We start from the raw sequence: 130,093 nt of genomic DNA, 5'->3' as shown, positions 1-130,093 counted from the left end.
TGTTTACTGACTACATTAGTTGCAAATCCAATAGCAAATGCGTTTAATTAAGACACGAAAATTGTGTAAGAGGGAATTAAATAATAGAATCATTCTTTCCCTCCTTACATAAATGCCCCCCAGCACTTCTTAGAAAACAGGTAGAAGAAAAGGGAAAGAAAACCACATGGAAATTGTAATTCGGGGATATTCCTCAGTGGTAGTGGGTGGAGAGCCACACTGGAGCATACATAACTCAGCCTGTCTGGGTTCCAGTGACTATGGAGGAGGAACTCTGAAAGATTGCCTCTCAATTTGCTCCTGGTAACTGGTATGGAGAGCCACTATTAGTCTCTTGGGTCTGGCTCTGGGCTGCTAATTCCTTCTGGATGGAGGCAATCTTCTGGGTTCCTTCCTCCATAGTCATTGAAACCTGGACATGCTGAGCATAGTTGTAGGGCTAGAATCTCTTGTTTAGTGGAGTAAATTGCCATGGTATCAGTATGTGCCCCAGAGGGATCCTTATAAATGATTTAGTGCTCCCCATTGGTATTTGAGTTTGACATAATTGATGGTAGAATAAAACATAGACACTGTCAACCAGATGAAGCCCACCCCTCATAGTGCAGAGGAGTCCGAGCTGAGTTGAAAACAGAAAAGTTTTATTAGGGGGAAAATTAGACACTGGTGCTGAGGCCCCCAGTATAAGGAACAAAGAAACCCACAGCCCAGGAGAGACAGGGGAGATTTATGCTTGAAAACCACAAAGGGGAGGTTCAGGGAGGGGTTGGGAAAAAGAATGGACAGCCTTTCCCAGGAACAGGTGGACATAGAAGCAGGATGTTTTGCAGGAAGAGTTGACTGCAAGGCTGGTTTGGGCCAGTCTGGGGGGCACAGCTTAGCAAGGTCAGCTAGTGAGCACCAGCAAAGGCATCTGGGAGTGAACAAGACTTTTGGCTCATGGCAGGCTCCTGATTGGCTCCTTTCAGCAAACAGGCTTACTCTGTGTCCAGTGCACCTGCCTGGTAAGGTAACTCCTAGAAAACAGACATATTAATCTCAGAGGTACTTCCACAACACAATAACTGCAATTCAAAAAAGAATGTGTTAAATTCTGCAAGAGAGGTATGAACAAAGTGCTTCAGAGTTCCAAAGAAGGAATGATTGCTTTTGCCTGGAGGGGAACTGGGCAGGCTGAGCTGCACCATGAGGTGGAGGATGGCCTTCAGCTCAGCCTTGAAGGATAGGTTAGGACTTGTAGACACGACTAAAGGGAATCCCAAGGTGAGTGAAAGGGGTAGCACAGGAAAGGAGACAGGAAATTCAGGAGGCATTGAGGGAAGGGTAAGTAGTTTATTTTTAATATTAATGATAACAATACATCAAGGACTTGTGATTTTGTCAGGATAGGAACTCCTTTCATTGACACAGCTCGTAGTCTGTAACTTACCGTCTTGGAGAGTGACCTGAGGTTTGAAGAGGTTCATTAACTTGCCTATGGTGACACAGCTAGGAAGTTTCAATTAAAGTGTATTTACACATATGCCAGTGAACATATATTTAGAACCGGATGGTTTATAAAGCACTTTCCTTACAATCATCATATGAGGTAGTTGAGGAAAGGGATTCCTTTTAATTCCATCAGTTCATTTTTCAAAAAAGTTACATGTTGAATTTATTACATATTTTTACAAGCTTTATTGATGTATTTTGTTTTTATATTACAAACATTGAACATTATTGCCACTTGTGAGAGTTGTTTTGTGCCAGAGTAATATAGTTAAGTAAAACTAATATTACATTGATCTCATCTGAAAGTGCATGCAACATTTTACATCTGTAGCACTTTTTACCTCTGTTTAAAAAAAATAATAGAAATCTGTTTTATTTCCCACCTCATTTCTTAAAAAAAAGAAAAGAAAAAAATTTCTTGTAACAAGCATGCACAGTCAAGTAAAACAAGTTCCCCTGTGACTATATTTAAAAAAAAATACCTCATTCTGATCTATAAACCTATCACCTCTCTGTCATGGATAGAATGTTTAATCATTGGTCCTTTGGAATCATAGATGGTCACTGTATTGATCATAATTCTTATAGCTTACAGTGTTATTTTATTGTATAAATTGTTTATTATATGATGAAGGCATTTAATCCTTCATCATATAATAAAGAGACTTCAATTTATCCCTGACAGCCTTAGATAATTCTAACCAAGAAATATACAGGAAAGAAGTTAATAGAATTTTAGAAAAATTAGATATGATAGACCTCTGGCAATTACTGAATGGATAGAATGCCTACTTTGGAGTAAGGAGGACCTGAGTTCAAATCCAGTCTCAGACACTTACTAGCTGTATGACTCTGGACAAGTTAACTTAACCCTGTTTGCCTCAGTTCCTCATCTGTTGCTGTTGTTTGTCTTTCATTCTCTAAGAGGACCAATGATATCAGGAGGGTGGTGTCTTGATTTGCAAGCAAAGAGGATTTAAGTGAGGCAGAACTATGTAAAGTCATTAGCCTCACTCTCTCCTCCAGAATCATCTGAGTCTAGTGGCAAGACATAGGTCAGGACTACTAGAGATGACCCCAGATGTAGTGGGAGACCTCATTTTTTTTAAGCTGAGGTCTTTCCCAGGTCTTAGTTTGTCTGAGACAAACAACAATCTGTAAGTAGTAGCTACCCCACTGGTGAACCAATTGGCCAGTTCCAGTGGGCAATGCTCTCTTTTTCCTTCCTCCCTTCCTCCCTTCTTCCCTTCCTTCCTTCCTTCCTTCCTTCCTTCCTTCCTTCCTTCCTTCCTTCCTTCCTTCCTTCCTTCCTTCCTTCCCTCCCTCCCTTCCTTCCTCCCTTCCTCCCTTCCTCCTTCCCTCCCTCCCTCCCTTCCTTCCTTCCTTCCCTCTTTTCTTCCTTCCTCTCTCTCTCCCTCTCTCCCTCCTTTCCCTCTGCCCACATGGACAATCATACCCTTACATGGGGATGCTCTGCCCAAAAGAATATAAGTTTTGATTACTGAAACCTTGCAAGATACTTTGGAGGCTAGATTGTATTTCTTTCTCTTCCACACTTATTTATTCTATCATTTAAAAAAAAATCTGGGACAATTAACTCTTTTGTCCCATGTAGTTTCATTTATGATTTCTTTAAATAGAACTCTGGAAAACCAGACTTTGCATTGGGATTCAAGTGGAGCTACTTGACAATGCTATACACCCAAATCACTCTGGCTCTCACTGATTGGTCAAGCCTCACTTGGTCATTGTTTGGATTTTGATGGCATAGAATGAGTATAAATAGCAATTGTTTCTGTTCTGGCCAGAAATCCTAAGGGTCTCCCCCTTCCAGATTGAATTTTTTTAGTAGCCAAACTAAGCTATCTTTTGCCTCATTTCTTACCTATCCTCATCTGTAAAATAAGCTGGAGAAAGAAATGGCAAACCACTCCATTACCTTTGCCAAGAAAATCCCAAATGGGGTCATGGAGAGTTAGACACGATTGAAACAACTCAAAAACAACAGCAAACAGACTAATTTCCCTAATGAACACAGATGGAAACATTTTAAACGAACTATTAGCAAAGAGGCAAAAACTACATTTCACAAAGATACATACTACTATGGCTAGGATGGATTTATACCAGAAATATGGGGTTGGTTTAATATTGGGAAAAACTACAAACTTAATGATGAAATCAACAAAAATCATAATTTTTTATCAGTAGATACAGAAAAACCTTTTGACAAAATGCAGCACCCATTTTTGTTTAAAGTGCTAGAAAATATAGTAATAAGTGGACCTTGCTTTAAAATTATTAATATATTATATCTAAAACCAAGAGCTATTATTATCTGTAATGGAGATAAACTAGAAATCTTTCCAACAATTTCAGGATTGAAACAAGAATGTCCATTGTCACCGCTTCTGTTTGACATAGCCTTAGAAATGCTGACTATAGCAATATGACAAGAAAAAGAAGTCAAAGGAATAATTATAGCTAAAGAAGAAACGACACATTTTGCAGATGTACTTAAGGAACACTAACGAACCAACCAAAATTAGCTGAAATAATGAATAACTTCAGAAAACTTATTGGATATAAAATAAATCTGCATAAATCTTCAGCCTGTCTATATAAAATTAGTAAAACCCAACAGGAGGAGTTAGAAAAGGAAATTCAGTTCATTCCCAACTGCCAGCTTGCCTTCTCTTCATTTCAGGAGCTGCCTTTAAAGAATTTCAGAATGCTGTTTAGGTTTGATGTAAAGCAGTTTTTTTTATCTGGGTCTTATTATACAGATAAATGTGCATAGTGAAACCAAGAAAACAGGGTTATTGTCTTCCTTCTGACCCTTATTATTATTTTATTATTTATATTATATTATACATTGTAATATATTATGCATATTTTATGTAACATGTATGAATACATGAGATATATGCATATATACATGAGATATCTATCTATCTATCTATCTATCTATCTATCTATCTATCTATCTATCTATCTATCTATCTATCTATCTATCTCAGACTAGCATGTATAACTGTGGTTAATTCTTCTATATCCTTATACCTCACATCTATTCTCCCCATGCTAGTTGTAGCTTTCTTATGTTAATTAGAGCATAGATTCAGGGCTGGAAAGGAGATTAGAGGCCACCTAGCTCAACTTGTTCACTAAACTGAGGCTTAGAGAGATGGATTTGCCTATGGTCACATGGGTAGTGTCAGAGAAAGGATTTGAACCTAGTCAGAAGACTTGGAGCCCCAGAAAGAGGCAGACATTGCCAACTTTAGAAATCTCATCCCACTTCTCCAGCACTGAGCCCACCTTGAATTGCTACATCCTGCCACCTGATTATAACATGTCACTTGCTCCAGCAAGCTAAGAGCCTGGCCTCAGAGTGGCCTGGCACAAAAGTACAACAATGACCTTCTGCCATGATATCAGGCTTCAAGAAAGGATCTAGAACAGTCCAACCACTTACCTGTGTCAACAGATCTCTCTCCATCCACTGTTACTCTGCCTGGACTCATTCCAATAAGTGCTAATACTAGAAACTACTTCATAGCCCTTCTGGGTTATCCCTAGAACCCAATGGGAAAAGTAGTAGCCTCCTCTGGGGACCCGACCAGCTCGTTCAATGACAGTTGGGAAATGGTCCCAGAAACTGCACCACACTTCCATTTCTTCTTTCGAGAACTGCCCATTCATATCCTTTAACTATTTATCTCTGGAGGAATACATTTGTATGCAGATATATTTATTTAAATTCCTTAAATATCTTGATTATCATATCTTTATCAGAGAAATCTGCTGTAAAGATTCCCTGGACCATCCTCAGTTAATTTCCCTAATTCTGCTGTTAGAATTAGTGAAATTAGTAACTAGGGGAAAAAAATATTTGCAGCAGATTTCTCTGATAAAGGTATGATAACGTGCAAAAGCTTTTTTCAATTTTATGTAATTGAAATCCCCCTTTTTCTTTTATGATTATCTCTACATCCTGTTCGATTATCTCTATATATTACAGTTGTGAAAGGCATCTCTTTCCCATCTCCTCTAATTCATTTATGATATAACCTTTATAATTGCATCATGCATCCATTTGGAGTTTATTGTGGATCCCAAAGTTCGATCACATCCATGATCTCACTTGAATCTCTACAACCATCTGAGGTCCCCTGGAAAAAATAGCCGCTCAGAGAGGTCAAGTTTACTAACTCTAAGGAGGGTATGATATTCCAGGCTAAGCTCTGGGTTAGTCTCTTCCACAATTCTGGGCGCTCTGGGTACAACTCTGCCATCTAGTGATCATCTAAGGCCCTATGAAGTGTCATCTTATTGAAAGTGAATTCTTTGGGGGAGTGAGTTGGGATGAGTGGTAAGTCAAGGGCTGAGAGACTTTAGCCAGACTAGAGGGATCATAGCCCACCACTGCGGTGATTTTTTTTCTAGGGATGGGAGGTAGCTCCTTGCTGGAGACAGGGATGAAATATAGTAATGTAAAAGACATTGGGTGTACCAAGGGTACATTGAGGTTGGTGTGTGTCCAAAACTGAACTCTTTATCTTTCCCCCAAAATCTCCCCTGCTTCCCTCTTACTGTTGATCGTCTCCACACTTGCAACCTAGGTGTCATCCTCTACTCTTATTTATTTATTTTTTAGGCAATTGGGATTAAGTGATTTGCCCAGAGTCACACAGCTGGTGAGTGTCAAGTGTTTGGTCTGAGGCTGGATTTGAACTCAGGCACTCCTGACTTTAGGACCACTGCTCTATCCACCCTAGCTGCCCCCATCCTCTACTCTTAACTCTATCCCATTCCCCATATCTGATCTATCTGTTGCCAAAGTCTGTCAATTTTACTTTTATAGCATCTCTCATATATGCTCCCTTCTCTTCTCTAACATTGCCACCACCCCATGCAGGCCCTCATCATCTCATGCCTGGACTACTGCAATAGCCTGCTGGTGGGTCTGCCTGCCTCAAGTCTCCCCCCACTCCAATCCATCCTCCACTCATCTGTCAAAGTGATCTTCCTAAAGGTCAGGTCTGACCATGTCACCTACCCCCTTGCCCTATTTAACAAATTCGAGTGGCAATCAGTATCAATTATAAAAACATATCAATTTTGATACATAAAACATAAAATAAGTAAACTTCATTTCTATATTATACATAAGCATATTATATTTATATATTCTGTGATGCTAGATTATATAATACATTCATACATTGTATAATATATTTAACATTAAATAATATAACTATATATCTATTATATTTTATGTATTACATATAAAATATGCATTATATCAAATCCTCTGGCTTTCAAAGACCATAACCTGTCCTTACCCGCACTCCCAAGCCCCCTGGTCTTCTTGCCTTTTATACTCTGTGATCCAGTGACGCTGACCTCCTTGTTGTTCCTGGAACAAGAAATTCCATCTCCAGACTCCATGCATTTTCACAGCATGTCTTCCACGTCTGGAATTTTCTTCTTCCTCCTCTCTACCTCCTGGTTTCCCTGGCCTCCTTCAAGTCCCAGCTAAAATCCCACCTTCTCATTCCACCTTGTCAACCCTTGGGAATCTCTGGGCCCCTACTCTGTTCTGAGGAGGAGTTTCTAACTCTCCTGCCACTCCACCTCCCAGGTCAATCTAACTGCCCCCAAGAAGACTCCCATACACCTCAGCAGTTTCTAACTACTGCTGCTCCTGCACAGGGATAATCTCTAGGACACTTCTGCAACGCTACTTCCTCTCCTATGTATCCCAGCTATACTCCCTCCTGTTTCCCGAGAGTAAACCCTATGAGAATCCCTTTCTTCCCTCTCTCCCTGGACACCCCTGTCTGAATAAGGCAGAGGTTGTCCTGAACAGTAATTCCTCAACCCTGAATAAATGCCTCAGTTTATTTACTGATTAGCCAGTTGGTCTGAGTTTTTGTACAGAATTTGACACTCTTAAGCTAGTACATTCTCTATTGATTTCAAACTTCTTCTGCATATAGTTTTTTTTTTATACATAGCTGTTTGCACATTCTCTCCTTCATTAGACTGTGAGCTCCTTGAGAGCAGGGACTGTCATTTGCCTTTCTTTGTATCCCCAGAGCTTAGCACAGTGCATGCAAATGTATTGTAGGTGCTTAATAAGTGTTTTTTGAATGACTGACTAAAAGGGGAAGTGGTTGGGAAGAAGTGGAGGCAGAGAAGAGTGGACAAGTGTGAGAGAATGGGATATGTGTGTGTGTGTGTGCGTGCATGTGTGCAGAGATACATATGTATGTGTGTAGATACATATATGTAGAGATACACGTATGTGTGTATATACACACATACATATATATGGATAAGAGGGGGAAAGGACATAGATTGGACCCGAAGGACCCACATACAGATTGTTGTCCAGTCCTTTCAGACTCTATTTTGGGATTTTCTTCTCCAGCTTATTTTACAGATGAGGAAATGAGGCACAGGGTCACACAACTAGTTATTGTCTGAGGCCACCATTTGGACTCAAGAAGATGAGTCTCCCTGATTCCAAGCTCAGCGCTCTATCTCTGTCCATTGGGCCACCCAGCTCCCCCTCCTTACAGGTTAGGGCTGGGTAACCAGGTTGAGGTGGATATCTGAAGGGGACGAGGAGGCACGGAGGATGGTTACTTGAGCAGGAAGCAGGTACAGAAAAGAAAGGATTGTGATCGGGTAGGAATGGAGAGATGTAGCCAGAATGCAGTAGAAACGGAGGCTGTTTTTAAAGAAGAGACAGGGAAGGATGGAGGGTTAGGGACTGGACGGGAAAGAGGACGGGATGGAAATGAGGCTAAGATGTATATCTGGAGAACGATGAAGGGCAGAGATTGAGCTGTGATTGGTGGGGAGTGAGCAGAGATGTAGGTGATGGGAAAGAAGAATGGAGGGGATGGGGCAAAAACTGAACGGGGAACTAGAAGGAGCTGCTGCCAGGCAGGATGGGAATAAAAGGGGTGCGGGGGAGGGTGGAAAAGAAGACGAGACAGAGAGCAAGAGCACGGAGATTGAAGGGCAGCTCTCGTCTGGAAGGGGAGGGAAAGGCTAGAGACCGGAGGTGGGCACTGGGGCGGGGACTGGGAGGTACAAGCGCTGATGGAAAGGGTTACAGCAGCACCTCCCGCTTGGCTCAGTCACTTTTGAAAGGGCATAGTCGAGTAATGGAGCTGGTGGCTAACAGTTTGTGGGAGTACTGGCTCTTCCTCTTATTCTCCGCGCCCCTGCTCGCTTTTGGTTTCTACTGCGCTTACGTGCACTACGTCCATCTGCGCTATGACCACATTCCTGGGCCACCCAGGACCAGGTGAGGGCTGGGGTTGGGGGGTTGGGGAGGCTCAGTGGCTAGTTTGGGACAAAGAACAGGTGTGTTGTGAGGATCAAACGACATTAAATAGAGGTAAAGTATTTTATATATGTTATATAAGCATCATCTATCATTATCACCATTGGTATCCTCCTCCTCCTCGTTATTATTAATTAATCTCCAGTGTGGTGAAGACTTCATTCTCTGACTCTTCTACTGCACTACTGAGCTCAAGCAAAGTTTATAGAGCAATGTAGAGGTATGATGTAAATGTTGAACCACCAGGCTCTTGGAGGGGGGAAAATACACACATACACACACACTCTTAAATCTAATATGCATTATTAACATTCTCACGATCTAGACAATCAAAAGAACGATCAGTCAAATTCTGATTTTCACACTCAAAATTGAACAATCAGTGAGAGAGCCTGTTCCAGAAACACCCTTGGCCAAGAGGAAGCTGGGATGCCCTTCTGAAATACTTCCCACCCACAGAATTTCACAAAGGGGTAAATTGAAACAGAGAGTGGGGAAGTGTTTACAGAGGTGTGTAAATTATTTAAAGCAATAATTTTGATATAGTTTAATTTTGTTTGATCTTTAAATCTAACTTGGTTATTTTTTTTCAGTTAACAAACTTTTCTTTTCCCTTTCCCACTATTTCCCTTCCCCAATTAAACAAATAAAAAAAAAAGAAAAGAAACCCTTCTTAACAAATATGCATAGTCACTCAAAGAAATTTCCCTCATTAGCTATGTCCACAAATACGTGGGATATTCTGCATTTTGAGTCCATCATCATTGCCCTGTCAGGAAGTCCCTGATCATATGAAGCTTCATCTTGGGTCATCTGAATTTTTTTTTTTGTCACTGCATTGATCAGAGTCCTAAAGCATTTCAAAGTTGTTTTTCTTTATAGTGTTACTATACAAATTGTTCTGGTTTTGATCACTTTGCTCTCTACCAGTTTACAAAGGTCTTTCCAATCTTCTCTGAAACTGTCCATTTCATCGTTTCTTGGCACAATAATATTGACTTACTATAATTGTTTAATCATTCCATAATAGATGAGAACTCCCTTAATTTCCATCTTTTTCTACCATGAAAAGAGCTGCTATAGGTATTTTTGTATATATAGGTGCTTTTTTCTTTCTTTGATCTCTTTGGGGCATGAGCCTAGTAATGGTAGGCCAAAGGGTATGCAGTCTAGTGACTTTGGGGGCATAGGTCCCAACTGTTTTCCAGAATGGCTGAATCAATTCACAGTTCCACCAAGCAGTGTGTTGTGCTCATTTTCTTTCACTCCTCTAAATGTGTAATTTTCCTCTTTTGTCATCTTTGTCATCGTCTGTCTTTTAAGAGGTAAGACCTCAAAGTTGCTTTAATTTGCATTTTTCTAATTATTAGTGTTTTGTAGCATTTTCATGTGACTATTGATAGCTTGGATTTCTTCCTTTGAAAACTGCCTGTTCATATATTTGACCACTTCTCTCTTGGGGAATGGCTCTTGTTCTCATACATTTGAATCAGTTCTGTAGGTATCTTGGGTATGTTTTGATTTTGTGAGGCAGATTATAGAAATATGAGTTGTCATGATTATATTTAATTCTTTGACACAATTTTATAGATACATCACCGTATTGTGTCAAATGGAGTCCACGGTTTATACTTAGCTGCACTTGTTCTTATATTGTTCACTGAATAAATTAAATAAATATTTTCCTGAATATATTAAAACATTAGACTTGCTTTATTTGAGCATGCTACTACATATGACTTTTGAATTATCAGTGGAATTAAGCTATCAAATACCACCTACCCATGAAGGTTGTGGATAAAAAATTACTATGAAGGGCAAACAAATGGTTATTTTCTCTGTATCTCTGACTCCAATTTCTAATCTCTTCTGGTTTGTTTGTTTTTTCAGTTTTTTATTTGGACACCTATCTTACTTCAAGAGACAGACAAAGGATAGTGGTAAAATTCGACAGGATGTATTTTTGGAATGGTGAGTTCTAATTTGGGGGGTGGTGGTGGTTGTGTGTGTGTGTGTGTGTGTGCGTGTGTGTAAATAATTCTATTTCGTTTAAATATTTCCACATAAGCCCTCTCGGGACAGCTCTTGTTGGTGCAGAGATGACCCTGGGTTCTCTAAGGCCATGACAATGGAGAGAAAAGGTTCTGGCTGGTTCAGGGAAGGCCTTTACGTGAGGGCCTGACAATAGTCTCTGCCTTCTGTCCAAGTCAACTTATGGAGATCATGACCATCAGGTTGGCCACAAGATGTTGTATATGGGGGTCAAAGAAGACCCGCAAAATGTGAAAATGCAAAACAGCTTCTGTATTTATTGATGCCATTATTGATGGTTTTATCAAGGGTAGTGGGAGAGAATACTAAGACCCTAATGGTTCTTAGACTGTGTATAAACATTAATTTAACTGTTAATATTCTTAATGCAAGTTCTTTACCTAATGACCTATTAGAAGTAATTGAATTCATCTATCTTAACATTCCCATTGTAAATGAAATCAGAAAACAAACATTTCCAGGCTCACCTGCCTGTGCTGTCTGTCTTCACCCCAGGGCTTTCTTCAGTGCTCTGGAGGCCTTTGTCTGATCAGACCCACCTCAAATATCTAGCTCCTGCCTCCTGTCTATATTCTGCAGGCTGTACTTTTGCTTACACCTGCCTGATGTGATGCCTTTTGGCCATCACAGGACTCAACGTTGCCACCTGGTTTGATGTTGGACTTTGAGGGCGTCTTTAAATAACCTTAATCATTTGCCTCCCTCAGCAAACCTCTTTCTAGGCATTAATGGCTAAACTCGTTTCCTTCAATGGTTAGAGTACTGCCATTCCCATCAGACTTCCCCTTTCCCAATGATTCTGAACCCCTGGCTGTCGTTGTATGAACAGTAATCCTCATCTTGTACTGCTTGTTTCTGTATTCTTATTTCCCTTAATCCCCCTTCTAACCTCCAAATGACTTGACTCCAAATCTACCTGACCCTTTTACTGTGCTCTTGGGAGTACCTGCTTCATAGGGAACAAACTTTTCATCTTTTTTAAAAAAAAATTTATTTTAGACTCAAACACCAGAACTCAAATACAGAATAGAGAAAAGAGAAAGAAACATAGCATGTGGGGCAACAGCCACACTAGAATTAAAAGTTCGGAGGCTGTCAGAGATCAGAAAAGGTTTCATTCTTCCTTGTGAGAATGGGCACAGCCCTCGTCTCTCAAGCAGTGACAGCCTGGGACAGCACTGTGAATTTTTTTGGGTAGTAATAGATTAATTTTTGTAATCTCCTCTAGTCCTGGGGTGTGGGAGATGGTGCCTCTGGCCTCAGATCTTCAGTTCTCCCCTTTAGCCTGGAACCAAAGTCAAACTTCCAGGCTCCTGTAAGTTCCGTACCAGAAGTGTCTGGCTTCACTGCTTCTTCACTCACTAGGCATGTGCTGGCTCCTTCTTGCCCCTACTACTCTCCCCTGCACAGCTGGGTCTGGCGTTCCGTGTCAGCAGAGGTTCCCTTGATCTTCCCCAGCTCAGATGCCCAACTCCCCTCAGTGTCTCAGGGGCAAAAGTTTCTCTGGCTGGGGCTGAGGCAGCCTCCCACCCCAGCTAACCCCAAGGCTTATTTATCACTTGTTGTTTAAGCTGTCCCTACCCTGGAGGGGTTTACTCTTCACAGGGACCAAATATCATCCTGGGCTTTTCCTTCAGGTCTTCTCGGATTGTTCTAAGAGGACCCCTATTGTGCACTTATTCTTATTTATTTTTACCCACACTTTGTTCACGTTGAGGCACTATTTAATCTCTTTTATGTGGTAAAATCTTAAGAGCTTGGAATTTTCTGACCTGCTCCACCATCTTCTCAGAATCCTCTCCAAACTTGCTTTCATCTTAAGCCTTTTTCTTTTTGACTCCTAATCTTTTTTTTTTTTGGGTTTTCGTTGAGATCAGGCTCTCTTCTGATGACACAATTCCTGACCCCCTTTTCCAGCACTGCTTGTACTTTCATTCATAGCCTGCAATTCTCCCCCCCATCAATTCACTCATTATGGTGGCTGAATCAGAATACTCCTTGCTCCCAATGCCGCTTCCAGACTCTCCCTCTACCATTACTGAAGAGTTACTTCTCCTCATTTTGAGGTGCATTCAATCCAAATTTATCACCACCCAAAAGACCAAATTTATGGATTCTAGTAACTATTATCTACCAACCCCCAAGGACACTTTCCTTTCTCATTGAATTCAGTCCCGGGATTGAGGTCTTTCCTCCCCATCTCCTGCCTTCCTACAAGGGTATTCCAACACATACGGGGTGCCCAAAATATTAGTTTTAAGTTATTGGAGGTTAGAGTGTCCCAAAAGTCTTAGTGAAGTTTTAAGCTTTAATAGTATTTTAAGCAATTAAAGCTTAAAACAGTACTAAGACTTTTGGGACACCTTGTATATTGATGTTGTTCTTGTTGTTTAGTTGCATTCAACTCGTCATGACCCCCTTTGGGGTTTTCTTGGCAAAGATACTGGAGTGGTTTGCCATTTCCTTCTCCAGTTCACTTTACAAATAAGGAAACTGAGGCAAATTTGATTAAGTGACTTGCTCAGGGTCACACATCTAGTAAGTATCTGAGGATTTGAATTTAGGTCTTCCTGACTTGAGGTTTGGCACTCTTAACTATTGCATTACCTAGTTGTGTATTGATACCCCTTCAAATACCTTAGCTTCTCAATTTTTCATTTTACTCAATTCCCATGACTTATTCTTCAAAGCTACCTCAGCTCATATGTAATACTGGCCATATCCCTGATCTTGAAATATTGAGGTCAGATTTGGGAGATTGGTTTGAGTGTGAAAGAATTCACTCAGGTGACTTTCTCTTGAGTGGTGGGAGCTTTTTCTTTTAAGTGAAATAGCATCATGGACCCCATTAGTAAGAAGCTAATGAAAGGCCCTGATATTTGGGGCAGTTATGCTTATATAGAGGTTTCTATATGAATGATGACATAGTTTTAAGGTTTTTTATGAGGGTTAAAGATTAAAGACAGGACAGGAAAGGCTTTTATGACATAGGATGAGGGAGACAAAAGGAATTCTTTATCATCCCCAAGGGCTCCACTTCCATGTTCATGAATTCTGAAATTCCTTTATCTGATTGTAGTCTTAACATTCTATTGTGTTCCCTTTGCCTTAAGACTCTTAACACTGTTCTCTATCCTCACTATAGCCTCAAATGCCATCAAACCTTGGTTCTTTCCCAGATTAGCCTTCATCCCTATGTGACAACCCTTTATTATCATCCCTTATACTTGAGTCCTTTGCCCCTTATCCTATTTCTCATTATGTCTTGCCAGTTTTAATCTTGGATTGCTCCCACCATCTTTACCTTCATCCCTATTCACATGCTGATGAATGGAGCTGGCGAAAAATCATGAAACTGTATTGATTGGATCCATTATCAGTTTATGCTATATAATCTCAAAATGATGGGGCAGCTAGGTGGCACAGTGAATAGAGTGCCAGGCCTGAAGTCAGGAAGAGTCATCTTCATGAGGGCAAATCCAGTTTCAGACACTTACTAGCTAAACTCTCTAAACTAGCTAAGCTATCCCTGCCAAGAAAACCCTAAATGCAGTATGGAAAATTGGACACAACAAAAATCTCAAGCTGAGATTTCTACTACAAAATCCATTTGAAGCACACATATTAAATATTGATCTTGTATCATTGACTATGGTACTTTCAGCCTAATATAGTACTTCAGCTATTTTAACATCCATTGTTGCTTTGTCTGAGATAATAATTTTCCCTGCTTTATTTAATTTGCCTGAGGTATAATAATTCTAGTCTAGCCTTTCATTTTAAATCCTCAAATCTTTGTATGTTCAAGTTTTTGACTGCATGAATCTTTGTTTCCTTTAAACAGTATATAGTTTGTGCTTTCTAATCAATTTTCCTATCCTCTTGTTTTATTGATGAGTTCAGTCTATTAATATTCATGGTTAAAATTGTTCATAATGTTTTTCCTTCCGTCATCTCTCATACTTTTTTCTCTCTTCCTTCTCACATTGCCATCTTTACTTTAGAAGAAAGAAGTGATGAAAAAGTGGAATCAATTATATTATAGATCACTAATAGTCATCTGTAATTGAAATTGTTTGCTCCTACTTTTATTCAACTCCTGTCACCTCATCTAGATGCTAATCACTGATTCTTAAGCTTTTTTTTAAACTTTTACTTTTTCTCTACAATCCACTCCAATATCTTTACCAAGAAAACCTCAAATGGGATGAGGCAGCTAGGTGGCTCAATGGATAGAGCACTGGACCTGTTGTCAGGAAGACCTGACTTCAAATCTGGCCTCAAACACTCACTAGCTGTGTGACCCTCAGCAAGTCACTTAACCTCTGCTTGCCTTAATCCTCTGGAGAAGGAAATGGCAAACCACTCCAGTATCTTTGTCAAGAAGACCCCAGATGGGGTCATGAAGAGTCAGACATGACTGAAAAATGATTGAACAGCAATATTTTACGCTTGCATTTTCTGTCCTTATAGTACTTGCTTTCAAGCCTTACATGATCCTGACTGTGATTCCTTGGTATTTGAACTTTTTTATTTTTTTAAATTTCTGGCTGCTTGCAATATTTTTTTCTTTAACCTAGAAGCTCTGGATTTTAGCCACGTAATTCCTGAGAGTTTTCATTTCATGAAGAAGCTAGGTGGTGCTGGACCTGGAGTCAGCATAGACCTGAGTTCCTATCTGGTCGCAGATACTTACTAGCTGTGTAACCCTGGACAAGTCATTTAAGCTCTGTTTTCTCAATTGTAAAATGGGAACAATAATAGCACCTGCCTTCCAAGGTTGTTGTGAGGATCAAATGATAATATTTGTAAAGCATTTAGCATAATGCCAGCTCATGATAGGCACTTAACAAATACTTGTTTCCTTCTTTCCTTCCTTCCTTCCTTCCTTCCTTCCTTTCTTCCTTCCTTTTCCTTCCTTCCTTCCTTCCTTCCTTCCTTCCTTCCTTCCTCCCTTCCTTCCTTCCTTCCTTCCTTCCTTCCTTCCTTCCTTCCTTCCTCCTTTTTTGTAGGTGATTAGTGGGTTCTTTCTATTTTTGCTTTGTTCTTTGATTCTAATAGATCTGGGAAGTTTTCATTTATAATTTCTTATAATATTCAGGATTTTTGCTTAGGAATCTGTAACATAACATATTTGACAACACATTTTCTTCTACTTTTAGTCAGTTCATCAATAAACATTTATTAAGAGCCTACTCTGTGTCAGACACCATGCTGAACCCTGAGAATACAAAAAGAGACAAAAGACAATCTTTGCCCTCAAGGAGCTTGCAATCAATTTTTATAATCTTTTGATCTTGTCCTAATATTTCTTGAGTGTTCTGGGTCCTTTGAGTTTTGTTTTCTCCTTTTTAACTTTCAGGGAGTCCGTTTATGTAAAGTTTTCCCACTTTTGTTCCGTATTTTTTTCTTGCTCCAATTTTCCCCTTTAGAGCCCTTTTTTCTCTCTTTTCGTTTCTTCCAAGTGTTCTCATAGTCCTTGTGCTCTTTTTTCTCGCAAGGCTCTGTTTCTACTTTTTGTAATTCTCTTCTCATTCTGCCCTTTGAGTGCTTCTTTACCCACAATATTTCTTCATAGCGTTCAGGGCCTTCTGTTTACTCGTATCTCTAGTCTCAGTTCCTAATTTGGGACTTGGGACCAGGGCCAGGATCTACCAGTCTTAGAGGAGGCAGTCAGGCCCTCTTTGTTCCTGACCTCAATTTTTTTGGCTCCTATTACTGGCTTTTACCGCCCCCAGTGTTTCTGTACTCAGAGCCCTGGCAGGTTGATACCACTCTGGGGCATCCCCAGAAGAGGGTTGTGAGGATTTTTGGCCTCTCTGGGGCTTCCTAATCAGAACACTACTGATTCTTAGCCCCATATGCAATGGTAGAGAGCTGTGGGTTTTAGATCTCTGTTCCCCTGAACTTCCATGACAACTGTATCTGAGCTTTCTTTTTCTTCCCCACCCCCAGTTCCCCTGGAACAAAGCTACAGGATTCAGGTTCTCTTGGAGTGAGCCTTGTCCAAGCGTTGGCAGGCTTTCTGCCTGTGTGCCTGAGTGAATGCTAGCTTCCCTGGCGGCCCCTCTTTCTTAATGCTTGACAGCTTCTCATTAGCTTATTGTGCAGTCTGGTGTGGATGATAGAGCTTAATCTGGTTTCTACTTGGATTTCTAAGTCATTGTTTGATCTGGTGCACTTTTTAGATCTTTGCTGGAATATAATTCCTTTATGACTTTATGTGTCACCATCCTTCCTGGACCAAATTGCTTCTATGGATTTTTTTTTCAGCTTTTCTAATACATACCTTTAAATAGAATTACAACATCTCAATCTTAGAAGGAACCTCAAAGGCCAATTAGTTCAACCTTATTTGACTAAGAATACTTGTTCTTTAGCTATAAAATGAGCTGGAGAAGGAAAGGGCAAACCACTCTAGTACTGTTGCTTAGAAAACTCCAGATGGGGTCACAGAGAGTCGGACTTGACTGGAATGACTCAGCAACAAGAGCAATCTATCAATTCCCTTCCTTTCTCTTTTAGTCTTTGTCAACCTCCAGTGTGAGGGAGCTCATTTTTTTCCCTAAGTGTCTTATTTTAATTTTAGAAATAAATACACTTAAGAAAAAAATAATTGAAAATTGAAAAAAAAATTGAAAATTCAGGTCTTCCTGGCTCCAGTGCACTCTGCCACAAAAAGTAGTCTCATTCTAGCAACAGGCAGTGTTAGGGTTATCTTTAACTGTCAAGTTGCCTGTCTTTTGATAATCAGAAATACAGCTAGCAAAGGAAATAACTGATCCTGGGAGAGTGGAATTACCTTCTAACCAGATGGTTTCAAGCAAAAGCTGGATAACCACTTATGTGTCAGAGGGAATTGTCGTTCAGCTATCCATTAAAAGGACCTCTGAAGACCTTCCAGGTCTGACAGGGAGAAAAATCAAAGATATAAATAACTTGAAACAGAACTAGAGGTAGACATTCATTTTCTATGCTTCATTTGTTTCTACTGCATTAAACACTTAGGGATAGATGTGATTCACTGCCTTTTTTCGTATTTTCACATAACTTGTTGATGGTTTGATAGGTTAACTCTAAATTTTAATATCTAAGGATGACCTTTTTAAATTATATATGCAAATCGGCATGGCACGTGGAACACGATCAATCTTCAGGTTGTCCAGGGTCCAGTAAAATGGTAATCACTGATGGTCAGTATAATCACAGAAGCGAGATCCACAAATGTAAGTTAGTCCAACTTGATGAAGCCAATGTCCTTCGCATACTGCCAGAAGCACTGGCAGCACATGTTCAGGTGGTACTTGCGGATCAGGCTATGCAGTTCAAACAGAAGCGGCAGGACCGAGACCCCTGGCCGAATTTTTGAGGGTGGCTCCAAGTAGAGCTGCTGGTGACCCATGGCGCCACTAGCAAAGACACGAGACAAAAGCCCATTTTTTCTTAAAGGCAAAAATTCTACCATGGTGTAGTTCTAACTATGAGGAAGTTTTTCATAACCTTATACCTAAATTTTCCTCTGTAATTTTCTTTATTTTTTCTTTTTCTTAATTTTTTTTTAGTGAGGAAGTTGGGGTTAAGTGACTTGCCCAGGGTCACACAGCTAGGAGGTGTCAAAGCATTTGAGGTCAAATTTGAACTCAGGTCCTCCTGACTCCAGGACCAGTGCTCTATCCCCTGCACCACCTAGCCACCTCCATGTAATTTTCACCAAGGGTAACGATTAGTGGGGAAGCAAGCAAGGGTGTTAACTGTCACCTTAATTTGCAGATCCATATTTAGAGATTTTTGAGCATTATAATTTGTTGAGGAGGGGTAAAGAAGGGACAGAATATTAGAGTCTGGTTCGAGCCAAAGCTGACTGGGTTTTTTCACATAAAGAAAAGCACATGCTATGGCTAATATGGAAATGTGTTTTGCATGACTTCACATGTATGATCTACAACAAATTGCTTGCCTTCTTAAGTGTCAGGGGAAAGGGGAAGGATGGAGAGATAGAGAGAATTTGGAATTAAAAATTTTTTAAGATGACTATTTAAAATGTTGTTTACCTATAATTGAGAAAATAAAATAAGCTAAAAACATGACACATGTTCTTCATGTTTTTGACTGACCTCTGAGAAAATCTCTTCCGCAGAGATTGTGAGAGATTGCAAAAACAGAGGTCACAAACTTTGCTTGAACTTCTGCTTGAACTCTTAAGATTTCTGACCCTAAAATGTGCTATATGTGTAGTGAAGAGGTTAACATTCACTTAGGACCTTTTACTTGGGGGTATCTTGGATCAGTACAATAAAATATTGAATATAGTAATTGATAGACTAGTGCTGTTCTGTTCAGTACTACCCTCACAGAAGTCCTTCCTGGAGGGAGGCAGTAGAAAAAACATTGTGAAATACTATGGTATAGAGGAAGGCTGTATTTGAAGTCAGAGGACCTGGATTCAGGTTCTGACTCTGCCACTTTATTACCTGTATGACTTAGCATCTTCAAGGCTTCAGTTTCCTTAACAGCAAAACAAAGAGGTTGGATTAGATGACTGTGAAGATCTCTTCTGCCTCTAAATATACTATTCTGATCTCATCACCTTGGACTTAGAAATTGTTTTACTTCCTGAGGTGTTTTAAATGGGCTTTTTATGGCAAGATTTGTGGCAAACTTAAAAAAAATTTCTGCAAATACATTAGATATCAATTAAGTTGACATTGCAAAGGAGCTATGCTTTTCTTAATGGACACGTCCTATCCACTGAAGCAGATCGCAGCCTCTGTTTCTTAGTTGATGGTCATTGTGAGTTGCCATAGCTAAAAAATTCATCACCTGGCAGCCAGAGTTCTGCTATTGAACTTAGCTCCACTTAGTCTGGTTCTTAGGTTATAGACATACTCTCTTCTGCCCCTGGCTCTGTACTTTGAAGCCTGTCAAGTTGCTAGGACTCCTGGTACTGACTGTTCCCATAAACCTGAATTAGACTTTTTTTCCTATTCTCTGCCTCCCAGCTTCTGCAACCTTGTCCTTGAAAGCCTTTCCTCATTCTGCTCCACCTCTACCGCAGCCTTGTCTTTTCCCCATTTACCTTATGTGTATTTTGTACATATTTATATGTACCTGTTGTTTCCCTCAATAGAATATAAAACTCCTTGAAGACTTAGTAATTGCTTGATTTTGTCTTTGTCTCCCTGGTGCCAGGCGTATAGGAAGACTTCAAAATGATTGCTTCTTGTGGGATTTTATGTTGTTGTTCAGCAGTTTTCAGTCACGCTTGACTCTTTTTGACCCCATTTGAAGTTTTCTTAGCAAAGATACCGGACTGGTTTGCCACTTCTCTAGCTCATTTTACACATGAGGAAACAAAGACAAATAGAGTTAAGTGACTTGCCCAGCATCACAGATTTGAAATCAGGAAGATGAGTCTTCCTGACTTCAGACCCTGTGTTGTATCCAAGTATTCTGTGCTTTAGTATGATAAAGCATTGGACCCCCAGGCCACGATAAAGCATTGAACAAAAACCTTTTGTACAAGGTCCTGGAGTTAGTAGATACTTAATAAGGATTTGTCAAAACATTAAATTATGACTAAGAGACTGGAGCACTGCTTATGAGCTTTGATAGTGTTATAATATCAAAGGAAATGTAATATTTAGAAACTAAGGCAGAGGAATCTCTTTTTTTCTGTTTCTGAAAAACATTTTGATGTGGTGTCTGCTGAATTATGAATTCTTTTTAACCATAACCTTGTTCTCTCTCACTTTGCTCTGCAGGGCCAAAGAATATGGACCAATTGTACGTATAAATATCCTTCACCGAGCTTCAGTGCTTATTACGAGTCCTGAGTTAGTCAAGGTATTTAAACTGAATACATCCTCCACCAATTAGTAATAATGGACAGGGCACTGAATTTAGAGTTAGAAGACCCGAGTTCGAACATCAGTTTTGTCACTTATTTGTATCTATATGATGCAGTTTTCTGACTCCCTTGGGCCTCTGTTTCCTTATCTGTAAAAGAGGGAGAAAGATGGGTTGGAGTAGATTATATCCAAGATTCCTTTTTGTTCTAATGCCTTTGAGTGTGTGTGTGTGTGTGTGTGTGTGTGTGTGTGTGTGTGTACTTCAGTTCTTCAAAAAAGCTGTGATTTCATTGTGGTAGCCACTCACAGAATAACAGAATCCGAGTTGGAAGAAACCTCAGAAGCAATGTGTTTCAACCCCTACTTAAACAACTTCACTTTTCTACCTGACAAGTGGCCATTCAGCTTTCGCTTGATGACCATAGATGAGAGGGCATTCCCTAATTCTTTTTTTTTTTTTGGCTAGGCAATGGGGTTAAGTAACTTGCCCAGGGTCTCACAGCAGGTGAATGTTATGTGTCTGAGGCTGGATTTGAACTCAGATCCTCCTGAATCCAGGGCTGGTGCTCTATCCACTGTACCACCTAGCTGCCCCTACATCCCTAATTCTCTAAGCAGCCCATTCCACATGTTGTTGGTCACTTGTTTCAGTCGTGTTCAGTCCTTTGTGACCCGCTTTGGGGTTTTCTTGGCAATGATATTGGAGCGGTTTGCCATTTCCTTCTCTATTTTACAGATAAGGAAACTGAGGCAAATGGGGTTAAGTGATTGGCCCAGGGTCACGTAGCTAGTTAAGTGCCTAAGGCTGGATTTGAATTCAGGAAGAAGAGTCTTCCTGACTTCGAGCCCACCACTCTACCTACTGCACTACCTAGCTGCCCCCCATTCCATATAGAGATAGCTTTAATTTTTAGGAAATTTCCTGATAACAAGCCTAACTTTGCCTCCCTGTAGCTTATATAACCTGTCCTTCATTTAACAAAACAAATTTAAACCCTTTCCCACATAGTAGCCCTTCAAATATTAAAGCTATTGTGCCTTTCCTCCGAATCTCTTCTTTAAGTCAAACATATGGTCATGGAAATAGAATTCAAAGGGACCTCCAAAGCCATCCAGATTAGCTCCCTTGTTTACAGATAAGAAAACTGAGATCAAGGGAGATTAAGTGACTTGCCTGGAGTCACACAGGTAATAAGTTTCAGGGGCAGAATTGGAACCCAGCTCCTTGGACTTAAAGAGCCAGGACCCATTCCACTCTACCTCCCTAGTTCCTTGTCCTGTGGCTTGATCTATCCAGCTTGCTCTTTTAAAATAGAGTGACCCTAGCACTCCAAATGTTGTCTGACCAAGAGAGATCATAAGACCATTATCACTTCCATAATCTTAGATGCTGTGGCTTTCTAAATGCTGTCTAAGTTTGCTTTAGTTCTTTTAGCTTGGGAGGTTAATAACCAAGTGTAAACCCTGACATTTATCCCCATTCACTTTTATCTTATTGGATTTGGTCCAACCTTCTAGTCTGTCAAAATATTTTGAGATCTCAACTCTTGACATCCATTGTATTAACTATCCTTTCAAACTTCGTGTCATTGGCAACTTTCATTATCATACTATCAATATTTTTACCCAAGTTATTGATAAAAATGTCAAACAGAACAAGGCCAAGGAGAGGTCTCTAGGGCACACCACTGGAGACCATATTCCAAGGTTTTGTTGAATCATTAATGGCTGCTCTTTGGATCTGGCCGTTCAGCCTGTTCTGAATCCATTTAACTGTGCTATTGTCTAGCCCGGGGCTTTGCAAACTTTTTTCACTTTTCACTTTTTAGTAGCATTCGTTGGTGTTGCGTGGCCTGAAGCCACGCACAGTGCAATGTGCACATGCAGTAAAGTTGCATGATATAACATGGGCAAGTGCTGCCAGAAACACCTCGGATTCATTACCTGTTTGATTTTTAGTTAATTTTTGGTCGTTGTGTGTTCAGAAACCTTTTACTTTTGTTGCCAAATTTTTTGCAACACCATATCATGTGGGGTTTCAACCCACAGTTTAAGAAGCGCTAGTCTGGGGGCAGCTAGGTGGCACAGTGGATAGAGCACCGGCCCTGAAGTCAGGAGGACCTGAGTTCAAATCTGGCCTCAGACCAAATGCTTGACACTTACTAGCTGTGTGACACTGGACAAGTCACTTAATCCCAATTGCCTAAAAAAAAAAAAGCACTGGTCTAGCTTACACATTTCCATCTTTTCTACAGGAAAAGGACAAGAGCATCAAATGCTTTGCTAACATCTAAGCAAACAATATCTCTAGGCTCTTTCTATCAATGCAGACCTCAGTTGTTCCACACCTAAAATAAGATTCTACAACTAAAAAAAATCTAGGACTTAATAGCCAGGCTTCTGGTGACGAGCTTTTCTTCACCTCACTAGTCTGGTCCTTAGATGAGACACATATTTTTCATTTCCAGAACTGTACTCAAAGCCTTTCTGACTTGGTGTAGGACCTGCCAAAGACTGTGCTCTGTTGGCTTAAACTCTGAAAATCCAGAGTTTTCTTCATCTCCTGATAACGCATGGGAAGAGATTGTCATTTACATTTACATGCACACATGCACATACACATTTGTATAATTATTATACTAGTTACTCAAGGGCAGCTAGGTGGCGCAGTGGATACAGTGATGGCCCTGGAGTCACAAAGACTCATTGTTCCAAGTTCAAATCTGGCCTCAGACACTTACTAGATATATGACCCAGGGCAAATCACTTAACCCTGTTTGCCTCATTTTCCTCATCTGCAAAATGAGCTGGAGAAGGAAATGGCAAAATACTCCAGTGTCATTGCCAAGAAAACCCCAAATGGGGTCATGAACAGTTGTACACAACTGAAAAATGACTTTTAGGGTCATCTAGGTGACTCAGTGGCACTCCTGGAGTCAGGAAGACCTGAGTTTAAATCCAGCCTCAGACGCTAGCTGTGACACCCTGGACAAGTTGTTTAACCCTATTTGCCCTAGTTTCCTCACCTATAAAATGAGCTGGAGATGGAAATGGCAAACCACTCCAATATCTTTGATGAGAAAATCCCATTTGGGATCATAAAGAATTAGACGCGACTAAAACAAATGAACAACAAATTATATTTTCTTCTAAAAACTTATTCTGACTTTAAGATTATTGAAGAATAAATCATGCTCAGGAGCCAAAAACTTCCCAACAAAACCCAAACTTTGGAAGATAAAATACATTGTTTGCATTCCTTTAAATGAAAAGGTGTTTAAATAAGAACACTATAGAATTATGATGTTCCAGAGTTACAAACTACCCCAGATATCATTTAGTCTAACCTCTGAATGAAACTAGTGCATCCTTTACAATACCCCCAATAAGCGGTCTCCTAGCCTTGTAGGGAGATCTACACTGATGAGGAGAGGCAGTGTGGTGTTATAAACAGAGTGCTGGAAAAATAAGAGTTAGGAAGACTTAGAATCAGAGATCACAGAAGGCACCTCAGAGGCCAGCTAATGTAACCCACTCATTTTACAAATGAGAAAACTGAGACTCAATGAAGTCATGCTCTCTGATTCTAAATTCAGCACTTCTCCCATTATTGCAAGTTTCTTCTCATCAATATACTAAATTGGCCTTCTCATTACCAAGGCCAATCCCTCTCTATCTATCCTGGATCCCATCCCTCTCATTTTCTCTGGCAGATTGTCCTATCATCCCTACATTACTTTTCAATCTTCAGTACCCCTGTTGCTTACAAACATGTCCATGTCTCCTCCATCCTTAAAAAACACTTCCTTGGTCCTTCCGTCCTTGTAAGTTGGGATTTTTTAATCCATGACTTACATAAAGGAATAGAGGACACACATCAAATTTGCAGATGCCACAAAGCAGGAAGGGATAGCTAACATGTTGGAAGACAGTCAAGATGCAAGATGATTAATAATAATAATAATAATAATAATAATAATACCTGTAGTAATAGCTAACATTTATATAATGCTACATAAATAGGCTTGCAAAGTATTTTAGAAGTATTGTCTTATTTGATCTTTGCAAGAACCTTGGGAGGTAGGTGCTATTATTATCTCCATTTTGCAGATGAGAAAACTGAGGCAGACAGTGGTTAAGTGACTTACATCTAACTAGTAAGTATGTGAGGCAAGATTTGAATGCAGGGCTACCTGACGCCAGGCCCAGCACTCTACCTAGCTGCCTCTAAGATCTTCTCACTTAATTAGGTCAGTCCTTAGAAAATGGAACTCTGTTTTGGAGACTGGAGATGAACCCTTTTCATTATGACAGAACCTACCATATTTAATGAGCTGAAGTTATAGTTAATATAGCCAAAGGGAAGGAGGCCTTTAAAAATGCAAAAATTGTCCTTCAATAAACTACAGACTATCCTTATCCTTAGCATTTTTTCACTGTTCTGTACAAAGCTGCTTTTTAAGAACCTAGGGTCACTTCCAAGTTGTACCACAGCATCGCAGCAAGACTTTATGGAAATTATAATCATTGTTTCATGTAACTGTTGTTTTGTCCGTTTAGTTGTGTCCAACTCTTTGGGACCCCATTTGGTATTTTCTTGGCAATGATATTGGAGGGTTTGTCATTTCATTCTCTAGCTCATTTTACAGCTGAGGAAACTGAGGCAAACAAGGTTAAAGGAATTGCCCAAGGTCACACAGCTAGTAAGTATCTGAGGCCATATTTGAACTCGGGTCCTTCTGACTCCAGGTTCAGGGCTCTATCCACTGCACCACCTAGCTGCCCATGTAATGCTGTTTTGTAAAATAAAAATTGCTATAAAATATGAGCTATGAGTGTTCCAGCATGGATCTATGGTCTCATCTATGTGGATAATCTTTTCAAGGATACAGATCATAGCTTCTCCTTGTCTGGTTATCCTATGTGATTCTTGTCCACGCTCCCCTTAAATTTGCCAAGAGGCAGTTACCCAAGGTGACTGATATTGTTAGTGCGTGCCTTCCCCCTGTTCTCTTGATATTGTGTGGATGGATACCAGTGGAATAAGTGGGTTGTCCCTTAGTTATCTTTCACGCTCTTTTGCTGTCTTTAAAGGAAGAACAAGAGATATCTCCAGTCATCCTGATGGCTATCTGGCCACTGGACCCAGATGGCTCTGGAGGAGAAAGTGAGGCTGATGACTTTGCACAGTCCTCCCTCACTCAAATCAAAGTCTTTGCAAGTCATGTCATCATCTCCCTGATGTCATGGTCCTCTTCGAGAACAAAGGACAGACAGAAAGGAAGAATAAGAGATATGAAAATGTGTAACACTAATAAAAGAAAAATAATCTTAATTTGCTCTTTAGGTATTCCTGATGTCCTCCCAGTACAAAAAGGATCCTTTTATGTACTCGAGGTTACACAATTTGTTTGGCGAAAGGTAAAGATATTATAACAAAATATATTTGGGATCAGTAGAAAAGACTGATGGGTTCAGTCATTCCCTGGATACTTCATCCCTAAGGTCCAATAAATTCAATTCAGTACACCAGACATTTTTAAATGTCTACTATATTCGGGGATACATCACTGAACAACAAAACAGGCCCTGCTTTTGAAGAATTTCAACCTATATAGATTATGCTACAAGTTAAAGTGGGATTAAAGTGTCAGAGAGAGACTGAGTAGTTTAACAGATTGAAAAAGGAAATAATTCCTTTCAGTTGCGGGGACTTGGGAAGATTTATGGAAGAGGTCAAAGCTGGGCCTTTGAGGAAAGACTCATAATACTAACAGTGATAATAGCCGGCGTTTTTATAGTGCTTTAAAATTTGCAAAGCATTTTATACACATTATCTCATTTGATGCTTTTCAAAAAAAACGCGGTAAAATAGGTACTACGGGTATTTTCATACCCATTTTGCAGCTGAGGAAACTGAGGTTCAGAACAGTTAAATGGCTTCTTCATGACCATGCACCTGTTAATTTGCAGAGGCAGATTTGAACCCAGGTCACCCCTGACTCTTTAAATCTGGGGCTCTAAGTTCACTATAGCAAGCTGGGCTTCAATAGGTGAGGAATAAAAGTTGGCTAGAAGCAGCCATTTTAGGTATAAGGATTGGCATGAGCTTTGAGAAATCAGAAATAATAATCATCAGCATTTATATAATGCTTCAATGTTTGAAAGCACTGCAAATATCATCTAATTTGATCTTCACAATAATCCTGGGAGCCAGGCACTTTTATTATCCCCATTTTACAGATGGTGAAACTAAGGCAGACAGAGATTAGGTGACTTGTCTAAGCTCACATAGCTAATAAGTATGTCTGAGGTAGGACTTGAACCCAAGATTTCCTGCTCTACGTCCGGTTTTCTAACCACTGCACTACCCAGGTGATGTCAGTGAAAATGAGGATCGCTTAGTAATCCAGTTTGGAAAGTAGAGTACAGCAAGGCTGGAAAAGTAGCTTGGAGCTTTGGTAGAATATCTTAAAGTCTAACGAAAGAGGTTCTGTGTTTTTTTTTTTTCTGAGTAGCAGCTGGGAGCCACTTATGAGTCTGGTCAAATCTGTGCATTAGGAAAATTAATTAGTATCATACGCAAGATAGATTAGACAGTGGGCAAGAGAGGCAGGGTGATTAGTGAAGAGAGTATTGTGATAGCCCAATTGTATGAGTATCATTTAATTTCCTTCAGTAATTCTAGATTTTGGAGTTCTCCCATGTAATCATTGGGAAGATCATTCCTCCTTTGGAGGAGCTAGAGTGTCAGAGATCAGCATGGATGTGCGCTGTCCTCTGCATGTCCTTTGCATGGGCAGGAATTGCTGTTGCTGTTGTTCTGCTGCGTGTTTAGACACTGGTTTTTACACTGGAAAATAATGAAATGAGAGAGAGGTATGGAGAGGCAGTATAGTATAGTAGGAAGAGGCCTGGACTTGAGCATTTCCTAACTCTGAAGTCTTGGGCATAAACTTTTCTGCCCAAGTTTCTGCTAAGTGTATCTCAGTTTCCTCATCTGTAAAACATGGACAATAGTTGCATAACCTATTTCATGATATGACTGCCAAAATTTTTGTAAGCTGCAAAGCTTTATAGAAATATGAACATCTAGCGGCAGCCAGATGGCGCAGTGGATAGAGCACTGGCTCTGAAGTCAGGAGGACCTGAGTTCAAATCTGGCACTCAGACCAAACACTTGATACCCTGGGCAAGTCACGTAACCCCAATTGCCTAAAAATTAAAAAAAAAAGAAATTAAAAAAAAAGAAACATGAATATTGGTTGTTGTCACTATTATTAGAATGCAAATGGTGGCACCGTGGATACCTAAAGTCAAGAAGACTCATCTTCCTGAGTTCGAATCTGGCCTCAGACACTTACTAACTATGATACTGGGCAAATCACTTAAGCCTCTTTGCCTTATTTTCATCATCTGTAAAATGAGTCTGGGAAGGAAATGGCAAACCACTCCAGTGTCTTCGCCAAGGAAACCCCAAATGGGTTGGACACAACCAAATAACGAGAACAGAGCTCTCTTGACATCTTCCTCCAATGCTTCTTTTGGGATGGAATTAAGCCTGGCCTCTCCAAGGCTTTGTTAATGAAGTCCACGTTCTGTCAATTCCTGCAGATCTGCAAAGGTTTTGAATGTGGGCCTAGCTGTGGGCCATGTGGCTGTCGTCTGAGGGCCAGCCTATCCACATATAGATTTGCCACCATATTTTGTTTTGTTTTGTTTTTTTGTTTTTTGGGGGTTGTTGGACCATACCAAGTCATCAGGATTATGTGTTAAGGGACACAGAGATTATGATCTGTAACATTTCTTTTTCCTGGTGTCTTGTATTTTTAAGATTTTTAGGGAGAGGTTTGGTGTCAGAAGTGGATCATGAACTTTGGCAAAGGCAGCGGAGAATTTTCGAGCCAGCTTTTCACCGAAGGTGAGCGGGCAGTAGAAGGTGGTACAGTAAATCATATACAAATGGATGTTGAGACCACAGAAGCACAAGACTGGGGCAGCTGGAATTACCATGACTATATCTCAAGTGTTTCTAGTTTGTCTTAAAATGATCTTTTTATTGTTTTTGGCAATAGTGGAGATAGAACAATTTCCTGATGGAGAGAAGAGCTGACACGCTAACTTCGAAGGAGGCAGAGAGGATGAGTGGGGTTGGGAGCAAGGCATCAGGTCACGTAAAGAAAAAAAACCAAATTTTCCTTTTAATTAATAACGCTTATTTGGGAACCACCATGGCATGGTAGAAAGAGTGCAAGACCTAATTCTGATGACCATGTCTGACACTTACCAGTCATGTGATTCTGGGAACATGATTTCCCTGCTTTAGGTTTGTTTCCTTCCCTGACGAGTTGGGGTTGGATTGTGTTTTTCGAAGGTCCCTGTTGGCTCTGAGATTCTACGATTCTGAGTGTCTATTATGTAATGGATGGCATGGGGAATTTAAAGGGGTAGAAGGCATGGTCACTGAAATTACAGTTTCTTTGAGGGACTGGAACAAAGATAACTAGTGATAGATTGACTACCTATTTGTGTCTTCCACCCCCTAAAGATGGCTGTTGCCCATGTCTCTCCTGGACTGCATTCTATCTTCACATCCTCTCTTTGGTGTTTGTTGAATTTAATAGAGTTGGTGATTTCATCTGGTGCCACAGGTTCAGTTATCATTTCAATGCAGATGACCTCGAAATCTATATATCCAGACCAAATCTCTCTGTCCTGGAACTCTAGGCCCTCCTTGGCCAGCTATCGCTTAAATACTCCATCCACATCCCAAACTCAGTATTTCCAAAATGGAATTTATCTCTTCCCTTTGCCCCCAAATGTGCCCTCCCTCCAAAGTTTGCAGTTTCTGTTGGGGCACCACTATCCTTCCAGTCACCTTGTGCTGCCCTTCTCTCTTCCTTCTCTCCCTGACCCCAATATTTAATTCTGTCTCCACAATATCCCTCATAGCCACTCACACTGTCACTATTCTAATTCAAGCCCTCATTACCTTGAGTTTGGACCATTACGTGAGACTCCTAATTGTTCTCCAAGCCTTCAGCATCTCCTCTCCACTCCATTCTCTACACAGCTGCCAAAAATAATCATCGCAAAGCAAAAGTTTAATTATGTCACTCTCCCACTCAAAGCTTTTTCAGGGGCTCCTAATTGTCTTTAGGACCCAATACAAACTCCTCAGACTCATCTAAATCTTTCTATGATGAAGCTCCAACCTGCCTTTCCAGTTTTATTTAATACTATGGCCTTTCTAAATGAAGAGCCCCTTATTACAGCCATTTGCAGGAGGGTCTATTTCTGTGAGTTCCAGGAACTTTCAAATGAGGAAACTTGCCCAGTTTTTCCTACTCATTTCATTTCTTACCATTAGCAAAAAAGGCCTTTTTAAATGAATTGTTGGGTGGTAAGTCAGTGTCTATATTGTTGTTGTTCAGTTGTTCGGGTTGTGTCTGACTCTTCACGACCCTCTTTGGGATTTTCTTGGCAGAGATACTGGAGTGGTTTGCCATTTCCTTCTCCAGCTCATTTTACAGAGGAGGAAACTGAGGCAAATAAGGTTAAGTGACTTGCCTAGGTTGACACAGTTAGTGAGTGTCTGAGGTCGGAAGTAAATTCAGGGCTTTGTGTCTCCAGGCCTGGTGGGATAGGGCTGTGGCTCTTTTTTGCTCCTGCCCTTTGACCTGGTGCTCTGCGGCCTTGTACCACCAACACCTCCCCCCCAAAAAAGGACTGGTAACAGCACCATCCCAATTAGGACACTGGCTTGGAAAAGAGCAGCGTCAGTTCTATCCCCAGGAGGCTGTAAAGAGTATCTTTTAACAAATCTCATTTGTAAACAGAAGTCTTACTCTTAGACTTTTTAGTTCCCTTTTCTCCTTCCTTAAAGTAGATGCTGGTACAACTAAATGGTAAAGTGAATAGAGCACCGGACCTGGAGACAGAAAGCCATGAATTCCCCCAAACTAGCTTCCTAGCTTTCCCCCTTTGGTAGAAAAGTCCCATCTATGTATGAGGGATGCTTCTTCACTTTTGACTTACTCCAGGGTTGTGGTTGGCAGGGAAGCAAGGTGTTATCTGTTACCTCCATTTTCAGATCCATTCTTCAGCACTATAAGCTGTTGTGAAGCAGGGAGAAAGGGAGGGAGGGTCAGAGTGTGATTCAGCCCAAGGCTGATCTCACACTCATTCCCGTAAATATAAGCATCTGCTCTTCATATTGCTGGTTGAATTCTGAGAAACTACCCCTCCCCCCCCATGGTGACCTTGAGCTGATGCGCAGGTCACAGATTTTGTTGATGGCCCAGATTTCTGAGTTAACTCTTAAGACTTCTGACCCTGAAGTGTGCTATGTGTATAGTCATTAGGTAACCACTCACTCCAGGCCTTTTGTTTAGTGTCTTAAAACAATGAGATGGGCCAGTGGGCAGTTGCCCAGGGCATGCTGGCAATTCAGTGTTGCAGCCAAACTGGACTGACCAGCTGAACTAGCTGTTGCAGGACTTTCCATTCCACCTTCCACCTTTGGATCTTTGCTCAGATTACCACTTTTGCAAAGTCTTACCTGTTCCCTGCCCCATCCCCACTACTGCTAATTGTTAGTGTTCTTTTTCTCCAGAAATTACCCTGTTACTCACTTATACGAACAGACTGTTCTTGCTTTACTTGAATCTGCATTATGCAAATTCAACTTTATATAAAGAATTCTGAAATAAATCCACATTCTAAAACAAATTTACATTAACTTTACTGTATGGTACTGTGCTCTTTCTGCTCCTGTCCTTTGACTTGGTGCTCTATGGCCTTCTACCATCAACACCTCCCCCCAAAAAAAGGACTAGTAACAAAACAAAACAAAAAAACAACCTGCAAGTGAAAGCAGAACAGACCCAAGGACAGACCACTCCATCCCCATCTACCCCTGGATCCCATGTTTGCCTTGGAACCCTCCTCCCCAGTTTTGCCCTGCTCCACTCATCTTCCCCATTCCAGTCCCCTTTTTTTCTCTCAATTTCGGCCAGGCCCCCAAGTGACTGGCTGCTCGCCCATGGGTTCCTCTCCTGTTCTCACTTCTCTGTCTGGAAGTCTATGTTTTATTTGAATTAGAAACTGCTTTTTGAATTATGAACTGCTATTTGTCCTTTCTCCTCTCCCTCCCCTTCTCCCCTTTGTCCCCTTTTCTCCTCCTCCTCTTTCTTGCTCTTCTTCCTGTTCTCCTCCTCTTCCTCCTCATTCTCTTCCTCTTCCTTCCTCTCCTATTCCTTTCTTTCCCCCTTCCTCCTTCTCCTTCTCTTCTTCACACTAGCTCTCTATCTACCATTCATTCCATAATGTCTCCTATTTGTCTAGCTAGTAAATGTTATTAGGCATATTGTTATAATAAAGTATAATTATGCTTATTTTCTTAGTTACTTGATGAGCTTGATGGGAACAATCAATGAAAAAGTGGAGCAAATGATGGAAATACTGGAAGCCAAGGCTGATGGGAAGACTGAAGTATGCATGGAAGATATGATAAGCTCGACCATTTATGCCATATCTGTTAAGGTAACCAAGGGACTTTTTTACCATCATGTCAATGAGCACAGAATGAAAAAGGAATTTACCTATTTTTTTCTTTCGGCCTTTATATTTTGGCCAAGGCAACCTGATTTCTCCTTTCTATTATAGTCAGAATACTGTAAATTTCTTTATGAAGTGCATTTTTTGGTCACTCTATTTTAACAGCAAAATAACGTGGAAGAAAAAATTCAGGGCTTTATGTTCTGGACTCAAGCCTTCCAGAGGTAAATATCTATTAATTAAATTATTTTAATTCTAAGCAACTCTACTTAAAGAGAAAATCCAAGGGAACACAAATTCATTCTGCCTTTGATAATTTCTCTCTCTTTAACCTGAAGCATTTTCAAGCTACACTTTGTTGTATCCTCACACAAAGACTAAATTCCACAATATAAGAAAACATAATTACAGAGCTCAGGTGAGAGTTCAGTATACAGTTTTGATTCATCAAACAGAATATGTCCACATATGATGGAGAATCATTTTCCTAAACCATTTAACCCATCTTTGACCCCTCTCTCTAAGAGAGGAGTTCTTAATCCAAGGTCCATTAACTTGTTTTCTACATATATTGCTAGTTGTATTTCAGTATAATTGATTTCCTTTGTAATTCTACATATTTTATTTTCTATATTTAAAAACATCACTCTGAGAAGTGGTCGATAGGCTTCTCTAGACTGTTAAAGGAGTCCTTGGTAGAAAAAAAGGGATAACCCTTGTTCTAAGGATTTTCTTTTCTACCTGATTAAACTGAAGAGATAGTTCCATTAGCTGAATTAGTGAATGACTTCTTCTTTCTCTTAATATAATTATTACCCTAATCAGTTCAGTAAGGAGTCCTTTCTGGGCTGACTAGGCGTCTCTGTTCACAGACTGGTTAGGCCTTTGATATGAGTGATAGAAAAAAAAAAAGATTTCAGTGTATTGTTTTGTAATTGATAGTTAAAGAAAGACTAATAAGTGTTTCTCATTCAGATTAGAATAAGAACCTCAGACTAAAGTTTGTCCTAATGTTATTTTGTAATATGTAGCAAAAAGAGGAACTTGGTTGTTCATTTTTTTCAGTCATGTCCAACTCTCCGTGACCCCATTCTGGGGTTTTCTTAGCAAAGATACTGGAGTAGTTTGCCATTTCCTTCTCCAGCTCGTTTGATGGATGAGGAACCGAGGCAGGGTTAAGTGACTTGCCCAGGGTCACACAGCTAGTAAGTGTCTGAGGCTGGATTTGAACTCATGAAAATGAGTCTTCCAGTGCTCTATCCAGTGGGCCATCTAGATGGGGCTTGATATATCTCCACATTCCCTCTTTTTTATGCCCAGCATAAGTCACTTTGAAATGATCTGTTGATTAATTATAGGATCTCATTATATACCTGCTAATTGGAAGCAAAATATAGTGTTCTAGCTGGCTCATCATAATTCTGATGTTTTATTTTAATACAGAAAAAGTAGTGAAACAGTAAGAACTATTCTACTATGTGCTGAGTATTATAATAGGGTTGAGGTCATATGGCATCATAAGTCTGATGGCATCAGAAAGTTATGCAGTAGAGGGCAGAGACAAAAATCCAATGTTAAACACATGTGAGGAAATAGTCCAGTCTCCTGAACAGTAGTCAGGGGGCTATTAAGATTAGTAAAACTTTCTGGAATCAAAGTGGTCCAATTTAAAGACAATTGGAACTTTAGAAGTAATAGTATTCTGCTGGGCCACAGGCAAATAGATAGTCTGGTGCTCTAAGCTATAGCTTTGTCACAAAATAGGTATTCTAAATCTATATACTAATTCTTCTAATGCAGCTCTAGCTCACATCTGGAGAAGGCATTTCTTATTCTTTGTTCAGCCCAACCAATCTTGTAATTTACTATAACTGCATCTTCCTCTCAAATATTGTGAGCATGAGAACTGTGTGGTTGTGATGGTCAGAACATCCACTGGTGCCCTATTCCATACCACAAATCTGACATTATTCTATGATTACTTATGAATAGATTTAGCTTTCTTAGGGCTTAACCCCTGACATGGCATGAAGGACTGCACAATCCCATATGCATCCTCCCCAGGGTCCACATGTCAGGACCCAGACTTCCATGATGGAGCCATAAGTGTTGAAAGGTACAAAAAGGGTAGTTGTACTCCCAACTTAATAACTTCCAGGCATAACTTCATGGCCATAGGTCAGAAGGAATTCCTGATTCTTTGTAGACTTTCAGGCCAACATTCATTCCATGAAGTCCTAGACCTTAGATCATGCTCTATTCCATTCTAGACTGAGATAGATTTCAAGGGGTCTGTGAAGTTGGATAAGAACAAAAAATTACATCTTTATTTTTACTAGTTTCATTATGAAATTTGGCATTTTCTTCAGTAATGATTTTTTTAAAAAAAGATACCTTATTCCGAGAAGGGGAAGGAAGAAAGGAAGGGAGAGAGAGATTGAAAGAAGATATTTGCCTGCAATGATATTGTGATTGAGCTTACAGCATATAGGAAATAATTCACCACAGGGCGGTCAATACCACAACTTGTTTCATGTCCTTGATGGGAGTGAACAGGGTAAGAACAAGCAGTTGAAGGTTCATGGATTTCAAGAGATTACAGATCATTGAAGAAAAGTGAAGATTTCCTTTCAGTAAGTAGAAAAATTCCCTTCTGTTGCCTTGTCAACTTCATGGACGCCTTGAAATCTATCCATGGACCTTTGAGAGTTTGTGCCAACTATCTGTTGACATAACTCAGAGCACTGACTAGCACCTGAATGTCCTGACTGCCTCAGAGAGGAAAATAGGATTTAGTTGGAAACCTCCAGGATAGAGCCAACACTTCAATCTCAATCTAGAACAGAGGTTTCCGAACTTATTTAGCCTACCATCCTCTTTTTAAAAAATTGCTCTGCACCCCCCCCCCCGGGAAATCTACTTTCATTAACCCTTTAATGGTTTTTTTAAAAAAATTTGCATAATTTTTAAAAATATGAAATTTTTTTTAAAAGACATATCTTAAATTTAATAATTTATTATAAATTTGTGGGTTTTTTCCTGCATTGAAATTTTGATGATGCAATATTGTGTCGTGTAACCTTATAGTATCATATTGTAAACAGGTTATTACATGCACATATTCTTGCCAATGCATGTTGGATTTCCCAATAATGCACCACACGCTCACTTGCCAACAATTGTTTGAGACCTGTCAGCGGACTTAACCGCTGATTGGTTATAACTTGAATTTTGTGTGTTTATTTGGAAAATAATGTAATTATTGCAACTTTAACTCTGTTACACAACAGATGAAATATATATGAATGGTTTTTTGAAATTTTCTTATTTTGTCTTCTTTCTTTATGCTTCCACTGCCCCCTTATTTTTATTCAATGCTTCCTCGTTGTGCCTGGGGCTACTACCACCCCACCGGATCATTCCAGCACCCCCGAGGGGTTGATATCTCCCACTTTGGGGGCTGATGGCTCTAGAATGTATTTAAAGGCCTAGAAAGAGACCCCTAGTTCGTACAGTCAGAAAAGATGCTGTCTTTATGACAAGAGCCCAACTGAATCAGCTTCAGGTGAGTTTGGAAAATCTCCACATCATTTCTTCACTAGGCAACCATATGAAAGCACTCCTCCTTTCATTAGTGAATGAGAGTCCAATAAGCTAACACATGGGATAAAGCATGCTCTAAGATCTAAGATTTCTTGAAATGCATGTTGGCCTGGGAGTCTACAAAGAATCAAGAATTCCTTGTGGCCTATGGCCATGGAGTTAGGTCTAGAGGTTCTTAAGTTGGGAGTGCAACTGCCCTCTTTGCACCTTCTAACATTATGGCCCCATTATGGAAGTCTGGGTCCTGGCATATGGACTCTGGGGAGGATGCATATGGGATTGAGACATGTCTGTAAGATGGAATGGCATCTCTCTGTTCCCTAGAGGCAGGAAGGGTCCTTTATGGGATTCTGTCTTACATAGGTCTCTTGCAGGATTCTATCTTATCCAGGACAATATTAAACTTTATTTTCTTCCCCTTAATGAAGATCCCAGTCTAAGATGTAAACGTTTCCTGTAGAACTTCTAAAAAGTCCTGAATCTGTAGGATCACCAACATTAATCCATTAAGTGTTATATATTCTTACAATGAAAGAAGTGAAAACAAATGTTTTAGATCATCTGGCCCAACTCCGCTATTGTACAGGTACAGAAACTGAGAACCACAGAGGGTCAGTGGCTCAAACAAGTTTAAAAAATAGTTCTCTTGATTCTCAGTTCAAGGAACTTTCCCTTTCAAGTTGATCTCATAGGTTTCCATCCAAAAATGATTTGATTAAGAACATTTTGCCTCTTTTTCTCTGCAGATGCTTTTTGGAATGGAGTTTAAGTCTTTGGTTGATGAACAGAAGCCATTTCTTCTTGCAATACGAAACATTATGGAGGGCTTAACTATGACCAACAACCCCTTTTCAAAGGTACTAATCTACCATTCTTGAATGAGAATCATAACTGATTTTAGGGCAAAGAATATTGAGATGGGAGGTACCTTAAAGCCATAGAGTATAGACTAGATAGCTGGAAAGGACCTTAGATATCATTTAGTCCCCTTCTCTCATTTTAAAAAAGAAGAAATTGACCTCCAGAGAAGGGAAATAATTTACCCAGTAAGTAAATGGATGCACTAGTGCTAAGGTCCATTCTCCCAGTTCTCAGGCCATTTCTCCATTTAGCATATCACAATGTCTTCTAGGCAAGAGAAATTGACTGGAGTAGTTGGTCAACCAGTCTTTTATTGAGTGAATGCAATAAGCATTCCATTAACAAGTCTTCTTAAGCAGGGTCTCTGCCCTTGAAGATCTTATTATCTGGCTGGAGGGACCATCTTTATAGATAGGAATTGATTAAATAACAGTACAACACTCAAGCTCTAGGGCCATGTGGTGGCATGGAGTCAGTAAACAAGGGGTGGGGTAGAAGAGACTTTGTAGCAGATTAGGGGAGGCAAAACCCAGAGAAGAAATATTCTGGAGTCGATAAAATTTGGGATTTCTTCTACCTGATCTGTGATTTAAAATGAAAACCATTTTCTTGATGTGGTGTTATATTGTCTCCTCCACATTGCTGCCTGAAGCACTCCACTTGGATCCAAATTCTTTATTTGCTTAGCACCTCCTCCCCTTATACCTCCTGATCCTGGCATTCAGGGTCTTTTATAATGAGGCTTCATCTTATTTTTCCATCCTCCTTGAATATTGCTCCCATTTTCCTGACCACTGGCTCAGAATTCTACCAAAGGTGTTACTGCCAAAATATGAGTTGGACTAGTTGACCTCTGAGATTTCTTCCAGTTCAAAGATTTTGTCAGTATGCTGTGTTCCAAGCAAACTGGACTAGTTTCTGTACTCTGTTCTCATGCTGCCCGCACCTTCCCCTGTGCCTTTCCTTATCCCTTTTTCCATGCTGGAACCCCTGCTTCCCAACTCTAGTTATTGAAATCCCCTCATTCTTTCCAAACTTCAGTTACCATCTCCTTGCTCTCCCTTCTTATCACACTTATTTGTGTTTGTTCCCCACCTCCACCTTCCTCCTCCTTGCCGCACACATTAGAGTACAAGCTGCTTGAGAGCAAGATCTGTTTGATATTTATCTTTGTATCCCCAGGACCTAGGATAGGACTTTGTACACAGCAAATCCTTAACATGTATTTTCTGAATTAAGTTGAATTGTCCCCTGAAATAATGAGACAAAAGAAATACTCTGAGACAAAAGAAATACTCTGTTAAGTTTTCACTAGGGAAACGGAAGTTTATAAATAAGGTCCAAGAAAGCATAAGGCTTCTGCGTCACATGGGAAAAGAGTGGATCAAGTACAGGCGTGAAGCCATCCAGAGCAATCAGGAATTCCCACCAGACGTCATCATGCAGATGCTTAAAAGAGAAGGTAGGTGTATTTGCCTCCATTTTCCTTACAAGCTTCCCTAAGAAAGAGAAAGAAAACTTGACCTTCAACTTAATTTTATTTTATGGGCTTTGTAAAGAGGCAGAAATGATGCTGACAACCAGCATTCTTGTTATTACTTTAGTATTTCAATTCATTCATGCACCTGTCCATAAGGCTATGTCTTCCACTGGTATATATTACAACCTATCCAAAACTTTCTTACATAACTCTTGTCTGTATCCTGTCAAAAATCTCCCAGAGAAGATCTGCCCTTTGGGATAGAATTCTCCTCCTAAGTCTTTTACCATTTCACGGGGACCAAGGTAACACCTTGAACACCAAGCCATCATCTCTATAGACCAGCTCACCTCCTTTTCTGATCCCATGTTTCCTGGCAGTGTTTTTTTATGCCACCTCCTACAAGCAATTCATTTCTGATAATGTAGTACAGCTTACTTGCATTGACTGTATGTCTCTTCATGGCTCTTTAGGTCACTTTCAATTTTTGTTTCTTGCTTGGAGTGGCTTTTTAAAAAAAATTTTATTTCATGAAAGAATTGCACTAATTTCTGTTTAACCAATACGCCCCAAACACATGTAATAATACAATAAGCTGTGAGATTGTTTTAAAATTTGTGACAAGGAAGCAGAAGAGGATTTTTCTATTCATTGCAAGGAAATCTTCACTTTTCTTCAATGATCTACAAACAATTGAAATTCATGAACCTTTAGCTGCTTGTTCTTACCTGTCCATTCTCAATGAAGACATGAAACAAGTTTTTGTGCTGGTCTCCCTGTAGGTGAATCATTTCCCTGTATTCTGCAAACTCACTTACAATGCCATTGCAGGCAAATGCCTGCTTTTACCATCTCCCTCACTTCTTTCTTTCCTCTCCTTCAGAGAGGAAGAGGAGGAAGAGGAGGAAGAGGTTGAGAAAGGTTCGTCACTAGTTTGGTGATGAATCTTCCAGCCATAGCAGTTCTCAGACCACTTACTAAGGTATAGGAGATTGCAATCTTCATTGGTGAAGAGGTTATCCATATCAAAGAAATCACAGATCCTTAAAATTTTCAGGTAGATAAATGAATAAAAAAAAAGGGGTGAGCAAATTGCTATAGAATTTCCAAGAAGGGAGAGAATACTTCTAATTGGGAGGTGAGATTTAAGGAAGCTTCATGATTGAAGTGGCATTGAACCTTGCCTTTGAAGGATAAGTAGAATATCAATAAGCAGAGAGATGGGAAAGGGCGTTTTAGACAGAGGCAGTGTCATGAACCATGAATATGTAATTATTTGAATGTGTCAAACAACAATGATTTTTGCTAAAATTTAATTTTATTTTCTTAATTAACAATCATTTCTTTTCTCTCCCTCCCATTGAACATCCCCCCCCCAAAATTAGACTCTCATGAGGAATATGAATAGTCAAACAAAGCAAATTCTTATATTAACCATAAACTAAAACGCATGTCTAATTCTCCATCTTAAATCCATGTCATGAGGTGGGTGGCATGCATCAGTCCTTTGGAATCATGGCTGGTCATTGCATTGATCAGAGTTCTCAAGTCTTTTAAAGTTGTTTTTCTGTATAATGTTATTATTATATAAATTGTTCTCCTGGTTTAAGCAATGATGATATTAATGTCATATTGTCTTTCCCTTGTCTTTTGCAGCTGAAGAAGGGATAAATGATGAGTTTCTGATGGATAATTTTGTCACTTTTCTCATTGCTGGTTTGTAATCCCTTAATGGCTTGAGGCAATTTAAAAAAATAAAGAAAACCTTGTCATTTTAGTCTCTGACCCTCTAGGGGAATTTTTCTCTTTACCTCTATAAGAATTGGGTTACTAAAGGCCAACTTCAGGCAGGGCTAGTGTGAGCCCCTGTTTTCTAGTTTGCATATCATTTTCACATAAATGTGAATGCTAAAAAAGGCCTTAGAATGAAGAGCCCTAAAATGTAAAGAGCTAGAATGGACCTTTGAATCCTAGACCAATCAATCAACGTTGGATCAGGAAAGCATCTTGGGCCAAGAATTACAAATGGCAGAAACCAAATAGGATCTAATCTTCTAGCCCAGTGTAACATAACTGGATTTACACTTGGTCACATGACACTTGTAGCTGGGAAATTGAACACTAACAACATCTGGCCAAATGATGAGTTTACTGTGCCTCTAGATAATCCTCCTCATTTTCAAGATGAGGAAACTGTGGACCGGAGAAGGGGAAATGATTCATCCTAGGCTTCATAGCAAGTTATTGTCAGAGCAGAGATTCAAATGTAGGTGTCCTGACTCAGCCCAATACTTCCTACTATATATTAGGCTATAATAGCAATGAATGACTTTCCACGTTACTTTTCTAATAAAGTGAGCCCTCCTAAGTTAGGTTCCATCTATCAGGAATTTTTGGTGATTAAGACAGAGGCTGAACTAACGATGAGACTTACGCTGTCTAAGAATCAAATTAATAATATAAACAAGCTTTCAGGGTCATGACACTCTAATCATCATAGTAGTTATGCAATCTCATGATTATCTAGTGCTTTGTGATTTATGTAATATTTTATATACATGATCTCATTTAAATTGCATGATGAACTTAGGCGATTAAATAGTGGGCGCTTCATCATTCCTATTTTACTGATGTGGATACTGAGGCTCAGGTTAAATGACTTGCTCATGGCTGCACCACCAGTAACTAACAAGGTAGCAAACTGAACTCAGGTCCTCCAATTGTGAATCCAGTGCTGATCCACAACACCAAGCTGTCTCTACCATATTGTAGTTCATAGATTTCATAGATTCATGAGATTTAGGGCTGGAAAGGACCTTGGTGATTAGTTTAAATCCCTTGTTTCAAATATGAGGAAAAGTAAGGTGAAGTGATGAGCCCAGCATCACAGAGCCTGACTCAATAATTATTTGTTGAATGGATGAGCAGTGCACCACCTGTCAGGAGATCTAGGCTCTAGTCTTGGGGCTCAGCTATGATTACTTATGTGTTCTTATGTGACTCATTTCTTTTCTCTGGGCCTCAGTTTCCTCTGTGAAATCAATCAATCAATAAACATTGATAACTTAACTTCTAAAATTTTTTTTGAGGGGGCTAGGCAATGGGATTAAGTGACTTGTCCAGGGTCACACAGCTAGTGTTATGTGTCTGAGGTCGATTTGAACTCAGGTCCTCCTGAATTCCTGCGCCACCTAACTGCCCCTCAGTAAACATTTATTAAACACCTACTATGTGTCAGGCACTGTGCTGAGTGCAAAGGAATACAAATAGAGGCAAAAGACAGTCCCTACCCTCAAAGAGCTTACAATTTGATGGGGAAGACAACATGCAAACAAATACATTACAAAGCAAGCTATATGAAGATTAAAGAAGAAATAGTTGCTAGGGGAAGGGCACAGAAATTAAGAGGGTTGGGGAAGGCTTCCTGCAGAAGGTGCATTTTAGTTGGGACTTCGAGGAGCCAAGGGAGGTCGGTCGTCAGGCAAGTGAGGATTTTGGATGAGTTGACCTCTCAGCTCTCTCCCAAATTGAACATTCTGTGGCTCTATGATGCTAGGACAATTCCAGCTCTAGCATTACATGATTTGGTGATTCTAGGGGTCTTTCTTGTCCTGACAGTCTATGGTTTTGCGATCTAAATGCACTTCAAGCTGTAGTATTCCACATTCAGTGATAAGATTTGTTTAGCTCTAAAATTCATTTCATTCATTCAACAAGAATTTATTAGATGCCTGCTTTGTGGTGGGGGGATGAGGGAGCTACTTTGGTAGGTAATTTGGACCTAGTGCTTGCACTCACAGTGCTTACTGGTATGTGTCAGTGACTTTGATACCTCAACAAATGTGGGAGATATTGGGCAGCTGGGTGGTACAGCGGATGGAGTACTGCATTTCAAGTCAGGAAGTCCTGAATCAAGTCCCACCATGAACACTTACTCCCTGTGTTACCCTGGGCAAGTCACTTAACTGCTCTCAGCCTCAGTTTCCTGATCTGTAACACAGCAATGATAATAATAGCGTCTACCTCCCAGGGTTGTTGTGAGGATCAAAGGAGACAATATTTGTAAGGTGCTTTGCAAACCATGAGGCACTATATAAATGCTACCTATTTCTTATTAATTTCACCGTTTTTGTTGTTGTTGTCACAGGATTCGAAAGTACTTCTAATCAGGTGTTACTTGCATTAATGGAACTGCAACGACATCCCAGAATAGTAGAACGGTGAGTCATTGGCATTTAAGTTTAGTATCTCTTGAGCATTATCTACCTAGGATATTAATTTATTGCTCAGGAATTCCTAGGCAAAGATTCTGTGTTATATGATATATATGAAGTATGGACTCTATGATTCCTCTAATTTGTTGAGCTGTTGATATTAGCAGCTTTTTTTTTTTTGGTGAGGCAATTGGGGTTAAGTGACTTGCCCAGGGTCACACAGCTAGAATCCTGTGTCTGAGGTCAGATTTGAACTCAGGTCCTTCTGACTCCAGGGCCAGTGCTCTATCCACTGTACCACCTAGCTATTCCCTGAGCAGCTCTTGATGGGGGCATCTAAGTGGCATAGTATATAGAGTGGCAGGCCTGGAATCAGGAGTACCTGAGTTCAAATCCAGCCTCAGACACTTACTACCTGTGTGACCCTGGGCAAATCACTTCACTCTGTGTGCTTCAATTTCCTCACCTGTAAAATAAGCTAGAGAATGAAATGGCAAACTATTCTAGTATCTTTGCCAAGAAAACCCCAAATAAGGTCATGAAGAGTCTGGCATGACTGAAACAACTGAACAACAACAGTGCTTGACAAGAGAGTGAAAATGGCACATAAGAAAATGAATATGGAAGAACGACTGAACTAGACCAAGTGCCCACAGAAGTGGTCTGTGCACAAGGTCACATGATTTTGAACTCACTGAGGCAGCATCAGTTTTGAACAAGGGAGAGACCACCAAATAACTGGGAAAAGTTATGGATAGCTTGAACTGTTTGTGGGGGTTGGAATGGGGTAGGGGATTGGGAGAGAGGGTCGTGGCAGGTAATCACTGGTAACAAGGAAGCCACCCTTTTTTGCCACCTGGGTTCAAAACCTATTTTCTGAGGCTTACTCTTTATGATCTTGGGCATTTAACCTCTCTCAGCCTCAGTTTCTAATGAGAACATTAGGCTAGATAGCCTCTTAGGACTCTTGCAGCTCTAAATCTATGATCTTACAATTTCTACTTCCCAACACAGCCCTTTCCATTTTTAGATAGCTTTGATTACTAGGAAGTTTTCTCATATGTGGAGCTGAAATCTGCTTCCTTGTAAATCTCCCCATTCTCTCCCCTCACCTCCACTCCACTGGTCCTGCTTCTTCCCCCTGTGACATGTCCACTTCCTCTTCCATATAACTTACACGTTAGTTCCTTAATATATTCAAGACTTCATCAATGTGGGGTCCTCCCTTTAATGGTGCAGATTACAAAGATGTGCATACCTTCTTATTCTATGCAGTTCCAGTTCATGTTCTCCCAAAAGTCTTCCCTAAAGGATCTAGTCAGCATGCTAGGGATCTTCCTCTAGATAATTTAACATTCTTTGAGTATTAATGCAGTACTCAGACTTTCATCTATTATTTCTTGCTCTCCCTAAATGACTGGTGCATTTCCTTATACTATGATACCTGTCCTATGTGACGTATTTTCTCCCACCTCTTGTGCCCAAGCATCATTGGTAACATGCTATATAGCCCACTTGCCCCCACCATACATTTCACAATCACCTTTAGGTTACCCACAATTTTGGCTCTTCAGAGAGCGTTTCCCTGACTCAGCTAATAAGCATCACTGGCAGAACATTCAAAATAAAAGATAGATTTGGGGGTTAAAGAGCAGCTAGAAATTATTCAAGTGTATATGCTTTCCCAAATCCAATTCAGTCTACTCTTCTCCTCCTTTTCAGTTCTAGACCCAGTAGACTGTCTTTCAGTAGTATCTGTTAAAGTTAGATGCATTGGAGATCTCATAGGCATTTCAAACATGGCCTAAACTCACTTCTCTTCAAAACTTCCCTATTTCTTTCCAACAGTCATCCAATGACTCAGGTTTAAAAGCTTAGTATTATCTTTGACTTCTCATGCCCTACCAGATTCTTTCATTTTTACCCCCACGTCATCACTCAGATTCACCCCCACCTTTTTTTTGTGTGTGTGAGGCAATCAGAGTTAAGTGACTTGCCCAGGGTCACACAGCTACTAAGTGTCAAGTGTCTGAGGTCGGATTTGAACTCATGTCCTCCTGACTCCAAGACTGGAGCTCTATCCAGTATGCCACCTAGCTGCCCCACCCCCTTCTTGTCTCTTGCACCACCACACTGGTCCAGGCACTCATCACCTGGGCAGTTGTTAATAGCTTCTTCTTTGGTATTTCTGCCTTGTCTCTCGTCTTTCCATTGAGCGCTCCACTCAGCTGCCAAGGTGATTTTTCTTTTTTAAATTACATGTTATCTTCTTTTCAGATCTACATTCTCTCTTTCCCACCTCCAATCCCCTAACTTAAGGAAACAAACAATCTAAAAAAAAATCCCTGTGACACACATATGACTTAATCTGTAGTGAGGCCACCACGAAATGATTTTTTTTAGAGCAAAGTTCTGACTGTGTCACTCCTTAACTCAGGGAGCTTGGATGACTCATGAGTATGTCTAAGATCAAATGAAAACTTCTCTGGCATTTAAAACTTTCACAGCGTGGCCCGGCCCTACCTTTCCAGTCTTCTTACTTGTTACTCCCCTCCACGGTCTCTGTAGTCTCACTACGGGTCCTCCTTTTTCCCCTCTTCACACATGGTGCTCCATTCCTCTCTTTATGTCTTTGCACTGACTGACCCCCTCACCTTACCCTTCTGAAATACCTGATTTCCTTCAAGACTCAGCTCAGCCCCTGCCGGAGGCCCTTCCTGGTCTCTCTGGGCAGCGAGGTGGCACAGTGGATACCGTGCTGGGCCTAGAGTCAGGTAGATGTAAGTCCATCCAGGTTCTGACCCTTCTTCCTAGCTGTGTCCTAGCCTGGACAAGTGAGACAACTTCTCAATTTCCTCACCTGTAAAATGAGGATAATCATAGCACCTCTCTTCCAGGGTTGTTGGGATCATACCATAAGGTAATATTTGTAAATCACTTAGCACAGTTCCTGGCACATTGTTGTTGTTATTTTTCAGTTGTGTCTAACTTTCCGTGACCCCATTTGTGTGTGTGTGTGTGTGTGTGTGTGTGTGTTTTGTTTTGTTTGTTTGTTTTTTGGCACAGATACTGAAGTGGCTTGCCATTTCCTTTTCCAGATCATTTTATAAATGAGGAACTGAGGCAAATAGGGTCAAATGACTTGCCCAGGGTCACATGGCTAGTAAGTGTCTGAGGCCAGATTTGAACTCCTGAAGATAAGTCCTTCTGGTTCCAAGCCCAGTGCTCTATTCACTGCGCCGCCTAGCTGCCCTCCTGTCAAATAGTAGGCACTAAATAAATGCTTGTTTCCTTCTTTCCTTTCTTCCCAACTGCTATTGCCTTCCCATCCAAAGTTTATCTTTTATTTAATTTGTATATGCCTTGTATGTATACCTACCTATGTATAGGTTATGTCCCTCGTTAGAGTGTAAGCTTCTTGAGGGCAATGACTACTTTGCTTTTTTTCTTTGCACTTTAGCTCATAATACAGTTGTTGTTGTTCAGTCCTGTCCAACTCTTCATCACCCTGTGGACCATAGCACACCAATACTGTACATGGGGTTTTCTCAGCAAAGATACTGCAATGGTTTGCCATTTCCTTCTCCAGTGGATTAAGGCAAATAGAGGTTGATTAACTTGGCTAGGGTCACTCAGCTTGTACGTGTCTGAGGCTGGATTTGAACTCAGATCTTCCTGACTCTAGGCCCAGTGCCTTATCCACTGAGCCACCTAGCTGCCTCCAAGGCAAACAGAGGTTAAGTGACTTGGCCAGGGCTGCTCTATCCACCGAGCCATCTGGCTGCCACTTAGCATAGCATGTGGCACATAAATGCATTGATTGACTGATCGGGATGGATTCTGCACAGAATATCCTCCATGACAGAAGTAAATATCTTGAGCAAGCCTCTATCTCCCCATTTCACATCTTGATTGATTGATAATTTAACAAAATTATCCATAGTTATTTCTATCAAGAAATTTTAAAAATAATATATTATTTTTCCCAATTGCATATAAAAATAATTTTTAGTATCCGTTTTTTAAATTTTTTAAGTTTGAAGTTCTCTCCCTCCCTCTCTATCTCGGAGATGGTAAACAATTTGATATAGGTTATACATATGCAATCATGCAAAACATATTTCCATATTAGTCACATTGTAGAAGAAAACACAGACCAAAAAAACCTCCACAAAAAATAAAGAACATGAAAAATATTATGCTTTGATCTGAATTCAGACTCCATCAGCTTTTTCTCTGGAGGTGGATAGCATTTTTTGTGGATTGAAATTGTCTTGGATCATTGTATTGATGAGAATAAGTCATTCACAGCTGTTCATCGTACAATATTGCTGTCATTGTGGATGACGTTCTCCTGTTTCTGCTCACTTTACTTTGCATCAGTTCATGTAAATCCTTTCAAGTTTTCTGGAAGCATCCTGCTCATCATTTCTTATAGCACTATAGTATTCCATTACAATCATATACCACACCTTGTTCAGCCATTCCCCACTTGAAGGGTATCCCCTTAATTTCCACTTCTTTGCCATCCCCAAAAAGAGCCGTTAGAAATATCTTTGTACATATAGATCCTTTTCCCTTTTTTTTTAATCAAGGCATCTTTAAAGATCATTTAAAATTTTTTCTTGGTGTTTTTTGTATTTTTCATCACCCACTTTTCCTGATATATCTCTTTCTCCTCTTTTTTCCTACTCTGACACTATCATGGCAGATCATTCTTTTCAGGCTAAACATCTCCAGCTCCTCTAATCACCCTTTAAGATGAGGATTTGAGTCTCCTCACCAGAGGAGGAGTGAACAGGATAGTCAGAGGACTGAATGCCACATCTTATGACAAGCAGATTTAGAGAATCTCCAAGAAGGGCAGGACCCCAGAGGCCACCAGGCCCTGCACATCTCGAACAGGAAACCCCATCTCTAGCCTCCTTGGTAGTATCAGAATCTAACTGAATGTGGAAAAACTTCTTCTAGGAGAACAGTTTCTTATCCTTCCTTTTTGATTTTTCCAATAGGCTTCGTGCTGAGGTGAATGAAGTTATTGGTTCCAAAAAAATCATTGAATACCAAGACCTTGGAAAGTTGCAGTACCTCTCACAGGTACAGAAACCTACACGGAGATGCAAAAAACAGGTGTTGTACTTCTGGCTCAGCAGTAGAGCTGGAATGTAAGGGGCTTCTGCCTTGATTTGAGACCTTAGCTGATGAGAGCATTCTTGCCTTTTCCAAGTGTGCTAGAAGGAAGAAGAATGGAAAGGTAGAAGAGTCCGGAATCTGAAGGGCTATAAAAGCCAAACAGAGGATTTTATTTTTGATTCCAGAGGGAATTGGAAGTCATGGAATTTTTTTTTTAATAGGAAGGTGACATGATCAATCCTGCACTTTTGGAAGATTAATTTGACAGCTGAAGGGAGGATAGACTAGAGTAGGGAGAAAGTTGAGGCGGAGACCTACTAAAAAGACTTTTAAAATAGTCCAGGTGTGAAGTGAGAAGGGCCTGTACCAGGGTGGTGGCAGCATCAGGAGAAAAAGGACATTGTGACTTGCGAGAGAAGTTCTGAAGGTAGAATCAATAGCATTTGGCAGGTGATTGGATCTGTGGGTTGAGAGAGAATGGGGAGTTGAACATGACATCTTGGTTTCAAGCCTGGATGGCTGGGGAATGGTGGTACCCTTGACAGTAATAGGGGAGTTAGGAAGAGGGGAGGGTGGCAGGGGGAGAGACTCATTATCTGTATGACCCTGGGCAAGTCAATTAATCTTTTCAAGCTTCAGCTTCCTTCTCTGTAAAATTAGGAATTTGACCTAAGTGGACTAAATGAACTAAAAGATCCCATCTCTAAATCTGCAGTCCTATGGAATTAGTCATAAAACTAGTCATTTGTTTGCCAAGATTTGAGACAAGTGTCCTTACTTGAGCCAGATCTCTTAACTATATGATAACATGGAGTGAGTCCTGTCCTTATGGATCATATAGTCTAGTAGGAGGGGATGACACAAAAACTGATAGCTTGTAACATTATGACACATGACGTGGCAGGTAGGTGTCATCATAGTGCATAGAATGTTGGGCCTGGAGTCAGGAAGACTCATCTCCCTGAGTTCAAATATAGCCTCAGACACTTGCTGGCTGTATGACCCCGCAAGTCAGTTTAACCCTGTTTGCCTTAGTTTCCTTATCTGTAAAAGGAGCTGGAGAAGGAAATGGCAAACCACTTCAATATCTTTGCCAAGAAAACCCCAAATGGGGTCATGAAGAGTTGGATGTGACTAAAACTACTGAACAAAAATGACAATAAAATACCATGAAAATATATCTCTTACATTTGCTAACAATGGGCAAGTCTGAAACTATTTTCATAAATAAGGAAGATGAGACTGGCAGTGTGTGATGAATGATTTGGAAGAGGCAGAGGATGGAAGCAGGATGGGCTGATTAGGAGGCTGTTAAAATTGTTTAGATGGGAATAATTAGACTGCTAGACTGATGTCCAATGGCATTAGAGAAGAGGATCATAGGACAATAAATTTAGACCTAAAAGGGAACTGTAAGATCAGTAAGTTCAATTTCTTTATTTTACAAGTGAAGAAATGGAGACCCAGAGAGATTCAATGTCCTATCCAATATCATACAGTAAGTAAGTGTATGGGTCAGGATTCAAACACAGGACTTCCTGACTCCAAGTGCAGCATGCTATATAAGAAAGAGGTTATAGAAGTACAAAAGACAGGACTTGGCAACTGCTTTGATATGAACGTTGAGAGAAAAGAGGCTCAAAATTACATGATTTGTTTCCTTTTTGTATTTTTCTGGATACAGGACTAATTGCCCTCCTGATGTATTTCTCTAGGTTCTCAAAGAAATTCTCAGGTTATATCCTCCTGCCTTAGGAACCACACGGAAGCTGGAGAAGGACACTGTGGTTGATGGCATTCTCATTCCAGGATGCACCTCATTACTTGTACGTCTTTTTTTTTCATAACTGGCTGTCAGGGTAAGCTTGACAATGGCGAAAATTTGGGTCAGTGGTAGTGATGAAAGGGAAAGAAGGTATCAAATTTCCAAAGTGCTGGCCCCTCCCTCTTAAGTCCTGGGTCCTGATGCTTCCTTGGGAAATGGGAGTCTCATTGGGGCTCTGCACTTCTCCAAGGCTCACCTTTGAAAAATAATATACAGATCAGATACCACTGTGACCAGGGTGAACTTGGAGTGGTGAGGAGAAAGTCAAATTGATTTTCTATGCCTTCTCACCTCACTGTCTCACATTTATATGGCACTTACCAAAGAACAGTCAGAGGGGGAAGAGACCCTACAATTCTAGAACATAGAATATCTGAGCTTAAAGGAAACTTGGAGAATATCTGGTTCAGTTTTTTCATTTTACAGATAAGGAAACTGAGGCCAAGAGAAGAGAAATAACCCATTCAAGGTTAAGTAATGGAAAAAGCAGGGCTAGGATATTGACTTCTAGATTAATACTGTTTCCATGGCATTACCTCTCATATACCACATTGGCTGTCAGTACTCCTTTAGTGACCTTGCCTCACCCTCAAGGGACCAGTGCACTCAATCCTGCCTGCCCCTATCTGCCTAGGACCCAAAATCATAGATTTAGAGCTGGAAGGGACCTTAGAACTGAGGAAAAGGAAGATTAAGCACCTTGTCCAAAATCATATGGGTAGTATGTGTCAGGGGAGGGATTTGAACCCAGACCCAGAACTCTTTCCACTAAACCACAATGACCTCCAAGATTCCTTCTACTTCTGACATTCATTCAGTGATTCTAAAGCCCCTTTCAGCTTTGACATTCTATGGTTCTATGATTGTTCTATTATTGATCAATCTATTGAGCCTTAACCTGAAGTAATGAATGTCAGCTGGAATAACTTTCAGTCAGTGTGACTAGAAGCTAGGAAATGGGGTGCTCTGTAAACCCTTTGGAGCCACACACTTGCTAAAATTATTCCAAAGTAGGTCTTCGCTGGGCAGCTAGGTGGCACAGTGGATACAGTGCCAGGCTTGGAGTCAGGAAGACCTGAGTTCAAATCCAGACTCAGACACTTACTGTGTGACCCTGGACAAGTCACTTAACCCTGCTTGCCTCCATTTCTTCATTTGAAAAAATGATCTGGAGAAGGAAATGGCCTACCACTCCAGTGGCTTTGCCAAGAAAACCCCAGACATGACTAAACAACAAGAAGTCCTTGCTAGAGAGGGAAGCTTTGGATAATGAATGGATTTCCAAGTTCTAGCTAATGGCTTTCTAACTCCTCTTAAAGACATTAACCCATGTTTCCCAATGCCTAAAGAGATTTTTGTTCAGAGAGAGACATCAGACCCCGTTTAAGATTTGGCTTATCTTTTGACAATGCCGGGGTCCACCTGGGGGAAGTTTTTGTTCAAATGGTGATTTCATTGTAACTGGGCTGTGGGTTTCTGTGACAAGAAATGACAGAGACTGCTTGCTTTGTCAACAGTTCAGTACCTATATAATGGGCAGGATGGAGAAATACTTTGAAGATCCCTTGACTTTTAATCCAGACCGGTTCAGTCCTGAAGCTTTCCAGTAAGTACATTTTAAAATCATTCAAAAAAGAAATCCTTTTGAAAGAATGAATAATTTCATATGGCTCTTACCTAATAGTGATTGGACATGATACAAAGCAAATTTTTGTGCGACTTGGAAAGCCATTGTAATTGGGTTTCAGAGGGGTATATTTCCCTTTCTAGTCTTATCTCCCTCAATGCACTCCATGTTCAGACAAAATGTATTACTCTCCATCCTTCCATCTTGTCCTGACCCCTCCACATTCTCTTCACTTCTATAATGAGGTCCTCTCCTGTCTTCGTCTGCTCAGCTGAAGTGTCCCTTCTTCTATGAAGCTTTCTTTTTCTTTTTCTTATTTTTTTGGTGGGAGGTAGGGGGTAGAATGAGAAAATAAATAGAAAGGAAAAGAAAAGAGGGAATGAAAAGAAAGACCTCAACCTATTCCTCCCTTCCTTTGCTCCAGTCTCAAAGAATGATATGGCTTTTTTCCATGCCAAGACACAAACCCCTGCCCATGCCCTCTATCTTATGCCTTCCCATATCCTCCTAGAATTTGTCCCTGTGATAATTCATTCTCTCAATCTCTCTCTCTCTCTCTCTCTCTCTCTCTCTCTCTCTCTCTCTCTCTCTCTCTTCCTCTCTCCAAAATATTTAGTTTTTCTTTTTCTCCTGACTTCACCAATGCCTACAAAAATTCTTAGGTTTACCACATTTGTGTGAGGGGCTTTAAATACTGAACAGAAAAGTACGTGTGTAGTCCTAGAAGTAATAGGGAATCACTGGAGTTTACTGAGCATAAGAGTGACATGGTTAGACTTATCTAGGAATATTGATTTGACGGGTATGTTAGGATGTATTAGGGGAGAGACTTGAGGCAAGGACACCAATTAGGAGGCTATTTTAATAGTCCATATAAGAGATGATGAGGGTCTGAATGTATTAGAAAAGAGGACAGATGTAAGAGATGTTGTGAAGGTACAATTGGGAAGACTTGGCAATTGGTTGATTGTGGGAAGTGAAAGAGTGTGAGAAGTCACAAATGACACCGAGGTTTTGAACTGAAGTTTCCAGGTGACTAGAACAATAGGGGTTGGTTTGGGGAAAAAATAATGAGCTTTGTTTTGGATAAGTTGAATTTAAGATGTCTACATCCAGACATATAGTTGGAAATGTTTAATAAGTAGTTCATAATGTGGGCTAGAACTCAGGAGTGAGGCTAGAGGTGAAATATAGAGATGTGGGAATCATAAGAAAAAGAGATGATAATATAACCCTTGGAGGCTGATTAGGTCACAAGAGAGAGCATATACACATACCCACATATGTACATACATACATTTCCATAAATACATAGGGGAAAAGTGGGTCTAGGTTAGAGCCCTGGGTTGTACCCACACTTAGGGTACCTATGGATGATGATCCAGAGAGGGAAACTGAAAAGGAACAGCAAACAGAGGGAGAACTAAGAAAGATCAATATTATGAAAACCCAAAGAAAAGAGTATCTAGGAAGAAAGTTTGGTTAGTAGTGACAAATACTGCAGAAAAATCAAGAAGGATAAAGATTGAGGAAAATTTATTGTATTTATTAATTATAACATTAAATTGTAGGCTTCTTGAGGGCAGGCACTGTCTTTTGCCCTTTTTGCATCCTTTGTATTTAACAGTGTCCTGCACATAGTAGACACTTAATAAATATTTATTGATTGATTGATATTTAACAATAATTAGGTCACTTGTAACTTTTACAAATTTATTTTTATTTATTTTGTTAAATATTTCCCAATTACATGTAAAAAAATTAACAATCATTTAAGATTTTTTTTAAGTTTCTAATTCTCTCTCTCTTGTCAGTCCCTCCCCCCTCTTTGAGAAGGTAAGTACTTTGATTTTGATTATACATGTGAGGTCATGCCAAACATATTTTCATGTTAGCCATGTTGCAAAAGAAAACACAGACAAAATAAAACAATAAAAATAAAGAAAGTTTAAAAAAAAGTGAGCTTCAATCTGCATTCAGAGTTCATCCATTCTCCCTTTGGAGGTGGATAGCATTTTTCATCGTGGATCCTATGTAATTGTCTTAGATCATTGTCTTGATCAGAGTAGCTAAGTCTTTCCTAATTGATCATCTTTACAGTATTTCTATTTCTGTGTACGATGTTCTACTGGTTCTTCTGAGTTCATATAAATCTTCCCAGGTTTTTCAAAACCATCCTGCTCATCATTTCTTATAACAGTGTACCATCACAATCATATACCACTACTTGTTCAGCCATTCCCCAATTGATGGACATCCCCTTTCTAATTCTTTGCCACCACAAAAAGAGCTGCTATAAATATTTTTCTACTAATAAGTTCTTTCTCCTTTTCTTTGATCTCTTTGGGATACAGGCCTAGTAGTAGTAGTAGTGCTGGGTCTAAGGGTATGCAGTTTTATAGCCCTTCAGGTGTAATTTCAAATCATTCTCCAGAATGATTGAACTAATTCACAACTCCATTAACAGTATGTTAGCATCCCAATTTTTCCACATCCTCTCCAATATTTGTCATTTGTGTATCATATTCACCAATCTGATAGGTGTGAGGTGGCTTCTCCCAGTTGTTTTAATTCGCATTTCTCTGATAAGTAGTGATTTAGAGCCTTTTTTATGTGACTATCGATAGCTTTGATTTCTTCGTCTGAAAACTGCTTTGGCCATTTATCACTTGGGGAATGACTCTTATTTTTATACATTTGGCCCAGTTCCCTATATATTTGAGAAATGAGACCTTTATCAGAGAAACATATTGCAAAAATTTTTACCCAGTTTCCTGTTTCCTTCTAATTTGGGTTGCAGTTTTGTTTGTGCAAAAGATAGACTCCCAGGGCTTTTATATTGTCTGCAGTTATTTTAAATGGAATTTCTCTTTCTATCTCTTTCGACTAAACTTTTTTGGTAATTATAGAAATGCTGATGATTTATGTGGGTTTATTTGAAAACCTGCAACTTTGCTGAAGTTGATAATTGTTTCAACTAATTTTTTAGTTGATTCTCTAGTTGATTTGCTAACCTACCTAGCAAAAGTAAGTATAATCCTTCAAAGAAAAAGAGTAATGAAATACAGAACTTTCAAGCATTCTTGATGAAAAGATCAGAGCTGAATAGAAAATTTGACTTTCAAATACAAGACTCAAGGAAGCATAAAAAGATAAACATAAAAGAGAAATCATAATGGACTCAATAAGTTTAAACTGTGTGTCTTTCTATATAGGAAGATAATACATGTGTCTTCTAAGAATTTTATCATTATTAGGGCAGTTAGATGGATTCTACATAGAAAGAAGGTGTGGGAGTGAGTCAATTATATTGAGATGATGTAAAAAAATGAATAGGTGAGAAAGAAAGATGCTCTGGGAGAAGGGGGGGAAAGAGAGGAGGAATGGAGAAAATTATCTCATATAAAAGAGGTATACAAGGAAGAGCTTTTACAGTGGAGAAGAAAATGGCAGGGGTAGGCAGAAATGCTTGAACCTCACTCACATCTAAACTGGTTCAAAAAAAGGGGAAAAAACCATATATATATATATATATATATATATATATATATATATATATATATATATATATATATATACACACACACACACATATACACACATATTCAGTTGTTAATAGAAATTTATTTTACCCAACAGAGAAGTAGCATGGGGAAAGGGATGAGAGAAGTCGGGGAAGGGTGTGTGATTGAAAAAGAGGGCAGGTAAAAGAAGAGATTGGTCAGAAGCAAAACAGATTTTAGAAGAGGGAAAAGATAGAGAGAAGGATAAATAGCAGAAAATAGGATGGAAGGAAATACACAGTTAGTAATCATAACTATGAATGGGAATGGAATAAACTCACCCATACAGTAAAAGCAGATAGCAGAATGGATTAGAAATCAGAATTTAACAATATATTGTTGATAAGAAACACATTTGAAACAGAGAGACACACACAGAGTTAAAATAAGAGACCAGAGCAGAATCCATTATGTTTCAGCTGAAGTAAAAAAGATAGGGATAGCAATCATGATCTCAGACAAAGCAAAAGCAAAAATATACCTAATTAAAAGGGATAAGCAGGAAAATTACATCTTGCTAAAAAGAACTATAGACAAGTAATATCAGTACTGAGCATATATGCACCAAATGGCATAGCATCCAAATTCTTAAATGAAAAGTTAAATGAATTACAAGAGGAAATAGAGAGCAAAAGTATACTAGTGGGGGACCTCAGTTTACCCTCTCAGAGCTAGATAAGTCTAACTATAAAATAAACAAGAAAGAAGTGAATGAGATGAATAGAATTTTAGAAAATTTAGATATGATAAACCTCTGGAGAAAATGGAATGGAAATAGAAAGGAGAATTTTTTTTTCATCTATATGTAGTGCCTTCACAGATACCAACCATTTATTAAAGTATAACAACCTCATAAACAAATACAGAAAACCAGAAATATTAAATACACTCTTTTAAGAGTCATGGAAGCATAGATTAAAAGCTAATTGGAAACTAAATAATCTAATCCTAATGAATGAGTGGGTCAAAGAACAAATTATAGAAACAATCAATAATTTCATTAAAGAAAATGACAAATGAGACAGCATCCCAAAATTTGTGGGATGTAGCCAAAGCAGGACTTAGAGGAAAATTATTTTCATCAGTGAATTTTTATACCTCTTTTCCATTTGGCCAACTCTGTTTTTTAAGGCATTATTTTGTTCAGTATTTTATGTGCCTCTTTTATTAAGCTATCACTTCTCTTTTCATAGTTTTCTTCCTTTGCTTTCATTTCTTCACCCAGTTTTTCCTCTACCACTGTTATTTGATTTTTAAGATCCTTTTTGAGCTCTTTCAGGAATTCTTGTTGGGCTTTTGTACAATTCACGTTTTTTCCTTGATAGCTGTTTTGACTTCATTGTCTTCTTCTGAGTTTGTGTCTTGATCTTCCTTGTCACCACAGTAGATTTTTATGCTCAGGTTTATCATTGTTGTTGTTGTTTGCTCATTTTTCACCCTATGTTCTTGATTTGGAGCATTATGTTAAAGTTGGGCTCTGTTCCTGAGGTGGAGGGGGCATTGTCCTAAGCTTCAGGTTTTTCACCCTGCTGTTTTCAGAACTAGTTCTAGGAGGTCTCTGCTATTAATTGTGTGGTTAACCATCTTTTCCTTTTACAGACCTAATTTTACCTACTTTCCATTTTCTTTGGGGCCAAGATCCTGCATTGGACAATACTTTTCACAGGTAACAAATGACTGTCATTTACCACCTTATCTCCAAAATAGTTAGGCATCTATGTAGTAAAATGAATAGAATTCTGGACCTGGAGTTATGAAGACCTGAGTTCAAATTCAGCCTCAGACATTTACTAGCTGTGTGACCCTGGGTATGTCATTTAACTTCCGATGCCTCAGTTTCCTCAACTGTAAAATGGCAATAACAATAGTAGCACCTACCTCCTTGGGCTGTTGTGGGAATCAAATGAGATAATATTTGCAAAGTATTTTGCAAATCGTATAGCATTACATAAAGTCCAACGATCATCGTTATGTTAAGTTTAAAATGACTGAGGCTGGATATGAACTCTAGTCCTCTTGATTCCAGGCCTCCCCCTCCCTGCCTACTGCTCTAAACACTCTGTCCCCAGCTGCCTCAAGTGAAAGGTACAAAGAACATGCCAGGAAAGATGTGAGAGGGTTGGTATCACTTCCCTCGGGGAGATTGGAGAGGGTTTCATGAGTCTTAGAGAAAGGGAGGGATTTTCATGGTCATAGTTGGGGAAGAAGGAGAATAAATGATAATTGGACTCTTCTTTCCCTAGCCTGATTGCTTATAGGGGGCCTTGTGAGTCTTTCCCACCATGACAGATTTTTGGGCAGCAACTTTAACAGCTATGTTATTGACTCATTGTTTTTCATTTGGGTATAGATGAGCGTGAAAGTGATGATGGCCAAACTGTTTCAGAGGCTGGAGATTCAGATGGTCCCAGGACAGAGCTTTGGAATATTGGATTCTGTATCACTGAAACCCAAGAATAGCCTGGTTTGCACCATCAAACCCTGGAAAAATTAGGAAGGCTTGCGCTGGTCATGAAGGATGTCTCTGGTTCAGCCTCTAAATGTTGGATTCTTTAGATATCATGGACCCTTCACAGAATGGAATTTAGAATTAGGGGCCTTCCAATTCAGAAAGCTGCTAGAATGCAGATGGCTAAAATATCAGATCTTCAAGGCTCAGCTATCTGCCATCTAAAGCTGAGAATATTTATTCTCACTCCTAATGGATAGAGGCAGTATGATGTGGTGGATAGAGTTGGATTTGAAGTCAGGAAAACGTGGGACCAATCCTGCTGTGTAATGCTGGCCAAATCACAGCATTCATCTCAGTCTGTTTCCTTGTATGTAAAATGAGAATAATAATAGCATTTATTTTGCAGGTTTATTGTGAAAATCTAATGAAGTTAGGTATGTGAAGCACTTTGCAGATCTTGAAATGCTATTTAAATGCCATCTATGCCAGAGAATTAGGAATGCTAGAGAAGTAGGTCTTGGGATTCACCAGAAAATAATCATCTTTACCTACATTATGATTGAGAAGGGTCATGGTGGAAGACAAAGAATTGATCAAAGGTGAACTCAAAAGATGAAGTAATCAGAACCTAAAAGAATCAGAGAGGTTTTTTCCTTCTTTTAGTCTGAAGATTGTTTAGACCAATTCTGAATTTGGTAATCTGGTCAAAGTAATCTAGTCAAAGGAGATCAGTTAAGGGCTTTTTACCCTTGTCCAACCACCACATTTATTACTTCAGGAAAGACTGTTCCTGGGTTGGACTAGAGAGAGGGGAATGGGACATGGTTTAGGAATCTGTAGTAAAGAAAGATTAGTCCAAAATCTTTCTATTAGGATAATTTAAATAATAATTTAAATAAATAATTTAAAATTAATTAAAAGTCTCTTATTTCTAAAAGAAGCATGGAGAGTAAATTTGTTTTCACATTTGCTACCAAGCCCGCTGAAAAAATAACCATACCTCAGTTCTCCATTACCACTGAGGACATTTATGGGTAGTAGCCAGGTAAGTGGCAGGCTGCCAAGTGGAGTTGGAACCCTTTTTGCTCTGTGCCTACCATCACTAACTGAATAGTGCTTTAACCCATCATAATCACAGAACTTCCAAATTGGGGGTAATTGGAACCATTACTGATACCTAGGCCTCTGCCCTTGAGTGCCTACTTTGCCACTACTAGACCTGGGAATTTTGTGCCTTGATTCTAGCCCCTCCTAAAGGATAGCACTAGAGACCTCCCTGCCCTGCCTTGCTCCACTGAGAAAAACAGTCATGATTTAGATTTCAAGACATCAAAAGACTGGATCCCAGGCCTTTTTACCCCAGACCTCACAAGCCAGCCTTGACTAGGAGCTGAGCAAATGCTCTGAATGTGGGGTATCTTCAGGGTGCATGTCATCTCCCATCATCTTGGCATACAGTAAACAAACTGGTGGCAAGGGTGATTTCAGTCTAGTCTTGAGGGTCTCATCACCATTATATTTAACCTTTCAGATGCACAACCAAATTTCTTTGTTGTTCCCTAGTGCATGGAGAATAGGCTTGATATGACTGTCAGGGTGGGAACACAGCCATAGCTAGCTAACTTTCACCTCCTCCTCCCTTTAATGTCTGTGATTTGGAGTCACTTCTTCTGAGGCAGAAACCTCCTTCCACAGCTACTACTTCCTGTCCTTGTCATCATTCAGCTCCTTAACCCCCATCCTTCTCTGCTCTGTTCTTCCATTACACCTTTTGGAATCCTTATGCTATGGTTAACAACTCTCCTTTATCCAAGACTCATTCCTCTTATATTCTTCCCATCTTCTGGTGCTCATGAAAACCTGGCTCCCTAAAGGAAGAATATGTATCCTGGCTACCTTCTGAAGTACTGAATGCTCCTTTTTTCCTGCTTTCTTGGTAGATTGGCCCAGGAGGAATCAGCAGATTTCATGCTTCTCACAATCATTTCCAGACCTCCCATCATGGTTGCTAATACTTTTCTGAGTTTATGCCATTGACACAAGCTTATCCAAATCCTAAGTCTCTTTGCTTTGTCAAGGAGTTCAGTATCTGGCTAGTACTCTTTTTTTGAGTATGTATGTGTATGCCACACACACATGTATGTACGTATATATTTATATCTACAAAAATATATGTATATATTTAAAAGCTATTTCAAAGCTAGTTTCTAAGGATCCCTGAACTATATATACATAATAAAAGCAGGAAATTTGAGGTAAAGTTGAGGTGAAGGACTTTATTCTTTACTTTCCCCCCTTTTATTGATTTGCCCTAGGATCAGTTGGTCAACTAGCATTTATTAAGCACTTACTAAGTGCCAAGAACTATACTAAGTGCTGGGAATACAAATACAAGTGGAACAAAAGGTATTTCCTGCTCTGTAGGTGCTTATCTTCTAATAGGGGAAGATACATAAAAGGAAATGGAAAAGAGGCAGGAGTGAGGAAAGGTGTGGAGTGAAACCTAGAAAGCGTTGACATATAGTTGGCCTGAGGACCCCATGGAGGAGCCTCAGATGAGCAATCAGAGGGAGAGACTTCAAGGGTGAAGGATACTTCCAATGTGTTAATTCAGGATGAAGAGTTGTGGGGTGGAGACCAAAAAAGAAATTTCAGAGTTGAGAATACTGGAGCTCTTGGGACTTGTAGAACCCTGAGTGGTTTGTAGGAATGGTAGTCCCTAAAGTTTGTTTAATGGGTTCAGTTTAACAATCAGAAATTATTTATGAAGTTTGTGAGGCTTTTCTAACCCTAAGTCAGATGGAACCTTCAGAAAGGGACACAGATCCTGATGAATAGGAAGTTGAGGTTAAAAAAGAGATGTTATGTCTCTGTGGTCTGTGTAGGTCTCCATTCTGGTTTTTTTGTTTTTTGGGTTTTTTTGTTTGTTTTGTTTTTGAGCTTTGATGCTAGGACCTAAGAAACTGCTTTTGGAGAGGAACTTTCTTTTATAGTCAAAGCTCCAAAGACTAACCGGATCTTCTTATTGGGAAGAAAAAGCAGCTAAGGGTTTTTCTAGGTGACTAGATGTGTGAGATCTCCCTTTTTTAAGTTTAAGAATTTAAGCTTCTGGGCATATTATGCCAAAATATAGATGTTAGAATTCAATCTTCTTATGGGGAAAGAAGTAGCATCTCAGCTAAGAACACTAGCTAAAGCTACCAGACTCCACAAGGTTCACCATCCCATAGCTTACTTATCAGAGTCTCATCACACGAGGCCAATCAAGTGTAGATTCAGCAGAAGCACTATGAGGATATCACCAGATCTCTGCTGTGTCAGGAGTAAGCATTAGTTTTCCTCTTTTTCACGTGTGCCTTGGTCACTAGTATTATTCCCTCTTTCCACTAATGGGTAAACATTTGTGGTATACTCTGTCCCAGGTTTGTAGGGGAAATGTGCTGTTACAATTCTCCATACCATGATATTTCATTAAGTGCTCTTATTTTTAATTAATAGTATCCCCTGGCTAATTAACCAAAGTGAACAGATTGGTGGTGAAGCAGCATGGTAAGAAAGGTAGCAAGAGATATTTCAAGCAAGGCATAAAACAGAAAGATGTATGCTTACAAAAAGTGTCCCCTACTGTGATAGAGGAAATCCTATAAAGAATGTAAGTTGAAGCGGAATTATCTATGGATGGCTTAGTCTTCCAAATGCTCCTGTTTGTAACTGAGTTTATGCTGATTGTATCAAATAAGGCTTGTGCATCAGTTTATCTGAGACAAACAATATAAACAAACAAAAAGTCAGGCCCAGAATTAAACAAAAAGAGGAGAAAGGGTTGGATTGTCTCCAGGAAATTATAAACCTCATTTAATGACCCAAATTTCTCCCAGAAACAAAGACACATTTTTAAAATAATGGTACAGAACACAGCTGTCTCCAAAGGACTGAATAGAAGTTTCATACAGAGGATAATGAAAAGAGCACATTGTTGTTATGAATAGGCCACAACACATAACAAGTGAGCAACTTCAAAGACACGAGTAAAATGTATGATAGAAAAAGAATCTGGGTTGGTGATGTAGCAAGGATGAAGGATGATAAGTGGGTGGCCTGAGTGATCCACTAACATCCTTATGATGACAGCCAAAAGGGAGAAAAGAACCCAGCCCATTAGGTGCACCCCTTCACAAATAATCCCCCCCCCACAACCCAAGAGGATGGGCAGGCATGAATCAATGATGATCTCTATTGCAAGAGGGGATATCCACATTTTTTAATATCATAGATCTACTAGGATATGTGAAAAACTCAGAAATCTCTGTAGAAAACACATGTACAAATAAATTGAAATGAGTGTACCTTGGAAGGCTTTCCTTCAAGTAGAATCTTCCAAAGCTACCTGAAGTAATCAAGAAACTATTAGAGACATAGAAATCTAAGTACATAGAGAATGCAGAAGCAAATAGCAAGAAGTCAAGTTCAGAGGCTTGAATTTTTCTTGAATCACTGTGGATAGTTAGAATGCTACAAATATAGCTAAAGGACTAAAATATTATCATCAGAAACTACCAAACCCTCATGAAACCTTTTTATACAATGTACCGACCACCTCTTATGCTTTAATTATAGTTGGGTTAGTACAAACATGTGGAATAAAGAAAATCTATGTTGAAAACCCAGTGTTAGAACCAAGAAGCTAGAAATTTCATGTGAAATCATGTATTGTATATAGTCATTACATTAGCAAAAGTCCAATTATCTTTCCACAATATTGTATTGCTCTAAATAATCAGTAAACATGTAGTAAGTGCTTACTAAATGTAAACACTGTGAAAATATAGGAAATACAAAGAAAAAAAGTAGTAACAGGCCCTGTCCTCAAGAAGCTAATATTCTAATTGAAGAGACAACAGGACTATAAGCAGGGACGTACAAAATTTAGGCATAGTAGATGAAGGTAACCTTGGAAGGGAAGGCACAAGCACCTTAGAAGGACTAAGAAAGGTCTCCTGAAATTGATTTTTGAGCTTGAAGGAAGCCAGGGATTTTAAGAGGTAGGGATGAGGAGGAAGAGTTTTCCAGACATGATGGATAGCCAGTGCAAAGATACGGAATTGGGAGATGGGGTACTGTGGGTGGACAATGGAAAGCTGGCCAGGATGCTGGACCATAGTAGGGTGAGGTGAGCAATGTATAAGACCAGGAAAACAAGAACGAGCTAGGTTGTGCTACTCCATGACCACCTTCCTCTACCAGAAGCTCCCTATCTCTTAGAACCCAATCTGTCCCAGACACATGAAAGAACTGACATGGCAGACTGGAAGTCTGAATGGGATGAAACAAGGACTAGAACCCTTCCCAGGGGTAAAGCTAGTAACACACCCAAAAGTGAAGAGCTGGTTTGCATACCAATTTTAAAAATCTAGTTCTAGTCTATCTTCTTTCTCTTTTTTAAAAAATTAGGCAGTTGGGGTTAAGTGACTTGCCCAGGGTCATACAGCTAGTAAGTGTCAAGTGTTTTATCTGAAGTCACATTTGAACTCAGGTCCTCCTGACTGCAGGGCTGGTGCCGTATCCACTGCACCACGTAGCTGCCCTGTAGCCTGTATGCATTTACTGAAATATATTGCAACAAGTCTACCTAGAATGCTCCAATTTTTATTGTTGCTTTAAATGGTTAGAATGCTCTATATCTTGCTAACAAAATCAAATGTTTCTGTGAGAAATCTAGAAATCTCAGTAGAAAACATATGTACAAGTACACAGAAACAAGGCCATTTTGCAGATCTATTTGTTTTTATTTTGTGAAAATGTTACAGCCATTTTTGTTGGTCTGTAAAAGAACCATCAGGGTCAAAAATGAGTTTTTATAAATTGAAAACAAAACCATAAAACCCCCCAGAAATAAAACATTCTATACTTTAGGAAGGAAAATCAGCAGTAACATTCTCACTGAAGGTTGTAAATTACATTTTTCTTCATAAAAGGTACATACTGGGGCCAGCTAAGTGGTGCAGTGGATAGAGCTCTAGCCTTGAAGTCAGGAGGACCTGAGTTCAAATCCGGCCTCAGACCAAACACTTGACACTTACTAGCTGTGTGACCCTGGCCAAGTCACTTAACCCCAATTGCCTAAAAAAAAAAGGTACATACTATTCCTCATGTTCCACCAAAAGCAGTGGTGTAAGTCATAATTTTTTTCTAATATAAATATGTATAAAACCCCCCAACTGGGGCAGCTTGTGGTAGGAAGCACTTTCCCTCCTCTCAAAGCGTTTTCCTACAAGGGCTGCAGAGAATTCCATGTCTTTCTCCTGAAGCTGCCAGGAGCAGGTAAGGGCATACCTTCTAGGTGTGAGTGCATGTCATTGGACAGACTTGTCACAATTTTAAAATGAAATAAGGAGCACCTCGCTAAAGTCATAGTGTTTCATCAAATGTGGGAGTATCTGAGGGAGGGATATTCACCGTGGGCCAGTTGTGAGGTGGGAGTCGCACTTACACAGGGATGTACGTACATTGGGCAATTTTTAGAATAGGCTTTTTCCCCACTTTGTTTTCTTGTGTAAAGATCAATAAGGTTCTTTTGCACAGTGTCTTCTGTGCATTGTCTAGAGCTGCCAAAGGATACCAATTTAGCCCTTGAATGAACAGTGTGTACAGGAGCTGCCCTGTTGGGACCCCAAAGAAGGCACCAACAGTCTGAAACAGGGCTATTTTGAAGGCACCAATACGTGTTGACTTCCTAGAAATGTCTAGAACCTAGGACAACTTGTTGAAGGAATCAAGAATAACTACAATAGAGATGGAAGTCAAAGTCCATGATGTATCTACTATTTGGCCAAAAAAAAAGTATTCCTAAAAGGAAACAAGCGTTTATTAAGCACTTACTATGTGCCAGGTGATATGCAAAACACTGAAGAGATATCTCATTTGATTCTACAATAATGCCTAAAAGGTAGACATTATTATTGCTCCCAATCTATAGTTGAGAAAACTTGGGCAGACAGCACACATCTAGTAAGATGTCACATATCTATTAAGTGGGTGAAGTTGGATCTGAATTCAGGTCTTCTTGATTCCAGGCCCAGTGCTTTAATCTACTGCACCACTAGTTGCCTTTAAGAAGGCTCTAATTTGTGTTGATTTCCTATATATAGTTAGAACTCTCTAAATTGAGCTGAAGAAGTCATATCTTACCACAAGTAAGCTCTGAATCTGAGAAGACCACTACCTGAGTACATTTTTATTGTCATTCCTGAACTGCAGGGATACAAAGATAACATTAATTTCTAGATTGTGTGGCACTGATCATAAATACTCGAAAAGTTCAGGAAAAAGAAATCAGTGTGGGCTAGAGTGATCAGGGAAGTTTTCGCAGAAATGTTGAGTCTGAAGAGAACCTTGAAGAATGTAACATTTGACTGCATAGCACAGAAACATGGAAAGTCAGCACTACATTGTGTTGTATATTATAGACCAACCCTGAACCATCCAACTCTAAGAAGGTAGAAAAGTGATCTGTCTTAGATTTCCTTTTGAAATGGTGAATGCAAACAAAGTTTCAACATTAGAAGAGGTAAGATTCAGTTGCATGAAAAATTCGCTTTGGTTGAATTGCCTTATACTATAAGGATAAACATGGCTGTAACCTCATTGAGGGAGAAACCAGGATGTGAGATGAGATGGTTCTTGCTTCCAGTGAATTCATCATTTGTTTGGCAGGACAGGGCTCAATGCACATGGAGCAATCAATAAATAATTTTTCAGTTGTTGATTAGTTTTTTTTCAGTTATGTCTGATTTTGACCACATTTAAGGTTTTCTTGGCAAAAATACTGGGGTGATTTGCCATTTCCTTCTCTAGCTCATTTTACAAATGAGAAAACTGAGGCAAACAACGTTTAAGTAACTTGCCCAGGGTCATACTCTAGTAAGTGTCTGAGGCTGGATTTGAACTCAGGGAGATGAGTCTTTCCGACTCCAGGCTCAGCATTCTATCCATTGCACCCAACGATTAATTTGATGTGTAGTATCCCTGAACTGGGAATCAAGGACCTCGATTCTAGTCCTGGCTTTGTCTTGAACTTATTGGGGAGTCATTATCTCTTTCTGGTCCTCGATTTTCTTATTTCTAACAGAGGTATGAAACTAGATTATCTCTGAGGTCCCTTCCAATTCAGATGTTCTATGGTTCTATGAAATAATGCTAGTCACTGTTCTCCAGTAATTGAAGGATGTGTAATTTCATTGGTGCAGGTATTCCCTTCATTGCTACAGATTGCGACACCCCTATAACCTAGTCTATGGTTTCATGCTATATAGCATTATAACAACCAGATTAGGACATTAATGGAAGAGTATCCAGAAAAGTATGAAGAACTCTTTCAAATAATTTTTTCTTTAAAATTCAGGATGTTGGGGCAGCTAGGTGGCACAGAGGATAGAGCTCCAGCCTTGGAATCAGGAGGACCTGAGTTCAAATCCAGACACTTGACACTTACTAGCTGTGTGACCCTGGGTGAGTCATTTAACCCCGATTGCCTTGCCAAAAAATGTAATTTAAAAAATTCAGGAAGTAGAGCTAGAATACCATGATATAGGGTTTAACCACGGCACCAGTATATATTATTTTGAAGAGTGCTATCCAGGTTGGATGGAGTGCTACAATGTATTTATCAGAATGAATTTAAAACAATTCTGACATTGTATAAAAGAAGGTAGTAACGAAAGAATTTATTTGAACCTAAGAACATTGTAATTGTTTTGTGAATTTTGTTAATAAATTGAATTCTACTTTTAAAAAATGTTGCTCTAACTAAAAAGTGTATCACCCCACAGTCAATACGGTGCTGTGCCTTTCTGAATTTAGTGAGGTTGGTCCTAGGACAATAGACCTGTCACGTGACCTGGATCAAAGCCTTTCCAGTTTAGCATATCTACAAGATCTTAATCCCTGCTATTATAGTGTTCAACAACCCAGGGTCTCCTCCATCCCAATATGGAAACCCCCAAGGAAGACTTCAGTGGAGTCTCTGGTATGAAACATGTTCGTAGATCACTTTACAAGCAGTATAAATCTTCCCGCCTGCCTGGGGATCACTGAACATTCTAGAGAAGCACGAACATAGCATTACCCTGTTCTCTCTTTTAGGTTTTATTTAGAGCCCAGCAAACCCACGGGTGACTTCTTCGCTTTGTCTTACTTGTAGGCTCAGAGTGATGTGCCGCATAGCACCACGTGGTGGCAGCGTATCTCCACTTTTACTGCCTGTTGCCAGCTTTTTTTAAAAAAAATTATTTTTAAATGTTTTATTGATGCTGTTTTATTTTTAAACATCATCGTCACTTTCTACTGATTACTCACACAAATAGAATCCTTCCTAGTAACAATGTACAGTCAAGCAAAACAAATCAACACATCAGCCATGTTTGAAATATGAATGCCTTACTCCTGACTTACTATTGTCTACTGTCTATTTTTTATGGCAGCTAGGTGCAGCAGTGGATAGAGTACAGGGCCTGGAATCCCCGAGTTCAATCAAATCTGATCTCAGACACTTACGAGCTTTGCGACCCTGGGCATGTCACTTAACTCTGTTTGCCTCAGTTTCCTCATCTGTAAAATGAGCTAGAGGAGAAATGACTCACTCCAGTAATCTTTGCCAAGAAAACACCAATTGGGGTCACAAAGAGTTGGACACAACCGAACAGCAACAATCTCATTTTTCATAGGCAGAAAACACGATTTGCCATCACTGCTTCAGACTTCTGAAGTCTCAGCGTTGTGGTCCTTAACATAATTGTGGTCATTGTTTAAATAATTCTGCTCACTTCTTTTTTTCCTCTTTGGATTTTTTAAAAATTTTGTTTTTTCAATTAATGAGCATTTTTGTCTGCCTTTCACCTCCCCCTTAAATAAAACAAAAGATAACAAAACCTTTGTAACAAATATGCATAATCAAACCAAACAAACTCCAGCATGCCAAACTGTTTATCTTCTTATTCCTTTTGTATCAATTCATACTTCCAAAGTTTTCTGAATTCATATTTGCCATTTCTTATGATACGATAATATTCTATTACATTCATATGCCACCATTGCGTTCAGCCACTCCCCAATTGATTGATAGCCACTTTCCTTTCAGTTCTTTGCTATTACCGTGTGTGTGCATGTGTTTATGTAAATACTTTTTGTATATAAAGGACATTTCTTCTTTGCCTCCTTGAGGCATATGCCTAGTAGTAATATCCCTGGTTCAAAGGGCTCATACACTTTTTAGTATCATTTTTGTTGTTATTCAGTCGTTTCAGACTCTTCATGACCCCATTTGGGGTTTTCTTGGCAAAGATACTGGAGTGGTTTGCCATTTCCTTCTCCAGCTCATTTTACAGATGAGGAAACTGAGGCAAACAGGGTTAAGTGACTTGCCTAGTGTCAAACAGCTAATAAGTATCTGAAGTCACATTTTAACTCGGGTCTTCCTGACTCTAGGCTTGATGCTCTAACCACTCTGCCACCTAACTGCCTTTAATATGATTCCAGAGTTCAAATCAGCCTCAGACACTTATTCTCACAAGTAAAATAGAAATAATAATAGAACTTACCCCCAGAGTTGTTGCGAGAATTAAATGAGATAATAATGATAAAGTTCATAGCACAGTGCCTGGCACATAGTAAGGACTATATAAATGCTAGCTATTATGATGATGATGATGATTTTAAAAAAGGAGAGATGAAAATCATAATCCCCCAAAAGACACATTTATGAGAGGTAAACAAGAAAAGTTGGGGACAATGGGTGTAGGATACTTTATATTTTGTCAGATGTGGTTGATATGTTGATTCATTTTTCTGAATTGTTTTTTCGCTTTTAATCTTAGTTACAAGGGAAGGCCCATTGGCTAAGGAAGGGATAATCTGGAAATGAATGTAATACAAAAACAAAGGGCATCAATAAAATTATTTCAAAAAGTGATAAGCAAGGAAACTACATTATGACTATATGCTTCAAAAGTAATGAAACAATATTAATACTAAATATTCATGTACTAAATGACGTAGCATCTAGATATTTAAAGGAAAAGCTAATCAAACTACAGGGGAAATAGACAGTTAATAATTGTTGGGTACTTCAGTGTGACCTTTTGAGGGCTAGACAAATCCAACAGAAAGGTAAGCCACAAAAAAGTGAGGGACCTTGACAGAATTTTAGAAACTGTAAATATGCTAGGCTTCTGCCAATTAGTGAGTGAGATTCAAAGTCAATGCAAGCTTTGCATGGCACCTTTACAAAAACTGAATGTGTGTGCAGGGCACACATATAAAGGGAATATAAGAAATGCAGAAAATCGGAAATAGTAATCTCATCCTTTAGGACCGTTGGCAAAAAAAAAAAAATTATAATCAATAAGAGGCATTTGAAGAAAGTAGTCATATTGAAATGGAGACCAAATAATATAATACTAAAGAATGTGTGTACTAAAGAACAGATCATAGTAATAATAAATTATTTTAATCAAAGAAATTTATAATGAGACAATAAGCCAAAACATTTGAGATATACCAAAGAGGTCCTTAAAGGAAAAGTTATATCTCTGTAAGGGTAGGGGTTGATTGAATCCATCAATCACTCCACTCCACTTAAAGCAACTAATAGGATGCTAAACCCCTTGATACATCTCTCAGGTGAGAACCTCTCTACAGAATCAATCAATCAAAGACATTACACTATTCACCTTAATCAATTTGGAAAGATCAAAAGCCATTGGATTAAGTAAAATGAAGCTACACAGGAAAAGTTTTGGGATTGGTTGAGGAAATAGTCATGCCTGTGAAGTTTGGGTAAAATTTCTTATTGTTTAGTCATGTCTGATTCTTTGTGACCCATTTTGGGGTTTTCTTGTCAAAGATGCTGAAGCGGTTTGCCATTTCTTTCTCCAGCTCATTTTACGGGTGAGGAAACTGAGGCAAAGAGGATTAAGTGACTTGCTCAGGGTCACACAGCTAGTTCATGTCTGAGGCTGGATTTGAAGCCAGGTCTTCCTAACTGCAGGCCCAGTGCCCTATCTATTGTGCCACCTAGCTGCCTTGGGTAAAATAGGCCAGTTAAAACCCAAAATACCAGTGGCAGGACAGCTTAGTCAAATGAGCAGCTTCGGCCAACCTCTTGAAAGAGAATTGCTTTGGGGATAGAGAGGGGAGGTCAGGAGAGAACTTCCCATGGGTGTCCTAGAAGTATCAGTCAGTCAGTAAGCATTTATTAGCACTTATTAAGCACCAGGCACTGTACTAGGCTCTGGGGATACCGAGTAATAATTGTGGCTGATGGCAGCGTCTGCATTCACAGCTGAAGACAACCTTTTCACTCTCAGGAAAAGCAGCTTCAGGACTTTACAAAGAGCCCAGCAAAAAAGCTATGCTGTACTAAGTGGGAACTTCCTGAGGACTCCACAAAGCAGGAAACCTTATTCTAGGTACCTGTCCTGCTAGTCCCAATGTGGTTTGGGAGAGTGAGCCCAGGGCCACTATATCTCTAAACACTTTCATCAACAAAAGAAGAAGCTAATGAATTGGACATTCAACTCCAAAAACCAGAAAGCCAACAAAATTTAAAAGCCTGAATAATAGAAGAAAACCATTCTCTTTGAATTTAGGCTCACAGTACATAAAAAGGCTTAACATCATAAAATATGGCATATCAGAGCTTCTTGTTATTCAGTTAGAGGCCATTTGGGGGTTTCTTGGCAAAGATACTGGAGTGGTTGGCCATTTCTTTCTCCAATTCATTTTACAGATGAGGAAACTGAGGTAAACAGGGTTAAGTGACTTACCCAGTATCACACTCTGGTAAGTGACTGAGGTCAAATTTGAACTCAGGTTTCCCTGACTTTAGACTGGGTGCCCTATCCCTCACACAACCTAGTCACCATTCCAATGTTAGAGCTAGAAGGGGTCTTAGCATTCATTATCTAACAGAGTGTTTCATCTGAAAGGGACCCTAGAGATCATCTCTCCCAATTAGTTCATTTTGTAGATGAGGAAAGCAATTCAATTCAATAAACATTTACTATTTGCATATTATGCACAAGGAATTGCATTATGTGCTAAAACAAAACAAATAGTTGAAGAAGTCACTGCTCTGATTCAAATGCACCCTCCTCCACGAAGCTTTCCCTGATCTCTCTGGTTGTAAGGTATAAAATAATAGGATCGCAACATTTAGAACTGAAAAAGACTCTAGATCATCTAGTAGAATGACCTCATTTCACAGAAGAAGAAACTGAGGTCCAGTACAGGATCCCAGATCTAGAGGCAGAAGGGAACTTAGGGGACATTGGGTCCAAACCCTCATTTTATGAACAAGTGAATGGGGAAGGGAAGAAGCATTTATATAGTGTTTGCAACGTGCCAGGCCATGCTTAGTGCTTTACAAATATTATTTCATTTGATCTCACAACAACTCTGTGAGGTGGATACTGTTACAATCCCCACTTAGAGAAAACTGAGGCAAACAGAAGTTGAAGGGACTTGCTCAGAGTCACATAGCTAGTAAGTGCCTGAGTCATATATGCACTCAGATCTTCTTGACTTCAGGCCTAGCACTCTATCCATTGCACTATCTAGTCCCCTGAGAGGTGAAAGCGAGAGAGAGCTGTTAAGTTATTTGTCTAAGGTCACATAGCTAATAAGTGACTGAAATAGGATTTGAACTCAGATATTACTGAGTTCAGTGACTGAGTTCAAGCCCAGTGCCCATGGTTAATTTTCCCAAATCTCACTGGAGTTAGGATTTGAACCAGCTCTTCTGGTTCCAAATCCAGTGTGGTTACCTTCAGAGGTTCTTACTTATAGTATTATTCCAATTATTTTATCAACTGACAGTTTATCCTTGTGGACAAGATTGATTATGGTTTAGATTGATTAAGTTGACTCAGTTGATAATTTATATCAAATGGAGAAGTGATGGTTAAAGTACATTCAAAACTGGTTGCTGACTGGACCCAAAGGGTAGTTATCATGGCTCTGTATCAGCTTGAAGGTTTGTAGTGGAGAGCTTCAGGCATCTATCTTTGGCTCTGTGCTATTTAGCATTTAAAATCAATGACTCAATTAAGGCAAGGACAGCATGCTTTTCATATTTGCTAACGACATGGCGCTGGGAGGGATAGATAACATGTGGGATGATAGTCAGGATCCAAGAAATTTTGAGAGGCTGGAATGTGGGGGTCAAATCAAATAATGGAATTTAATATGAATAAACATAATGCCCTTCTCTCAGGTTTTTTTTTTTAAAAAGTTTCACAATGGGAACCTGTAGCTGAAGAAGGATGCACGGATTAGGGAGAATGTAGAGTAAGTCAATAGGGCAAGGTGGCAGGCAAAAAAATAAAGGTATCCCAGATGCATTATCAAGGCATAGTACCCAGAAAAAGGAATATGACCTGCTAACAGCCTGTCCAGGTACCACAGTCACTACCTCCACAGCTCCTGAAGACCCACAAAGAAAGGTCTCTCCCCTAAAGTCCTTGGTATTGTCAAAAGGTTCATGGTCAAAATTGGTATGGTTTTATCCATTGAAATGACATAAAATAAGATGTATGTCTATGTCACCCTTATTTCCCTTCTACACTCTAGCCAAGCTGGACTATGGCATCTAAATCACAAGGCCTTACCACCTGCCCTGCTCTTGAAGCTTACCATATGTGTTATATCCCTCTGTTATAGGGGTCCTTCACTTTTTTTGTGTCATGGACCCCTTTGGCAGTCTGGTGAAGCCTATGGGTTTCTTTTGAGAGAAGCATAAAATAAAATATGTAGGCTTACAAAGGAAACCAGTGATGATGAAGTAAAGATGTCATTTTTTTCTCAGTAAAGTTGGTAGACCCCCTGAAATTTATATACAAACCTTTATGGGGGCCATAGACCCCCCCAGGTTAAGAACCTCTACTTTATTAGAACTGAGCTCCTTGAAAGCAAGGATTGCCTCATTTTTATTTTATTTCATAGGTATATATACATGTGATCAGATATGTGTATGTACATATATATGTATATACATATATAATCACAGTGTTGTGCACTGTTGTTGTTCAGTTATTCAGCCATGTCCCACTTTTTGTGACCCTGTATACCATCGCTTGCCAGTATTGTCCATGGCATTTTCTTGTCAAAGATACTGAAGTGGTTTGCCATTTCCTTCTCCAGTGGATTAAGGCAAAAAGAGGTTAAGTGACTCTCCCAGGACCATACAGCTAGTAAATATTTGAAGCTGAATTTAAACTCAGGTCTTTCTGACTCCAGACCCAGAGATTCACCAAGCCATCTTGCTGCCCCTGTTATACATTTTGTTGTTGTTCAGTCTTTTCAGTCTTGTTTGACTCCTCATAACCTCATTTGGGGTTTTCTTGGTACAGGTACTGGAGTGTTTTGCTCTTTCCTTCTCTACCTCATTTTACAGATGAGGAAACTGAAGCAAACAGGGTTAAGAGAATTGCCCAAGGTCACACAGCTAGTAAGTGTCTGAGGCCGGATTTGAACTCAGGTCTTCCTGATTCCAGGCCTGGTGCTTTATCCATTGTACCACCTGGCTGCCATCTAGTTGTACATAGTAAGTACTTAATAAATGCTTTTCCATTCATGGGTCCATTCATTCATTTATTCAAGAGAGGTGACAGTCCCACCATACTGTGACATGATAAAGTATTCATTTCAGGATCCATTTCTTCAAGATGGATATCGATGTGCTGGAGAGCTCCCAGAGGGAGGCAGCTAGGATGGTCTGCATTAGAAACAGCACCACGTAAGGACTGGTTGAAGGAATGAGGGAAGTTTAGCTCTGAGGGTGGAGTAGACCGAGGCAGGACATGCTAGCTGTCTTCAGGTGCCTGGTGGTCTGTGATGACAAAGAAGGGCAGCCTCTGCTCTGCTTAGTCCTAGAATGCGTAACTGTGAGCAACAGGTAAAAGTTGAAGAGAGGAATATTTAGACTTTACAGAGGGGAAGTCTTACTAACAATCAGAGCTGGTCAAAAGATCAATGGACTATCTCATGGGGTAGTGGGTTTCCCCTCACTAGATATCATAGGGACATAGGACCATAGCCGTAAAGTTAGAAGAGACTTTAGGAGTCAGTTCAACTCCCTCGTTTTATAGATTAAGAAGCTGAGGCCCAGAGAGGTTAAGTGATTTGCCTAGAGTCACACATCTTGCAAGCACTTGAGTAAAACCCAGATCTTCCTCAGAATGACACTCTATCTAAGGCTTCAAACAGAGGCTGTATCTAGTAAAAGGGAATTCTTGTCTGGGTAGAACTAGAACTAGGAGGTCTACTACCTATGAAAAATTCAGGTGAGCAGTGTGTGTGTGTGTGTGTGTGTGTGTGTGTGTGTGTGTGTGTGTGTGTGAACATGTGTGTGTCAGGGGGTGGAGTGTGGATGGAGGTCCAAGATATTACCAATCCTACATATGGCTTTGGAAGAGTAGGTACGGAGGTTATAGGAAGTGAAATTTTGAGAGACTGGGAGATCAGATTGTCCAAAAGGGACAAGAGTTGAGCTGGAGAACAAGGCTGTAAGCTGGGTGTTAAATCCATTGGAGAGGAAGGAGAGTGACCTGGATTTCTGTAGATTACAGCACTAAGTGTCAGGCTGGATGGCTTGAATTTTATCACTCAGTAACTTTTCCCCCTTGCTTTCTTCTACATTTCCCTTGCCTCTTTAGTTCTGAACCTTCCTTCTCTCCTCAGTTTTGTATTTTCCTTTGCTAACAGAGGCGTGGTTATCCCCTCCATTTTCAGCCCTCTTCCAATGGTATCTTCATTTATTGTTGTTGTTTAGTTGTGTCTAACTCTTTGTGACCCCATTTGGGGTTTTCTTGGCAAAGATACTGAAGTAGTTTGCCTTATCCTTCTCCAGCTCATGTGAGGACTTCCCCTGGCAGAATGGGCAGATGAGAACAATTTGTTACAACAGCCATGAAGGTGGCAGAAGCAGCCACTGTGGAGCTCTTAGAGCTCCGTCAGACATCAAAGACACCAAGGTTAACTACTGCATTTCAGGCCATCATCAGCCATCTTTACTTTTGTCTTGTCACTGGGCTTTGATGACTCTGGAAGAGATAGTGAGGCTAATGACTTTGTGTAACTCTGTCTCACTTAAATATAATTCATGGGAAAGTCAAGATATCACCTCATGATGTCGTGGTCCTCTTTGAAAACAAAGGACAAACAACACAGATGAGGAAATTGAGGCAAATAGGGTTAAGTGACTTTCCCAGGGTCGCATAGCTAATTAAAAAAAAAAACCCAGGGCCAGATTTGAACTCAGATCCTTCAGATTCCAGGCCCAGTGTTCTATCCACTATACCACCTAGTGGCCCTTGAAACTTCCTATGCTGTCTTGCATTTCAGATGTTGGGTAGCAATGGGAATGGATTGTGAAGGAAAACCATGGAGTCCCTTTCCCTGGAGATCCTTAAAGCTGAGAAATAACTTTCTTAATGGGACAGTTTAAATTCAGTCCTCTTTTGAGGTAGGATAGACGTAATGAATTCTAGAAGTCCATTACACACCAGGAAGTATAGAATTTTAAACAAATATTCCTTCTAATCATCACAATCCTAAAGAGTAAATGGGTTAAATAAAGACTTAGCTGGGTAATGCAACAGTAGATAGAGTGCAGGGCTTAGAATCTGGAAGACCTAAGATATCGACTAGCAGGACTCTTATTAGTATCTGCCTTTTACAAATAAGAACAAAGAGGCACAGAGAGACTGAGTGACTTACCAAAGGTCATAGAATTACAGACTGCAAGATATGGTAAGGATCTTACAGCTCATCTAGTCCAATCCCCTCATTTTACATATGGGGAAACTGAGGTCTGTTGAAATGACTTGCCCATGCTCCCATAGATGGTGGCAGAGCTGAAATTAGAGCCTAGATTCTCTGGCTCCTAGTACAGCGCCCTTTCCATTGCACCACATTGGACTACACGTGCTCACTAGGCAGCTGAGCTGCTAGGGCTTAAACCCAGGTTTTCTGATATCACCAAGTTCTATGTTTTTCCCCCACTGTACTACAATATGTTCTTTAACATCTTTAGGCTTCATCCCAATCGTCTCATCTGTAAAGCGAGGGCAGTTGTGCGAAGTCATCTCTAAGGCCCCTTCAGTATCTAAATTACTTGACCCTGATAGTGAAGATTAGGCCAGTACTGTTGCCGATTAGTTGTTTTCAGCTGGGTCCAACTCTTCTTAACCCCATTTGGAGTTTTCTTGGCAAAGATACTGGAGTGGTTTGCCATTTCCTTCTTCAGCTTATATTATAGATGAGGAAACTGAGGCAAACAGGGGTAAGTGTTTTGCCCAGGGTCACACAGCCAGTATGAGTCTGAGGCCAGATTTGAACTTAGAAAGATGAGTCTTTCTGACTCCAGGCCTGATGTTCTATCCACTGTGCCATCTAGTTGCCCCTAGGCCAGTATAGACATAGCAAAATATCAGGTTGACTTTTGGAGGGGAGGCATGTCTATAGTGCTTTAGAGTTTAAAAACCTCCATTTCCTCCCATAGGTAGATGATGAACATCATGCTAGACAGCCTGGAGAGTTTGTATATCATTGCTTTCTAATATTTTTGCTTTTTCTCCCTATGATATTTTTGCTTTGAATGTTGTTTTCTAATGTTCAGACCAAGATTATTGACTTGACATGTAAGGACCAGATTACCTGGTGATGGCAAATATGATGGACACCAGAAACCACTCTTGTGGTCACTAGATGGTGGGGGTACTTCCTCCCCCTAGAGCTGTTGTGGTTTGTGGTTAGGACTAATCCTTTCATTCAGCCTTCAGCTGCTACTTCTCTGATCCTCGGAGAGCCCCTGGGATATTTGCTCTAGCTCCACAGTCAGTCTGAGTGTTGAGAAGCCTTTTTAAAATGTTCGCTAGCTGTGTGATTCAGTATAAGTCATTGCATTTCTCAGGCTCTCTGTTCTCTATAAAATAAGTGGGTTGGACCAGAAGATCTCTAAGGCCCCTTCCACTTATAACATTTTATGTATGACCATTCTACAGAATCAAGAGATAGTATCATGTAGAAGACAGAGTGCTGGATTTGGAGTCAGAAAACCCTGGGTTCAAATCCCATCTCCAACACTAGCTGTGTGAGCTTGAGAAAGTTGCATGCTCTCTTTTTTTTTCTCTTTTTTGGGAACTTTATTTTTTTTAATTTTGTTTTTAATTTATGAAATAAGACAAGCATTTCCATAACTTAGTAGAATAAAAACAAAGATTGCACATGAAACTGCAAATCTATTATATGTAACTTCCTATTCCTTTTAAATATATGATAAAATTATCATGTCTTCCTCCATTCCCCCAGATGACTAGTAAAATGAGGGAGTTGGAGTCAATGACCTGGAAAGTCCCTTCTAGCTCTAAATCCATGGTCCTATGATCCCATGACTCATGGCATTTCAGAGGTGGAATGTAACTCAATAGTCATCTAGTCTAACCTATACCCCACAAAGAATTCCCAATACAACATACGTGACATGTGCTCAACCAGCTTTACTTGAACAGTTCCAAGGAGAAAGAACCCATCATCTCCTGAAGCATCCCATACCACTTTTGAAAAGCTCTGACGTTAAGAAATTGTTTCTCTGCGTGCATCAGAATTGTCTCTGCATTTCAAATTTTTAGTTTTTTACTCTTATTTGGTATTTTATTTTTCCCCAGTTACATGTAAAAGTCTCTGCATTTTTTACCATTTGCTCCTGTTCTGTCTCCTGGGGTCATGCAAAGAAACGCTAACCCTCTTCTGCTTGACCACCTTTACATATTTGAAAATTGCTATCATATCACAGCCTCTTTCCCATCCCTACCTCCTAGTGTTCTTTACCAGGCTAATTGTCCCCTTGTTCTTTCAACTAATCTTCAGATGGCATGAACTTGAAGCCTTTTACTATCCTGTTTGCCATCTTCTGGACCCTCTCCAGTTTATCAATGTCCTTCCTAACATGTGGGACTTGGAACTGGACACAATATTCCATGTATGGTTTAACCTAGATAAAGTACAAGGGACTAACACTTCTTTATTTCTGAAATCAATGCCTCTCTTAATGCACACAAAGGTTGCTTTAGCTTATTTAGTTTTCTGCATCTCACTGTTGACCCATATTGAATTTGTAGTCCACTAAACCCTGCAAATGTCTTTTTAGAGGAATTGCTGTCTAATGATGCTTCTCCTGTCTTGTATTTGTGAGTTCATTTTTTTGAATCCAAATGTAAGACTCTAAATTTGCCCTTATTATATTACATCTTATTAGATTCAGTCCGTTCTTCTAACCTGCCAAGATATTTCTGGATTCTGATTGTTAAGTAGTGTATTAGCAAACCCTCCCAGCTTTGTGTCACATACAATTTTTTAAAAAGTTTATTGTTGTCTTTTGTGTTTTTTACACTGTAGTCATTTCTTTACATATCCTTGCCACCCAACATCAAACCATCCTTTTAACAAAGAAAAAATAGCTTAAAAAAAAAACCCCACTGTTTGCAAATTTGATAAGTAAGGCAGACATGCCTTTATCTAACATTATTATGCAAATACTAAATAGCTTAGTGCCAAGCACAAATCCCTGGGGTACTCCACTGGGACCTTTTAAATTAACATTGAATCATTACTGATTACGGGTTGGATCTGGTCCTTCCACCAATTATGAATCCATTCACTTGTACTTTCATCTGGGTCACAGCTCTCCATCTTTTCTGAGAAAATAGCATGAGCTACTTCATAAAATTTCTAGACCAAGGCTTAAAATATAGGAATGTTAATGTACTGGCCAAGAATGGAGTTCTCTTAGGAAAAAGTGGTAAGAATATATTTGCTTATTTTCTCACAAACCTGATCAAAAGGACCTTAAAATAAAATGGACGAGGGAGGAAAAAATGCTTATGTGTATCTATGAAGCTAGAGGTAATACAAATTTTCATACACAAATATCCAGTGTCTACGCAACAAACAAGGGACCACAAGTTCCAAAGCAAGGAAGCAAATTTGACCTTATTGGTATCATTGGGACTTGGTGGAATGAAGCTTGTGATTGGAATGTGGCTCTGGACGATATTAAAAAGAAACAGGGTAGGTAATAGAAGTTGGAAATGGGGTAACATTGAGTGTGTGTGTGTGTGTGTGTGTGTATAAAAAGCATATATATATATATTGCTTATTTTTATTGATATATTTTGTTTTTGCATCACATTCATCTTTTATTATAAATCTTCCCCTCCTTCATTCAGTAAACTTTACCTTGCACCAGAGATTGCAAAAAAAAGAAAAAAGAAAAAAAGTTCAGCAAAACTAAACATCAACAAAACCCTACAGTATATGTGACATTCCATATGTAAAGGACCTTCCTCTGGAAGGAAGAGAGGGAAATATTGGCTCACCTCTTCTCTAGGGCCAAACTTGGACATCTTAATTTTACAATATTCAGTCTCATTTTATTGTCCTTTCATAAACATTGTTAGAGTCATTGTATATATTATTTTCCTGGTTCTTCTTACTTGATTTCATGCTAGTACATATATCTCCCTACGTGTCTCTAAATTCTTCATATCTCCATTGTATTTAAGCACAAAAATTTGTTTAGGTATTCCCTATCAATGGACATGTACTTTGTTCCCACTTCTTTGCTTCTACCGAAAGGAGTACTGTGAAATTTTGATAGATAGATAGATAGATAGATAGATAGATAGATAGATAGATAGATAGATAGATAGATAGATGGAACCTTCTTTTTATCTTTGGCCTCCTTTGAATACATGCCTACAGCAGGATCTTTAGGTGAATGGCTATGGGGATTTTATTCTTTTATTTTTTAAGCATAATTCAAAATTGCCTTAGAGAATGGCTGGACCAATTCACAATTCCTCAACAGTGTATTAATGTACCTGTCTTCCTGCAGAACCTCTAATATGTACTTTTACTATAATTGTTATCTTTGCTAATTGCTGGGTATGAGATAAAACCTCAGAATTATTTTAATTTGCATTTTGTTATTAGTGACTAGGAACAATCTTTTATAGGGTTGTTTATAGTTTGTAATTTCTCTTTTGAGATTTATCTCTTTTGAACAATTATCCATAAAGGAAATGGCTTTTGGTCATCTGCATTTGTGTTAGCTTCCTATATATATCTTGAATATCAGGCCCTTATCAGAGGCATTTGATTCTAATTTTTTGAAAATCAGGCCCTTATCAGAGGCATTTGATTCTAATTTTTTTACCCAGTCATTGATTTTCATTCTTGTCCTCATGACATTGATCTTGTTTGTGTAAAAGTGGTTCAATTTCATATGATAATAGTTATCTCTTGAATATTTTGTTATTGCTAAGCTTTTTTTTGGTAAAGAATCCATAGTGGCATTATATATTAAGGAAGTATAATTAAGTGAGGTAGTCGGGGGACCATAGAAGGGAAACATTTTAGAGGGCATTTAGATAAAGATCAATGGAAGGAGAAAAAGAAGCAAGTTTCTCACCATAGTATACTACTAACCACCTGAACAAGAAGAAGTAAATGAGGAGTTTGGGGAACAGATCACAAGCCTGGCCCATAGGCATGATATAGTAGTGATGGGGGGTGTAAATTATTTAGACATTCTCTCTCTCTCTCTCTCTCTCTCTCTCTCTCTCTCTCTCTCTCTCTCTCTCTCTCTCTCTCTCTCTCTCTCCCTCTCTCTCTCTGCCAAAGCAAAGCAGTTGACATCTTCTTGACTTGCCTTAATCACAATTTTATCTTTCAGAAAGTAGAGGAAATAATGAGAAAGTCTCTTCTGACTCTGAGTCTCACTAAAGGGAAGAATTGGTTGCTGAGTGGAGATGATGAGAACCTTGAGGGGGTAGTGAGCATTCCTTCCTAGAATTTGTGATAGAAAAAGAGGAGAAAGTCAAGTCTGAAATACGTTCTTGGTTTGGGGAGAATAGATTTCAGACATTCACTCAAAGTCAACTTAGAAGTAATGCTGACACAGAGAACAGTACTCTCAACCCTCAGCCTGCTCCTAAGGGCCAGCCCACGTGCTGGAGAAGAACCAGAGCTTGATTTGGCTTCAGGAATCCCGGGTTCTAGTCCCAGCCCCAAAACTATTTGAATAATCTGGGAGGCAAGAAGCCAAGGATGGCAACACTTGAAAAGGAACTTAGTGAAGATAAAAGTCAAACAAGAACAGAAAGACAGCAGAAAATCCAACAATATAATCCAAAATAATGGCCTTTAAGAAAGGCAGAGACATGAACTAGTGCCTTCACTCGTACACTTAAAACAGCAAAGTCAAAGAAGGCTTCTTGAAAGCAGAAATGGGGAGAGCAGTTTGTGTCTGCACGCCCATGGGAAAACACGAGTTCAGATTCTGCTTCAGATAATTGCTCAGCTGTGGGCTTGGGCACATCTGATTGGTCTTGTTCTCCCTCCAGTCCATCTTTCACTCAGCCACCAAAGTGATCAGCCGAAAGCTCGGTTCTGACCGTGTGGTAGCCCTACTCAATAAACTCCACTGTCTCTGGGATCAAATACAAAATCCCCTGTTTTGTGTTCAAAGCCCTTCGTAACCTGCCCTCCTCACTTCTACCTTTCCAGTCTTCTTACTTTTATACTTCTCACCTCGAGGTACTCTGTGACCCATCGACACTGGCCTCCTTGGCTATTCCTCACAGCAGGTACTCCATCTCCCAGCTCTGGGCATTTTCACTGGCTGTCCCCCATGCCTGGAAAGCTCTCCTTCCTCAGCTCTGTCTCCTGGCTTCCTGGGCTTCCTTTCAAGTCCCATCCCAAATCCCACCTTACATAGGAAGCCTTTCCTAATCTCTCTTAATTCTAGTGCCTTCCCTCTGTTGGTTATTTCCTATCTCATCTCCTTCATTAAACTGTGAGTTCCTTGAGAGCAGGGAAAAGCTTTTTTTTTCCTGTTTTTTGTATTCCTGGCAGGCCCAGGAGCTTTCAATTATACCAGACAATCTTTGGTGCTTCAGAAACTGAGCTTCATAGCCCTAGGATCCTGGGCAATAAATTACTGTGTGTCCCCCACTCTCCCCCCCAAAAATAATAAAATAAAAATAAACTTTCCCTTTCTCTTTCTACAATGTCTTTTAATGTTCTTCCAACATGGCCTGATGTAGGTACTTAATAAATGTTTATTGACTATCTGCTCTGACCCTCAATTTCCTTATTTGTAAACTGAAGAGGTTGAACTGCATAACCCTGTAGATTCTAAATCTATGAGCCTATGTTCCTTTATGCAGGCTCAAGGAATTAGTTCCAGGCTCTCATTCTGTAACCATGACAACAGCAGCAACAACAACAATAACAACAACAACTACAGCTCACATGTCTCCAGAGTTTTACAAAGATTTTTCTTCCCAGCAGCCCTGTGAGGCAAGTTAGCCTACGCATTTTCTGGATGAGGAAACAGGTCCAGACCGGCAAGTCAGTGGGTTTGTCCAGAGTTACCAGCCAGGAAATATTAAAGGTTGGAGGTTGTCCTACTGTCAAAGCAGTGATCCTTCCCCTCCCTCATTCCACAAGAAATCCTATAGACCTTTCTCTAAGTGAATGGCTTAGAATAGCTGGCTTGTAATAATAGGTCCAGGTGGGATTCAGAGAACCACATCCCTACGAGAATTTGCTGGTAGCTGAGCCCAGTGAGGAACAATCTTTGGGTTTAAGCCCAACAGTGAATCAACCAGGCCATTGGAGTAAGAAGGGAAAGTCCCCTCCCCACTAGTAGGAAGTCCAAGGGAGAGAAAGAACTGGGAAAGAGTTCCAAAACAGGTCCAAAAGCCAAGTGTTCAAAGGAAAGGGGTTGGAATGGAGAGGGAGAGGAGCCATTTATACAGCCTTACAGTCTGGCTAGGAGGCCATGCTCTTGACTCTCTAAGTGACTGTTTATCTTTGGCTTATCCTCCCTAACTTTGTCCCTGGGGACTAATCAGGAATTCCTGTGTTATCCTGGCATGGCACACGTACCTCAAGAACAAAGGACGAACAAAACAACAACAAATTTAGCAAGGGACCAAAATGAAGGCCCAGCTCATCTGTAGAATTTACCGCATTGACAATAGATAGAGTGAGAAAACCAACTGAGGAGTCATTGCAGTAGAGTGGTATGGCTCTGGGGAGACAGGTTACTGGAATGGCTTTTCATGTGTACCTGGGTCTGTACTCCTATGTTGTGTAGAGACCCTGGGAGATATTTATGCACTGGAAGCTGCCCTAGCCCTTATTGTAGAGAACGTAAGGGCAGGTTCACAAAATACAACTTGACAATATCTTCTGAATTTTTCTGTATTCTCTCTAGAGTGTCTGTGTAGGAGAAGCCATGTGGCCTCCCTATGCTTCCATTCATAGTCACTAGTTCTGATCTCTGAGTCCAAGCAGAATGGGTATTTTTCTTTTCTGCATGATAATCCTTTTAATATTTGAAGGGAATTACCATTTTCCCTTTAAATATTCTCCTCTAACCAGTTTCTCACATAATGTCTCTAGTGACTTCAGCATTCTTGTCACCATCCTCCCAGGGGTAGGGAGCCTGCAGCCTGAAGGTCACATGTGGCCTTCTAGGTCTTCAAGTGTGGTCCTCTAGGTCCTCAAACTTCACAATTTGGATTCAGTCAAAGGGCCACACTTGAGGACCTAGAGGGCCACATGTGGCCTCCAGGCTGCAGGTTCCCCACCCCTTCTAGGTATTCTGTAGCTTGTCAATGAAGATCCCTTTTTAAAATGAAGTGTCCAGAACTAAACACAGTACTTTAAATATGGACTAACTTGGGCAAAGGATGGTGGGATCATCTATCATTTCCCTTGTTTTGGACACTATACCTCTATTAATGCAGCTTAGGATAGCATCAGCTTTTTGGCTGCCGTATTACATTACTGACTCATCTTGAGTGGGCAATCCACCAGCCTCACTCCTCCTCCCCTAACTCCTTCTGTCCCCTTTCCCCCAGGTCTTTTTCCACACGAGCTGTTGTCTAACTATGTTCCTCCTCCATCCTGTCGTAGTGAAGTTGATTTATTGGAACCAAGATTAGGACTTCACATTTATCCCTGGAGTGTTGGAAGACACCTTATCATCATAAAATATAGAATGTCAAAGCCAGAATGCAGACTGTCGGAGCTGGAAGGAAACTTGGAGAGCAGCTAGTTCTGACACTTTATTATATAGAAGTAATCATCCAAAGAGAGAAGGCTTTTTTTGTCCAAGGTCACTTAATGACTCAGTTGCAGAGCAAAATTAGAATCCAAGTCTTCTGACTCCCGGCCTAGGATTCTTTCATTTATGTAAGACAAGTTTTGTTGCTTTAGAAACTAAGCTTCATAGGCTGGAATCCTGGACAACAAAGTATCCTCCCCCAAATAATAAAATAAGCTTTCTCTTTCTCTTTCTCTTTTTCTTTCTAGGCTGTCCTCTCATGTCCTTCCAGCACGATCTGGCTGACTTTGTCCTCGATAGACTCAGTGCTCTACATCAAACATTTTGGAAATGATAGCAGAGAGAAAACGCAACAACCCAATGTTGCCAACAAGAAGCACATTGTCCCCTTAAGTACGTGTTCTTAAACCTTTTTGGTATCCTAGACTCCTTTAGCAGTCTGGGAAAGCCTATGAAACCCTTCTCAGAATGTTTTTCAATAGTTGAGGAAATGCTACATTTTAGTTAGAGATCAGGGAAAATAAAGATGGAATTATTTTCCCATCCAAGTTCATGGACCTTCTGAAATCTTTTCACAGACCCCAGATATAGAGGCAAGAACCCTGGATTGAGAATCCTTGTTCTAGGGGCAGTTAGGTGGTGCAATGGATAGAGCACCAGCCCTGAGGTCAGGAGGACCTGAGTTCAAATCTGGCCTCAGACCAAACACTTGACACTTTCTGGCTGTGTGACCCTGGGCAAGTCACTTAACCCCAATTGCCAAAAAAAAAAAAAAAAGAATCCTTGTTCTAGTGACTGGGATACATGGTCACCAGCCAACAATGGCAAAGGGCATGAGACAGTAGGAAAAGGGAGGAAGTTCCTGTCTATATCGGAATATGAAGGAAGTTATAAATTATCTCTTACTACTCAAGTCTTCTCGGTAGCTTTTGATGCCAGAGTCCCTCCTCACCCCACCACTGAACTATTGCAATAATTATTTTTTCTTCTTTAAACATTTTTAAATTAAAATTTATTTTATTTTCAGATTTGCATTTTCTGCTTCCCATGCTTTCCTCCAACAGAGAAACCAAGAAATACAAAGCCCCCACTAAAAACACGAACAATCAACCAAAGCAAATTCCTGCATTGTCCAAAAAACAACCAAACCCTGTGTTTCACCTTTTACTCTGAGTCTACAACATCTCTATCACTAAGTGTGTGACGTGTTTCAGATTCAGTTCTCTGGAATTATAGTTGGTCATTGTGTTGATCAGAGTTCCCTAAGTCTTTCTCTTTCTCTTTCTTTCTTTTCAGGCAATTGGGGTTAAGTGGCTTGCCCAGGGTCACACAGCTAGTAAGTGTCAAGTGTTTGGTCTGAGGCCAGATTTGAACTCAGGTCCTCCTGACTTCAGGGCCAGTGCTCTATCCACTGAGCCACTTAGCTGCCCCCCTAAGTCTTTTAAAGTAATAATCTCTTCATTGTTCTCAGCCCCAATTCTCTCCCCTCTCCAATCTGCTATCCACAAATTGATATGACCAACAGGCAGGTCTGTCGCTCCCCTGTTCAGATATCTCTAATGGTTCTCTATTGCCTCTAGATAAAACACATAGTCTGCTGTTTGGCATGCAAAGTCTTCCACAATCTGGCTCCAGCCTACCTTGCCAGATTTACTACATGTGATTCTTCTTCACAAGCCAGTTAGGTAGACTTTGAACAATTGGTTGAATTACTGGTTCCCCAAGGATAGTCATCATTACTTGGGTCAATGACAACTTGGACTGAAATCACTGATAGTTCTCTTTTTTCTCTAGGATAAAACACAAATGCTTCTACGTGGAATTAAAAACCCTTTACAATCTGGTTCTGATCTTTCCAGACTGATTTCATATTACTCTCCTTTATACACCTACCAGGGCAGCTAGGTGGCACAGTGGATAGAGCAACTGGCCTGGAGTCAGGAAGACTCCTCTTCCTGAGTTCAAACCTGGCCTCAGACACTTACCAGCTTTGTGACCCAGGCAAGTCATTTAACCCTGTTTGCCTCATTTCCTCATCTGTAAAATGAGCTACAGAAGGAAATGGCAAACTGCTGCAGGATCTTTACCAAGAAAACCCCAAATGAGGTCGAGAAAAGTCAGACACAGCTGAGAACGACTGAAGAAAAAAATACACATATCAGGACAGCCAGTCTGTCCTATTTGCTGCTTTCTGTTCACAACATTGCTCTTAGCAGTCACCGCTAGTCTCAGTTCATTTGGAGCTTTAGTGTGTCTTATACAGTTCTCTTTATTGTATTCATCCTCAATTGCTTGCCTTATTTCTATCTTCTATCCATGTCTTTTTAAAAGTCTGAGTTTCTCAATGAGTTCCTTGTATATCCATATCATTCTTTTCCCTCCTATGATTAATCACATTCTGTGGTGGCTAAGTGATATAAGGGAATAGAGGCAGAGGAAGAGAATGGAGAAAAAGGGAATAAATATTTATTAAACATCTACTGTGTGCCAGTCACTGTGCTAAGTGCTTTATAAATATTACGTCATTTGATCCTTACAACAACCCTGTAACATTGGTACTTTTATAATCCCCATTTTACAATTGAGGAAACCAAGGCAGACAACGATTAACTGACTTGTCCAGAGTCACACAGCTAGTAAGTGAGATCAGATCTGAACTTGGGCTTCTTGACTCCAGACACTCTGTCCACTGTGACATCTAGCTGCCCCTTGGAGTCAGGAAGACTGGAGTTCACATCTTATCTCAGATAAGCCATGTGGCACTAGCTATGTGACCCTGGGTAATTCATTTAACTCTCAAAACCTTAGTTTTCTTATGTGTAAAATGAGGATGATTACAGAACCTACCTTCAGAGGGTTGCTCCAAATGAGATACTATCTGTAAAGTGCTTTACAAATCTTCAAGTGCTATCTAAAGGCTAGCTATTATTACTACGTTGTCAGAATTTCTTTCTTGACTGAGAAATTTGGAGCAAACTTCTCAATCAAGGTAATAAGCCACGGGACCCTGACTATCTTTTCTCTAAACACTTTGAAACTTGTTTCCTGATACGTATGTCATGACGTGCAGGGCTTTCCTCTCTATCTCTACCATGAACTTTGTGATGAAGTAATTACCTGCTTCTGAAGTAATTCTCAGGTTTCCCATTTCTCTTTCTTTGTTGAACTGAATATTTCCCTGTATAAGGCCATAAATGCTGTATAAGATCTAAGAGTTAGAGGGGAAAGGAATCAGCATCTCATCTATGTTAGATCTAAAAAGCTTCCCGGTTAAGAGTCAGATAAGGCACATCAGTTCTGCCCTGGTAATAGTCTTCAGAAGGAACGCAGCTCCCCCAGTCCTTGAGCAAACAAAGCATCCCTCCTGTGATTATATGCTCCAGGGAATTGAGTTGGCTTCCCAGAGTCTCCTGTGGACTCTTCTTCGCTAGTTCCCTGACACAGATGGTCTTCTTGGCCTTCCAAACCTATGTCTCTTGCTTTTACTTCATGTAGACTGACTCCTAGTGTCCTAGTGAGTAATTACAGACTTGCTTTGGTGAACATCTTCCCTGCCCCCTTTTTTTGGGTGTTTGTGCCTGTATTAGCCCTTATCAATTCAGATAGACTCTGAGGCTGAGTTGGGATTTAAACTAGGAAAGCCTTGCCTCAAAGTGGTTTATCATCACCAGCTTTTGACATTCTCCCATAAACCCCTACAAATAGCATCCATAGGAACACAGTATTTAGTAGAGGGACCTTAGAATTTATTTAGTCCAACATTCATTTTACTATTTAAAAAAAATTTTTATTATGAACTTAATCATTCTCAATAAAAATAAATAATTATATAAATATACCTAATACAGAATGCAAGAATATATAAGAAATGTTGTCTTGAACTTCTCATTCTCACTAACCTGAAATATTCAGTTGCCAAATATTATTTCTACTTGCACAGAATCTCTTGCATCTGCCCTGTTCTTGGCTTATGTAAACCTAATTCATGTTGTCATCACCTCATACTGACTACTATAATAGCCTTCTAATTTATCTCCTTTCCTGGATCTTCTTCTATCTTCTTCTTTTTTTTTTTATTTTTTGCTTTTTGGTGAGGCGATAGAGGTTAAGTGACTTGCCCAGGGTCACACAGCTAGTAAGTGTTAAGTGTGGGAGGCTGGATTTGAACTCAGGTCCTCCTGACTCCAAGGCCAGAGCTCTATTCACTGTGCCATCTAGCTGCCCCTGATCTTCTATCTTCAATCCCTTCCCCACACTACTGCCAAAGTGATTTTCCTAAAGCACAGTCCTCATAGTGTTCCTTCCTTATTTAATAAAACTCCAATGGCTCCCCATCACTTTCAGGATTCAAATAAACCCCTTTACTTGGGATTACTTTACAACCTGTTTGTTACTCACCTTTTCAGCCTTGTTTTACATTATTCCCATTAACTTCTCCATACATAATCTCACACCTCCATGCTTTTGTAATGACTGTTTCCTATGTCTGGGATGCATTTCCTCTAACTTTGACCTGTTTGAACTCCAGGTTTTCTTCAAAACTCTGTTCAAGGTACATCTTTTATACAAAATCTTTCCTGACCTCCCCAGCTGCTAGTATTGTTTCCTTTCATGTTGGTTTGTATTTATTATACACATTCAGGGGTAGCTAGGTGGCTCCGTGGATAGAGTCACAGGACAACCTATTTCCCTTTCTTTTATAGAGATGGACAATGGAGCCATCCTTGAATTCCTGAGGGATAACCTCCTCTTGCCATATAACCCAGAAAATTTCAGCCATCTAAATGGCAGTTCTCTACCTGGTCCTCAGAACATTTGTCTCTTCTCACCATTCTATCTGTGATGCTCTTTCTTCAAAAGTTAGTTTTATCACTTTTCCTCACACAATGATCATTTTCTGTCCACTTTTTCTCTCTTAGACATTGCTGGCAAGATTCTTGCCAGAGTCCTCCTTAATAAGCTGATCCTTCACCTGGAAGATGGTCATCTATCCAAGAGCCAATGTGGCTTCCGAAAGGTCTGAGGAACACTGCTGTCTGACCACTCCAGGAGAAATGCCAGAAGTGGAAGAGAGGACCGTACAGAACATTTCTTGATCTGACCAGAGCCTTTGATACTGTCAGTCGTGAGGGCTTATGGAAAATCATGGCAAAATTTGGTTGCCTGGAGAAGTTCGTCAGTATTGTACATCAGTTTCATGATGGCATGTTTGCCTGGGTTCTGGATAATAGGCAACACTCTTTTGCTTTCCCAGTCACCAGGAGGGCTATGTGCTTGTTCCCGTGCTTTTTAGCATGATGCTTTCTGTGATGTTGTTGGACTCCTTCAATGAGGATGAAAATCGCATCAAGGTCAGCTACCGTCCTAATGGTAAATTATTTAACTTGAGAAGACCAAGGCTAAATTGGAGAGACAGTTGGTGCATAACTTTTTGTTCACAGATGACTGACTATGCACTCAGTGAGGCTTCTGAGGCTGAGACGCAACAAAGTATGGATCGATTCTCTGCTGCTTGTGCTAATTTTGGCCTAACAATTAACATCAAGAAAACACAGGTTCTTCACCAGCCAGCACCACACCACCCATATGTAGAACCATCAGTTACAGGAAATGGAGAAATTTTGCTGTAGATAAGTTCACTTACTGTAGCAGTACACTTGATAATGAGGTTGATGCTTGCCCCAAAGCAAAGTGTGGGAGAGAAGAGGTGTTGGGCTGTCTATCAGACTGAAGGTCTACAAGAGCCATTGTACTGACCTCATTGTTGTGTGCCTGTGATACCTGGATAGTCAACCAGCACCATGCCAGGAAACCGAATAACTTCCATTTGAATTATCTTAGGAAAATTCTGAAGATCACCTGGCAAGATAAGGTACCAGACACTAAGGTTCTTTCTTGAGCTGAACTGCCAAGCATTCAAACTCTACTGCAGAGAGTGCAACTTCTGATGGGCTGGCCACATTTTTTGAATGCCAAAAGTATGTTGACCTAAAAGACTTTTATAGAGAACTCACACAAGGCAAGCGCTCACATGGAAGTTAGAAAAGCTAATACAAAGACACTCTCAAGGTCTCTCTGAAGGACTTTGGAATCAACTGTGACACATGGGAGACACTGGCACAGGACTACCCAGCATGATGTGCCCTCATCAGAGAAGGGGTTGCACTCTATGAACAAAGCAGAATTGCGATAGCTCAAAAGAAATGTGAGATACACAAATTTAGAAACATCTCCACTCCAAATGTTCATGTGGGCTATTTGTGTCTAACCTGTGGTAGAGCCTTTTGAGCTTATATTGGTCTGATCAGTCATAACTGGACACACTGTACCTTGACCCCAATGTAGTGATGTCATTTTGGTCTTCTTTGAGAGCAAAAGACAACAACCAGCATAATTTATTCAGCTACTCTCCAATTGTTGGCCATATGGGTTATTTCCCATGTTTTCCTGTCATATACAGAATAGCTATGAATGTGTTTTTATGGGATGGGTTCTTTTATTCCTTTTCATGATATCTTTTATGTGACCTGGGAGTCAGAGACTTTCATGTGACTTTAAGGGTCCAGATACACATCAGAGAATTTCTCACTTCTCTGGTCTATTGCCCTCACCCAGACAGTCTGGTTGATTTACCATCCAATGTCACCTAATGCATTTTCCTCAACTTCCCTCACAGGCTCACAAGGTTTAAAGAATGAACACGTTTAGTCAAAGATCAAAGAAAAAAAAAACTAGTGATATAACATAGCTCATAGAAAAGAACATCTGTCTATAAACAGCCAATCATCCCTCAGAGTCCTGTACAGCCTTAATAACATCCAGTTATGCTCTGTGTGGGAATCCCAGCAGGTGCTATTTCTAATCCCTAATGTGACCCAGGAGTCAGAGACTTTCGTATGATGTCAAGACGTTCAGCAAATCTCCTAAGGCTCATCAGAGTCTTAAGGGATTGCTCAAGTTTATGACCAGAGTCCTCCACATATTCTTGAACTGCCTGTGCAGTCTAATGCTTCCTTTCCCTACAGCTGTCTGTAACAGCTAACATAAGGAGCTTCTCCTTTCATATATGAATAGTTTGGGTGCTAAAGGGGGCAAAAAATGAGCATTGTGTAAGGAAAAATGATAAAACTAACTTTTGAAGAAAGCACCACAAATAGAATGATGAGGAGAGACAAATGTTCTGAGGACCAGGCAGAGAACTACCCTTTAGATGAATGTACTGAAGGGACCTGTTTGAAGGTAGAGTAATGATGGAGGAAGTGATAGCTGCGAGGTATTGTTAATCAATTAATTTGCATGTGAAAGGTTTTTTTAGAGTTTTAAAGGTTATAATTGGCAAAATTATAAATTAACTAATGAGGGACCACAGGGCTGTTGGGATCATATCTAACAGAAAGGTGGATTTCTTGAATTTTACCTCAAAGGCAAAGATGAGTCACTGACCACCAAGAGATTCTGATTTAGGGCTTCAGAAGATGTTAAGAAGCCAGAGAAGAATCTTTGAGAAGCTATATGGAGATATAAACAGAAGAAGAAGAAGCAGGAGAGTAAATTGATCACAGGAGGAGTTTCAAGAAGCTAGAGAACAGAAGGCACAGAAGGCTTCCAGATGATACTTTAGCTGTTTGGCTGGGAACCTGCTGATTGGAAGAGGGGATTGCTTTACTGATTGAGGAGAAAAGGCTGGCATAGCTATTGATATTGGAAGGGAGTTAAATTTTGCTGCTAAGTGAAGAGCAATAAGAGATTATTGCTTTCCCGTGCTATCTACTACCTCTCAGGGGTACCTGTGTTGTCCTCTCCTTCCTTCTCTGGTTTGAGAGGAAGAAACAGGAGGGGAAGGACTGGCTTTGTATCTTTGTTGCTGTGAGCTGAATTTTACTGTGAGAAATGGCTTGGAGCTGATTGAACAAAGAGAATCTCTTGCTATTTGAAGATCTGAGGGGCTTGGCACAACTTTGGTGAAAGAGTAAAATGATTTTTCTCAGTTCTCTGTTAAGGGAGGTTATGAATGCAAAGAGTTTGTCCCTGCTTCATGAACTCTGTATCAGATGATCTCCTAGCAGAAAAGTTAGGACAAAAGGAAGAACAACTAATAGAGAAACAGCTTCATGTGGTATATATTGTTCTTGAAGGGACCAAAAACATCAAAGTCTTCAGTCCAGGGCTATGAGTTAGTTGCCTTAGGTATGTAGGTTTTACCACTCACATTTCTCTATAATTTGTTTCTTTAAGTATGTTTTCATTTTCCCCAGTGAATTTAGTGTGGACGGTTGGAGGGTATGACTTAAGTTGATGGATGGACTCTTACATTATGATTATTCCTACTCTGGTTGTCTATTAAGTAAATGTTATAATTATTCCTACTTTTGTATTCTTTTGAGTAAATGACATGATTATTACTGCTTTTACCTTATTACTTAGGAAATGTTTCCTATTTAAGAGTTAATGGTGTCATGGTGACTGATTTTGAGTAAATGGTAAGCACACTGGTAGGAACTCAGTAACTACAATGGCAAGTAGTTAGAGTATACCCGTTGCCTACCTTCCTTCATAAACACACACCAGGGTTGTTCCTAGGAGCCCCATGAGCAAGAATTCTGAGTTGTAGCAATGTGGTCATAGTCCCTTACTGGAGCCGGGATAAAGGTGATTTGGGTTATCAAGCCAGTTTAGAGATAGTGGGGATACACCCTGGGGCACACTGGAATATGATGGGGGTACAGTAGGAATATCAATGCCCTCATCACTTTTTTTTTTCTGTTGTGGCTCCTCTGCTATTCTGTATATCATCCCTTCTTGTCTGTAATTCTCTACAATGTTAATATGACATTGGTACTCTTCTGCAGCTCTTGGCAAATACTTATCCCACCATTCCTCTTGCACACCTTTGATCCTCCCAGCAGATGGCACCGGATGTCCTTTTTTGCCGTGTCTTAATCAGAGACGAGTGACAATCCATTAATAGAGTGTTTTCAGAGCTCTTGTCTTGGCAAGAAACAACTGGATTTCTCTGAATCCATTTCTAACACAGCGCCAAACAAGGGGCCCTTTTCTAGATTTCTCTCTTGCTCTACAATTCTATTGAAAAAGGCCAAGGTCTCCCACTGCATCCAGGTCCATCTCTAGTCGTCCTGATTTGTATCTTGCCACTGGACCCAGGTAGCTCCAGAAGAGAAAGTGAGGCTGGTGACTTAACTCCCTCCCTCACTTAAATCCAGTTCACTTGCATGTCATAGCATCACCTCCCTGATGTCATGGCTCTCTTTGAGAACCAAGGACAAACAACAAAGCGGCTTGGTACAACCTTAAACCCAAACCATTCAGGCTCTCATTGATTGGCCAACAATAAGTCCCAGGCTGAGCCCCACTTTATCATTGTCTGGGCCCTGATTGGTTCATAGTGAATGTAAATAGTAATTGTTTCTGTTTTGACCAGAAGCCCTGAGGGTCTTCCCCTCCTAGGTTGATTTTTTTTTACTAGATAAAAAGAGACCATTCTCTGTCTCATTTCTTACCTAGCCTTAATCACTGAACGGGCATTGCCTCAGTCAGACCAGACCTGTTAAAGACATTAGCTTAAAAAGTCCATGGTCTTCCACTACATCCGGGACCATCTCCAGTTGTCCTAATCTATATCTGGCCACTGGACCCAGATGATTCTGGAGGAGAACGTGAGCATGGTGACTTTGCACAACCCTCTCTCACTTAAATCCAATTCACTTGCAGGTCATGGCATCACCTCTCTGATGTGATGGTCCTCTTTGAGAACAAAATTCTCAATGGTTCTGTCACTGTCTGGCTTCATGGAAGCATCCCCAGTGAATAGGAACACATCTCCCCTTTCACCCTCCAAACAGGCCTCCATCCCCAGTACCAGTTCAGGTAAGAGTGACTCCATGGTTCCAAAACTCCAGCAGATCTCATAGTTCTGCTGATTCACACCTTCCATTCATTCATTGAGTCAGTCAATAAACATTTATTAAGTGCCTAGCACTGTGGTGGTTGCTGAGGAGACAAAGAAAGGCCCTCTAGGGGTTCACAGTATAATGGGGGTACACAAAACATAAAAAGTTGGGGAGAAGAGGGAGGAATATGGGCAAGATGAAGTCCTGCAGCCAGGTGGGAAATGATGAGATGGCTGCCCTGGGGAGGGGGATCTGGAAGGAGCTCTCTGACCTTCACTCTCTGCTCTCTCCAATTAGAAGGAGGGAAGGACCCCAGAGGCAGGTGGTATTGAGGGAGGTGTGAGTTTCAGAGTTGATATTGTCTTTTCAGTAAGTTTGGGTTTCACAAATCTACATGGGGCCAACTGGACAGCGCTATAGCCAGAATACTTGGATTTTGAACCTAACATATGACCATGATTTTGACACAATCTCTCAGAACCCCAATTTCTACAAAATACATGTAATAATATTTGAACCACTCGCCTTATGAAGTTGTTATGAAGAGAGCGTTTTGTAAATATCGAAGCATCACATAAGTGTGAATGTCATTTTTAGAGGTATTTACTGGAGAGGGAGATAGACAACTCAAAACTCCCCTGACGTTGCTCTAGTGGGCAGAGAAAAATGTACTCTAGTTCCCAGTACATTTATGATAGTCTTGGTGCTGGAATCAATGTTTCAGAGGGAACTTATGAGTTTTGTGACTCTTTTGTACGCCATATTGTTTTCCCTAAATGTTATGGTGTCAACAATAAGACCAGCATGCCTCTTCTCCTGCAGCCTTACCAATACTGAACTAAATCCTTTTCCAATTTAGAGAGTCCATGGTGGTACCTTAAGGTTCTCTTCATTTGCATGTTAAAGAATTTGAGCATTTGTTTATGGGTTTATAGTTTTCTCATTTGAAAATTGTTCATGTCTTTGATCAATTCTCTATTGGAAAGTAACTATAACTCTTATTGATATGTCCTTTATAGATTCCAGATGTCAGTCCTTCTACGATATATTGCTTTCAAGTATTTTCTCCAACCCTTTTTTCTTTTAATTCCAGAAATGTTATTTTTTTTGTGTAAATCCTTTTACTGTTATGTAATCAAAACAATAGATTTGATCTTTGATAGTTCCATTTGCTTGATAACCATAGGCTTTGTCTCCAAAAATTCCATTTGCATAATAAAAATGTTCTTCCTCAATAACTGAAAATATTATTCCTTTGCTATTAAAATAATTTAAAAATATTTAGATCATTGACATAATTAGAATTGATTGTACTTTCTGCTACGAGGTATGATTTTTAAAAAGCATTTTTCTTTAATTGTCTCTATTGTCTAGTGATTTTGTTCCCCACTGATTTTTTTCAGGTTGAGTTTATAAAATATTAATTTCTTAACTACACTTGGTTCTATTTTTGAGTTGCCTCTTATTTTGAATCCATCTATTGCTCTATTTTTCTAGGAACATACAGTTTTCAAAAAATCTTCACTTGATGCTACCATCCCCAGGTAGTATTCAATCTGTATCTCTTCTCCCCTTCTTAGCTAAACTTCTGGTGAAACCCAATCTACACGAGGTGCCTCCACTCCCTCTTCTCTCATTTCTAAATCCATTGCAATTTTAATTTCTAACTTCGTCATTCAACTGAAAGTTTTGCTCCACCGTTACTAATGATACCTTAATGGCCAGTTGTAACAGTGTTTTCTCAATTATCTTCCTCCTTATTGACCTGTCTTCAAATTTGGAGACTCAATTACCTTCTCAATATCCTCTCCTCTAAGTTTTCTTTTCACTACTCTCACCTAGTTCTCCCCCTACTTGTCTGACTACCCGCTTCTCAATCTCCTTTGCTTATCCAGGTCATGCCCATTCAACAATGGGTGACTCTAAGGTTCTCTCCTAGGCTCTCTTCTCTTCTTCTTCTCTACTATCTCCCTTAGTAACCCTATTAGCTCCCGTGGTTCAATTATTATATACACAGATAATTCCTAGATCTGTATGTCCAACCCTAATCTTTTTCCTGAGCTCCAGTTCATTTCACCAACTGTCTTACAGACATTTCCAAGTGTATATTTCATCAACTTCTTAAACTCAGCAAGTTCAAAATAGAACTCATCTTTCCTTCAAAATTTGCCCAATCTGACCAAATTAGCCTCCAACCTCTACTCAAAAAACTTCAGCAACTCTGATACAATGACACTGACTTCCTTGTTGTTCCAAACAAGACACTCCATCTCTTGGCTCTTGGCATTTTCTCTGGCTGTCTCCTATGCCTGGAATGTTTTCCCTCCTCATCTCTGCTTACTGACTTCCTTGGCTTTCTTCAAATCCTAACTAAAATCTCATCTTCTAGAAAAAACCCTTCCTAACCCCTCTATAATGAGCTGGCCATGTTGTTGGAATGCCAAATGTATGCTTGCCTAAAAGATTATTTTATGGAGAACTCAAACAGGTCAAGTGTTAACATGGTGGTCAGAAGAAGCAATATGAGGACACTCTCAAAGTTTCTCTTAAGAACTTTGGAATTGATTGTGTGACACGGGAGACATTGGCACAGGACCGCTCAGCATGGTGCACCTTCAGAGAAGATGTGCTCTATGAACAAAACCAAATTAAAGTACCTCAAAAGAAACATGAGATGTGCCGATTTAGAGAATCTACCCCAAAGGTCCACACAGACTTTTTGTGCCTGAGCTGTGGTAGAGCATTCTGAGCTCATATTGGTCTGATCAGCCACAGTCAGACACACTGTAACTTGACTCAAACATAGTGATGCCATTTTGGTTCTTTTTGAGAATGAAGGACAATAAACAACCTACCAACCTTCTATTTACACTGTTTGTAAGTTGTATGTACATGGCTATTTGTATGTTATTCTCTCATTAGAATGTAAGCTCTTTGAGGGCAGAAATACTGGGGTTTTTTGAATTTCTTTACACTCCCAGAACTTCCCAGCATGCCTGGAACATAGTAAATGCTTAGTAAATGTTGACATTAACTATTTTGTAATTATTGATTTGATGAAGCATTTTCCTTTTCATCATTTTTCTTGATATTCTTGCCCATTTACTTTCTCATCTACATTTTGTCAGGATTTTATCTAATCACATGAAATAGATTATTGATATTTTGATTGGTATTGTGTAAAATCTGTAAATTTGTTTGGGATTGCCACATTTGCTTAACTTAACTATGAACAGAGAATATCCCTAAGGGAGATAGGTGGTACGGTGGATAGAATGGAGTCAAGAAGATCTGAGTTCAAATCCTGCCTTACAGCTATTAAGCATGTGACTTTAGACAAGTTACTTTATCTTCCAGGGCTGCAGTGTCTTCTTCTATAAATGAAGATAATAATATGTCACCCAGGTTGTTGTTGGGATCAAATGAGATAACAGATATATAACACTTTATTAACCTTAAAGTGCTATATAAATGCTAGCAATTAGTATATCTTCTATTTGTTCAGTTTTCTTTTAATTTATTTCAAAATAATGTCAAGTTAGCTTCATATGTCTATTATTTATCTTGGTAAGTGGTGACTAAATATCTGATGCTTCTCATAATTATTATAAAATTATCTATCATGTTTTCTTGGTTTTTACTGGTGGTATAGAGGAACAAAAATTATTTTTGTGAGTTTATTTTATATCCCACTACATTGATAAAATTACCATCTCTTTTCTTTTGTTAATACTCTTGGAATTGCTTGCTGGCATCATGTCATCTTCAACTACAGATAATTAACTTCTAAATTACTTATGTTTATGCCTTTAATTTCTTTTTATGACATTACTATATTTAACATTTCTAAGACTATATTAAATGAGAATGATGGGAGTATATAACCATGTTTTACTCCTGAATTTAATGGGATTGCATCTAGTTTTTCACCATTGAAAATAATGCCAGATCATTATTTTATACACACTCACATAGAGGCATATATATTTTGTCATATGTAGGAAAGATTTTCCCATTACTATATTTTTTAGTGGTTTTAAATGATGCATTCCATTGAAAGCTTTCTCTGTATCCAATGAAGTAAAGATCAAAAAGATTACCAAGAATAGGTCATGCCAAACTAACTTTCCTTTCCTTTTCTGACAAGTTCATTAAACTGAAAGATCAAACGAATGCTGTTGATAAAGTTCACCTAAATTCTAGTAAAACAAAATTTAAAGTTTCTTAGGCAATTCTTAATGTGAAATATGGTGACTGATGGGTAGTATGGGAGTTGGATTGTTGCTTCCTCTGCAGGCTACAGGAAGCAAAAAACTGATGTCATCAGTTTGTGATTGGAAGAGTTTTTAGGAGTTAACAGGGGCAGGTGAAGCCATAGGTTCAAGCAGCTGACCAAGACTGCTAGATACCCATTCTGCAGGTGATATCTAGATCATTCTCTAGAATGGCAGCTACCTAATTCCTACTAGGATGATGAACTAGTGAGGAGGAATGCTTCTCTCTCTGTTCTTACCCTGATTTCCCTTGGTATAATCTGATTTAGAGCCAGGGTTTAAGACATCTCATTCTCTTTTTCTTTTTGTGGTCAACAGGCATGTGTGGTTTAGGAATTCTTTAGGCATACCTGAAGTGTGGAAGGAAGGAAATTCAAGCATGAGGAGATGGAGGGAGGCAGATGACTCAGTTTAGGGGTGCTTAACTTCTTGTTCTTTCATCTTTGTGATGCTAAATAAACCAAATCTGGATTCTTGGTCAGTTTAGCCTCCTGTCACCTGAGCACCTAAGATCCTGGAGGAAATTGGCTATAGAATAGATAAAGTTTAATGGGGAGAGAGGACTGGGGAAGGGTAGAAGCAGGATCCTCTGCCAGAGGGGGAGAGACCTTTGAGGGGTCACTCCAGTTGGGCGGCTGTGGGAAATTGAAATAGGAAATGAGCATTGTGTACTTGAGGAGAGATGGAAATTCCTCTAGGATAAAACAGGAAGACCATCTAAGACTCATCCACATACCCTATATTTTCTCAGAGTTCTGTATAGATGGAAACTACACCCCACCCCTAAATCCAATTAAAAACCTCCACCTATTGAAATCTCACTTAGCTTTCAAGATTAAGTTATAAGACCACTTTCAGGAGGTTTTCCCCAATCTTTTCAGCTTAAAATTATCCTTTCTTGCTCTGAACTCTCCTAGCCTTCTGTATGTACTTTTTCCTGTGGCCTAGGTAGTAATATATTCCCTTGTGTTATAGCTATTTGCCTCATCTGTCCTCTGAGACTGGCTGTGTCTTCTTAATCTCTAGCTTCTTTCTCTGTGCTGGGGGCAGCTAGGTGGCACAGTGCATAGAGTGGCTGGCCTGGAGTCAGGAAGATTCATCTTCCTGAGTTCAAATCTGGATTCAGACACTTACTACCTATGTGACCCTGGAGAAGCCACTTAATTTTGTTTGCCTCAGTTTCCTCATCTGTAAAATGAATTGGGGAAAGAAAAGGCAGACCACTCCAATATCCTTGCCAAGAAAACTCTAAATGGACACTACTGAAACAACTGAACAACAATAATCTCTGCACCAAGGACAAAGCCACGTACATAGTAGATGCTCAGTCAATATTGGTTGAATTGAACTGAAAGGACTAGCTGTATAATCTTGGGCTAATCCCTCTGCTGCTTTGGCCTCAGTTTTCTGAGGTGTTAAAATGATGGGTTTGGATTCAATGATCCCTAGAGTTCCTTCCTTTCAGCTTTATGTCTTCAGACCATTCTGTCTAAGAAATATCTGAAGAAACTGAGAATGTTGTCTGTAGAAAAGAAGGCCTGAGGGGGTCATGTCACTGTCTTTGAGTATTTGAAGGGTTGTTATATGGAAGAAGGCTTAGACATCTCTTGCTTGAAGATAGAACTAGATGTAATGGATGAAGGCTGCCAAGTGACAGATGTAGATTTAGCATAAAGTTAACCTTCCTAAACATACCCAAAAGTACTATGGGATAATTTGGGTCAACAGTGGAAAGTTTCCCTACTACAGAAATTCTTCAAGTAAAGTCTGGATAACTACTCACTGGAAGCACTATGGAGGGGATTCTTTTAAGTTTATGGGTTGGACTAGAGGATCATAGGGGTCCCTTCCAGCTTTGAGACTTTATGATTCAATGATTGACATAGTATTGGGCCTGAAAGGATCCTGGGATCAGGTGTCCTAAGACGAGAGAAAGAGAGTGACAGCAGCTAAGACGAAGTTCTTTCAAGTAATACTTAAGCTCAAGTATTTAAAATGCTACTTTTTGTGATTAAAAAAAGCAAATCCAATACCACTATTTTCCCTTGGGAAAGCAACAGCTAGGAATTCCCACATTCCCAGAGCCATGTCCAATACCCTGTGACAGGGAGGATGGAGTCCATAAGAAGCAGGGCTGGGGGGAGGGGAGGAATGTTTCTATCAGACTAGATGAGGGCATCCAACCGTGTCTGAGAACAAAGCTTTTTCAAAAGCAGGCCCCCTTTCCAAAGGTCTTTTTCTGCAGCAGGAGTCCCAGGCTGCCCTAGGAGAGACAGAGTAGAATTGGACTCATCTTGGGCACGTTGATGACTCAGGAATCAAAGAGATGACAAGAATTTATTGACAGTAGACAGAAAACTGGACTGGGAGCAATACAACCTCAATCCAAATCCTGGCTCCAAAACTTACTAGCTATGTAATCTTAGGCAACTTTCTTCACAGCCTCAAGTCTGAGTTTCCTCATTTGTAAAGTAGAGATAATAACATGTCAAACGGAACTTAAAACATTGTGAGGAAAGTGCTTTGTAAAGCCTATAATTACTAGAATTACTGTTACTGTGTATTCAGCACCTTGCTAGGTGCTGGGGAGGGGAATAAAGATGAAGTATACAGAAGATGCTAATTATGTTACTTTGAGAAAGTAATTTTCCTTCTCTGGGCCTTAGTTTCTTTATCTGCAAAATATAGGGATTAACCTACATGATCTTTCAAGTTCTTCCATGCATTGACAACTATATTCTGCTATCTTAGGGTATCTTCTAGCTCTAACATCATATGATTTAAGGCCCCTTCTGACTATGGATATAGTTTTGTAGTCTCTGCTTTTAAGGATTAGCTGCGAAGACAAGATCCACATACAACCACTGACTCTCTTAATATGGAAAAGGACAATTGACAGGATATTAACAATGACCAGCTTCTAAACCTGCCCTCCTAGTCATCTCTTCGTGAATTGAGAGCATCCCTGTCAAGGATATCACTAGACAATAGACTTTTGCAAGCAATATTCAACAATGAATCACATCTTTATCATTTAATAATGAGCTGGAAGGTGCTGAGAATATCAACCCACTGAGTTTATTGGTTGTTAATTACCAAAAACAAATAAACAAACATTTGATTCAGTAGAACAAAATGCCACCTCCCAGGACTTTTTACAACAAGGTGTCTACTCTACATACATAAAATCACTCACGATTCCTTAGAAGATACAATGAAAATATACTATTCGATCACCCTCAGATCAGAAACATCAGGGGAAGCACAAAACCAGTGTTTGCCACTGTCATAGAGAAGATCCTTGGAAGAGTCCAGGGTGGAGAAAGATTCTCTGTGGATGGTTAGATCTTCCAAGTGCTCATTTGCAGATAATATTTTGTATGAATCCCCAGAACACTTCAGAGACTCTTGGAAGAGATCTCTAATCACTCAACGGAATTTGGCCTGACTGTCCACATATAAAAGACCAAGTAAGCGAAGAACATCTTAGTTCTCTGGTTAAAACATGCATTTGGATGGACAGTTCATAGAGCTTGTCCATCAGTATGAATATCTGGAATAGATAGCACAGATGGATTAGTTGGACCCAGAACTGAACAAGATGAGAGTGGGCTGGATTGCCCTTAGGAAAACTCAAAACTCTTTTAATAACCCTAGGTTTCTCATGAAAGCAAAGGCCCATTTTTAAAAATACCAACATTCTATTGGCATTGCTATATGACCGTGAGACTTGGAATACCACTGCATCCTGAGGATAAAATGAGTCTCACACAAATAGCAATGGAGGAGCACATTAGGTGTGAGCAGATAGCAATCTATAGCCAATGAGGAAGTCCAAAGAAGAACAAGCAATGTAAATTGTCTTTAAGGAAGTGGATGCTAGGAAGAGAGTTTGGGCTGGTCAAAAGGTGAGGGCAAGGGATGATGGCCCAGCCAGAGTGCTCATCATGTCAGGAGAAAGCAAGAAAGTCTTCCAGCAAATTGGACCCATGTGTTAAGCTTATGGGAGGACAAAGACAAGAACTAGATAGGATGGGTAGATGTAGATGGATTTAAATCTGTAGTACTTAATGTCTAAGTCAGAGGTAACTTCCAAATTGATGAGATTCCAGAACCATTTGAATATTTAAATAGAAAGATTATTGGACTTCAAGCTTAAAAAGCTGGGTTGTAATGACCAATTCTTAATCCTCCTTCCTCTTGGCCTCTCTGCAGCCTTTGGCATTGTTGATTATTCTCTCCTTGATATTTTCTTTCTCAGGGTTTTCAGGGTATCGCTCTCTCCTGGTTCTCTTTTACCCATCTGACCACTCCTTCCAACCATCTGTTTTGCTGGATCCTCCTTCGGATCATTTCCTCTGTGCTGGCACAGAGTAGGTGCTTAATAAATGCTTGTTGCCTGATTTTTAAAGGTTCCTAATTCTTTCTGGCATGACATAGTTTCCAGTCCTCTCAGCATCCTGATCATGTCTTTGGAATATAATTAATCAGCCAATCTGTAAGCATTTATTCAACACCTACAATATGCCGGGAAATATGCTAGGCACTGGGGATACAAAGGCAAAAATCCCTGCCCTCAGGGAATTTATTTTCTGTGGGGAGATGGGAGCAGGTGAGCATATAAATACGTAATATATGAAACACATACCAAGTAAATACAAGGTGATCTATTCCTTTAAAATGTAGCACCCCCAAATCAGACACAATACTTAAGTTGTGATCTGACTAGGGTGGAAGGCAATAGAAATATCGGCTCCCTGAGAAAGTCACTTTATGTCATGTGAAAAATGGGGAAAATAATACTTGTACCTACAATGCGTACTGCTTGCATCATGTAATTAGCTGGCTTTTAGTCTGGTTGGATCACAGAGCATGGGAAGGCAAGTAACGTCCAGTGAAGCTGGAAAGGTAGATTGAAAGCAGGTTGTGTCAGGTTTTAAAGACTGAACAGAGGAGTTTATATTTTGTTCTAGAGGGAGCTAGAAGCTACTGATGTTAGATGGGTAGGGATATCACACAATTAGGAAAATTAATTTGGCAACTGTATAGTCGGGAATGTAGTGATGAGAGTCTTAAGGTAGGGAGACCAATTAGGAGGTTGCAATAATTTTAGGTGAGAGGTGATGAAGGCCTGGATTTAAGTGGTAGCTTTGTGAGTGGGGAGAAGGTCATGGAGAGATGTTGTGAAAACAGAAATGTCAAGATTTGGCAACTGATAGCCTATGTGGGCTGAAGGAGACCAAAGATTGTAAGATAATGCTAAAATTATGAACCCAAGACATAGGAAGGGTGTGATGCCTTTAATAGAAATAGGGAAGTTTGGAAGAGTGGATGGGGGTGGGGTGGGAAAAATGAATTCAGTTTTGGACATGTTAAATTCAAATTGTGTCTAGGACACTCAATTTGAAATGTCTAATAGGCAGTGGGTGATAGAAGACTGAAAGTAGGGGTAAGGGGTAGAGAAAGAGCCTAGTGCTGGGTATATACATCTGAGAATTATCTGCATAGAGATGATGGCTAAATCCACGGGTGCTGATGAGTTGAGAGAGACAGAGACGGAGACAAACCAGAGATAGAGACAGAGAGGTAGAGACAGTGAGACACAGACATAAAGAGAAGAACTAGGGAAGCAACTTGGGGGAACACCCATAGTTAGAAGGGCATAACTGACATATTTATCTTGCTTTAAGGTTTTTGAAGTGCTTTACATACATTATATGGTTTGATTCTCAAAAACAATCCTACGAGGGAGTAGTTCATTGTTCAGGCATTTCTTCCGGTCATATCTGACTCTGTGACCCCACTTGGGGTTTTCTTGGCAAAGATACTGGAGCAGTTTGCCATGTCCTTCTCCAGCTCGTTTTACAGCTGGGGAAACTGAGGCAAATAGGGTAAGTGACTTGCCCAGGGTCACATGGCTGCTAAGTGTCTGAGGCCAGATTTGAATTCCAGAAAATGAGTCTTCCTGACTCCAGGCTTGGTGCTCTATCCACTGCACCACCTAGTTGCCTAAGGCAGTAGTATAGAGATATCATTATTCCTTTATTTTCATTTTACAGATGAACAAAATCAGAGACCTAAGCAATTGGCCCAATTCAATAACTCAATTCAAAATTTATTAAGGGACTACTATATGCCAGGCGTTGTGCCAAGCACTGGATTTTGATAAGCACTAGAGGCAAGATTCAGACACCTGGAAACAATTGATGAGTTGGGGAACTCTTCCAGTCACCCTGAAGAATAACTAGTAAACCATATTAGGGGAGGGGCATATATTATTTAGAGTCTTTGCTCTTCCTCTAGGTGGTAGTTGATTAATTTGAGGGTTGTTATGAAAGTCTCTGCCACCTGCCTGAAAAAAAAAACCTTTCAGTTCAACTCTGTCAATTAATCAACAAGCATTTATTAAGCACCTGCTGTGTGCCAGGCACTATGCTAGGTGCTGGGAATAGAAGTACAAAGAATAAAACAACTCCTACTTGCAAGGAGATTACATTGTTTTATTTTTATTCTGAACTTTTCAAACACCAAATAGAATGGGCAAAGTAGAGCAGAAAAAAGGTCTGGAATATATTTTAAATATATTATATATAAAATCAACCTACAACTTTGAAAATTATCCTAATTGGCCTTCTCTCTTTTCTCTTTATTTTGAAGAAAAGATGCCTTACTTTTTACTCTTTTCTTTATTCTTCTTTTGCTATTCTATCCCTATCCTCCTTTTTCCACCTACAGCCCCCATCTTTGGAAAAAAATAAGTCCTTGAAACAAATATACATAGTCAAACCAGTCAAATCCCTACCTTGGCTACATGTACTACTCTGCATCTCAAGTCCATCCTGTCTGGCAATCAGTCCTCTGGAATTCTGGGGGTTCATTTTATTGATTATAGTTCTCAAGTCTTTCAAAGTTGTTTTCTTTAGAATGCTGTTATATCGATTATTTTTCTGGTTCTGTTCACATCACTGCCTCAATTCACACAGATCACCCCAGTTTTCTCTGAAACTACCCATATCTTCATTTCTCACAGTGCAATAATATCCCATTATATTCATATGCCATAACTTGTCTAGCAAGGAGTTTACATTATAATAGGAGAGAGAAGAAACAGAGACAAACAAAATATATAAATGTATGCAAATATATACATATATGCATATGTACATAAATATACACACATACATGTGTGTATGTGTGTATACGGGTATATCTATATATACATATACATATATCTATATCTATATCTATATCTATATCTATATCTATATCTATCTATCTATATATCTATGTGACACAGACTACCTTGGCCCCACTACCTGATGGCCAGGTGGGTTAGATTTTACCCTTTCACTTCTCTGAGATTCTTTGATTCCCTTAAGTGTCTAGCCTCTCTGTACATGGTGTTTTCCCAAGTGTAGGGAAATGGTCCCCTGCATTCTAGTTCCACTGGCCACTAACAGGCAGATTAGCTTTTTACAAATATTTACTTCAGAAGGTATAATCACAAATATACAAACTTACTCCCCGCAACATATAGGTGGGATCATTCTTTTCTTCTCCTGTACCACCTCAGTCTTTGGGGAGGAAAAGGGATTAGGTTCATAGCTTAGCTCGTTTTCAACAGAGTGAAATCTCAGTTCCAAGTCCAAAAATCTACCTTGGATCCAACTTCCAGGCATCTCAGTTTCTTAGTGCTTTCATGCTAAGATGGCTAACTGCACCACCTACTTACAGTAGTCTCAAACATCATATGTAATTAGACATGTACAAATAAAAGTTATAATTACCCCTGAATACAAAGTTTTACAGATTAACAAAACAAGGAACATTTAAAAAAGTTCCCCAAATAAGTGAACAAAATAAATAGCATTTTATAAGTAAATGAAAGAGCAAAGATAAAGTAAACTAGCTTCTATATTGAACAGAAAGCTGGTCCACAGAGCTTTCCAACTTACATGGAGATCTACTTATAAGGATTTGGGAAGCGGGGTCAATTTGGTGTTGCCCATGTCAATTTTTACCATCACCACTGCATAAGGTCCTATGAATCCGGGAGGAATATATTGACTCATAAGGAATTGGAAATGACATCGTGACTAGGCCACAGAGTCACCTCTTTCCCTGACTCCGCTCTTCTTCACAGAAGCTGCATTAGAAGATTTTAATGTCTTCATGACTAAGGCTGCATTAAGTACATCTAGAATAAGTATGGCTATTTAATCCACAATTATAGGAAAAAGTGGATTTGTTACTACAATGATTAACCTTTGCCTAGTTTGCTACATTAGAGACTTTGGGGAATTTCTCCTGAGTGAGATCTGAGACTCTTTCTCATGGTTGAGCTGAGTCACCTCACTCCCAATGAGAGAGATCCTTCATGTTACATTATTTTGTATATATTCAAAAATGAATACCTTCTCTAATTTCTGTTTTGTTATTGACTTGGATAAAGGGGTTTCTTTGCTATTACTAATGTGTGCGTTCATTATAGAATTGGTATTTGATGGGAAGGATGCTAATTCTTAGCTATAAACCTTAGGTCCTCCTTTTTCCATTAATGAACAGCAATTAGAAGCTTAGCTTGAACCTGAAAATTATGTCCCCAAAACTAACAATATTTAAAGGGGCAGATAGATATAATTCTAGCACAGTACCCTTTCTCTCTGATGAGAGCAGAGTGGTCAAGTTTCTGGCCCCAGCCCCTGTTTCTCTTCCTGGCAGGAAATAAAACCTCCCTTGGAGAAAGGGGATGGGAGAAGACTCTGGGGATGTCTCTTCTGCCTCCCTTCAAGCCATACATGTTACATATAGGGGACAGCCTCATTACATGTACACTAAGGAAGGACACTAGTAGTTGGGGGAAGGGGGGCCTCAGGAAAGCCTTCATGTAAGTGATGCCTCACTATATCTTTAAGGAACAGAGGTACTCTAATGAGACACAGTTATGAAGAGAGTGAATTCCAGACATGGAGTGGCGGGTACAAAGACATTGAGAAAGGAGATGGTGGGTCACATCTAAAGGACAGAAAGAAGGCCAGTTTGATTAGATCCCAGAGGGCAGGAGGGGAAATAATGTCCAAAAAAGTTGGAAAGGTAGATTGTGTAGGATTTTAAAAGTTAAATAGAAGAATTTATATTTGATCTTAGAAGTATTAGGAAGTCACGGCAATTAAATACATCAGTCATATGGTTAGATCCGTGCTTTAAAAAAATTTACTTTGGCAGCTGTGTGGAGGATGGAATAGAGTGATGAGAGACTTAAAGTAGGGAGACCAATTAGGAGGTTGTTGCAATAATCTAGGTGAGAGGTGACGATGCTCTGAACTAAAGTGGTAGCTGTGTGTGTCTAGAGAAGGGACTAGATGCAAGAGATGTTGTAAAGATAGAACTGCTAAGATTTAACAAGTGATAGGCGATGTGCGAGAGTGAAGAGTCTAGGATAATGCTGAAGCCAGGAACCTGGGAGACTAAAAGAATGGTAGTGCCTTCAACAGAAGCAGGGAAGTTTGGAAGAGGAAGAGGATAGTTGGGGGTGGAGGGAATAATGATTTCGGTTTCAAATGTATTGTCTGGTACATCTAATTTGAAATGTCCAATAAGTAATTAGTGATGTGAGAGTGGAGTTCAGGAGACAGTCTGGAGCTAGATATGTGTATGTGTATGTATATACACACACACACACACACACACACATATATATAGATACATTTTATAAATAGCTAGATATATATATACACATACATTTACAGATACATATAGTTATATTTACATATGAGTTATATATCCAAAAGTAGCTATACGTGCATATAAATAAATGTATGTATATGATACACACACACACACACACACACACACTTATAGCTATACATACATTTATATATACATATATATATACTTATATATGGGTCATATGCATAAAAGCAGATATATTAATATATAAAAGTTAGATATATGTATATATACACTTACAGATCTATATATGTAACATATAACTGGATATATGCACACATATACATTTACAGATACACATAGATGTATTAATATATGGGTCATATGCATAAAAGTGGATATATATGCATATATATATATAAATGGTTATATATATATAAGCTATATATATATATATTTATATACACATATATTTACAAAGATATATACACACATACATTTACATTTACAGATACATATAGATATACTTATATATGGGTCATATGCATAAAAGCAGATATATGTATATATAAAATATGTGTGTGTATATATGTAAAAGCTGGGTATGTGTATGTATATATACATTTAAATACATATAGCTGGATATAGATGTACATATGTACATTTACAGATACATATATATTCATATATGAGTCATATGCATAAAAGTTAATATATGTGTATATATACAAATGTGCATATATATAAGCTGTATATATGTATATACGTTTACAGATACTACACACACTATATATGTATACACATATATATATACATACACATTTACAGATACATATAGATACACTTATATATAGGCCATATGCATAAAAGTGAATATGTGTGTGTATATATGTACATATACATATATAATATGTGTTTGTATACATATATGTACATATATAAAGGTTGGATATATGTATATATACATATATACATTAATAGATACGTATAGTTGTATTTATATATGGGTCATATGTATAACAATAATAGTTAAAAATATGGGACCTGATAAGGTTACTGAGAGTGAATGTAGATTGTAGAGGGAGAGGAGAAGAGGGCCTAGGACAGAATCTTGGCTCACAGGTGGGAGCATGATGCGGATGGTAAGTTAGTGATGGTGACTGAGGAGTCGTCAGATAGATAGGAGAAGAAACAAAAGATAGTGTTATGAAAATCAAGAAAGAAGAAAATGTACTGGAGCAGAGGGTGGTCAGTAGTGTCAAATGTAGCAGATAGGAGAAGAAGGATTAGGACTGAGAAAAGACATGCAGATTCTACAATTCAGAAATCATTGGTAACTTGAGAAAAAGTAGTTTTAATTAAGTAATAAGACAGAAAGCCAGATTGCAAAGGGTTGAGGAATAAAAAAGAGAGAAAGTGGACAGTGAATGTAGATTGCTTTTTCTCAGATTTTGGAGAAGAAAAAAAGTAAAGTTAGAACATTAAAAAGCCCTTCTGTGTTTCCCTGGCTGGGTTCCACCCAGGCAAATGCTCTCATTGTCCCTTTGCCAAAGAGATGGTTATAGATTCCAAGCAATATGGAGTAATGGAAAGAGCCGTATTTTCAGAATCAGAAGAACTTGGATTCAGTTTCTGGGGCCGCTCTTTCTGGATGTTTCACTTCAGACAAGTCACTTTCCATCTCTGGGTCTCAGTTTCTTGCTCTGTTAAATGTAGTTCACTAAGGTTCTTTTTAGTGCTAACAGTTTATGATTTTGTAAATGTAAGGGGAACCTCAGCAATCCTTACCTACTTGAACCTTGGAGAGCCCTGAGACTATGAAAGTTCAACTGTTCTTTTCCCTGTGGGAGAGAGAAGAGCAAGAGAGGTCTTGTGTCTAGTGATGGCTTCAGAAAAAGTACAGTCATTCAGAAGGATGGTTGAGCCCCAAAGGCCATTGCTGCAATTGTAGAAAGAGATTGTGGTCAAGATGGTGTGTGAAAGCAGAGCTGTTGCTGACACAACCTTCATATCCAAGTAGTTTCAACCATAGATGCCATGACCTCCATGCCTGGGGCCTTCAATCACAGAGAGCACTGGAAGGAGAATGAGAAAGGACAAGAGCTCAGGGTTTCTCTGGCTACCCCAGCTGTCACTACAATTGTTCCAGTTGGGGAAGATTATAGCTCCCCTCATTTGGGGATAACTGCAAAAGGTGAAACTCTTACCTATCTGACACTTCACTCTGGCTATTGTGCTGAGCCTATATAAGCCATATTTTTCCTTTAAATAGTCTATTTTTTTGGTATATAAGGTGTATGTATGTTGCCCATGCAGGTCATATGTGTTAACATGTGTCTGTCTAGATGTGGGTCACAGGAGGTACAAATAGATATCTCTAGCCTCTGTCCACTCTGCTTTAAAGAAGACAGATTTTTGCCATTAGGGGAAGCAGGAGGTTGACACTAAAGGCTGGCCACTGTGCTCTTCTCAGAGAATGAGTACTAGGCTAGAATTATATCTCTCTGCTCTCCCCGCCTCCCCCAAATAATGTTGGTCTAGAAGAAACACATTTTAGCTTCAAGCTGTGTTCCTGATTGCTATCCGTTAATGAGGAAAGAGTGCTTCAAGCTATATGTCCAAGATTTGACTCTCTTCCCATCAAATCAGTTACACAAAGAATACGGGTAGCAAATAAATCCATTTATCTCAGCTGTCAACACTCAGAGAAATCAGAGAAACTATACAGATGAAAGTATATCAGACAATACATATAGTGAATGAGCTCTTTAACTGGAAGCAAGATATCTCAGTTCAACAGAGAAAGAGACAGACAGACAGACACAGAGACAGACAGAGAGAGAGACAAAAAAAAACAGAAACAGAGAGACAGAGAGATAGGGAGACAGAAACAGAAAGAGAGAGGGAGAGAGAGAGAGAGAGAGAGAGAGAGAGAGAGAGAGAGAGAGAGAGAGAGAGAGAGAGAGAGAGAGAGAGAGAGAGTGAGAATTCCAGATTTTAACCAAGGGGAAATTAATTCACTGAAGTCTCTGGGATAGTAAGCTGGTGATAGGAACACAATCAAGGTGCCAGAGGTCATCTGGAGAAATCCTTTAACTGTCAGCTTCCTTCCAGAGTCTTTCTCTCCCTGCAGAGAGAATCTGAAACTGAGTATCTTCCCTCTCAAAGGTGGAAGTCAGAAGACCAGGATCTCTCCTCTCCCAAACCTCTCATCTCATGCAGGCATAGAATACTGAGTAATTAATCTCCCTCAGTAAGGAGTGTTTTATGCAAAATGTCTCTGAGCCCTGGTTATTTGTATTTGATAAATGTTCTCCTAAAGAAATTGGTTTCTCTGAGATATTGTTCTTTGTGTGTTTGTGTATCCTTGGGGAAAAACTAACAGCAGCTAAGCAGGAAGTGACAGTCACCCTGGGATACAGAGGGAGGAGATTCACTTTTTAATTGCTGAACTCACCAGCTGGAGGGACATGAGATAAACCAAAAACACTTTTAATGTTACATATTTATTATAATTTGGGGATAGTTAGGTGGCTCAGTGGCTACAGTGCCAGACCTGGAATCAGGAAGACTCATCTTCTTGAGTTCAAATAGCTCTAGACATACAGTAGCTGTGTGATCCTGAACAAGTTACTTAACCCAGTTTGCCTCAGTTTCCTCATCTGTAAAATGAGCTGGAGAAGGAAATGTGAAACCACTCTAGTATATCTGCCAAGAAAACCCAAGATGGGGTCACGAAGAATCAGACACAACTGAACAACATCATAATCTACCCAAATGAGGAAAAAATGTAAATGAATCCAGACTCATGACACAAAATGAGCCAATAGTGGGAGGAGAAATTTTGGTAAGTAGAAGCAAGAGGAAGTCCCTCCCTCAGGCAGTGGTCTCTGGCAAATCCCCTCCTCCACCATCTGTCCAGGGCAAACTAGAAGAACCAGATCCTTCTCTCTCCCTACCCCCACCCCCCAGATAGGTAACTAAGGGAAAATTAATGCCCATGGGGACACCTGAAGGTTAAGAAAGAGTGGCTCCACCTACAAGAGGGAGGGGGTCAGAGAAGGAAGTAGTTAGTTTCCCTCTTCAGTCAAACTGCACACACACCACCACTGTTAGATAAGAAATGGTTACTAGACACTTTTGGTTCACAGTCACCTCACCCAAGGCTCTGTCCCTCAGAAAACACTGACCCGAAGCTCAATATACTGCCATGGTTTGTATGCAAGCTCTGGTCTACCTTCCTCTCTCCGCCCCTAGGGTGTCACACCCTCAGGAACCCACTTTGGAAACAATGACAGGATATGGCCCTAGAAGCCTGCTGACTTTGGAAAGATGATTTCAATTTCCCCAAACTGAATTGTCCGATGGTAATACGTGCTGTCTGTGAACATCAGCCTGAGAGCCAGGGTGCCCTTCACTTGGCTTTGCTCTAGGGTCTTCTCCCCTCCCCCATTCCCTGAAAAAACATATTTTCCTTGTGGCTGAGGTGAGCAGCCTGGAGATAGTGAAATTAGGAGTTCCAGTCTGTTCTAGTCTGTTCTTCTCGTCTAGTCTAGAGCCATGACTGATTTGTTCTGAGACCTTTGGCAAGTCACCTCTCTCTGGACCTCATTTGTCCCATCTAAGAAATAGACACTACTATCCCACTGACTTTACAAGTTTGTTGTGAGGAAGAAGCAAGAAGTGGGCTTTCTCAAATGTACCCTCTAGGTCCTGGCTTTGCATGTGAGAAATGGTAAGGGACCTTGGAAAAGTCATGCAAATTCTCTGGCTCTGTTTCCTCCTTTGTAAAATGAGGGGGTCAGACGAAGATGATCTCTAAGTTTCCTCCCAACACTGACGTTCTGTGGTTCTGTGGTTCTGTGATTGTAAGGTCCCTCCCAGCTGTAACATTCTATGTTCTAAGGCCCCTCCCATTTCTGACTTACATCATTCCCAGCCCGATGGTTCCTTCTGCTGTAACAGTCTATGCTCTGTGGTTTTAAAGTTCCATTCAACTCTTAACACTACATGACTTCATGGTGTGAGAGAGGTTGGGTAAATGTGAATGGTGGGAGAGGTCAGGAAGTAAGTGAGAAAACTAAGAGATAGGGACAGGTACCGGGCACAGTTCCTTACTCAGGTAATTCATGTAAATAGGGCGATGGGTCCTAATATTATAGATTTGGGCTCAATTTGGGAGAGGGGAGAAATTTCCCACAAAATTGTTACGGCACATGTCCTTACCCAGGATATATTAGGAACTATCAGTTTCTGGGGGCAGCTAGGTGGCACAATGGATAGAGTGCCAGGCCTGAAATCAGCAAGACTCATTTTTCTGAGTTCAAATCTGGCCTCAGACACTTACTAGCTGTGTGTCCCTGGGCAAGTCACTTCATCCTGTTAATTCCTCATCTGACAAATGAGCTGGAGAAAGAAATGGCAAACCACTCCTGTATCTCTGCCAAGAAAACCCCAAATGGGTCATGGAGAGTCGGACACGACTGAAAAAGTCTCAATGACACCAAAAACAACAATCAGTATCTGGAATTGTATCTCCTACAAAAAGCTTATTGAACACACTGAAAGTGTCTGAGGGATAAATGAAAAGGGAGGGAATGGTGTTAAAACTGGAGGGAAGGTCAACAGCTGATGTGTATGATCTCAGGAGCAGTGGACGTCTGCTTTTCTGAGCATGCTTTCTCACAATAAAACAAACAGGAAACAGGGAGGCAGGGGGAGATCGTAACAGGAGCCATACAGCAGAGAAAATCATGACCTCTCCCCCACGTCCCTGGTCTCTAAATCTGCCACTGTTTTGCCTACATAACACTGTCCCCACTAGAGAACTCAGCACTCCAGAAGGCAGCCTGTTATATTATGGGGATCTCTAAGTGAAACATCCCCAAGTCCTTTATTGAGTTAGACAGTCCTCATGAGGTTTCAAGTCTCTTTACCACCCTTGCTATCGTTGTCTAGATGTGCTTCTTACTAATATCCTTTCCTGATACTAAGCTGAAATTTACTTGCCTGTCACTTTTTTCGTATTACAAATTTATTTTATTTTCAATTCACTGAACAAAACAGGCATTTCCATAACACAGTACAATAAAAAAGATGATTGCATATGAAACTGCAAATCTACCATGAACAGCTTGCTATTCCCTCGGAATATATAACAAAGTTATCATGTAAATTTCTTTTTTCCCCCTTTTTCTCTTCCCTCCCCTCTTCCACCCTAGAGATGGCTTCTGTCAGACACAAATAGGTATATATACATACACACACATATATACATATATATGTGAAATTATTCTATACATATTTCTATTTATTATCCATTGGGGGCCACTATCTATAATCTCTCTACCTCGTGACACTCATTCAAACACTTGAGGAGAATTATCATGATCTGATACCTCTTCTCCAGGTGAATCATTCCCAATTACTTCATCCAAACCTTTTGTGATTTCAAATGCTCTTGCCATCTTTTTCATCCCCTTTGGATAACAGCAGGAGCTAGCCGGTTGGTCTCCCCCCTCCTCCCAAGTCGTCCATCCTCCACTCTGCTGTCAAAGCGATTTCCCTAAAATACATATCTGACCATATTACTCCATATTCAGTAAGCTATGGTAAGTCCCTGTCACTTCTAAGATCAAATATAAAATCCTCTCTTTGACATTCAAAGCGCTTTATAACTCGCTCCCTCACCTTTTCAATCTTCTTAAGCCAGGGATCATGTACTTTGTAATCAAGTGACACTTACCACCTTGCTATTATTTCTCCAAGTACACACACTCAATCTCCCAACTCCAGGCAATTTCTCTGGCTGCCCCTCATGCCTAGAATGCTTTCCTTATTTCTACTCCAATCTTCCCTGTCTTCCTTTAAGTCCCAGCTAAAATCCAGAGGCTTTTCCCAGTTCCTCTAAATTCTAGTGTCTTTCCTCTGTTGATTACTTCTTGTTTATCCTGGCCACTTCCGGTTGAGCAATATTACTAGTTCCTCCCTCCTCTTTCTCTTCCCCCTCCTCCTCCTTTTCTCCCTCTGTCCACGTGGAGAGTCATACCCTTACATGTGCTCTGTCCAAAGGAATATATTTTTGATCTCATACTTCACAAGATATCTTGGAGTTTAGGGGCTAGTTTTTTTTTCTTCCCTATTTGTCCTATCAGTTTTTTTTAAAACTGGGACAATTAACTCTTTTGCCTCATATAGTTTTCATTTATAATTGCTTGAAATATAGCTCTGGTAAACCGGGCTTGGGAAAGCCCACTGGGATTCAAATAGAGCCATTTGGCTATTCCTTTAAACCCAAGTCACTCTGGCTCTCACTGATTGGCTAGTAATAGGTCCCAGCCTTAGCCTCATTTGCTCATCATTTGGATTTTGATGGCTCAGGGTGAGTATAAATAGTAATTGTTTCTGCTCTGGCTAGAAATTCTAAAGGTCTTCCCTTCCCAGACGGATTCTTTTATAAAGCAAACTAGGCTATCTTTTGTCTCAATTCTTACCTAGCCTTTAATTACTGAATGGGTGTTGCCTCAGGCAAACTGAGAACTGGAGAAGGTCCTTAGCTTAGAAAGGCCAAGGTCTCCCACTGTGTCCAGGACCAACGCCAGTTGTCCAGACCAATGTCTGGCCACTGGACTCCCATGACTCTGGAGGAGAGAGTGAGGTTGGTGACTTTGCACAGTCCTGCCTCATTAAAATCCAATTCACTTGCAAGTCAAAACATCGCCCTCCTGATGTCATTGGTCCTCTTCAAGAAAGCAGCAACAACAATAAGCTATCCTGGATATAGCTTGTTTGTACCTGGTTGTTTACATGTTGTCTCCCTCACTGGACTATGAGCTCCCTGAGGGCAGAGACTGTCTTTTGTCTTTCTTTGCATCTCAAATACTTAGCATGGTACCTGGCACATTTATTTTTGTTGTTCAGCCCTTTGGATTATGTCCAACTTTTTGTGGCCCCATGTGGGGTTTTCTTGGCAAAGATACTAGAACAGTTTACTGTTTCCTTCTCCAGCTCCTTTTAAAGAAGAGGAAATTGAGGCAAACACAGTTCAGTGATTTGTCCATGGTCACACAGCTAGTAAGTATCTGTGGCCAGATTTGAACTCAGGTCTTCCTGACTCCAGGCCCAATACTCTATCCATTGTGCCACCTAGCTGCCTGCCTAGCGCATATTAGTCACTTAATAAACGCGTATTGACTTATGACATATTCAGTTTACCAATGATCCTTGAAAAATGTGATACTCAGAATTAGATACAGTACTCCAGAGGCAGTGTGACCAGGGCAGAAGAGAGCTGCATTATGATCTCCCTAAATCTGGTTCATCGTCATAGCTAAGGCTGATTCACACAGTTTACTCTCTTGCCTCATCTACAGTGTGACCTATATCTGTGAGGCAGCTGACCAAGGGGTACAACTGGTACCTACGGAATGGGGGTAAGCCAATGAGTCCAGGTGAGAATGTGGTCCACAGGCAGTGTAGTATAGCATTTGAAACACTGGATTAGGAGTCAGGAGACATAGGCTGCAGCCTGCTACTAATTCCTTGTGTGACCTTGAGCATACCACTTCCCTTAGTGCTGCAGTAGAGTGCTGCATCTGGAGTCAGGAAGACCTGAATTCAAATCCAGCCTCAGATACTTAATAGCTGAATAACCCTAGGTGAGTCACTCTAATTTGCCTCAGTTTCCTCATCTGTAAAATGGAGATGATAACAGCACCTACTTCTCAGGCTTGTTGTTAAGGACCAAGTGAGATTTGTAAGGCAAATTACAAATTTTCAACCTTAAAACATCATATAAATGCCAGCTATTATTATTAATGACAGATGTAATTTTCCTCATCTGTAAAACGGGGTTGCATAAGATACTCTTTGGCAGGGATTCTCAACCTAGCTTGGGTGAACTTGTTTTGTTTTTTTAATATTTTGATGATTATACTTTAATATAATTGGATTCTTTTATAATTTTATGAATTTTATTCCGTGCATTTATTTTGTGATTTAAAAATATTCTTCTGAGAAGAGGCCCATAAGCTTTACCAAATACAATGGATCTATAACAAAAAAATTTAAGAGCCTCTGGCCCAGGGGGCCCTCTGACAATCTCGGGTTCCATGCTTTGTCAGAGGATAGCCCTCAGACAGCTAGGTGGTGATGAGGGGGGGTGCAGTAGATAGAGTGCCAGGTCTGGAGTCAGGAGGACCTGAGTTCAAATCTGGCCTCAGACAACTTGTTAGCTGTGTGACTCTGGGTAGTCACTGAACCTGCTTGCCTCAGTTTCCTTATCTATAAAATGAACTAGAGAGGAAATGGCAAACCACTGCAGTATCTCTGCCAAGAAAACCTCAAATGACTCATGAAGAATCAGATACAACTGAGCAACAGCTCACAGAAAAGGAAGCATTCTTTCCTCTTACAGTCTTTATAACACAGATCACTGGGAATTGTTTGAAAATGTCCCTGTCTGCTGTGTTGACTTACCCACATATTGATGCAGATGTTAACTGTAAATCTGTTTAATAGAATTGCTCAAAGCTATCTAGTCATCCCTGAGTTGGAAAAGACTTCCTGTTTTACTTTAATTAACATTAAAAAATCAATTTAACTTGTGTTTGCAGTTATGAGCTGTAGTGATAATCAGGGACTCTTTACTCATTTCAGAATTCCTTCTTTTGTTTGTTTGTTTGCCTTTTGGGACATATGGCAATACATTTAGGGCAAATACAGGAACTATGTAATTTTCCTCATCAGATTGCCATACTTGGAAAATGGAAACAAGAAGGGAATTCTGATGAATGGACACAAGAGAAGAGTAAGCTCTGAATTGTTTGTGAGAATGAACCTGCTGCAAAGGAGCACAGAGAGACAGACAGACAGACAGACAGACAGATTCAGTCAAAGGGCTGCAAGTGAGGACCTAGAGGGCCACACACGCCCTTGAGGCCAGAGGTTCTCCACCCCTGCAATGGACTGATCATTATGATAATGAAAGACTTGTTTGTCTACACTCAGGCTGACAGTAGGGACAGGTTTGACTACAAATATAATTGTGCTCCCTGGAATCTGTACTCTCAGAGTCTTTGTAGATATTCTAGGCAAGTAAAGAGTTGCCTTTGGGTCCAGATTTCCTGCCTTATAATAGGACACATAGCCTCCCTCACTGGAAACATCACTTTCTGCATCCATATCTAGGTAGGAACTCTTTGTATAGCTACTTTTACTCAGCCTTTGTGGAGTAGGGTGTCCATCATTTCTCTCCATTTGCTCATTAAAAAACCCAATTCATTCTCCTATGGGCAAAAGGTGGTTTCAGTGAATAGCCTTAATAGAGTCTCTTCATAGAGATCTCGAACTATTTTGTAAAAAGACGAATTGTTCACTTTCTTAACAATTTCAAATGGGTTAGCTTTCCATCAGTCAGATAACCTATGAGTCCTTGGAATGTCAAAGTCTTTAGACAGAACTGTATTTCCTTGTTGAAGGTCTTAACAATGTATTCTGATGTACTGGGAAATACATTATAACATTTTTGGTTTCTGTCACAGCTCTTCTAACTGAAGCCAAGTTAGTTGTCAGGCTTCTGTCTGCTCCTCTCTCAACTGCGACTGAACTGAACGTGTGACCCATGTAAGAGGCATCAAAACAAAGATCAGTATTAATAGCTAATACAGTGCTTACCATGTGCCAAGCACTGTGCTAAGAGCTTTACAATTATTATCTCATTTGATCCTCCACAACCACCTTGGGAAGTCAGTGCTATTATCATCCCCATTTTACAGATGGGGAAACTGAGGTAAACTACGGTTTGCGCAAGGTTATACACTTAGTAAGTGTCTGGGTTTTGGATTTGAACTCAGGTCTTCTGAGTCCAGGCCCAGCGCTCTATCTGCTGCACCACCTAGCTGTTTCATGGTAACGTGGTTCTCTCCCAAACAAGCCTAAAATCATCCCTGGCAGAATTGTATGCTTATATTAGAAATAGCACATGTTGACTCTTTTGGGCTTTTTGCTCAGATCTCAAAGTTCTCAATATGTACAGAGTGAGGTTAAAACATTTGGGCTGTGGCTTTCCTTATGGATTATAAAGAATAGCTCTAGACTTTTTTTTGTTTGTTTTTTTTGTTTGGGCAATGAGGGTTAAGTGACTTGCCCAGGGTCACACAGCTAGTAAGTGTTATGTGTTGGAGGCTGGATTTGAACTCAGGTCCTCCTGAATCCAGAGCCAGTGCTCTATCCACTGTGCCACCTAGCTGCCCCCCTAGTTCTAGACTTTTTGATACCTGCAACAGCCAACATTTCCTTGAGTAGCTTACCCTTGGTCAGGGTGGATTCTGACAGAAAATCCATACCCTGAAAAATGTGTTTCCCACAATACTTTGCCAGCCATAGATGCTTTCTAAGGAAATTTTCATTCCAAAATTCCTAGAGAGGCAAGCTGGAAATCAGAGACATCTTGAACAGCCTACTTCCTCTATGTGCCTACAGCTTCCAGAGTCTTTCTTTGCCTTCATGTGTCTCTCTCTCTCAAAGTCCCTCTAACCACATACATCTCTCTCTCCCAAGCTCTGGCCCCAACTCTGCTCCTTATTCAGGTGTGTAGCATTCAGCTCAGTTCCTCTCAGTCAATCAGAAGTCACGTCTCCTTTCGCATAGACAGCTGTATGCAAAGTATCCCAGACTTGGTAAGAAGCCCAGTTACACAGAAGAGGATTTCAGAACAATTAGCACTGTTCAGAAGTGCTAGTGAGTTCCCTATCACTAGAGGCCTTTAGATAAAGTAACAATCTCTGACCATCAGAGATATTGTCTTGAGAATTCAGGGATCAGAGAAGGTTCATGGAGAAGGTGACTGGAAGGGATCTCCAGACTTCTCTGGTGCTCTTTCCTCTAAAATAGTGATGGACTGAGCAATCTAACTGGAGTTAAAGGAAGGGGAGGAAAGTAACTAAAAATAAAGCTGAAAAGGTAAATCAGGACCAAATAATGGAGAGCCTTGAGTGCCAGGATCAGAAGTTTGGATTTTCTTCCGGTTCCATCCAATTCTGATATCCTATGTTTTATTTTCCAAAGGCCCTTCCAGCTCTAATGTATTTATAACTGTAAGCCCTTTCCATCATTAACATTCATGACTCTATTGTCACTTCCAGATATATTTCTGGCCAGGAGTGCACTGGTTAATATTTAACAACTGGCTTTCTGGGAGGGGATATGTAATACAATTTAATTTTAAGTTTAATCTGCATTATTAATATTTTCCCCATCACTTTAAGTCTATCAGGGGTGGGGAACCTGCAGCCTTGAAGCCACCTGTGGCCCTCTAGGTCCTCAAGTGCAGTCCTTTGACAGTACTCAAACTTGGTCAAAAGGCTGCACTTGAGGACCTAGAGGGCCACATGTGGCCTAGAGGTCACAGGTTCCCCACCCCTGGTAGATAATCAACAAAATAATAAACCAAGCTGTAATTCATAGCATTTGCCAAATTTCGAGGTGTAAATGCTCACACTAAAAAGTCAGCAGTCAGCTCTCACAAGCTGGTACAAGCCAACACCAGCACACCCTGGTTCTGACTTCATCTTGCAGGCAAACAGGAACTATCAGAGTTTTGATGACATGATGAAGCCATTTTAGAAAGTTCATTTCTTAGCAGGGTGGAAAGGAAAGCCTGGAATCTGAGATCACCTAAAATGTTGTTACAGTAGTTTAATTGTGAGGCAAGGAAGGCCTAGACTTAGTTGCTGTGAGATTGAAGATGGGAGGCCAAATTGAGAGAAATATCAACGTTCTTGGCATATCTCTAGCATATGAAAATTATGGAAGAGTAACACCCATTTTCAGGTGGGAAAACAAGGCTGTGAATGCTGAAGGACAGAATTGGTAGAGTCAAGTGTATATTAATTTTTGGTTGCCTAAATTATTTCTTGTCAGGGATCAGTGCCAACTGGAAACCAGCATGCTTGATGCTTTGGGGAGCTTGCAGACTCCACCTGTAAGTCTATTTTAGTCAGCATAAATAAGTCATTATCCAAACTGGCACATTTATTCTATATTATTTCCCCATCATGAGTCAGGCACTTCAAAGTAATAGGTCATTTGAGCCCAACCTCATAATTCTATAAAAGCAACCTATTGCATGAAACAATGATAGTCATTCTGAGTACTCGACACTGACAGCTAGCTCCAGCTAGGACCCCAGTCTCTGAGTTCTATTCAGTAGTGTACTGCAGAGGAAAGCGTCCTCTAAGTAATTCCTGCTATCAGAAAACTTTCATCCTAATGGGAGATACGATATGTACATATGTATAAGACAGACATGTTGTTCAGTCATTTTTCAGTCATGTCTGACTCTTCATCACCCCACTTAGGGCTTTCTTGGCAAAGATATTGGAATGGTTTGTCATTTCCTTCTCTAACCCATTATACAGACAAGGAACTGAGGCAAACAGGGTTAAATGACTTGCCTAGGGTGCACACTTGGTAAGTATCTGAGGATGGATTTAAACTCAAGAAGATGAGTCTTCCTGACTCTAGGCCTGGCATTTTATCTACTGTGCCACCTACTTGCCTTAATGGGGTGAAAAAAGTACACAAAAAAAGTGTAAGATAGATATGTCCACAAATCTAAATGTATGAATGCAGCTTGTAGGTGTCATGAATACACCATCTCTTTAATCTAGTCCACCCCTCTCCAAAGGAGGCTGGGATTTCTACCTTGAGGAGAGCAGGAGGGCTTTTGGTTATACAAAAGACCATCACAAATAATGAATGCTAAGCATATCCATTTATTTAATCAAAACAGCAAACAGAAATTATGGAAGTTCCACAGATTAGAATATACTAGAATACACAAGAGTGAACTAACTCTTCAAATGGGACTGAGATGAGATCTCAGTTCAGGCCAAGAGAGAAGACCAATATCATCCAAGGAGACACATTCTAGTAGTTTCTAGAAAGGCAAGCTGGAAATCAACATCAGATGTGTTGAGGAGCTGGCTTCCCCTACATTTCTTCAGTGTCTTTCTGCATATGTGTGTCTTCCAAAGAGTTTCTGGAACTGTCTCTCCCCTAAGAAGATCTGGAACCAATTCTGTCTGTTAGATGGGGAAGGGGGTTTTACCTCTGTATCCTCTCCACGCAATGGAAGTTAGACCTCTTTTTATTTACATAACACTACGAAAAATGCCCTAGGTTTGGTTAGATGCTTGATTATGTAAGTATATAAAGATAAGTGTACATAGAAAAAAATACAGAAAAGAACAAAGTAGTTAATAAAAAGTAATTAGGGAAGCAGGTCACCAGCAGGTGAGGGGATTCTGAAAAGCTTCATGTAGAAGGTAATATTTAATCAGCATTTTGCATAAAGAGAGGAATTCTATGAGATGGGATGAGGAAAGAGTACATGCCAGGCATGGGGAATGGTCAGTATAAAGGAACAGAGCTGGGACATGTAATATGTATGTAACGAACAGAGAGAAGGGCAGTCTGACTGGACCACAGACTATGGGAGGGGGAGTCACATGCAATGAGGTTGGAAAGATAAATTGGATCCAGATTTTTGAAGGTCTCTACAAGCAGAACTTATGGTTTTACCTGGAGATGATAGGGAGCCACTGGAGTTTATTGAGTGGGAGAATGACAAAGCTAGATTTGTGCTTAAGGAAAATCACTTTGGCACCTGTGTGGATGATGGTCTGGGGGTAGTGAGAGACTTGAAGCAGAGGAACGCATTAAAAGGCTACTGCTATAATCTAGGTGAGAAGGGATGAGAGACTGAATTAAAATGGTGGCCTCAAGAATAGAGCTAAGGTTAGAAGTAAGTAGTAAAAAGACAGGAAACAGAAGATATTTAAGAGTGCTCTGAAATTTGGGAGCAGGGCCCCTCCATTACACACACCTGGAAGCAGGCTTCTCAAGGCACTAGGTAGAACATGCCCTAGGAATTAGCTCTCCTTGGCTGGTCACTCCATTACAAAATCATTTATCAGAACAAAGTGTGCACTGAGAAAGTGTCACCAAATAGAAGTTTTACTAGATCTGTTTTTTACAGAAAAGATCATAGCATTCTAAGTACAGCAAGAGAACAGATAGGTCAAGTGGAAACAGGTCAGTGGATTCTTTTGCTAAAAAGTATAATGGAAACCACTGAAAGAGACTTAAAGAAAAATAATATACCAAAAACCTGTCAGAAGCACTGCCTCTCCCCTCTACCACCCCTTGTCCCCCGGCCACTGGCCCCAGTCACACTCAAAATAACCTGAAAATATTTCAGAATAATAGCCCAAGGAGAAAGGAAGAATTGAAAACAGTTCAAGAATCCCTTAGGCCGGCCCACTGGGTATAGATGTTGGCTATAGTTTAGAATTCCATGCACCTTTGTCTGTCAGCAAAAAGAGTGGCTCAGTGGGGTACCTGAAGGAGATGCTTGGAAGAGGGTAAACTAGGGGAAAGACCAGATGTGGGTGAAACAATATGGGGACTCAGAAAAGGAAAAAAAAAAGGATGTAAAGTTGTGCCTAGGGGTGAGACAGGGACTAAATTACAATGTCTACAGAGAAATTACATTCTTAGACTCAAATTATCAGGATATGGAACATGGAATCTAGAATCAAAGAGTGTAAAGTAGTTTATCTGGAAAGGGTCTTAAAATTCAGTCACTTGACCTATGTGATACTCAGTTACCTCCTTTGCAAAATGGCGGATTTGAGCCAAATGATGTCTAAGGTCTTTTCCAACCCTAAATGGAGATCCTATCTATGATACTATAGCCTTACAATCCAAAAACTGAGAGTTGGAAGAGGCTTTGGGATCATGCAACGTAGAGTACATCAGAGGTAGAAGGGGCCTTAGGATCATAGGGCATAGGACTTACTTATATGACCTTGGACATGTCTCCACTTTTCTAGGCTTCAGTTTCTCATCTCTAAAATGAAGGGGTAGGACTAGCTGACCCCCAAAGTGTCTTCAAGTTATAAATTGATGTCACAGCTAGAAAGGAATTTAGAAACACAGCACATGGAATGTTACGGGTGGAAGAGGCCTCAGGGATAATCTCTGTTTCTATTGGTGGCACCACCATTCACTCATCTTCCATGTTCATATCCTTGGATTATCTTTGGCTATTCCCTTTCAGCTCCAATAAGGTATCAAGTTCTGTAGACTCCAACACTGCTACATCTCTCATACATCCTTTTTTATTATTATTATTATTATTATTATTATTATTATTAATTATTATTATTTTTGCAGAGCTAGTAGGGGATGCAGTAGATAGAGCTCTGGACCTGGAATCCAGAATACCTGAGTTCAAATCAAGCCTCAGACATGTTCTAACTGTGCTTCTGGGCAAGTAACTTAACTTCTGTTAGCCTCAGTTTCTCTATCTGTCAAATGGAGATATTAATAGCATCTGCCTTCCAGCATTGTTGTGAGGACAAAATGAGATTATATTTGTAAAGAACTTTGCAAGCTTTAAAGCACTTTGTAAATATTAGCTATTATTATTATTATTATTATTATTATTACTTTTGTTACCAGTCTAGTACAGGACCTCATTTTAACCTGCTTGGAGTATTGTAATTGCCACCTGATAAACACAATAATTCAATTTTAATTAATATATTGAGTTTTTATATTTCCTTCATTTCTGAATATCTTCTTCGTTTTTTGTTACTACGCAGTAAGCTATCACTTGTAATGAAGAATGAAAAAATATGGGGGAAAAAGCAGTTTAGCAAAACAAATGAACATATCAGCCCTATTTGATAGCATATGAAATAGTGCATGCATAGTCCCCTACCTCTGTGAAGCAGAGAAGAAAATACATTTTCTTAACTCATTTCTAGGGCCAAGCTTGTTGGTTATTACATTATGCAGTGTTCAGTTTGAAGGTTTTTTTGTTTCCTTATACTCTTATTTTTCTGGTTTTTCTTGTTCCATTTTGCATCATTTCATATCTTCCCATGCTATATTCACCATTTCTAATGGTGCAGTAATATTTCATTATGTTTATTTAGCTATTCTTCACATTATGGACATCTACTTTATTTCAAGTTCTGTACTACCACAAAAAGTGCTGCACTGAATATTTTGGTATGTATGGGGATCCTTCTTTCTGTCTTTGGCCTCCTTGGGGTATATGCCTAGCAGTCAAAGCTCTGGGTCAAAGGGTATGAACATTTCAGGATATTTTTTAGCATAAGTCTAAACTATTGGCCAGAATGTTCAGAAGAACATTAACAATTTAATTTAACAATTAAGAAATGATCAAGCATTTATTATATGCCTACTGTGTGCCAGGCACAGTAGGAATTTCTGGGGATACAAAGATACAAATGAAACAATCCCTATCAGACCTTCAAGGAGCTCACAGTCTATGGAAAGGAGATAATACATATTAAAATATATGCAAAATAAGTATATTCAAAATATATACAAACCGAAAAGGTAATTTCGCAAGGGAGGTGACTCTAGTAGCTGAAGGTGAGGGAAGGCTTCCTGTAGGAGGTGACACTGGAGCTGAATTTTGAAGGAAATTAGGGATTCTAAAAAGTGGAGGTGAGGAAGGAGGCATTGCAGGCATAGGGACAGCCAATGCAATGTCACTGACATGAGAGATCCAGTACCATGTGTGAGGGACAGCAAGGCCAGTTTGGCTGGACCCTCAAGTGTGTGAAGGGGAGTACTAAAGTTGGGAAGGTAGATTGCAGTCAGACTAGGAAGGGCTAAAATGCCAAATACGAGTTTGTATGTGATCCTAAAGGTTATAGGGCCCCTCGAGTTCATTGAGTGACATGAGCAGACCTGTATTCTAGCAATATCACTTTGGCAACTGCATAAGGGATGGACTAGAGAGAGAAGAGGTTTACTCACAAGCATTAAGAAGCTACATATGCCAGGTACTGTGCTAGGCATTGGAAATTCAAAGATAAGCATAAAATAAAGCATAAGATAAGCATAAGGTAGTCCTTGCCCTCAAGAAGCTTATAGTCTACTGGGGTGAAATAGCGTACACACAGATAAATAAATATTAAATGTATGCACAGCAAATACTAGTCCATCTCTCTCTTCAATTCATCCCTCATATTGATGCCAGGTATGGAATACTCTTTATTACCCTTGGGTCTGGTTAAGCCACCCCCTCTTTGTGGTGTTTCCTTATTATCCACTGTATAATGTTCATACTTCTTTGCTGCCACTCAATCTGTTATTTTGTTGCCATGACGTCTTTCCAGTTGTGTCTCATCACTGCTTCTCTCTCGTTCTATGATCATTCCAAACTGGACTACTCTTTGTCTTTGAGCCCTTCCTATGTTCTGACATAGATTTGTTAGTTATAGAAACGGTCACAGACCATCAAAGTCTAGGTTTTTCCCCACCTAGAGGGTGGAGGAGAGTAAAAAGGTTCCCAGTATACGAACATGAATCAGGTATAGAACAGGCAGTTTATTCCCATACAGAAAAAGGAGTGCTACGCAGTAAAGAACCATAGAATAGCCAGAACAGAATCTATTTAATTAATGATGGTGTTGCTTCGTTATTCAGTTCTTTTCTAATCACTCTATGGTTGATAAGTTACACAATTAGAAAACCACTATCTACTGGGAAGTTAATATCCAAGCCTTGTTGGGATGCAAAAAATTTTCTTTGTAAAGCTGCTAATTGAATATTTTACATTTTACCTCCACTGAGCACCGCTAATCAAACACCAAGCAGAATTTTCTTTCTAGTGGCCTTGATTTCCCTTTCTCTGATGGTGATTGTTTTCCTCCTTGTTTCTAGTTGGTTCCCATGGTTGCTGCACCTGCTACCACTCGGGTGCTGCTGCTAATACAACTGCTGCTGCTGCTCCTGTTCCCTAGGACTCACAGACCTTCTGGGACCCTTCATCACTCAGGAGATCATTGCTAAAGAAAGAGAGGCAGAGGCAATCTGAGACACCAGTACAAACCTGGCTATTTGAGTTCCTGCCCTATGTAGGGAGCAGAAGCCCCTGCTACTCTTATGTGGTACAAAGGGGTCTTCTCTACCCCTGACTGAAATCACCTCTTGCTTCCTGGAGTGTGGAAGCCAGGAGGACTGCCAGCCTCTTCTACAAAGTGTGGCACCATGCATAATCAGTTTTTTCCTGGCTGGGCAACCATTCTGGGGGATCTCAACCCAGAAATGACTCAGGCAATGGGTATCTGTGCATACCCATGTTTCTATAAAGATCCCTGGGGCCAGGCAGAGAATACCTGTTTATAATGTTGAGGGAGAGGGGAAGGAGGAAATCTGTTACAATGTGATCATAGATTTGGGACTAGAATGGACCTCACAGGCCATTCCTAATTTTATAGGTTAGGAAACTGAGGTCCTGGGATGTTAAAAAGTTTGTCCAAGGTCTAATTAGGATTTGAACCCTGGTCCTATGATCTCAGATCCAGTCATTTTATTGTACCTGCTGAAAAGCAAGTAGAACCATTTGGATGACAGGGAAGGTAAAAGGAAACACAGCAAAAAAAAATAAAAATAACCCACAAATCTATTTGCTTAACCCAAATTTGCTCTCCTATAAATTGGAGGCACCAGGCTACCTGATCCCTGAGGCCCCTTTAAGCTTGGAATTTGAGAATCTTGCATGGTAAAAGGTCTATACATTCATTCCAGAGGCTCAGAGTTCTGCATTGTTAAACAGAAAAGAGTTTGGAGAACAGAGGAGCCGGGAGTATAAGTCAGTGGGGGCAGAGGCCTGTTGTCTCACTAAAGAGAGGGGAGGAAGAATGGAATCATGGAACTCAAAGCATCCAAATCAGGCTTCACAAGTGGGGGAGGGGACTGACAACAGGTGAACAGTGTTTCTGAAGGCTCCGGCATGCCAGGCGTGGGAGGTTGGAGGTGCAGTTAGATGTGTGGGCTTTAAATTTTCCTGGGGCTCTAGTGCCAATTTGCCTCAAGCAACCCCTCTTTTCTTTTCGTTTCCATCACATACTGTACCAATGACTAATCTATTATTCTGAAAATGCCTCTGAAGTTAGAAATGTTCTTTTCCAGGGGCAGATTCAAAACCACACATCCCCCACTTGCCTCCATTATCTGTACCACTAAGAAAAAAAAAGACAACAGATGGACGTGCAATCCAGCTCTGTCCCTAATATTTGTTTCATCTTAGCCATCATTTCCATTCCTTACCCTTGTACCTTCAACTTTTTCTCAGAACTGCCAACAAGGAATAAAACTCAAGGCAGGGTTACATGCTGGAAAAACCCCTGAACTGGGAGTGAGGAGATCTGAGGCTTAATCTCAATTTGACCATGAGCTGGCTGTGTAACTTTGGCTAAGTCAATAATTCTCCTCTCTGGACCTCAGTTTCTTCATCTTTAAATGGGGGGAGGGAGGGGAAGGAATTAGATTAGATGATCTTTACCATCCTTTCTAATTTAAATATTTATGAATTCTACATTCCCTTCTGATTCTGTGCTTATATGGTTCTATCATGACTAAGTTAAAGGAATCCTGCTATTGACTCAATAAGAGAAAAAAAATACTTTCTAACTATCAGGGTTGTCTAGCAATGAAATGGGTTGCCTTGTGAAGTAGTGAGCTCCCCATCACTGCAGTTGTTCAAATAGGGGCTGGCTGACCACCTGTCAGTGGTGTTACTGAAGGGCTTTCTGCACTGGGTGGAAAGTTAAGTCTTTATAGCTTCTGAGAGCCCTTCTAAGGTTCCATGATGTCCGCCGCCCTCTTCTTATCCTTTATCGCCCCTCCCAGGGATTCCAGCTCAGCTCCTGTGACCCGTAGGATTTAGAGGTGCTTAGTCCTAGCATTCCCTAGATATTTTCCTTGGTTTTATTACCCCTGTGAGTCAGGCTACGATGAAGACTCAAGCTCTGACTTGTCTCCAATCTTCCCTAAGCCGCTGAAAAACTAATGGCCAACTGAAATGGGTTTTCTGCCCATTAAGAGGGTACAAGGTCTTCTCATAGTACATTATGAGATTGGTACATATACTCTGTGAGGCATTCCTTTTAGAGAAAGCCCGAAGTCTGCCGGTGACCTCATAGATGGGGAGAGAGTAGAAGTTGTAGGGTTGATGTGGTTGTGGTTTAATGTGATACCAGCCAAATTTTGTCCATCTCCTCCTACTAAACCTCTGGGAGCAAGTGTGGCACTAACCTGAACAGCCTCAAAGGTAAGGCTTGGATGGGAGAATCACATTCTGACAACAATGAGGGCACAGAATCTGGACCTAAAAGACTTGACTTGAATCCTAGATCTGCCATCTACTGGTTATGCTATCTTGGACAAGTCCCTCTAGGATTCTGTTGTACAATCATTTCAGTTGTGTCCAACCATTTGTGTTTGGGGTTCTCTTGGTAGAGATACTGGAGTGATTTGCTATTTCCTGCTCCACCTCATTTTACAGATGAGGAACCTGAAACTTACAGGGTTAAGTGACTTGCCCAGGATCATACACTGGTAAGTGTCTGAGGCCACATTTGAATTCAGGTCTTCCTGACTCCAGGCCCAGTGCTCTATCCACTGTGCCACCTAGTTGCCCAGGACTCTGTTTACTTATCTGCAAAAAGAAAAACCTAAGCTAGATGATTTCAGAAATTCCTTCTAGACCTAAATCCTATGATTCTATAATCTCTTTTCTCAGTTACAGTCAACTGATGATCACCTGTCTTAATCTTCGCATTTGTAAAACAGGAATAGTAACATTTGTCCTGCCTGCAGCATAAGCCTCTTGTGAGTGTCAGATGCAGCAAAGGAGCTGGATGCTCAGTAAAAGGCCTGGTATAGGGGGCCTAATCTCATGCAGCCAGTGTAGAGGTGTCAGGCTCAGTGGAAACTCTCCAGGGCAGCCTCAAGCAGATTAAAATAGAATTTAGAAATGTTTAACAAAATGAATAAAAATACAATATAAAGAGATGATGTTAATTTGTGGTTTTCTAGGGCAATATGTGACTTGCAAGAATCTGTTACTACTTGAGTTTGTCATTCTTTAAATGTAACACCACTAGTGGAGAGGGTAGAGCCTTGGGCCCAGAGTCAGGAAGATCTGAGTTCAAATAGGGCCTCAGACACTTACTAGCTGTGTGACCCTGGGCAAGAGACTTAGCCATTATCTGACTCATTTTCCTAATCTGTAGGATGGGGTTAATAGTAGCACCTACCACTCAGGGTTATAGTGAGAGCAAATGAGATAATACATGCAAGGCATTTTGCAAATTTTCAAGTGCTGGATAAATGTTAGTTATTATTATTATTATTATTATTATTATTATAATACATAATTGATTAACTACTTTTGCTTAGTTTCTGGTGACCCTCAGTAACATTTTCTCCAGTAGGGGTCGCAGGAACTGGAGAGTGTATCAACCAACAAAAGATTTCTTTAATATTTGGTGGGGTGGTGAGGTGGCTGGGCCTGAAGTCAGGAAGACCTGAATTCAAATCTAGCTATAGACACTAACTAGCTTTGTGAGCCTTGGTATATCACTTAACCCTGTTTGCCTCCCCTTCCTCATCTGTCAGATGAGCTGGAGAAGGAAATGGCAAACCACTCCATTATCTTTGCCAGTGAATGGGATGTCCCAGTGAAGACTTCTCAGCGTAACTAAAGTTTGGGATAAAACTATCCTAAATCTGGTAATGGGTTAAGTACAAATTTCTGTAAGGTTTTTTTAGAGCCACATATCAGTAGTTAAAATTTGTCTAGTTGTTAAGCCTTAACCTACTTTTTAATCTTATTCAGATGTGCCTTTGCCCCTAAAAAAGAATCTGGCTTCAGAAAACCCTTAAAAGGTTCCTTACCTACTCCCCTTATCTCCCTTTGAAAGGACCTTATTCAGATGCCTTCCAGTTCCCTCCATTATCTGTCCCCATTGTCTATTCAATCTCTCAGACCTTCCAAAACAGTTGTAAACCATCTTTCTGCCATGGTGTCCTGGCTTGTGGACAGCTAGTGGGAGGGGGAATTTACTCCTTAGGGCCATT

At 39.9% G+C, this 130,093-nt stretch overlaps 1 protein-coding gene across 1 annotated transcript; it reads left to right on the top strand.

Annotated features, from left to right (window-relative positions):
• Nucleotides 1-8,559: 8,559 nt before the first annotated feature.
• Nucleotides 8,560-58,014, top strand: CYP46A1 (cytochrome P450 family 46 subfamily A member 1). The gene is made up of 15 exons (XM_021007358.2): nucleotides 8,560-8,818; nucleotides 10,748-10,828; nucleotides 20,671-20,752; nucleotides 26,105-26,178; nucleotides 28,592-28,678; nucleotides 32,163-32,301; nucleotides 36,666-36,776; nucleotides 38,086-38,242; nucleotides 39,917-39,976; nucleotides 42,408-42,480; nucleotides 47,487-47,571; nucleotides 49,323-49,433; nucleotides 50,950-51,038; nucleotides 56,222-56,288; nucleotides 56,973-58,014. The coding sequence occupies exons 1-15, from the start codon at nucleotides 8,676-8,678 to the stop codon at nucleotides 57,114-57,116; spliced, it is 1,503 nt and encodes a 500-aa protein (XP_020863017.1). The 5' UTR covers nucleotides 8,560-8,675; the 3' UTR covers nucleotides 57,117-58,014.
• The last annotated feature ends 72,079 nt before the right edge of the window (nucleotides 58,015-130,093 follow it).

The sequence above is a fragment of the Phascolarctos cinereus genome, unplaced genomic scaffold, assembly GCF_003287225.1.
Source record: "Phascolarctos cinereus isolate Bilbo 61053 unplaced genomic scaffold, phaCin_HiC Scaffold_2;HRSCAF=192, whole genome shotgun sequence".
Taxonomy (NCBI): domain Eukaryota; kingdom Metazoa; phylum Chordata; class Mammalia; order Diprotodontia; family Phascolarctidae; genus Phascolarctos; species Phascolarctos cinereus.
Note: the sequence above shows the minus strand (reverse complement) of the source record. Positions and strands in the feature narration are given on the sequence as shown.

Bases quoted from the DNA above. Each gene is read 5' to 3' on its own strand.
- CYP46A1 (XM_021007358.2), top strand. From the start codon at position 8,676: ATGGAGCTGGTGGCTAACAGTTTGTGGGAGTACTGGCTCTTCCTCTTA. The intron at 10,829-20,670 runs GTGAGTTCTAAT...TTTGCTCTGCAG, and splicing joins CAGGATGTATTTTTGGAATG to GGCCAAAGAATATGGACCAA. The intron at 49,434-50,949 runs GTACGTCTTTTT...CTTTGTCAACAG, and splicing joins CAGGATGCACCTCATTACTT to TTCAGTACCTATATAATGGG.